The following is a 144,179-nucleotide window of genomic DNA, read 5'->3' as shown; positions in this document are numbered from 1 at the left end:
GAAGCAAGCAGAGTAAGACTGTTTCTAAAGCATAAGCTCATTTCTCAATTTGCGATGCATTCATTTATTTCCCAGTCCCTTTTATTAGTTAATTTCAATGCTTATTAATTGTGCTAAAAAATGTGTTGATATTTAATTGACTATAAGTTTCATTAATTTGAGTTTCTCAAATCTCAAACAAACTGTACAAACACAATGTACAACATGCTGGCTACACAATATCTACAATCGCATGCTCCTTCACAACTAATTGTTGGGTGGTAACTGGGGCATTCTACATTGAACCTGCATGTGTCTGAAGACGAGGCAATTTTTCTTTTTTTCTCAGGTATTTTTTTTTTTTTTTTCATTTGGAGCTCACCGTATTGATAATGCCAAACCTATTATGCAAATTGGCAAAGTTGGTCTTTTGAAGAATAGAGCATTTTTCAACATTCATTTGGCTTGCCTGATTAAGGAATTAGAGCTGTGGTTTTGGATGGAGGGGGTTTCGCCCCAGTGAGTGTCACAGTCTGTTAACTGTGAACAATGTAGCATTTTTAAGAGTAATTTCACAGATTTGCTCTCTGAAGCATTAAGAGCGGTAACTAGGTCTGAACCTCTTACACTGTCTGGACTGAAATGACAGGAATTTGCAAAGTGAAAAAATAAACTTGATACGATTAGTCAGGTAATCGTTACCTTGATAACCTTTCTTTGATGTTTCAGCCAGTCTCAGTGTCTATGCATGCATAACTTCAATATTTGGATATTTAACGTTGCCAAATAACACTCTTTTTCAAACTTGATAAGATTTTCTGAAGGTAATACCAGTGCAGAAAAGAATAGTGTTGAGGTTTTCTGTAAGTTTTAGAGATTTTTCCTTTGTTTATGTTGTTTATTTATTTATTGTCATTGCTTGTTTATTTTTATTTTATTTATTTGCAAAATTAATCTTTCTGACAATCAAAAGGATAATTAAAAAAAAAAATCAGTCAATTACCTTTTAAAGTACGAAGTTCATTGATCTCAAAAGATCTTGCAATGTCAGCTTATGTTCATAACTCTTGAGCAAAATGTCATTTTCATGATCTTGCATGTTTTTGGAACATCGTAATATAAATTTTAGTGTTAATTATTAACTTGTTATTAATTATTGTTGTTTTTTAATATTATACAATTGTCTTTATGTAAATTCTGGATCTAGAAGCAGAACTGGTAAGAACCACTGTCCTGTGCTGGCAAGCAGTAAAATGTTTAAATATTGAAAAATTCTAATTGGAACATTGATTTTTATAAGTGAAAAGCAAGGTATAATCTTAGAAACATTCAGCATCTTGTCAGTGTTTGATGTACTGTGAAAAAATAACCAAAAAATAGGACATGACATGAGTGCGTCTACAAGCATGTGAATCAGGATAAATGATCTTCCACTTGGGACTTTATAACAAATATTCTGGTTTATGTAGAGATGTCCATTATTCCCTTGAGAGTTTGATATGTATTTTATGTAGTGCTTGATCAAACGGATTTCATGTCTTTGACTTTCATCTCTGCTGGAGGCCTTGATCATCAGAAATTCACACTGTGATACTCTCTCGTTCTTTGGTATCATGCCATCTTGTTTGTTTCTGTATGTATAAAGTTTTGCATTGGCCCTCGGTCTTGTAGTAATTGAATCTTTGTGTAGAGACAGAAAGAAATGGAGAGATGAAGTTTGAGACTGGTGGCTTATTCCCAGAAGGCAGTTGTGCCCTGTGTCGCAGCCACAGTGTCGCCAAACCTTTCTCTGACATTTGAGACCTCAGTGCACTCGCTTACAGGTCTACATCTACGCATACATGCCTACAGTAAATCAAGTAGAACAGTTATTAGATACTAGATTTTTGAAGGAAACTTGATGTGCTTGCCTTTGCAAAACTCAGTTCACGGGTGTTGTGGGTCTACGCTTAATGGCCCATTCAACAGAGCCCACCTCCAATCTTGATGACATTCTGCTCTCTGGATATGCAAATGTATGTATGCATGTAGCAGTCGCTTTTATCCAAAGCGACTTACAGTGCATACAGGCTAACATTATTTTCCTAACATGTGTTCCCTGGGAATCGAACCCACAACCTTGCGCTGGTAATGCAATGCTCTACCACTTGAGCCACAGGAACACGATATGGCTCTGGTCCCTCTTTCAATAACAAAAAGACTGTTGTATTTTTCAACATGTTTCATCTTCTGATTGCTTATAAAAGTAGACATTAGTCTAGTGGCGAAATTGTAAAATAAGGGTCCTAGGATTTCCACGATGTACTTGACGTAGTCAAAATTTTAACTTGTTTTAACTTAAAGTGTCTTAAGACACAGAATATCTTTCTTTTTTTTTTTTGGGGGGGGGGGGAGGTACATACAGATATCAGGAAATACATAAATTCCTCAGCAAGAAAGAATAAACAAATGAAACAAATGAAAACACATACATACACCTTAATGTTACTATGGAGAGTATGCATATACATGCATATACATTTCTAAAATGTTACATACGCATTGTATTTTCTACCTTTTAACGGTTACAATTCAAGAAAAATCTGGGCGTACCGGTTTAATATCTATCTAGTTATTCCAAATTGGAAAAAAAATCTTTATGAAATCTTTTTCTTAATGAAAAAGATAGTTTTTTTTTTCCATCACATATATAATATGTTTTGTATCAATCCACTCTTCAACTGTAGGTGACTGGACATTTTTTAGTGATTACTTTTTTTACTAGAATTAACAACAATTTCTTATCCTTATTGTTCCACTCATCTAAATGTATATTAGCCAGATATAGAGATTCCCAATTAAAAAATCTCTACTTTAAAAACGTCTTCCAGCTTCCTTTTAATCTCTTGCCAATCTGTGGCAGAGCCAGGATGTCTTCATAGGGGTGGCCAGGAAGGGGCCAGAAACCATTCTGGGGTGGCACAGAAATCTTCATTATTTCAATATAAAAATGTGTTTGATCTAAAACACAACTGAGTACGGTATTCCTCACCTCCCGATAATTTAATAAAGGGTCTCACTATACTGTAGCTCTATTGCTCAGTCAGCTTCTCAAAACTCCCAAATGGCATTGCATACTCACGGATGAGACATGCAGGTAAGTGATAAAAATGAGAAAATTAGTTATTTTATGCATTTAAATTGTATCATTTTTGCATATTCTCTAGTATAAGTGCACTGTGCTCACATTTATCTGTGCAGGAAATTACAAATAAAACAATACATATCAGCTTGTGTGCCTTATATTGTTATCTCGAATTGCAGAATATATTTTAGTACATGCAGTTGAGAGACGTTCTTATGTGCTGCATATACATGCACAGTTTGCAGCTTTAATCGCCATTTTGGTAATTTCAGATGACAGAACTAGGTATGTATGCTCATGGTTTTTTGTGCGGGTTATTTATGATGAAGTGATACTGAGCATGCACCACATATTTGCATACTGACGAAGAGTGTGAACCGTGAGCACAGTAAAACTGCTGGTTAGACAGGAAAGTGGAGATAGGAAGCTAATTTGCCTGCTGTAGCTTTTCTGCACTCATATCCTGAGTGGGGTGGCCACGGCACCCACTGGTTCTGCCCCTTTTGCCAATATGGGGTCAGTTTCTGACACCCCCCAAAAATATGGAAGTGATTAGCTAGTACCCTTCCCTTGGTGTTTTTTCTGTGATGGTGTAATAAAGAACGTAATAATATTATTCCAACAAAATTCTCTCCACATGGCTGAGCTTACAAATTTCAATTGTGTTTTACAAATTTTCTCCCAACTGTCATCTAAAGACACAGAATATATATATATATATATATATATATATATATATATATATATATATATATATATATATATATATATATATATATATATATATATATGTATAAAATAATAATAATAATTATTATTATTATTATTATTTTCCAATGGCACGTTGTCATTTATTCCTTCCTTGTATTATTATTATTATTATTATTATTATTATTATTATTATTATTATTATTATTATTATTATTATTAAAGCTATTATAGTAAAAAAAAAAACTAAGGTACAGTCACAAAGTTGTTGTTAAATTTAAATAAGTTAAGTTTAGAACAAATTCAATAAAACATTCTACGGGCAGAGGAGATTAGCCAAACCAAAAAGAAACAAAGAAAACACAATGTAACATTGATAAAACTCTACACAATGGAATGTGCACATGTGACTGGGGCTTGTGCCAGCTAGTGGTCGCTTATTTTCTTAGGATTAGCTGCTATTTTCACTAGGATCGCAAGCTATTTTTGTGTGTGGATTGTGCAAGGCTAAAAGGGCGTAACGAAAATCTCAATTTAAATGAATCAAATAGAATCGACTCAGAAGATATGTGCATGAATGCACCCATGTCGAATGATTAACAAATGCACATCTTAATCGCTACATGCACAAATTATGATACTTTAATACAAGCTATAACATTTGTAACAAAATGCTGCACATTTATGTAATTCTTAATTCAGCAGACACTGGTTAAAAAGCATTTGTTTCAGTGTAGTAATGCAAATTTTTCAAACCATTTACACGTTAATGAATTGCAATGGGCCTTGCTCGTTGGTAGTTGTGTGTGCGAGGGTCGTGAAATTATCTAATCTGTGAAAATGAATCCTCAAAATCCAAATGAACTGAACAAGATCGACTCGAACAAGATCTGATCCAAATCTGATCCACAAATGCTTGCATTTCTTTTTGCATTATCAATTTATGATGTATTAATGCAGAACAGAATATTTTTGTTTGCAAACATGTCTGTATTTGTACAAATTGCTGCACAAACGTTTAATCCCGAATTCCACGCACTCAAAATGAAAGGCATTTGTTTGTGGTTAGTAAGATACATGCAAAAAATGTGTGTAGATAATTGTGCGTGCATCTAGTAATCATTTTGAGTCTAAAATCATCCCATAGAGATCAACCGATGGAGAAAAGCCATCTGTCAGTCAGAAGTGTTTCGTAGTATCGACACGAGATTGAGCCGACAGTGTCGCATTTCAGCCAGAATCGGCCCGAATGTGCTTGCTATCTGGGATGTTCATGCTCATTTCTGCATGAATTTCAGCCTTATGAGCTGTTGATTTATGCTATTTGATGGACTGTTATGTTAATAAGTGCCATAATTTGGTTGTATTTTATTGTTTTAGCATGTTACAATTATATAGCTTGAGTTTGTTAACACACAGATATAAAGCATGAATGGTCTCTCTCCCTCTCTCTGTTTATGGGTGTGTAGTGTACTGTAGCCTATGTGTGTATGCATGCAGGGGAGGGGTGCGATTTTCGAAAATAATAATCGTATAATTCCAGGCGGATTTCAAATACTGTTTTCGCCTGAAACTGCCCATCCCTAGTCAAGAGTCAAGCTTCGAGGTCAAGTGAACGCAGTATCTTCTGGGCATTTCTTTCCATTTATAGAGAGAAAAGAATCAAGATTGAGGGCTAAACTAAAGTTTTGTTAGAATCCATAAGCCTCAAGCTACAAGACCAAGAGGTAGCTAGAGAGGAGCACACTTTCAAAACACCTGTTTGTCTAACCCACTTTGTTTGTTCTAGTATCAATCTGTTTTTTTTTTCTCACATTCCCATGTATTTCATCATTTAGAGATAATAGCCCAACACTCCTACAGCTTGGATGAGTTAGTCTATTGAAAAAGTAAAACAAAAATCTAATTGCCAGGGGAATAAATGCTGAGCCAAGAAACTGCCATTGTGATGAATGGAATTTCTAACAGATAACTTCAGGTATTATAGACCTCCTTGGTCTTAAATTCACCCCGTCACACTATATTCCCCAATCAGAACTTACACAACGCCTTCCAAACCTCTAGGGAATCATTCCATCTTTGGTCCTTTCATATGGGAACTGGGGAAATAAATTTCAGATCAATAACTGGAATGGGAACGGACGTAAACTAGTGGTGGGATGGGTTTAGGTCTTTATTAAAGAGTCATTTACCAATATTGTGTCACCGGGCAAGCGTATGGAGGGCGTAGGGACCCAGAGGGGTGACACTGAGCCGACAGACTGAATTTGTTGAGTCAGTGGAGCAGAGAAATGATGTCTGATAAATGGAATTGAAACAGCCTCCCTGCTCAGTGTTCCTTATTCTCTCCATCTCTCCAATGAGCTCAGGTTTTCTTTTGGCTTTTCACTCCAAATACTGTGTTGCTAGTTGGATGCTGCAGAAATATGAAGGGAATTGTACAGAGGCCTGTAGTTGCAGTGAAAAACTGACAAGTGTGGAAGCCATGGTAAAAAGTAAGATGTCGCAATGTCATTACGCCTGCAACTGGACTCTCAGCAGTATTGCTACTCAGAGGATTTGGGCATGTTGCACAGTTTACTGATTTGCATCTTTTAGATCAGTGAATTCCTATTTCAAAGCCATACACCATCAATTTATTACTTATTAAATTTGAGTTAATTGAGACTTTTAAATTCCTCATTTGATATTGAAAGTATTAGCTCTGTCCAGGTGCATTTAGACTTTTTGGGCACGTTGCACCAATAGCTAACTCATTTGTGTCTTTTGCATTAGACTTTTGCACTGCTACTTTCTTGACAATTTTACTGATTTATTTTATTGGTTCCTTGCCACTGTCGCCTTCGGCTTGCTTAGTTGGGGACATTTAATTTCTGACAATATTGTCGACTTAATTGCACAGATACTATTTGAACGGACCTGAGCTGGACAATGACCACACAATCAATGATGAACTGACTTTAACTGGAAAATTGAGTTTACTATCATCCTCTTGCACTATCAACACACTATTTTTCTGTTTAATACTGTAAAGTTGTTTTGACACAAGCTGTATTGTATAAAGCACTATATATATATAAAGGTGACTTTACTTATTTTGGTGTCAACTGGGCTCTTATTTCTACCAGTTTATAACAAAGTTTCTAGCTCTGCCCCAACTGCATTCATAATTTTGGTCGCATTTCTCAGTTACCTGATTTGCTTCTGCATTGATGAATTCCTGCTTCAAAACCATACACTACTGCTCTCTTCATTTTCTTATTAAAGTATGTGTTAAAGGATTAGTTCACTTCAGAATTAAGATTTCCTGATCATTTACTCACCCTCATGTCATCCAAGATATTAATGTCTTTCTTTCTTCAGTCAAAAAGAAATTAAGGTTTTTAAAGAAAACAAATTCCAGGATATTTCTCCACATAGTGGACTTAAATGGGAGCCAAAAGTTTGAAGGTCCAAATTGCAGCGTCCCCAGGTGAGAAATAAGGGTCTTATATTTAGTGAAACAATCGGTTATTTTTATTTAACCAAAAATGTTCATCTTGTTGGCCTACTAGCTATGCAGTGTGCATCCACTACCACACACATTAAGTGTTTACACTGGAAATTTTTGGAAAGGTTTTTTCTTAGCGGAAGAAATAGTTTAAGGTTCAAAAGATTTAAACATTCAGGATACGCAGATGAACAGACCATTTTAAACTATAAACTGACACAATGACAGATTTATGTGTCATTCTACATACAACAAACTTTGAATGGTCCTCCTTCTCCACACTTGTAAACACTGGGTCGGTTCTCCCACCAGTGTCATGTGTGACCTTTGAACGTGACCATGTAATCGGTGAAGTCGTGGATGTGCATCGAAGAGCTAGTGCAAGGACAATTGTGGGTTAAAAAGTATACATTTTTTGTTATCATTTTTCGTTATAGCTTTGATAAGATTCTTATTCCTTGGCTGGGATCATGTAGAGCTCTTTGAAGCTCCACTGAAAGCAGTTTGGACTTTCAAGCCATTGTTCCCAGGTGAAATACACTATATGGAAAAAATCTTGAATGAAACTTTCCCTTAAAAACATTAATTTATTTTTGACTGAAGAAAGAAAGAGATGAACATCTTGGAAAGCATTGGGGGGTGAGTAAATTATCAGGAAATTTTAATTTGGGAGTGAACTAATCCTTTAGATAACAGATGTATTATATAGTACAGTATTTTCACTTTCAGAGATTTTGGGCACATTTTGATGGTTAGCTGATTTCAATCTTATGCATTATTGCATAAGATTCAAAACCATTTGTGTTTATTGAGTTTCATAATTTGACAGCAAAGTACTAGCAAAGTATAATTTGACAGAAAAGTACTAGCTCTGAACTAGCTCTGTCCCAAAGATTTACTTGATGAGTACTTGATGTGGACTCATGGCCCTGTGTCTTTTGTCATTTAATGATTCAGTAGGATGACCAGTCCATATGGCATTAGAGTGTGTACCTACGTCCGAATGTGAACTCCAAGGATGACCAAAGAGCTGAGGGTGCCATTTAGGCCAGGACAATGGTTTTATAATGTGGATTTATCTCCACGTTATTTTCTAAATGTACTCTAAATAGGCTGTACTTGTTTGAAAAAAAGACCCTAATATAACCAGGACTTCAGCGTTGCTACTGCAACATTTACAAAATCTGTTAGTAAGTCTCATTATTTACATTTGAAAACAAGTCTTGGCCTCATTGCACCCCAGTATCTGATGTTTTGCATTGCTACATTGTTTTCATTATATATATTTTTTTTAATTTTATTTTTTTTTTATGTAGTTTTGCTATTACTAAAGTGTATTTAATACAGTTTTTTTTCCTTGTGGGGTGCTTTCAAGTGATGAGAATGTCACAATGCATAACTTCTCAATAGTCCTAAAAATAGGCTGTTTTTTTCTTGTTTAATTTCAAATTGTGAAATAGCCTACGGCCAAAACATGTTCTTGACAGGTTTTGTGAAATTTTTTTTATAGTCTTCATCTGGTTGTTCCTACCGAATTTGTCAATCACTAGTGTAACTATAAATTATGTGAGAGGAGCTGATCAAATGTTTTGATACAAATTTCAGTGGAGCTGCTCTGTGATTTCAGAACATTTAAAAAAATTAAAAGCTACAAAACATCATTCGGTACAGTTACTAACCAGTCCACGATTACATAACCTTTCACTCTGATCGGCTGTCAGATTTTGCACATTATGTTTTTCCAAGCTTCACATGCATTTTGACAACTTCTCGACATACTTTTTGCCTCCTGCATGCAAATAAACATGACCTAATTCACCATGACAGCAGCCATATCACCCTGAAGCCCAAGACTGGTTGCCCACTGAAGCTTAGCAGGGTTGAGCCTGGTCAGTACCTGGATGGGAGACCTCCTAGGAAAACTAGGTTGCTGCTAGAGGAGGTGTTAGCAAGGCCAGCAGGGAGTGCTCACCCTGTGGTCTGTGTGGGTCCTAAATGGTAAATGGACTGCATTTATATAGCGCTTTCAACAGACCCCATGGCCATCCAAAGCACTTTACAAGTTGCCTCACATTTACCCATTCACTCACTCATACACCGACTGCGTTGTCAGCCATTCAAAGTGCCATCCAGCTCATCGGGGTTAGGTGTCTTGCTCAAGGACACCTTGAGGCTTGGTCAGGTGGAGCCGGGGATTGAACCACCAAACTTCCGGTTTGTAGACAACCTACATGAACCACTGAGCCTCTGCCACGGTCCTAATGCCCCAGTGTAGTGATGGGGACACTATACTGAGAAAAAAAAGCACAATCTTTCGGATGAGATGTTAAACCAAGGTCCTGACTATCTGTGGTCATTAAAAATCCCAGGATGTCTTTTGAAAAAGAGTGGGGATGTAACCCCGGCATTCTGGCCAAATTGGCCCATTGGCCTCTGACCATCATGGCCTCCTAACCATCATATCTGCTGATTGGCTTCATCACTCTGTCTCCTCTCCACCAATAAGCTGGTGTGTGGTGGGCGTTCTGGCACAATATGGCTGCCGTCACATCATCCAGGTGGATGCTGCACACTGGTGGTGGTTGAGGAGATTCCCCCCTTCTATGTAAAGCTCTTTGAGTGCCCAGAAAAGTGCTATATAAATGTAAGGAATTCTTATAGTCTTTACAAGCTAGCAGCGTTTTGTTCCACCGCTTTGAGGCTGAGAGTTGTGTGAGCTGATGGGGCCAACACCAGCGCTGTCAAAGCCTCCGTACCTACTTAAAAGTAAATGTGTCTTTCATTAAACATAATTTCTCTGCCACTCTCCCTCCATTAATTCTGTCAGGAACGGTGAATTGCTGTACAGCCTCAACCAATCAGACGTCACAGCAAACGTGTGTAGATCTCTCATGAGCTTGACACACTTCTAAAGAAAGAATAGAAGATCTGTTTGCTACATATTTAGAATGATGCATGTCTAAAAACCACTTTCTTCTGACATGTACTTTTGGCGACAATAAAAGCTTGTTTTTCATGGCAGATGAAGGTAGAGAACAAAAAAATGAGGAACCATGTCAAGAAATCCTGCTGTACCAATGGTCCTTCAACATGAAGAATAACCTGAAGAAAAAAAATCTAGTATTTATATATGTATTTTTTGGAGTCTGGACATTCTTTACAATTCTCATTACAGACACTTAAAACACAGAAACTCTTTAAAAAATAAGTTCTTCATTGTGATTGATAGTCCATGAATAACCTTTCAAATTCATAGAACCTTTCCAGGCCTCAAAAGATTCTTCAGATTATTAAAATATTCTCACTGAGAGAAAAAATAAAGGTTCTTTTTAGAACTGTTCACTAAAATGGTTCTTTGGGGAGCCAAAAACAGTTTATTGCATAGCTTCAAAACCCCCTCCTCCCCCTCCCTTTTAAAACATTCATTTTTAAGCCTGTATTGAAAATGTCACAGTGCAAATATATCTAAATGGTACAAAAATAGGTCTAATTTCGTCTATTCTTCTGATATCTTTACCAAATTAACAACACATGAGTTACACATCCATGAAGTTCATGTGTTGTTAATTTGGTAAATTAATTGACTACAGAAATTGGATAATTCACTAAATTAGCTCCTCGTTGATTTTGACAGTTGGATTAATGTTGAAAGTACAAGAACTGCAGGTTTCTGTTGAAGGAAAACCACTCAAACATAGCACACTACATCTGATTGGAGGGTGAGAAAATAGCTGCCAAGTTGTGCTGGTTTATTGCGCAACTGGAATTGATGTTGGGCGTCTCGGTATGTAAAACTTTAATCGAATTGTGGGTGCAGCGCTGGTCCTCGACATTACATGACATAAATTCAGCTCTATAAAACTATCAGGTGAGAGTGGTGAAGGTTTACAGTATATGTAGAAGCTTCCAAAAAACTTGGAGGAGTTTTTGTCATCATCCTACATAGATAACACAGCCAAAGTAATTGCAAGTGTAAGGTATGAAGGAGGTTGATTTAGGTGTCTCCACCTTAACTTGGACATTTGTGGTCTTTTGGGGCTAGTTCTCCAAACGATTAAGTTAAGCAGCTGAAATGAAGGTTGCAGTAAAGATTACTGCCCTAGAAGACTCTACAAATAAAGTTTTGTTGATTGATTCTAATTAACGTTTAACTGGTCACCTTCAATTTTCAGAAGAGTAAAACAATTTTATTGTTAATGTTTTAGACATGTTTTAGCCACAGTTATGCTGGTTTTAGCTTGGCTACATTAATCAGTTACAGCAATAATAACAGGCTTAACAACTTTTGTAATAGTAAAATACCTGTATTATCCAACAAAAATTGTTTTTGAAAGACCATTTTAAATTTAAGCTTTTCTAAACAGTACTGAGCTGGTTATCAATAATTCAGGTACAGGTATCAGGTTATAACTGTATTTAAATTCTTGCAACTGCATACCAAATGTTGTTTTAAAATGATTTTATATGGAGTCCAATTCAAGTCCGCTATCTATAAGCCATTCACATACCACTTAACCAAACAAGTGCCATGGTATTACCATGTTTTGAAACATGGACTACCTTAAATTATCATGCAGATGCAATGGTACAGTATATATTATAGGAACAGAACCATGCTATTACCCTAACTGTATTTTGCTGCGACCACTTTTTTTCCTTGAGAATGAAATGCACGAAACAGAAAGTCGATATAGAAATGGACAGACACACTTCCTCTTCTACCACCCACAGTGCAGGGTTGGCGTCAAATGCTGGAAGACTATCTGCCACAGACCCGCACCCCTGGCGTCTCAAATACAGCTCACCACTCAACATATCGAGCGTCTGACTGCCGTGAGAGTAGCTAACATATCACGAACACACACACACAAACACACACACACACACACACACACACACACACACACACACACACACACACACACACACACACACACACACATACCAACATTTCGGTCTCTCATTGCTTCAAGCCATTACTGTGCTGCATAGCCCCTCTACCCTTCATTACACAAGAGATCTCTACAGAGCGCCGTGTGATATATTGGGTGTTTGTTCACACATTTTCTACCTTAACGCGCCCTGATTCAGACGTATTTATCGGGCGTGGGCTACAATTACTGGTAGGACCAACAAGCAAAACCACCTGCTCAAAAGAACCAATCAGTCCCATACCAAGATGGATTCATCAAAAGTATTTAGAGTGTCAGTGAAAGTACAGTAGAGAGGATGTAGAGGCTAGACAGAGAACGATAAAGACGAGAATGAATCTGAACTCACATTTCACAAGGCCATTACTGGGCAATCTGCCCCTGCAATTTCTTCAATCTCGCCCAATCAGACCCTGGCGTGGTAAGAGAGAGCTTGATGATGACTCACATTGCTAATGTGAAGATGAGTTTCTGCCTGTGTGTGTGTCGGCGGGCGGGAAGATGTTCCAGACATCTAAACATCTCTGATCTGGAGTATTGTTTTGGCTGGGATTCAAGAGAAGCTCATTTATTTTAAATTTACTTCAAGCGGCTCTTGATTGCCAGCCAAAACAACAATTGTTGATGTTAAATAAGTTTTGGCAAAACAAAGACTCAGCAGTACGCATATAATAAATATTTTTCTATAGCGTGGAATTATTTGGTGTCAGTAGACCTTATTGTTGTTGTTTTTTTGTTTTTTTTTGAATTTGCGAAAGTTCATTCAAAGTGATTTTAAAGCCCTAAGTCATGTCCTATTCATAATCAAAGTTTTTTAAAGTTGCTTGTCCAACCTGTATATTTTTGGATACTATTTTGTATGTCTATCATCTTGTATAAATGCACATATGTTCACATTTAAATATCCATGCACATTCAATTAAAGCAATAACTATCACAGTGGGGGAAGTCGTGGCCTAATGGTTAGAGAGTCGGACTCGCAATAGAAAGGTTGTGAGTTCGAGTCTCGGGTGTAGGTGGGGGGGGGGTGCATGTACAGTGCTCTCTCCACCTTCAATACCACGACTGAGGTGCCCTTGAGCAAGGCACTGAACCCCCAACTGCTCCCCGGGAGCCGCAGCATAAAAGACTGCCCACTGCTCCGAGTGTGTGTTCACAGTGTGTGTGTGTGTGTGTGTGTGTGTGTGTTCACTGCTGTGTATGTGCACTTTGGATGGGTTAAAAGCAGAGCACGAATTCTGAATATGGGTCACCATACTTGGCCGTATGTCACTTCACTTTTTTTTTTAGTCTCTTTGTTAAACTAGTACATCTTACGTGCTATTGCTTGCTAGTTGTTGCTATTTAGTACTTTAAATTGTTGGGTCTGTTCATTTTTATTATCTTTTTTTTGTCATGGTACCAAATGTAGTCACTCAGATCTGCTTTATTTTATTAATTTATTTATTTTACTTGCAGTTACCCAATACATAAATTGTATAGTTTCTCATTTCTCAGCTTTAAATTCACTACTTTTTGTTTGTTTCTAACTCCCTATAAGGCTAGAAACCTACTTATATATTCTACTTTAAGCAAACAGAATTATTTTCCAAACACATTCTAAGTGTTTTTCTGGTGGTATCAAACCTCAAAGGGGGCGACAGAGTTTCTTTCTAATCTCTGCACTGTAAAACCAAATGTGTTTTTGATAAGCCTGCTTGGCCATATTATTCCAGCTTTTTTTTTTTTTTTTTTTTTTAAGCAGAATTTCTGGAATGAAAATCAATTGAAACAAACTAATTGTGCAAACTTTGTTCAATTTAGCAGATTTTACAGTGAATGGGTGCCGTCAGAGTCCAAACATCTGATAAAAACCACAATAATCCACAAGTAATCCACACGACTCCATCAGTTCACATTTTGTGAAGTGAAAAGCTGCATGTTTTTAAGAAATAAATCCATAGGAGTTCAAAATAAGAGTCCATAATCCATAATAACTCTTCCTGAAAGTCCATTCCCTGTTGTCTTCTCACATCAAAATTGATTTAGCATGTAAACAGTGCTTGATCTGTGCATATTTCTCTCCTTAATCAGATGAGACAACATTTTTACTGGAGAGAACAATATTAAGGGTGGATGACAAGCTGTGTGGACTCGTTATAACGGCACCCATTCATTGCAGTGGATCCACTGTTGAAGTGATGTAATGCAAAATTTCTCCATATTAGTTCTGATGAAGGAAAACTTGTGTGCATCTTGAATGGCCTGATGGAGAGTACATCTTAAAGACATTATCAGTTTTAGGTGAACTCATTATTTAAACAACCTTATGATTGGCCTAAGTCCACTCACTGTAATCGTTTTTGTTTGTTTGTTTGTTTTTCTGTTTATGTTGAAAAATAAAAACATTTTAATCACTCTTCCCCTTTAATTAGCACTGCAAACCTACATATTATTCAAAAACATAAATGGGAAAAATGTTGCTTTCTGAAACAGCATCACATATGTTATGCTAAATATTGTTGTGCACAAGTTCACGAAAGCAATTTATTTTCTGGAAGTGTTTTTTCACATCCCAGATGGACGGATAAAAGTTGTGTGTATGTCTTGGCTCGACTCACAGTGTCACAAGTAACCAGCCGGGTTGTGTTTGTGAAGGTGTCAGACAGAAGATCTCAGTCTCTATCACTCAGCACCGTCCTCTGGGACATTTCTCAGCCTGTCGCACACACACACACAAACATGGCACGCACGCTCACACACCTACCTCACACTTCAGCATGACACCTATCACACCAATCTCTGCCCTTCATCTTCATTCTGGTCTCTTTGACCCTTGTCTCATCCCATATTGTCCTTCAGCGACTGTGAGATAGTGTGTGCACAGAGCTGTAATCTCTGAGTGATACTGCAGGAGAAAAAAATAAATAAATAAAATAAAACCATTGTTTTGAAATCTCTCCGGCCTGGAGGGGTTTACCGATCTCGTGCGCCTCGCAGAACTGTCCTGTCAGATCGCTGCCATTCCTGTGACCTTAAAGTGGCCTTTGGGTGCTGAAGCATGTAGCTGTGAAATAGTCCTTGACAATTAGAAGCACACACACATACACACTTATATGTGTGGGAGCTTTCTTTCATATGCAGGTTTAATTGCATGCGGCCAGTCATTACGAGACGTCTTAAAGGGCACGGCTGCACGTCTTCAATAATAAATGTGACACTCTGTCAGGTACGCCATGGTTTTATAAGACTAAAACACTGATGGCTGGTTGTTTTCAAGTGTGAGGTATTCAAGATGTCAATTTGCTTTGTCAAACTATTACTATAAAGCAAAATTACTTTGCTTGAAATAATTGATCAAGTTCAGAACTATTCTATTGCATTGTCACATTATTTTAAATGATTATTTATATAATATTGCTATTATTTGAACTAAATTTATTATGAAATAAATGATATTTGATTATATAGTATATTATAATTTCTATAATATAGTGGTATATTTAAATTGCAGTACAGGCAAGATAAAAGGTTATGGTATCTCCTATCTTTGCTCTGTTTATTTATGACTGACATTTATTTATGACTGACTTTATTACTTTGACAGTTTATGACTTCACTTAATTATTACTCTTATGAATTAATTATTCTTTTGACTTATTTAAGACTATAATGATAACTTTTTTTATTTATTTAACTATAATGCCTTATTTGACTTATTATATGATTTATTGTAACTCATTTATTTGACCTCAATTTCTATTTTTTATAGATTTATGACTGTCAGATTTTTTTTATTTTTTTACTTTATATCTTATGACTAATAGCTTATTTAATCCTTATAATGGTTGAGTATTTTTTATTTAGTTTATTATTTATGACTTTTTAATGACTTTTTATGACTTTGGCATTTGAATGACTTCAGACTTTATGACATTAAATACTTTGATTTATTAACTCCTACCTTTGTGAATTTTATATTGTGGCAATTTTTTATGTGGTTGCTTGATTTGTTTATGACTTACTTAATATTTTAATATGATTGATTGGAACTTACTACTTTGACATTTGATTTATAACTGACTTCAATTTATTACTTATGCAATACTTTAACTCATTAATTTCACTATTTTTGAAAGACTTTATATATTTGCCATTTATGATTTATTACTTTGACTGACTATACCTTGCTTGACTTATATAATACTTTATGATTTATATGATTGTTATAGCTTAGTTTGATTATTTGTATTTTAATTTGTTGTTTATTTGTTTGTTTATTGTTTACAGCATATATCGGTGTATATGCATTTTATTTAAAGGCAGCGGCTACTTGCACTCTGTAAATAGCGATATCTATTTACATTAAGCTCAAATAGTAATGTTTTCTATTTACACTGTTAAAATAGCTGAATTTTCTGCCTTTTGTACTACTTACTGCAAATAATGGCAATTATCTGCACTTCAATATTGTAGCACATTATTAAACACTATGCAATAATAACATATTAAGTGTGAATTATAATGTTAATTCAAATTATTAAATGGATGCCACCTTACCTCTCCCCCAATCACACGTTGGTGGGCGGAGTTAGTGTAAATAGCCTCTGCCAACAAAGGCAGGATATTTCCACTTAGTGTAAAGTCTTTAAGTAATCTCCAATATTTGCCTTGTTTTCAGCACATGCGCATTTGCACAAACGACAGAGCGGACAAATTAGTGCTAGTTAAGGATCTTGGCTGCTGATGTGAAGGTTGTAGGTTCAGTTCCACATAGCAGGGGACCCTGAAACCCAAGAGTCATTGAGATCATTGCTGCAGTCCGTCACCATTGGGCTCTTGAGTGAGGCACTTAACCCAAGGTTGCTCCTGTGGGACTGATTCTCCCAGCAATTAGTGTACCGCAAGTCGCTTCAGATGAAAAGCATCTGCTAAATGGTGAGTGAATGAACATTGGCACTCCATTATCCAAGACCCTTGTTGAGATCTTAATAATGTTTCATTAGATTGTGAAATGTCTTTGAATTCCTCACTAAAAAGTGTTTTTGAAGCTTGAAAGCTCCGTACATGGCAAATGCTCGAGAAAAAAAAAAAAAAAAAAACAAAACCTACCAGCACATTCCTCAGAGTGTAACTTTTGTATCCCACAGAAGAAAGTCATAGAGGCTTGGATCGACCTAAGGGTGAATAAATGATTCCAGTGTTTTCCTTTTTGTGTGAACTATCTCTTTAAGAGCCCTTGGGTTCAGTGAGCACAGAGTGGTTCTAATACAAAGCCGAACACTGAAAGGTCAAATGAGATAGAAGTAAATCAATTTAATGTTGGCTTCTTATAGTAAGTCAGATTTATTCACATCTCTCAGATGATGCCCTTGACTTTGAGAAGAGGGGTGTGTTTTGTGTAAGAGTCTGAGAGTGAGCGAGAAGGGAAAAAAAAACACTTGTCCCACAACAGTTTTAATTTGTACAGTTTTTGTCTTGGTCATAGATTTTGTCATTTTATATCTCATTAAGTGTGTGGGTTATACTTTTTTCTAGCCTATTAATCCTTTAGAGGTCTCACATATTTCCATTTCTGTCCCCCTCCTCAGTCTCACCTTAGGTTATTCCTTCCATTTGCGTCATACTTGACTTAGCCTATATAATCTAGACACAACATAAAAAGCATGTTTTCAGTATAAAATACTGAAATAAATAAAATGCATATGTAAATTAATTATGATTAAATTAATTATATGAACTTAAAAGTATTTATTTAACAGAATATTTTATATTTAAACATTATAAATTTTTTTTATTCCCTTTTTTCTTTTCTTTTTCAAAACTGAAAGCATGAAATGTTATCTTATCTTATTATATTATTATTAGTAGTAGTAGTATTCTTTTATTATATTAACACACTTTACTGAAATACAATAAAACCTTATTTTATATATATATATATATATATATATATATATATATATATATATATATATATATATATAAATTCAGCTATTTAATTTATTTAAACTTAAAAACTTGAAATGAAATACAAAGCAATAAACTATAAAAAAAAAGCAAAAACTAATCAAACTGACAATAAAACTGAATAACACTGTGTATATGCATTTATACTTTATGATAGTACAGTAAGTACTAGCTATATACTAGTTATATATTAATGTTAAAATTAATTATAAAATTAATGTTTTTAGTTTATAAGATTATATATTATATGAAGACAACTATATCTAAAATGCATTTTAACCTGCAAGCAAAGAATTTCAGTTAATCAATTTAGTCATCAGTATCAAAAAGCCACATGCCTCTTTGTCCAACTGACTTTTTTATTCGTAATTTTAATTATAAAGTTAACACACACCACAAGAGGATATCAAGACTGCGACAGATTTCAAAAGGAGAAAAAAAGGCCTCTGAACACTGTCTCGTTTTCCGTTATAACGATATGGATAATGCTATTTTATCATCTCTTTGACTTCCTGGCCTTTCTTTCTCAGATGAGTGGGTGATTAAAACACTGTCAGCAGAGGCCAAACAGGGATCCATAGACAAGACAAATGTATTAACAGCTAATCCCTCAACGCTGGCGAAAAACGCAGAACCTCCGCATTGTGGTAAATAATTGAGTGCTGCATGATTAATTATGCATTATGAAATACTCTGTCAAAGCAGAAAGTTTTATTTTGTACCCAAATTCACAGAGCCATGCTCCTTTTTTTTCTTTTTTTTTTTTGGATCTGGGTCAAAATGTTTAACAAACGCAGCGTGTGCCACGTCGCCGTGGGTCTTACTGGTGGTCGGCATGTCAATCGGTGACTAATTGTTGCGAACGAATCCGATTTCCCAGGAGCTCTAAATGCTTTGAGCTCAATTTCTCTGGATTTCTTTATGCCAGGTGCCTCAAGTTCGTTAATTTATTGAAAAGATTCTAATTAACTGGTTCTAGAGGGGGAAGAAACGTTGCAGGAAGATTTATAGGTTGTGCAATACAGCTGGAAGGTGGCCCGTCAGAGTCACTCCACATAAAACTGCTTTCGCTCTTTGTTCGTTGCATATTCACGTCTGCTAAATACGTGGGCAATTACATTATTCTGTGGTAATTACCGTAAATTCAACTGCCTGAGGAAACGGCAGTTCTTTCTACATAATGGCACGTTTTTAGCACAGCACAGGCCTGTAGGAGTATATGAGCTGCTGGTTTTCAACTGAGGAAAATAGGTTGCAGATCAGTTACTAATTAAATACCAGTTGAGACTAATTGCTTTCAAAGTACAGAGGCTCGAATTGGTGATTCAAAGAGCTGAGGATCACAAAAACTGTCAACACGTGTGACTTAAAACCAGCTTTAGTGTGTTTTGGGAGCTTCTTTCCCCGCCGTCTCCATTTTAAGCTTGGTTTTAGATCAATACTCAGACTCCCCCAAAGTGTCCTCTTTGGGGTAAACATCATTCACGGCGGACCCCGTAGACTGCTCCAGTTGTACACCCTGCTCGGGGCTACCAGCTTGAAGGATGATGTCATTACAAAAAACTGTGCCATCTCCCTTGCATTTTGTAAACAAGCGGCACTATGAACTGGCCGCGCAAATGTTGCAATCGTCTGACATTATGTGGTTCTCATTTCTCATGTGCGCCACATCAAACATCATGGATGGATCTATAATGTAATGGCATCAACCAGTGCGTTTCCATAACAGATTTGGAGATTTTGCAATATTTTATAAATGTTGATAAAAAGCTATTGCGAAAAGTTGGCGTTTCCATTAATAGGCACATGTTATGTGACTAAAAAATTTATTTTTTTTCCTCTCACGATAAGTCATTGCGACAGATGTTGGCATTAATGGCAACAAAAGCCCTTTATATTTGAGAGCAGCCATGTATGAGGTGTTTGGAGGTTATCGTACATTAAAGAATGATCATGTAACTTACATTATGTATCCCAGGTGATCTGTGAATGCGAAGAAATATTCCTTTTTCGAATTGCCTGAAAAAACACCTCATGCAAGCATTCAACTTTTTTTGTGATATATGGGATTATTCGCAAAAGTGATGGGTTTCCATTGGCATATTTTTAAATTGATTCTCGGAAATCCTACATGCTACTAAGAAGATTTATACACAAATACACACCTGCATGTCTCAAGGTGGTGCTTATGCTTATAAGCACCACCACGCTTATATGCTTATTTTCTCCTGAAATATTATATATTTAAAAATATTTGGCTAAAATCAGTATAGCTATCTTTGCCCCATTTATTTAGTTTTTCATCTATAAGAATAAGAAGATGAAGATGAGCGTGTTTCAATACATTTTAGCAAAAAGTTTGTATTGTGGCAACAACATGACTAACTGACCTGTATATTTTGGTAACTTTATTAACGATGCTTCAAAGAGTTGTAAAAAAAAAATATTTTATACATTTTATAGATATGTAGCCTGAAACACAAATGTACCACGTACCAAAAAAATAAAATACACATACAAATAAATGATGTAAGAACAAAATGTTAAAGTTCTTGTGATTGGTATAACTGAGGATGTCTTGGTGGAAAATGGAGACAAAAAGTGACCATCTATTTCTTTTCTTTTCTTTTTTTTTTGTCAACCACTGTTTTAAACTTTTTTTTTTTTTTTTTTGCTTGTTTCATTTAGTATTTATTTTCTCTAGTGAACAAAAATTATTTTCTTGTCGGTCTAGTATACAATAGTAATTCCAATTGAAGCATGTAAAAATCCTTCTTTTTTTTCGACTCGTTTTACTTGCCAGAAAGGCCCACACTGAGATGATCAGGATGGCTTTTGTGGTGCTAAATCGAGAGGAAAAGTGGATCGGCTGGCAACCGAGAAAAGACCTGGTCTGGTTTTGTTTGATAGTTTGGACTGATATGTATTTTCTCAGCATGAGTATACTCAGGCTCTCATTGTCAGAGGCAGAGCAATCAGAAAAAGACGACCGACCCACTGAGAACCACAGGTAAGTGGGACGCAATAACCCTCAAAATAAAGTTTGATGCCCGCACGTCTCCTTTGAATATAGAACAGCAACTGGACTCTAGTTCAAATCTGTGGAAATGAAAATGAAACCACAGGGATAAAGACCTGCTCCCTTAGCATGGCCAACAAATTGCGGTACGTCACATGTCCACCAATCGCCATTCGCTCAGGTAAGGTATGGAAAACCGAGATGTCTTTTTCCTTCAAAGAACTCACTGCTGCAATTACCACTGCAGTTTAGAGAATTAATGGTGACTTCATAAGGAGAAAATTGTATACTCAGAGCTCATAAGCTATAAATGCATTAAAATTACTTTCCCATAAATTACGTGTCATCATTACAAATGGTTTCATTCCTAGGCGTAACAATGGAGGCAGTTTAATGTGGAATGCTTTAGCTCCAGTAGAGTTTCTTCAGAATCTGCTGCGTGGAGTGAAGATTAAAAAGAGATTTATTATAGGAAAAGACAAATCATTGTCTAATTGTTTAAAAGAAAATGCCACATCTTCCTGAATGCGGAGACTGGTGATTGATGATTTTGATCTGATGATTGATGAAAAAATAATACCAAAGTGCTCTTCCATTTCAGAAAGCTCGACAGAGTGCAATGGTATTGAATAGAATGTAAAATGTAGGTTTTGTAAAACCGTAAAAACTTTTTAAAAACATCACTTTCAAATTAAGAGACACTGAAAGACCAGCAAGATGCTTCATAATAGTCAAAGGCATCTGTCTCTAGAACACACACACACACACACACACACAAAGTACAATTTTAGACATTGGCCCGATATCTTGTGTGAATGATTTCTAAAAACAAGATTGTGAGTAAATGTTCAGGATTGAAGAGGACCAAATAGAAGTAATATAAAAATCGGCCATTAAAAATACTTTTTTATACAATTGTGAAATGTTAATATACATAACAGTATGTACAATGATCCAACGTTTATCTAATGTTGCAAAATGTTTTAAAATAATGTAATTAACAATTTTGTCTCAATGAGTTTATTGTAGCTGCCTATAAATACACTAAAAGTATTGAATATGAGTGTTATGAAGTTGTATAATAACTTTTTTCAAACAAATAAAATTGAAGTTGTTATTAACATAAAAGCACTTTTGCGTTTGCTTACTGATTTTAGACAGTGTTGTTTTGAAATCAGTTGTGCAAATTGAAATTGAACTACAGATAACATAGATTTTCATTGAATAAAAACTTAAACTGAACTTTAATTTCAGTATTTTTATCACAATATGTCTTGTTTAGAAGATTCACAAGTTATTTGAATTACTCCGAAGACATTCCAATGATTATAACAATAAAAATTCACTTTTAATTTAGTTGAATTCACCGTAAAGTCACTTTGGATAAAAGCGTCCGCTAAATGCATACATGTAAATGTAAAATGTAATATAATGGCAAGCCTTTAACAATAATGAAATGGAGGAGTGATATTGTTGGAATCAGGTGACAAATTATAAAAAACAGTGACAGCCAATCATAATCCTTAAATGTGTTTTAAGGACAATGAGCATTTAAAAGGACAGATGACAATACTACAGTGTACAGAACATTATCATGCATTTGGGTGGGTGGGACATATTTATCGTTCTTATTTTTGTCTCATTTAAAACTTTACAGAAACAAAAGTGCAGGATGTGCACTTGTGTTCCACAGACTAAAGAAACTCATACAACACCAAACAAAAGTGGCTTAATGAATGGGTTTACATTTTTTCATTACAAATGTCTTTAAAACCACATCTGTATCTACAATCATACAAAGCATCATGCTTAAATCAACCTGTTCAGCAAATCTGTTCTGCATCTCAGCCCAAAGACGACTAGACATCTAATCGAAGAATCTCAATTAATCAATTAACAAGACAGTTCTGTCAATTTGAGGTAGACTGACGAGACCCCATGGGTGTTGGGAGTTCGAGGTGCATCGATCAGACGGTGTAAATAAAACTAATTATGCACTTTTTTTTCATCCATTGTTTGTTTTTAGCATCACAGTGGTGCAAAACACAAAATAAGCTACATTATGCTCCTAGCAGGAGGTATAGCGGAGGCCATCTGCACCCGTAGGCAAAACGAATAACGTGGGGAAAAGTGACTTAAATTCAAATGAATCCTTTAAACATGCAGAACGTAGCCAGGAGGCTGTCGCAGTGCAGTTTATGTAGTGTAAATGAATAACATGGGGATAATTGGAGAGGTTATTCCACGCTTACATGGCAATAGATGATAAACTCTCGTGTGCTCAGCATTTTGAAACCCCTGTTATACTTGTCAGACCACAGATCTGTATTCAATAAAGATAAACTGCCAAATATGATCATAAATACTAACAATTTTTATTTTCTTTTTTTAAGATTTGATTGAGAACAGCAGTCCAAGAGCTGCATGTTTTTGCAGAAGGTGTCTGAACACCCGGTATGGTGCAGACCTCCTACCGACTGACAGCTGGCAGTAGAGCAGTTCTGAAGTAATCTGAGTCTCAAGATTCTTGTAATAAAACAAAATCTAACTCTCAACACGGGCACAGAAATCCAATGGATTTACATTGACGGAGAAACATGATCCGTATCTAGAGACCTGAATATCAGAGAATTTTATTACAACCGCCCAGAACACCCTAGCAACCGCATGACAACCAGTGCAGAGTTGGAATTTTAATTTAATTAGGAGTTTCAAAAAGTTGAATCAGAATTTCAAGACTTTGTGAAACCAATTTAAAAAATTTGTCTCAACAACTTTGCTTTTTAGTTGCATCTTACAGTCAAATTAAATTTGTTTGAATTTTACTTAAATTCTAATTCTACATTCTTTTTTTCTGCCTCAATTTAAATTCAATAATAGAATGCTGCAGGGATGACTTGGTTTGGATGGTTGGTTTGATTGTCCTGAAATAAATTTGTTTTTTGAAAGGGTTTTTATGGTGGCCCTGTAGCGCACAACACAACAAAATCAACACAATACAACGCATAGGACTAATTTTGTTGTTTTGTGCACCTTTTACTGTGTTGCAGCTTGTTTCTATTGCGCTGCGCTAATTTTGTTGTGTTGTGGCTTGATTCCATTAGCCGCTTTTCCACTGTCAGGCCAGTGCAAACCAGGTCTTAAAATGGGCCAGTAGCACCGAGGCCAAAATAGTGCTGCGCTTCACTAAAACCCACCCTTTACATGCCTAGTTATCAGAAAACTAATAAGAAATAAGTCACTGCAACTAGCGCGATCACAAAACGAACACGATAACAGCGGCTTTTTGTTTGCAAGCTTGAAAATTTGTCACAGAAATAAATGTATTTCTATTTTATTTATTTATTTTTAACACTGAAGCATTATGAAAATAGCCTGCTTATTCATTATTGTTATCATAGTAAACCTGATAAATGCAACCACTTGGAGAAATCAGACGTCAGCTTCTTATTCTCTATCACAATCGTGTATTTATTTAGTAACTTATATTACCTCTCATAAGTCTTATCTAGAGAGTTTAGCTCCATGTAGCCTATGTCATAAAAATATAAAAATACGTTAATGCCTAGCTTGCAGTCTTTTGCATCGCTTATAAATATTTTTAAGCCTTTTATGGTGATTATAATCCACATCAGATCGCGTTATTTCAAACACTCGATGCTGAGTGAAAGTGAGTTTTGAGCTCAACTTATTTAAAAAACGTATTTAATGCTGGTGTTATAGCTGTTAGCTTTCTAAAATGATCCACGACGCTGACACTCTCCAGACGCAAATAAACTCCGCCTTTTTTCATAACCACTCCTTTAGCCCCAGCTGACCTGCTTTGGCCCAAGGTTTTCGTCAGGCCAAAAAACCCTGGTCTTTGGCCTCGAGGAAGCACTGATGAGGCACAATCAAGCCCCGGAAGTGACAGTGGAAACGCGACTGGCCCTGGCACGCACTAGCACGCCCGCTTTTATCCCGACAGTGGAAACGCGGCTATTGTGTTGTGCTAATTTTGTTGCATTGTGGCTTGTTTGCCTTGGTGCAGCTGTTTCTGTTGTGTTATGTTAATTTTGTACTGCGGCTTGTTTCCATTGTGTTGTGTTAATTTTATATTTCGGCTTGTTTCTGTTGTGTTGTGTAAATTTTGTATTGTGGCTTATTTCTGTTGTGTTAATTTTTTACTGCGGCTTGTTTCCATTGTGTTGTGTTAATTTTGTAGAGAGGATTTCATTTTTGCATTTTTATTCTATACCAATACCCCCCTTTACTTGTCTTAAAAAGACTTACAAAGGCTGTCGGGAACATTTAATGTCATGACGCCAAACAGGAAAACTCATCTTATAGTCCACTTTCACAGCTTTGTAGTGTTTATGATCACACTCTTTCAAACTATTCTGACTCAAATTTTCAGAGAAAATGTAAGGCTGAAAGAGCTGTTGATAAGCTTAATGGTGATGATGTCATATGACTGGATTAGTTCCTTTATAGTCTGTTTAGTTTCTACTGATTGTATTTCTCTTTCAAAATTCAGTTCAAGTTCAATTCTCTAAAATATCAAGATGAAGAAAACATGTAAGTATCAAACATTTGTTGGTCACACAGCTTGTTGTCTGCATTTAAAAGCTAATGGAAAAAATCTTAATGGGGTTTTCTTAAAGGAACCATTTGTGAATTAACTTCCGGTTTGGCCAGCAAAAGCATGTCATTTCTGCAGCACTCCATTAAACTGAATTTTACAAGCCATTTTCAATTCAGTTCTAAACAGCAGCACCATAAAATAAAGCACCAGATCACCACAACAACTGCATAGCCTCGCCCTGGCAGTCAGCTATTCATGGTTTTGCATTTTGAACAGCCTAATACCAGGAAGGAATTGAATTATCAGGACAAGTGATTGCCATGCAATATTATGAGTGCGTATATTAAGTGAATAATTCTTCTGATTAAGTGTGCTGCCTTCATTAAATTCCCTCACAAATTTTAGTATTTCTAGAGCTTGGAAACTTGAAACAATGTAAAAGTATGAGAAGCATGTCTCTGTGTGTGTGCGAGATAGAGAAAGTGTGGAGGTATTGCATTATAGCATTTTCTACTTGGGGGAAAAAGAAAAACCTCTGAAAGAGATTTATGCCCTCCTCAGAAAGCGCCGGGCCCAAACAAACTGTACAGTTTGTTCTTCTGTTGGAATATGTGGCTAGTTCTGCTCTAATGTAAAATAAAATCAGTTTCTGTCTTCTCACACACACACACACACATTTTTATTCTTTATAGAGGTCTATAAGACTTAAAACTACTGCAAGCAAAATTCAGATTTTCTCAGAGTGCTAACTACTACACCATGGCCCAACTTAAGTTTTAAATGCATTTCAAATCTGTTTAAATGTGAAACACATTTATGGGCTGCTTACACAACAGTGTTTTCAATTAAAAAGTCATAAAACTGTGTCTTGTGGGCCTGAAAACATGATCAAAGTTTTCAAATTCAAATTTCAAAGTTTTCATGATCATAGACATGTTTCAAAGTTGAAAACAATACTATTATCATAAACTACAATCTACAAAAACACACATTTTTGAAAACAGTATAAAGTTATCGTTTTGTGTGCAGGTGCGTAGTGTTTCTTTAAAAAGTAACATCGCCAATATTGGCCTGGGATGCAAAATGCAGCGTTTTTAGTCATTTTCACATATCCATGTGAATGGGGATCAGATTGGGGATTGATTTGACAATATGGTCATCTGTACACAACACTTTACAGAAAATTTTTTAAAGACAAACTTTGTTGCAGGTGTAGTACATTGTTGTTGTGTAAATGTGCTGTCAAAATCAAATGTAAAATGTATTTAGTAGGAGCGGTGGCATAGTGGTTAATGCATATGCCCATTAGTGCAATGAGAACATTAAATTTCCGCTTGTAACATTTCTCAGTGGTTTTCTTGGAAAAATTTATTTGATTATGTACTATAAAAAGAAGAAGAATTTAAACAACTCAACACATTCAAAGCCAGATTTGAATTAAAATTTCCCAACTGTGCCAACTATTTTAACACCATTTCCAAATAATTTTTGGTCTTAAGAGTCAGTTTAGTTAATCACGTCATGATCAATTAATTTATTTAATTAATTGCCGCCCTACTGGATATTCATCATCAGGTTCTGCACAGCAGGGTTTTGTAATAGAATTCGGGTAAGTAGTGAGAATGGGAAACGTTCCTTGGCCATTATTCCTGGATATGATCATGCACAGCCCAGAGACATGCACAAATGTCTCAGAACAAATATTGGCTCTATTGCAGAGGAGGATGCTGCCGAGGTTTCGTTTATGAAGCACAAACTCTGTGAACTGCACTGAGATTTCGAGTGAGATGTTGCAGGATAATGTAGACAAACAACAGATATATAGAGGAAAAACAAATATTTCAGAAGTGCTCCTGACACTACATTCGCTTCTGTGATAAGGGGACTCTCTTTCTTCGTTTCGTTCTGCGTTTCTTTCGAATGACTCTAAGGAACCTGCATTAGTCAGAAAACAGCCATATACTGTAACTACATTACTCTGTTCTCTCATATAGAAAACAAATCATGTGGAGTTCAGAAATAGATTGAGGTGATGCTGTCCATCTTTCTTTTTCCTTAAATTTCATAAACATCATGACAGAGGAAACTATTACTTATTTCTTACTTCCTACATTGGTAAAAAAAGAAAATTGTTTACATATAATGGAAAATAGCTTCTTTTTTGAGTGCTGTTCATTCACCCCCCCACCACCACCAAATCCTGCCAGCATGGAGACTCGAACCAGCGACCTACGGGTCCAAATCTCTAACCGTTAGGCCACAGCTGCCAAAGTTGGTTTCTGGCTTAAAATTAAAGCAAGCTGTGTTTGCTTTTTTATTTTCTTGTTAAACTGTAGTACTTTTATTTGTAACAAGACAAAAAAAAGGAAAAAAATCTAAGTCCCCCTGTAGTAAATTTATTTGTCATTGTAGTGTTTTTAATTTGCTTTGAGACAAACCATGTGCCAATCCATTAATCAATACCATATTTTCTCCTTAAAACTGTAGTTTCCCAGTGGCAATCCCAGAAATGCCGTTTGAAACAGCCCTCGGTTTGCTACGTCACAAAATTCAATAACAAATCACATCAAAGGAAAGATTCCTAACATATCTCTCTATCCATTTATACAGTTGGGAGATCATAGCATAGAGATCGCATGCAAGATATACCAAAAGGATTACCAGCACAAAAGCAAAAATAGAGCAAAAAAAAAAAAACCTTGAAGCCGTGATTTAACGTGAATCTAGAACCGCTAACTTAGAAAATAACCCGTGGCAACAGTGTAAAAGTAGCCTGAAGTCAGACCCACCTCCCCCACACCTTGGCTGAGGTAACTGAGTGTACTGTAGGTTGGGCTAATTTGTGTATTCATAGATCTGCATATATTAAATGAGGCAAGGGTTTTAAGGCATGATAAAAAATATTTTCACATGTAAAAACTGTAATTTTGATTAACAAAGATAACTTTTAAGGTATTACATTTCTGATTACACAGGGACTGTTTTTGAAACCCGCCCACTGCCGGTTAACCAAATAGTATTTCAGCATCCTGGGTTGCCAGTTGGTGGAAAACACAACGTATTTAATTTCATTCATTGTCAAGTGCGCTCATTTCTGTTTGTGTCGTCAGCGAAGCGCCATTTTAGATTATGAGCTGAACACAGGCAGTTTACGCTCTCAACCCACAAGGTTGCGCTGTTTTCTTTCAAATCAAAGTGTAAATATACGTAAAAAACTTATTAAAAACATTATTTTTGTTTTCTTCGTGTACAAAAAATATTCTCGTCACTTCATAATGTTATGGTTGAATCACTGACGGCAGATGGACTATTCGGATGACATCTTTCATACTTTTCTGGACTTTGACAGTGTAACTTACTTGGCAGTCTATGGGACAGTAAAAAGCCTCCCGGTTTTCATCCAAAATATCTTAAATTGTGATCCGAAAATGAACAAAGCTTTTACGGGTTAGGAACGATATGGGGGTCAGTGATTAATGACAAACATTTTTTTTTTTTGGGTGAAGTATCCCTCTAAGCATGTACTGTATAATTAAATACTTTTAATGCATCAGCCAAGAATATGTATTTTTGCAAGTGTATTTGGGTAATTACAGCTCAATATGAATTGTAGCTTGTCTTCCTTCTTGAACTCATATTGTCCACAACCATGTGCTTCTGTGCTCCACTGTTGTCTTGCAGTTTCTCAATTTCAGGGGGCAGCACTATTGTGGGTTGATTATCAACCACCTTCGCTGGCCCAGTATGTGTGGATCTTTCTGTGCCTGTTTCAGATCAATACACTTGCAACCTAAGCATTATGGGAAGGTTTCATCCATGCACATCATCCGTAGCTCAGGCCTGACCGGGTCCTTCCATAATGAATCAGTCCTGGTGAAATTTAATCCAAGCAAAGATTAATGTAAGTGGCCAATGCCGGAATGCTTCATTCAAAGTGATGCAAGTACGATTGTACGTCAGGAAACTGAATTCAAAAAGAGAGCGTGTCTCATTCTCTGTACCATTTTCTTTCTTTCTTTCTTTCTTTCTCAAAATAATAGATCAGAGCTTTGCACCTGCAGAGTCCTCTGCGGGGTACTGAGGGTCTTCATTTTCATTAAACACAATAGCCCCGGGACAGTATATCCAGCCGGCCTTATCTATAAAGAGAATAATTTTGGCTGGCAAGGTCAGCTCCATTTCTTCTCATTTCCTTTAACAGACAAACAAATAAATAATCGAATGAATCTTCCTTCACAGGTGGGGTGTTTATGGATGGTATGCTTTGAGTCGAAAATAAAAATGGAGCAGGGTGGGAAGGTGCCTTTTCCTTCAGCCTGAATGGTAAATCACATTTTAAATTAATAAATAATATTTTGTGACACTGGTTCTAATTAAATTATAACTTTTTAATCCTGTAGACTCACTAAAGGAAATCTGTTCAAAAATGTTTGAAAGGATTTTGCAACATAATATCGCAGATGTCAAAAGTTCTGTAAACATGAAAAGAATTCATAAAAAATATTATATCAAATAATATATCAAATATATCAAATAAATATTCACAACCAGTCCAATAATTGAAATAATTTTTAATGTAACATAACTTTTTTTATTATTATTATTTTTTAACCTCATTATAATCAAGATTGTACACAACCTATTAAGATGAGTAATTTAAACTTTTGTGCAGTCTCTTTCAGTTGTGCTTATTTATTCAAAGCCACTACATGGCTGCAGCAACAGGAATGGCAGCGCTGAGAAGAATTTAAAATATCACATTTGTCATGTGCAACAGTTCCCACCTGTGGATTCAGTGAAAATACATCAAAAATACCAGTGTGAAAGTAGAACAGTTATTTTTGTTTCGTTCCAGGTGTCTTTTCAACTCCTTTAATACTTTCAGGTGTTCGCATCTCTCTCACGTTGGCCAGATTGGCCCAGCTGGAAGACTCAAGTACAGCTGAATGGGAGGTTTTAAAATCTCTCATATCCATGCTTTATTTGCTCAGTATTGTCTGGAGAGCTGGTCTAATGCAACTCTAACCCTCTGTGTTTTGGCATATGGCATCCAAGAGATGAAGAATTCGCTTGGATGGAGGTCATCAGATGAGATGAAGCACTCCAAAAACCCCAGAAGAGGAGAAAAACAAAAGCTCAAGGGTTTGTGTGTTGATGAAGGTAACATTTGGAAGATTTCTGAATAAAGTTTCAAAGCATGAAACAAGTGGATTCAAGTAGGATGGTTTTGAATCTGCAATTCCCTTTAAATATGTAACCCATAATGCATTGAAGGATGCACTATTCTAACTACAGTAAAAACTGTTTATGTTCAAGCCGATTTTTTAACTGATTGGGTTTAAATAAACCCAATATGTGATCTGAAATGCCATACATGATGCGATAAAAGCTTTCTTTGACATTCAAATCTGTATTTTGTCCCATTTTAAATAAGAAAATCATTTAATTTGATGTTCTTTCCCTCAAATTGTGAATTACTCCTCAACAGTGGTTTGAAACCATTGACTTGGACTGCATATACACCCACTAGCGCTGTTTTTCTGTTTAAAATGTATGCGTAGTAGCAAAGTGTTTATCCTAAAATTATAGTCATGCCTGGGAAGGAACCGCCACCATCAGCACAAACAATCTAAAGCGTCAAATACAGCAATTACCCATAAACACCTGCTGTGTGGGCCGCTGCGAGGGGGAACCGGCAGTATAGCTGATTTGGTGGATTTTGCATGTGGGAGGGATAGACACAATGTTGACCCTGTTTAGCTAATGAACGACACCATCCTCCCCACACAATTGTCCTTACTCTGTACAGCCCGGGAGGCTGAAGAAAAGAAAGATTTGTCTTTGATACTGGACTGTGAAAGTGGAACTGTTTGTAAGGTCATGGTATATCATAAAATATTATGTTTTGCTGTGTAACTGATTATTTTAAAGCTGTTGGAAGTGATTCCTGTGGTGATAAACTAAAATGGTCGTCCATTGTTTGAATGTAGTCACGCTAATATGCATAATGTAACATTAGCAGTAAGCAAGCTAATATGTACAATACAGTGTGCTGAAAGGCATTAGAATAATTGCTAACAAGGTGATAAATTGGCAATTACATTAAAAGCCAATTTGAAGTTCATATGAAGTATTTTTTTTACAACACAATACACATTTGTTTATTTGATTGCTGTTTTTTTTTCTCCCAAATGTAGGCTAACCTGTTAACATTCAAAAGACACTCGCTGTAATCGAGCTAACATCATAAATGTGAACAGAGTTGTAAAATGCTATAGTAGTCGAAGACATCCAATAAAACCAAAGCTTTTAGAAATTACCCGAAACAAGCTTAAAAAAATGCCATATTTTTAGAGTTGTTATAGCAGTACACAGAAAAACCTTGTTAGCACTTGCAAGTCGCCGTACCTCCAGTAAGGCTTTTCTGGAGTGATATCTCTCTCTTTGCTATCATAAGAAAAATATCACACCGCTACAAGGTTTAATTCTTGTAGGGATGTGTGGCATTTTCTTGTGAGCTTCTTTATACACAGACAGTAACTGAGAGAGCCATGGGCCTTTGTCATATTCCTTGACAGGTCGCATAATGGGCCTATTGACAAACTGCCTGAGCTTCCCCTGGGTGAACGACACATGAGTGGTGGTGAGTCTGAAACTCTTTTAGGAAAAGAAGTGTCTGATAAACAGTGCTTCGACCTATTGAAGTCCAACATAGACATAAATGCCATGATGACAGCTTCAGAGACGGGGGGAAAAAACCTCTTTCAATCTAACAAGAGGGGAAATTAAAAAGAAGTAGAGTGTGAACGTATTAGAGGAAGCTGGTATAAACAACCGTACCTTCCCCGCCCCATCATGACAGACTGCTACATCCCCAGAGGAAAGTAACTCTGACACCTGTAGTCTTGTGTGGAATGGTAATATGGACCAGTGGGCATGGCAAAGAATAGCATGACATGAATAGAATGCTGAAAAATATGACATTCATATTGAAATTTTGGCTCAAAACTGGCACAGTTTGAGACACGGGGCATATTGAGATCTCTTTTAAAATTAGATTAGATTTTTGGGGTTTTGTTATTTGGAGAAAAGAACGTATTATGCAAATGTCATAGTTGTACAATTAAGATTTTTAAGAGACTTGTTTTTGTTTTTAGTGTTGACAACTGACGCCAAATTGGAAAAATTACTGAAAAAGTTATTTAATTTGCACACAGTGAATAATATTCTCAGTTATGCTTCATTTGTTTCTGTCTAGGAGATCTAAATTTCGATGTTGAGATTTCTTCAAAAACGATGTCAAATTCCTGGGGCTTTTTGTTCTTTGGAGAATAGGATCAATTATGCAAATGTTTCAATTGTTCTCACCGCTGTGAAGGAGAAACAATTGAAACTTTAAGAGAGATCTGTTTTGGTGTGGACAATTGACTCTTCATCCCATTGGGAAAATTATATATATAGTGACGGGAGGAGCACAAGACAGACACAGTGGGCGTGGCGTCAGGCCTCGGAGAGGCTTTTATTAACAGAAAAAAATCAAATAAAACAGGGGATAAAGGTGGCCAAAGGGGAAGAGTGTCCAAAAGAAACAGGGAATCTGGTGTCCTCGTCGTGCCGCGGGGTTCGTGTGGGTCGGGCCGTGTTCATGGAGGAAGGGTCCAGGTAAGGGGCGGAGTCCGGCGGCCGCACGCGCTCCCCTCTTCGGTCCGGGGCGTGAGGGGCGGCGGCTTCCTCTAGCGGCCGCATCACTTTCGTTGGCCGCGGCGCTGGCAGGGGATGGACGGCCCGGCATCCTGGCCCGACGGCCGTGTAAACGGGTGCGGTTCCCATCCGGATCGCGGGTCCGGCAGCTCACGTCTCTGGTGGCGCGGGAGTCCCTCAACGCACCCTTCCTGGACCCACGAGGGCACCAGTGTGCATGCACGGGGAAGAGACCGGTCTCCCGAGGAGAGGCGCGTTGGGCTTTTAAACAGCGGCGGTGATGAGGCTCCATTTCCTTCAGGTGTGCCCCATCACACGCCACCAGCCCTGTCTCGTCCAGCGCCCCTCCTCTCACACACTCACTCCAGTCGGGAGCCTGGTGAAGGGCGGCGATTTAGGACGGGGTGCCAGTGACAATCAGGGAGGAGGCAGCTCACTCGTCACAATATATATATATATATATATATATATATATATATATATATATATATATATAGTTCACAAGTCCTAAATGTCAACTGTCTCTCCTAAAACTTCCTAGGAGAAACAACAAACAAACAATTGTTGTGGATAGCATAGCACTGATCATTTGGTCATGAAAAAAAATTGATGAGAAATATTTGAGTTCATATTGAGACCTGACTTTTTTAATTTGAAAACTTGATATTTTGGCAAATCTGGCACAGTTATTGAGATCATCTCTGAAAGTCTAGAGAAATCGTGTGGGAATCTCAAAAGCATAATGCTGTCTCTTTTTAATCCCATTGATTTCAAGGAGAAACATCTGAGATGGTAATCCTCTTATGTTTTGCTCTCCTGAGCACAGTTTGAGACATTATTGAGATCTCTACTGAAAATCCTGAGAATGTACATTTGAGAATCTGTTCAGGAGAGTAATCTAAGTAGCAGTAGATTTAACCAGAAAGTTTCCATTTGCTGGTCTAGGAGAATCAAACGAGAAATTAAAGAGACATTATGTAGTTATTTTCTTTTTCAGGGGAACACGCTATGATTAAACAGAGAAATGGAACATTCGGTTTCATCGAATGCAAAGAATTTATATACAATGAAGAGGCTCATTTCTGGCCTGCTCACCTTCTGCTGAATGAAGCTGACCATGCAAAGGCCCACAGCTACTCAATATGAATGAACTGTTGGGTAATTCCTCCATTATGTCACAAATCTCAGGCATTTACTGAAGCGCTTCATAATGGCTTTATAATGGAAATTATCGTCATAATCGTTGGTCGTAAAAGTTAATAAATTTTAGCATATGCTCAGGGTTAGCTAATGTGTGAGGTTAATGGCGTTTCTTCGGGAACAGGCGGAGCATTCCGTAAATTTACCCCACAAAGCCGCGATACAGGAACGTCAGGCTGTCGCACTATAACCAGAACCAGATAATGAGTGCTGATTTCTTGGAAACACAAGCCAGAGGTCTTCAAGCTGAGGTGAATCTCCATTAAGGCTGAAATGCTTCGTCAGCCGAACTGTATTGCATCTTGCTTAACGAGATTAAGTGAATTTAGATCTATGGGAAGCACGTCCAGCTCTTCTTTCTGGGGAAATAAAATCTGTGAAATATTTGTAATACCTTGAGCAATCAAAGGAGCCAAACCCAGGTTCTCTAGAGTCACAGCCTGTTAAATGTGTAATTCACTTTCACAGTCTGAATTCAGACATCAGAAGCGTAAGTAGTCACCCCTCTGAATGCTTTTTCACTCTGTAGACAGCATTTTCGGCACATCCTCTCCTTCCCTTTTTATCTCCCTTTCTTTCCATCTGGCTTCCCAGCGAGGTGGGACAGAATCCATTGAAAACAGATGTTCCCTCACCTAGCCAGCTATTTTCCAGCATGTGGACACAGGAGCGATTCTTCCACACGACCTGAAGTGCCCTTTCAAAACACTCGCAAACGGAGGCAAGCGACAGCAATGAATCTGAACATCTGCATGTTTTCGTACATGCCTTATAAGAGTCAATGTGATGGGCTGCCATAAGGCCCATTGGGTAGGTTCACTCTATTAGTGTAGCGATGATTTCAAGCCCCCACATGGAGCTCTCTGTGGAAGCCAATGATCCATGACGGATAGGACGGTTCCTCCGCCTTGGCTCCTTGCCATTTTCAGCACAGCCCTGATTTCCCTACAGTAAACTCGGGACTTTGGGTCTCGTCTGATTAGAACTGTACGGGTTGAAATATCAAAAGACTGTATTTTGCTTTAGGTGTAAATTTAACGCAAGTATAGTACAGTAAAATATACATTTATTATGCTATAATATAAAAATATACTCAGAATATGCTCGAATATACTTTTGAACTGGGAAATGCCACTCACGGTTTCTTCACAACATGTAAATCTCTAGTTTGAAGAGTTCGAGCTGTTGTTTTTGTTGTCGCACAGTAGCCCTCTCAACTGAGATTGTACTGCTAATCCAAAACAAACAGAAGCCGTAATTAAAGTCCAATACTCTTCCTCACGGATGTAAAGAACCCACACAGCCAGAGCCTAGACAGACAGAAATCTCCAGGTGAGTGAACACACACTGCTCTGCTTTCTGACTGGATGTCAGCCAGCTGTCAATACCCATCTGCTGCTGGACTAAACCGATGAATGAGGAGAGTCTATCAAGTTTCAGAGTTGAAGAACAGTTCTAGCACTTACTTAAAAGTGAGGTGAATTTGGTTGACGGGTTATAATGTGTCCCTGATTATGTCAATTAGAGAAATGCATAAACTAACATTTAAAGTAATGCCTATGCTAAATTTAGCAGATGTTCTTAGCTGAAGCAACTTACAAATGAAGAAAAACTCAAACAATTTATCACAGGAGTCAACAATGTCCCAAGCATCAGGTGTTAGCTAGAGTAGCACTCAATCTTAAGTAGTGAAATACAGAAAAGTAGAGAAAAATAATGTTGCTGATGTAAAGAAGGAAGCACCTTCATGGTTGTGGTTCAGTTGTTCTTGAAGGTTGTTCCACCACAGAGGAACCGAGAAGGTTCTGGAAAGTGATTTTGTACCTTGTTGTAACGAAAACACTAGATTTTAATGTAAAGAACATGCATAGTGTATTTACAATGTGCTAAAACATATTTTGAAAACCATCTAAACTCTTAAAAATATAGGTTATGGGGGTTACAGTGCAGAACATTTTTGTATGTAAAACTCCCATCTGCGGTTACAGTAGTGCCACAAAAAATCAGTTTTGGTTCCCCAAAGAACATTTCATTGAAGAGTTCCTAAAATATTGTTGATTTATAGTTGATCTATAATTTTTTTAGATAATATTATTAATCCTACATTGTAAAATCTAAAGAACCTTTTTCCAACCTTCAGTGGAATGGAAAAGTTCCTTGGATGTTAAAGGTTCTCCATGGAACCACAGATGCCTATAAAGAACGTTACATTTTTAAGAGTTTACTGTATGTTCTGCTTTCAAAAAAAAGTCAAAAACCAAAATGGTGATCTGAAGAACATTTAACTTGAAGGACTTTTTGATCGAAGGCTACGTTCACACTGCAAGGCTTAATGCTCAATTCTGATTTTTTTGAAAAAATTCGATTTTTTTGCAAGGTCGTTCACATTTCCAATTAAATGCGACCTTTTGTGATCTCCTGTGTGAACGTGAAATGACCCAGAAGTGACCCGCATGCGCAGAAGAGTACTCAACGCTCAACGACGTCACTCGTTGTTTGCGGAAGTAGCTAACGTTAAACATGGATGTCAACATCAGTGTAGTCAACAGCGGAGCTCTTTTTGCAATATTAAAGTTATTTTCCCAACGGAGCCAGCACAATTACAATCTTCTCATTTTAAGAAGAAAATTAAAAAGAAGGAGGAGAGCAAGGTTTTTGGTCATGGTGTTTTGTGGAGCAGTGTTAGCAACGTCGGTACAGAGAAACGTGTGGGTGCGGAGTCGCAGCCAGGAGTGGTGGGATACTGATGTGAGTGGTTTCACTAATACAGAATTCATCAGTTTATCTTCTCGTTCCCGCCTACTTCAACGCAGAATTATGACGTTTGTAGCGTATCAATGACGTACGGGTCGGATAAATGTGACCTGGCCGTTCAGACGGAGGTCGCATTTCAAAAGATCGGATACATATCGGATTCAGGACCACATATCCAAGTGGCCTGGGTCGCATTTGAAAAGATCGGATCTGTGTCGTTCAGACTGTCATGAAAAGATCAGATACAGGTCGCATAGGGGCAAAAAAATCGGAATTGGGTCGTTTCAGCCTGCAGTGTGAACGTAGCCTAACGGATGAGCGCTATACAGCTTCGATGATAAAGATTCTCAACCCTCAAAGACCATTTAAAGCACCTTTATGTTCAAAATGAACATGCAACTGTTTTCAGAACCATGTTTAGTTCATTAATGTGCCTAACTTCTGAGTAAAACCGAATATCCAACAAGAGAAAATGTAGAACCAGATTTTTCTCCTCAAGACTTAAAAAAGCGGAAGTTTCAAACCAGGATAGGAATAGACCTGAATGTGGAAGCTTTTCAACCAGGATCATAAGCCTGAAGATCAAGTTCACCCTTGAGAGCATCATGACATATTCCAAAATGAATGCTTCTTTTTTCAAATCTATTATCCTGATTTAGATGAGATGACTCAAAAAACAAAGATTTTTACACTAAATTGATAGACTGGAGGCATTCAGACTACGGTTCTTTCAACTATAACCAGAAAAAAAACACAACAATGACAAAAAGTCCATCTTCCTCTGATCCAGGTTACAAGTTCAATTCTCATTTGTTTTTCACGTATGAATAACAATTACTTTTATAACTAATCCTATTTTCCATGAAACTTTTGACATTATAACAAGCCATGGTTCATTTTGGTCATGTCAGAGATAAGAGTCAGGAAGACAAGACGTTTATTAGTTATAAAATAAGTGTTTCTGAGTCTCTGATGACTATTTGTTTTCATTGTTGTAAGTAGTCACTTTTAGATACAGTTAAGATACTGTATACAGGAGCCAAACAGGCCAGTGTATTAAAATCAATGCGCAAACCTTCATCAAGTTCAATGATAATGAAAACCTGGACATGTGTATTGAACCTCTTAATTTTTAATGACAAAGGAAAACCAAGAACACAGAGTTCAAAACCACACACAAAAAAAAGGAAGAAAGACTGAGAGAGAGGTACAAAATTAAGAACATAAAAGAGGAAACATCATCCATAATATGTAGTTAATAAATAATGTCATTATTAATGGTTGTTCTTCATCTACTCTTTTTTTTCTGTGTGTGGCTTCACCTCATTTCTTTTTCTGCCTGTCTTTTTTTTTCCCCACGCTAAACCTTTCTTCCCAAAGCTTTGCTCCTGGAGATGAACATGGTGTCCTTTTTGCAGAAAGACTCAAATGTTCAAAAGTGTTGATTAGTTAGTGAGTTGGTTCACTCCTTTCTTTCACATCATTAGAAATTCCGGGATATTCTAGTGAATTTGTTGTTCTCGATTCTCACTTGTATTTATAGCTTTGAAATGTCTGATTCGTTGGCTGATCCTTTCATTTGTATCATTTAAACATTTGATTCGTTTTGTTGAATCACTGCATCCTAAACACTTCATTCCCTGCTTCGCTTGCATTATTCTAATGAAATAGTTAATTTAAAACAACGCTATTGTTCATGTGTCTGTTAAAATGTCTCAAGCTATCCTAAACACTTCATTCTCTGCTTTATTCTTCATTTTGTCCTAGTTAACCCTAAATTTTAAATTGTAATGAATTCAGTAATATTTCAAGAGCAATTAATACCAACCAATTTACATGAATAAACCAAATGAAACAGAGAATGAAGCATTTAGGATGAAGTGATTCAATTAAAAGTATCCAACATTTGATTAGACATACTTTATGAACAAGAGGATTAAAATGATGACCAGATTTTCTTTACTTTTTTTTATTCAAGATTCTTCCTCTTCTTCTTTTTTTTTTAAATTCGGGTTTCTTTTTGTGCATTTTGACAGTAGATTAACTACTTGAAATCCTGAGTACAGTAGCTCATATCATAGCAAGCTACATCTTCGAAATGGCTTTCCCAAAACCATTCTCATCTCACCTTCTTGCAACTGGATGACACCCATCCAGTCTATCATTACCCAGTTTATTAAAGTGAGGTTAACCAAATGAAATCCAAATGCTTTCAACCGCAGGTGGAAGGCGAGAACCTTGACCGTGGACAGAAGACGTGAGACGTGAGGAGCCTGCAGGAAGAGAGAGGAGGGAGAGTAAATTAAAAGCCGTTAATCTGTAAAACTAACAGCATGATCAGAGCACAGCATGCTGGGACTTTAAAAAACGATGAGGCAGGAAATGGATCTCCGGCAAGAGAAGTCCAGGATGAATTCCCAATGAGGAGAAGGAGAAGGAGAATTCCAGAAGGTTGGTTGTAATATTTTAGATGCACTTTGGAATACGTGACATAGAAAACTGTCTTAAATCAATATCACTGTAAGATGTTATTACTTGATGCATTATATTAATTGATCAAATGTTGTTTTTTATTTTACAAAATAGCTGTTAGAATTTTTTTTTTCATAGTTTTGTTTTGTTTTTGTTTTAATACTTTTTTTTTTTTTTTTGAGAAAAAAATGGGAATGTATCACAATGACAAATGCTGAACGTTTAAATAATTTGTAAAATGCTATTAATTATTTTCATGTTTCTTATCTGGATTTACATAATTACACATTTAAAGTTCAATTGGGGATTTATGAAAACTTAAATGGGGAAGAAACAACAATAACAACAATAATTGTTTTCCTTGTAATTAAATAATCGTTTATTATGTGAATTTATATATTAATAGATTTAAAAGTTAATCAGTTAATCATTCACTTTTTTTTTTGGCCTTCAAATATTGTTCATAAAGCATATGATGATTTGTACTGTTCTTGGTGTTAATGTTTCTGAACTCATGAAACATGAATTATCATTTGCATTATTTTGCATAGTTTTTTAAAAATATATATCTAAAATATATCAGTGTTGTATTTTTAACATTTTACATATTTTAGAACTTTCAAAATGTGAACATGAAGTAAGTGTGTGTGTGTGTGTGTGTGTGTGTGTGTGTGTGTGTGTGTGTGTGTGTGTGTGTGTGTGTGTGTGTGTGTGTGTGTGTGTGTGTTTGGATAGACAGACAAACAGACAGACAGACAGACAGACAGACAGATAGATAGATAGATAGATAGATAGATAGATAGATAGATAGATAGATAGATAGATAGATAGATAGATAGACAGATAGACAGATGAAACATTAATTAATCATCAGTAGCATTACATATAAATGAATATAATTATTTTTCTTCATAAAAATTCCTAATGACAAAATTACTGCAATTCCATTGTAGAGACATACACATTTTCTGTAAAACGATGTTTGAAGTTGAACAAAAAAACATATATTTATCTTCTCAAAGATGCAGCAGAAAGATGCAGATAAACACTGCGTCCATGGCTGACCTCTATATCAGTGAACAGACTGTTATCAAAGTAGGTCTTTGCTCTTTGAACAGAGGACGGTGTCATTCTCCGTCCAAATGCCCTCTGGGATTAATGCTCTAATCCCTGTACTCTGGATTCCTATAATCCAGTCTCAAACACATGCCATTGTGCCCTATGACCTGCTGACAGATTACTAATGCATCTGTAAAATGCATTAACACTGTGTGTGTATATATTTAGTGTATGTATCTTGTTTTCTCAGTTAGTGAGGTTCATAAAACAGTTCCAAAATTTCTGCATAGTGCATCATGATGGATCACCGAGCACTCGTCTTTGTGTTTTAGAAGATACAGAGAATAATTACCTCACTTCTACAACTTTAATTCTTCGATCTCAAAGGAAATGCATCGCATTAGCATTCTGGAGGAAACGGGTGGGTATTACATTTTTCAGGTAGAAAGTTGGGTTTGTTAATACTTTTAAATTAGTATATAAACTATTTTTTAGAGTTTTGAATGGTCTTCAGTCAGCAGTCTATTTAGTTACTGGAAACATGCCCTTGAAAGGACAAGGAGTGAAAGGAGAGCAAATGGAGGCCTTTACTGAAGTCTCAGATTGGAAACAACCACTAAACTCACAGAAAACATTTTCACAATGCTAAAAGAGTGTTCGGAATAGATGAACGTACATTATGGTACGTTTTATGTGAAGTTGGTTTTGTACATCACCGCAGGTCTGATTGAAATGTCCGTTGAGTGGCACTATGACTCTTAATGCTTCATGTTGGTTTATAATAACTTACCATCAGAACTAGGCCTAAACCATAGTATGAACGGAAGCAAATGTGACATAAAAACACAATCACAACCATGCCATTTTAGCTTTGTTCTTTGATCTCTCATCTTTCATTTCTTTCATCGTGAGTCATGTTTTTCATGGGTTTCATAACCAAGGATCCCGCATCTTAAGTCCAATTCCATGCCGTCTGAGCTACCGAGCAACCTTGTTATGTCCAGAAAGCGAAACATATAGAGTTGTAATCATAACTGTGTAAGAAATCGATTACAAGTGCTCACTGTGTTACTGCCTCTAGTGATCATTTCATTTGGAGAATGCAGCGATCATACTTATTGGTACATCTTTACGTGTTTCGCGAACAAGTTCCCACATTTTCATCATGAGATCAGACTGGTCAAAATACTTTCTAAAACCAATATTTCGTGAGCAATATATGAACAAATATAAACTCAAGTCTTTTGAAATTGAAGTTATTCTCATTAAACATCAAAATATATGCACTGTTCTATCCGAAATTCTCATATGAACACAGAAAGCTTTTTGTGGCCAAAAACGCGAGATTCCTGAAGTGGAATGGAAAAACCAAAGGTCTGATGTAAGAGTCCTTTTTACATAGAAAACTATAGGAATATTTCACAGTGAAAAAAATAAAATAAAAATAACATAAAAACCCATTTTATGTGAACAACTATTGGCGTATCTGTGCGTCTTTTTATGTCTCCTAAAGATTTTTAGGAGAAACACCAGTGCAGCAGGTTATACAGCATATCTGTACTTGATATCTACACAGTTTAAGGATATGATGTAGATTTTTAAACTAATATGTAGCAGACAGATACAAGAATATGCAGATTTGAGACTCATATTGCTAGGGGGAAAAAAAACAGACCTTAAAACTTGAAATGTAAAGTGTTTTAAGTCTCCAAAAATGCCACTTTTCATTTAAGGCCATGTTTTGTGCTTTTCTTTCCGCACTGTTTAATATTTTTAATGTACAGCCTATATCACCTTATTTTTAACGAACTGTAAGAGCGGGCGTGGCCAATGTTCAAGGCTTCCGGTGTCATTTGTTTTCCAGTTATTTTACTTGTAAACAGCAGCCCATTTTGTGATTGCTAGGCCTACTGCAAACTGGTATTTGCATATCATATTATTTGAACGTGTAAACACTGGTTTGCATAGCAAATAGTTTTAGTTGGACTTTGTTATTCTTTCCTGTATTGGCTAATGAACCGGAAGTCGCGCACATTCAAGTAAAATTTTAGGTGAAACATCAAAGTCACCATGTACTCGATGTTAATTTACACAGTATTAGATGTATATTTTCAAACTACTGTGGAGCAGACAAATATTAGAGTAATTGTATTAAGATTTGCGAAACATACCGCGAAAAAAAACGACGTCACAGACGTTTACACCTGATGTGCTTCAAGCTTCGTGTGTAAAACTGGAACGTGTCAGAGAGCGCTGTCCAAAAAAATCTGGTGCTGAAATCGTCTCTCTCTCTCTCTCTCTCTCTCTCTCTCTCTCTCTCTCTCTCTCTCTCTCTCTCTCTCTCTCTCTCTCTCTCTCCTCTCAAAACTCAACTGCTTTCCAGAGATCGTATCATTCGGCTCACAGCGCACAACCTCTCCACGCAGCGTCTGCTGGCTCGCGCGCATCAAGTCTCATTCTGACCTCAGAATCTTCTCGAGTTCAGCTGGACCTGTACCGATCGGAATATGAAGCAGATCTGAAGACATCCAGGCAAACCCCGCCAAAAACTCAGTGTGCGTAGAGTCTTGTGGGAAGAGCCTAAGTTAAGGTACGTCTTGATAGAGGAACTATGGGGGGAGTGTCTCGAGCGCTTCACCACTGGACAGACTAAGTTAACCGAAGAGCCGCAGGAGCCGATCCCGAACCGGACCCGAACCGGACCCGAACCGGCATTTTGGAGCTATTTCACGCTGGCTGGGAATATAGTGCAACTTGGATAAGCGTTGTTGTGCGTTTGGAGAGGTAACGAAGGTGGTGCTGATGGACGCGCCGAGTTTCCACGCGTTCGCGCTCCTGTGCGCGCTCCGCACCACACTGGCAGCAAACAACTGTGAGTAGCCTATTTGCATACAGTGTCTTAGTAAATAATAATAATAATAATAATAATATTACACTTCAAAATTTAAAATTAAATAAATTATTATTATTATTATTATTATTATTATATATTTAAAATTATAAAGGAATTTGTGTTTATTAAGTATATATATATATATATATATATATATATAATCACATTTTAAGTAGGCTATTATAAAATGTCAACTTTATATGTTTTTAAAATATATAAATAAATATGAATAGTTTTAAATGCTAAATATTTTGTGTTTAATTAAATAAATTATATTATTATTATTAATAATAATAATTATAATGATCTATTTATAGTTTTAAATTTTATTAAAAATCCCAATTTTAAGTATTATAAAATGTCAACTATGTATGTTTTAATAATATATCAATATATAAGAATAGTTTTACCTGTTAAATATTGTGTTTAGATATATCTGTTATTTTCAGGATCTGATGTGTGAAGTTGCAATATTAGCCCTACTATAAGTAGCATTTACAATTATAACGTAGTAGTAGAAATACTCATTGTAATACTGAGTTTTTGTCAGCAGACTTTCCTTCTCTTTTTTTTTCAGTATTATACTTAAGTTTAGTTGCTGGCACATAACTCCGTCAGTTGTGATTTGGAAGCTTTGTACAGCTGTCAGAAAGATTATAGTATACATGCATTATTTTTTTTAATGCTTTTGTACACTATATATTTGTTATCCATGCATCTCTGCATATTAAATTAAATGCATGTTTAAGATGCTTCCACTGAATTAATGAGGGCTAACCAGGCTAAAGTCCAGGAAGCAAATGCATGACACATGATTCTGATGATTAAAGACTTAGGAGCTATAGTTATTTAATAGATCAATGTCTATATTGATCTGTAAAATCTAAAGAGAGACTTCTGGAGTCCACTTCGGAGAGATTTCTGAACGCTAGGCGGCGCTGTTTCCTCGTATCGATCAAATTGTGATGCCATTGACATCTAAATGAGTCAGCGCCGTATTCAAGGGCCTTACACATAACATCAGTGGCATTTATAAAGATTTATGTAATTCGTAGAAGGACATAACTTGAAGGCTTGAAAGAAATGTTTAGCTGTAGAACTGAATGGCTTGGGAATAATCATAATCACTATTTAAAATGTGCACATTTGTTGTACATCACCACAGGTTGTTTAAGATCCACGTTTACTTTTTGGTTGATTCATACTCAGTGGATTGATTTTAAATGGTTTGATTTAAGAAGATCTGGCAACCTACCATCCAAAGAAATAAAAATAGAGCAGGCAGGCAACACTTGGCAAAACTTATTTCCTCACTTGTGAATATGAGTCATATATCTGTTGAATTGAGGGTTACCATTAATCTCTGAGGAAGACTTGTTCCCTCAAACTCTGGTTAGGCACTCGGGTTGTCCAACATGAATATGCAAATCCCTCATTGTTCATTTGCATATGAGTCTAAACATAACATTCACAAAAAAAAAAAAAGAAAGAAAAAAAAAAAACCCGTGGCAGGTTGGAATCCAGGCCATGCATGTGGGTAGCAACTGCCTTGACAGTTAATTAAATGTAAGAAATTCACCATTATCCATTACAATATAACTTGATAAAAAAAACTATTTTTTTTTTATCTCATAATATGTTTTATGTCTAGATATACAAATACATAGATGGACTTTTTTTGTTTCATATTTATATAGATGTTGTTTAATAAAAATGTGTGTATATATATATATATATATATATATATATATATATATATATATATATATATATATATATATATAATGATTTAACATTTATTTTATTTAATTGTAAAATGACAGATCATTTTTGATTATATGATTTGCTGAAAAATAGATATATATAATGTGAGAGAGATTGTATTTTAATTTCACTTGAGATAATTTCATTCATACATATAATTTGTTTGGGGTTATATGCATAATGTATTTAATGTATTTCAACTCTACAAGCTTGTGCAAAATCATTGAATCTGAGATGTCCAGTATGAACTGAAAATTGCATTTCAAAATACCAAGCTTGAATTGGGAAATCAAATGGCCATTTATTTTTTAATATCAGCTTAGATTGGCTCGTCATGTTCTGTCTGATCTGTAGCAACTATAACCTCAAAAGCACCTCATCCTTGACTGGAAATGGCTTTATGTTTGCAGCATAATTAGTAGTGCCAAGTAAATATTAGTGTTAGATAATAATGATAGATTAGAGATATAACAGAAGGCTGCAGTGACGTTGCAGGCACGAAACCATCTGTGGTTAAGCACGAGCCGTTTGCTGTTATTAATAACCGCACTAACCGCGCCGTTCTCATAACCCATTAGGTTGCACAAATTATAATTAACAAACTCTTCATACAACAGATTGCAAATAGATAGAAGTGAGTCTCGTAATGAAATGCGTAACTGGAGCGAGGCCTAGAAACCAGTAATGAAAATAACAACGCCTCCATATACTTTATTTAGTGTTGTTTGTGAATGATTTGGAGATATGTATTCTCGTGAGGTGAAAACATTGCAGTCTATTAAATATAATGAGGGGAAAGTGTCTTTGACAGAGTCTGTAGTTGGTGGCCTAGATTTCCCCTCCGCTTTGATCGAACTTGTCTGATAGCGCTCACCTGAAAAAGTCAATTACTGCTTTTAATTACCTGATCTGGAAGGTCCAGACTTTCGAAAATCAGTGGGGACCTTATTCTGCTCTTAAATCGTGAAAATAAAGAGTTTGTAGAGCCATGGTTGGTGCTTCTAATCCCAAATGATATATTAATAATAATAATTATATATTATATATTATATAACGTATAAATAAAATTTAAAAAAAAACCTGCCGGAACCCCTTATTTTGTTCTTAAAGTGTTAAAACATTTAAGAATAAAGATTGTAAAATACAGGTCGTAGAGCTGTGGTTTGTGCTATGTTTGTCAAGAATTGGTGACTAAAATCAAATATTGATGTTTTGGATTAAAAAAAACATATAAACAAACATATAAACATATAAACATTTTTACTTTTGTTTAACCCTTCGCACCAAATCAGTCCAAATCAGTCCAAAAAAAATCATATTGGGATTTTGATTCGCAATATTTGACAGCGCTAAGCCAAATGTTACATTCATCAAGAAATGGTGACTGAAATGAAACATTAACATTTTGAACGAAAAACCATTGTACATACACTATTTTACTCCTCTTTAACCCTTCGACCCCAGTCAGTCCTTGATGAATTCGCACAAAAATCATAATGAGGTTTTGACTCACAATATTTGACATCAATAACAATACATGGTCTTTTAGCTTGTGTACATTATGCATGATTGTTGCCATTAATTCTTTACAATGCATCATATTTTTTGGTTAGCGACCCATCAGTTAAATTATGTTTTGATGGAAAAATTAAGTTATGCTGTTAATTCTGTTTACATGGTTCAAAGTATGAGAGAGAACAAAAACTAACTGGATCATGGACAGTTAAGGCATCTCGTCTGGCCTTGTAGCTCTCAAACGTCTCTCTCTCCTTGTCTAGGAAAAGAAGAGTGCTGAGCTTGCACTATACAGTAGATCATTGTCTAACACAATAATTGCCTCTATCTTGTCAGCACATGTGTCAGCTGTAATTTTGGCCCCAAACAAGAGACAGATCCATACTCACTGTAAAAGCCTGACCTTAGAAGTTAAAGACAAACACCGCCCCCACCCCCCGACTACACCCACCTACAAACTCCCGTCCTGCTCGTAAATGGCCTTCAGTTTGCGTACCTCCATCTAATTTTCACTGCCGATGAGTGTTTATCACGACAGCGCCATTGGGTATTTTAAGACATTTTATAAATGCCAGAAAATCTATTCTGAAAGATGCGTGGGTTGAAAAAAAGAAAGAAAAGAAAATGAGAGGAAGATGAAGAAAAAAGGCAAAGATTCTAAGTCATTCTTAGAGTTCCAAGGAACATCTTGGTTTTTAATAAGTGGCTAATTCCATAGGAAATTCTGAACCAGTAATCAAAAGATAAGTAATTAAGTTAATGTTAATTTAACTTAAAGTTAATCAATTAATTTAATGACGTAATTTCAAGTAACGCATTAAATTAAATGAGGAATTTTAAATTAGAAAGACATATTTGTTTGTGGAGAAACATCCTTCCCAGAAACCATTCAAGAACTGATGTGTTAGCATAGCATTACTTTCTGAAATGCACTAAATGTTGGTCACATTTAGCTTCGTTTGCTAATCATCCAATCGTGAATGTTGTTTTGCAGAAGTTGAGATTTATCACAGTTAGCACTTAAATTGACTTAAAATTTAGAGTACTTTTAAAGTAGCAAACAAATCCAATTGTGAATGTTGTTTTGCAGAGGTGCGATTTATCAAAGACTTTGTACTTTAATTGACTAAAAATTAAGTTATTTACAAAGTAGCAAACAAATAAAAAAAAAAATGAAGAAAAAATAAAACTGGTGGATTTTTTTTTTGTTTGTTTCGCATGATAACGTTTTCTGCGCAAATAAATATGTAGCTGTTAAAAGCTTATTAACACAATTATTAGTTAATAATTTTTGTTAATTAAGTTTTTTTGTTTCTACGTTTTTCTTTCTCTTTTTGATTGTTGTGTTTCTTGTAAAGAGTGTTGCGCAAAAATTTGAACACATTTCTTCTATTCTAATATATAAATTTGGTACAGTCTACATTTTTATATATAACTTCAAAGAATAGTATTTTCTTGTAAAACATAATCCATCAATCTTTGTTTTTATTTCTTCCTACTTAATTTTTAACGTGTTACTTTGCCATTTCTTTGTAATTAATTGTGAAAATTACTAGCAATTTCTGAGTAAAAATTTATAATTTAAATCCCTCACCCTTTTTTTTTCATTTTACTGTAGAAAATCTATTTCAAATCATCTTGAGGGTACTTAAAAACATCAGTCACTTTGCATGTCAAGTGGGCGGCTCTTAAACATAATAAGCTGCTCTCAGAACATACATGAACTCAAAAACCTTTTGAATGAGTAGACAGACATACAGTATACAAACTCTGAAAACTCACATGCAAAGAAATCTCCCAAGTTTATCAAAGATATTTAACATATTCTCAGGAAATGCACACCACATCCAGGACCCTCCAGCCGTCACCCCTCAGAGAACCGTGATTCGATGATTGACGGATCTAATCCATCAAAGTAAAAGCCGGTGATGATAAACATGAACCCAGCTGATGTTCACAATTGAAAAACAGACTCATTTAATGTATCTTCCGTTAATAAGATGCTGTTCAGTCTGTGTTAGTGGGCGTTTAGTCTGCCAAACATATGCTTCGCAACTTTGTAAATATCATCCAAGGCACAAGAAACTCTTAACAAGCCGCTAATAGCATTTCACAAATATCCCAGAAAGTTCTGCCGGCAGCCCACACTCACTGTGAAACAGTTCCGGAGATGTTCCCCACTCTGATCAGTGGAAAGATAAGTTGAGAGAACTCATCTCCATAGCTTTGATGGTGTCCCGGTTGTGTGGTGCTGTTTATTTAAGTCAATGACCATTCAGAGGCCTCGATAATTTTGTTTTTCCAAGACTGCTGTCTTAACCAAAGGGGATAAACAGCAACTGTGTAAAACACTGAGCTATATTTGGCTACATATGTACTAAGTAGCTTCAGCTATTACATTATTAATGCTTAAAACTTGTCATACTTCCAGATCCTTGTGTAAACTATAGTGCATGAAATTCCTCTAATGTCAAGGGCTTTGAAGTTGAGTTGCTTCAAAATATCCCTGTTAAAAATAAATAAATAAATAAATCAAAAATACAATTTAAAGTCAAGTATTGAATATAATACAAATACTATAAATATATATTGTAATTTTAATGTTTTATTTTATATTAAAATTAAATGTTATTATTTTTATGTTTAATATATATATATATATATATATATATATATATATATATATATATATATATATATATATATATATATATATATATATATATATATATATTAGTAGTAGTAGTAACAGTAACAAATTGGTATAAAATGTAACAGTGCTTTTTTAAATGTATATATACATATATATATTACAGTATTTTATTATTTTTAATAATAATAATAATAAATAGATAAATTATAAAATAATACAATTACTATAAATACACAATATATTTTTTTATTTTAAAATGACTATTGTATAACATTAATGGTGTGTACAGCTTAACATACATATACATATACATGTGTGTAAATGTGTGATTTTCTGTGATTTTATGTGTGTATGGATTAATTTATTTTTATTATATGTTTAATAGATTTGTATGTATATTGTTGTTAGTAGTAGTATGAAACAAATTGGTATAACATACTATATATATAAATAAGGCAATATAAATTGCTATATATTTTTTAAATATATAATTGTATATTGTTTATTTATTTATTTATTTTTGTTGTTGTTGCTGTGATTATTATTGTTATTATTATTAATTGTGTATGGTATTAATTATGCATATAGATATTTGTATATACAATTAGAATTTATTTTTATTTTCATTTATATTTAACTTATATTTAGTTTATATATAATCGTAATAATACTAATTATTATTATTATTATTATTTATCACTTGTATAACACAATTCCCTGATTAAACATATAATCAAATATGATCAAGACTTTTTTAAAACTATTTTAAACTCATGTGTCAAATATTCACATTCAGTGAGTCCATATTCCAAAACCTCTATGTCTTGTTATTGCTATTTTAAGAGTGGTGTTCTGCACCAACTTAAAATGAGTGTGGAAGCAATTTTGAACATTCCCACAGTGCAAATCATCTACCTATCCGACACACTGCAGGATGGGGAGGGAGGACAGAAAGAGTAGATCATATCTTCATATCTGTGTTTTACTAGTTACTATCATGGGACCGCTGCAGGGAACGTGGTGTTTTTGCAGTTGCGACTCCAAATCATTGTTATTGAGCTTTATGTAAAGAAGAATAGTTCAAAACACAAGTTTAAGGTTGTTTTCCAGTGAAAGACAAACGAACAGCTATTTAGCTGAATGTTAAGGCTGGTCTTTCACCATAAATGAGTGTAAAGCATAAAAGCGCTCTCATTCGCACATTTTCTGAGGCTGTAGAATAGGTTTGTTTGAAATAAACACTGAATGCTAATTGTTATTCAAAGAAACTATTTATTTTTCTTCACCGAAATGTCAATCGATACATGAACATGCTCTCAGCATGAACTGCATTCAGACATCTCTGAACTGACTCCAAATCAGTTTCTCAGCATAAACTCTTAGAAACAGTGTACTGTATGTGTGATGAATGAAATTCTTCATGCTTTAGGGTTGTTTTACGACAGGAAAATAGCTGTAGACTGTGCAATTCTGTCGTTACTTACTCGGAAACGGCATATAGATTCGCACACAAGTTTGGGACAACATATATATCTAAATAATGACAGAATTTGGTTTTGTTCCTTGAAACCAAACAAAAATGTGGATTGACCTTTATGCTTATATCTCCCAATATACCATTCATATTCCATAGTGTAACAGTCGCTCATCTTGCTGTTGAATCCTCAGTTAAATAGGTGAGCGTAAATTAGCCGGCTTTGTTAGGCTCTTCTCCCTGTGTTCTACCTGCTGAGGAGATCGTAGAGTGTCACAATGGAAGTGAAGAGTCTCTCTGTGTCGCTGTCAGCTTTAAATAATAGCCTCTCTTTCATTTTCCTCTATTACATCAGCCCTCGCTGCCATGGGCAACCGCTAGTAAAATCAGGTCAGTGCTAAATGCCAAGCTTGAAGATTTGGCAGAAACGTGGCCCGAGTTTTTTTAATTACCCAAAATGCTGTGAGATAGGGCGCAGGGGTCTGAGGTGCTACTGTAAATGGGACACATCTAAATGTGAAGTGCTGTTGAGGAAAAAAAGAGAGGATGTTACATGATTTTCTGAATTGTTTTTATCATTTTGTTTTATTTTATGTGTAGTTTTCACACAAAAAATTATAAAACAATAATAAATAGTAATGCTAAATGCTATATTGTTTAATTACAAACATAATGTGTAATTTTGCATTTTAATGTAAATATATAATAAAATTGAATACTATTATTATTATTATTATAGCATAATTAAATTATTATACATGTTTTAAAAATAATATTAATAATAATAATAATAATAATAAATAGTTGTTATTGTGATAATCAATCCACATTATACTTAAAATGGAACAAACATGGTAGAATCCTCTCGCTGTTTAATCTACACAGATGTTGGTCTTGGTTTTGTCTTCACATGCAAGATTTAGCCCCTCTCATGAGGCTCAGGAATGATCCACAATTCTTAAACAACTTAAACGTGTTGAGAACGATAATTCATTATCACATAGCAAGGAGAGGGGTATTAGAATGATCATTTAGAGCCTATTTTGAACTGGATAGATGTTTTAAATTGGCTGAATGGTGCTTTAGAGATTGAGATTGAAAAAAATCTGTTAGGTAGGTTCTTCAGATCAGTATCTTTGTTTTTTGTTTTCTTAAAGAGTTTAATTTCTGCACTACAGTCAATAAATGTGCCAGTTTTGAATTAACAGAAGTGATTTGATAACACCATAAAATTGTTTTACAGTTGATTTGTGTGTACACATGAACTTTTTTAATGCAAAAATATATATATATATTTATAAAATATGACTGTTTATTTAATAGAATCATATAGCCAATTGAAAAAAGTGCATATATATTGAGTTTTCTATTCACTGTATTGTTTAGTAATCTTTATTTGTTTAATTTGTATTTAATTTCTTTGAAAGTGTATAGCTAATTAACAATTATTCTACATGATTAAATGGATTCTTTCTTATTTTGGTTTGCATTTTGTTTGAAATAAATAGCTTTTGTTGCGCTCGGGCCATGACGAATTTGCTATTTACACGGCGGAATTTGGCAAGCAACGACAGAACGTGTCTCAGAGATGAAACGGAGCTGCTCATGTGCGAGCAAATAAATAGCCTAATTCTGATACATGCGATAACTATCTATATATATTTATTTATTTAGCCTACAAAAAAAATATTATGCATTGCAATCCTTAAATTTTTTATATTTGCCACGTTTGTGTGCTACTATGCTTCCCTGTGTTTAATAAGCAGTGTGTACGCTCTTTAAATAACAAAGAAAAAACATTGCACCAGACTTTAGAACAGGTTTGAGTTGGTCTATGGCAGTCTATTTTCAGCTCCTTAAAATAGCATTGCGCCAGCAATGTGCCTGAACACACCTCTTTTTCAGACCAGCACGCCCATGGGTGCAAAAATGAGCACAAATGCATTTGCTAATTAAACGAAGTGGCGCTAGACGGGAAAATGCGAATGGCGCTGGACTGAAACTAGCAAACACACTTCCGCTGCACCTTGCGTCGCATTGCGCCGGGTGTATTATAGGGCCCCTGGTGTTTTTTTTTTTGTGTGTAATTTGACTTACTTAATTTGCTGTCTAACATTTCTTCTTTTAACTAGTGCCTTCATAATTTTAAATAAAATTCTCATAATGTTACGTATTTCACTACTTTTAAATGTTGAAGACATTGGCTTACTAACTAGTGTCTGAATACAAGTTTTGGTATTCGAAAAAAAAGCTTTAATCCACAGAGGACAGATTGTGCTCTGTATACAAAGAGATCTGGGACACTTCGGGAGTGTGCAAACTCTCCAACAGGATTTAAATGAGTGTTTCACACTTTTTACAGGATGTAGGTGTCCATTCACAGATGTCTTGGCATTCTGCATTTTCTGCTTCCATCTAACCACCCCATCCCCCTTTCCCTCTTTATGACTCCACTGGAAAAGTTTATTGGAGGCACCGGACTCAATTCAATGTGGAAAAAGCTTCTTTAAAAGTGCATTAGAAATCACATGTTCTGTCATAACACAGATGCACTGGGACATCCAGGGATTCCATTAAAGGTGTGGACTCTTAAAAGCGCAGCTGGGGTCAGGAAAAATTGACTGTCGTGCTGGGTTTGCACTGGACTGCTTTTACGTCCAATAAAGTGCAAGAATACCACATGAGAAAAGAAAAAAAAACTTGGTTTATTTCTTGGATTCTTGCATCCGCTAATAGCCTCATACGTGTTCTTCCAAACTGCATTTGCTTAAAAGGTTTGAGTCTTAAACTCTCCAAGGAGTAGAGACAAGTAGAGAATTGAGTTAGTAATGTCAAATGGATGTTTCATGTGATTCTGAGAGATTGCTTTTGTACACGTTTCTAAATAACAACCAACTCTTTGTTACAATGCAAACATTTTACGCCATCTGACTGTCTAGCAAGCAAAACAGCGAATTAGGCGACCTATCCTCAAGCTAATACTAGTGCTGCTGAGTTGTTTTCCTCCCATAAACATTAATTTCGCAGCATGCATATGTCAGTAGATCTGGCAGTGCTGACTGGGAGAATTTCCAAGGTAAACATAAAAATTTCATCTCCCCCACCCTTCCAACCCTTCTTCGTATTCATGCCGAGCATCCGTCTGATCCCGGTAGAAACAATTACGCATAGTGTGTTTGTCAAATGGAGGAAAAACAATGTTATTATTTTACAGTTCAACACGCAACCATGTGTGTGTGCTAATATCCTTTGGCTTTCGCTGTTGTCATGAAAAGTGAGCACTGTTCTTAATTCGTTAAACAGTTTTATTAATTACATGCATACATGAGTACACTTCATTTCTACTAATAATAAGCTAAGCTGAGATTAATATTAGCATGATTAACTAATTATGTTTGCAGCAATCAGGTCATTGTATTTGATTAGAATAAATTTATATTCTAATGATTGGCAGAAGTTCAAACATTAGAGTTGAAATAGTCAGTCTATATATATATATATATATATATATATATATATATATATATATATATATATATATATATATATATATACAGTACAGACCAAAAGTTTGGAAACATTACTATTTTTAATGTTTTTGAAAGAAGTTTCTTCTGCTCATCAAGCCTGCATTTATTTGATCAAAAATACAGAAAAAAACAGTAATATTGTGAAATATTATTACAACTTAAAATAATAGTTTTCTATTTGAATTTACTTTAAAAAAAAATAATTTATTCCTGTGATGCAAAGCTGAATTTTCATCATCATTACTCCAGCCTTCAGTGTCACATGTAACATCCGGTCTATCACATGATCATTTAGAAATCATTCTAATATTCTGATTTATTTTGAGTGTTGGAAACAGTTCTGCTGTCTAATATATTTGATGAATAAAAGGTTAAAAAGAACTGCATTTATTTAAAACAAAAAATAAAATCTAATAATATATATTCTAATAATATATTTTCTTTACTATCACTTTTTATCAATTTAACACATCCTTGCTGAATAAAAGTATTGATTTTATTTAAAAAAAAGAATGTATAAAAAGAAATATTCAAAATAGTAATGTTTCCAAACTTTTGGTCTGTACTGTACATAATCATATAGATTTTGTTTCCTTGATTAACTGTTTGAAGACCATTAGAAAAGTTAAAATAACTCTTTGTTAACTTTTCAGTTGTTTCTCCTAAACAGAAGCTAGATTAAATGGAGATCAAAAGTGTTTTATGTCTCTTGTCTCCCAGATTGTTTTCCCAAGAAAAAGATCTGAACAATGCCCAGATTTGTCAAACCCAAGAATGGTTTAAACAACCAAAATTCAGAGATCTCAATATGAACTCAAGCATTTCTCATCTTGAAAGGTTCCTGTGATCACTTTTTGTCTTCTAGGAGAAATGACTGACATGACTGATGCATGTCTGAAAACTAATTTCTTTATGTCTAATGAGCTAAGAAAGCAAAATCCTGGGGAACTTTATTTCTGAAGACTAAAAAACGTATGCAATACAAAACTCTTTATTTGGACTTTGAACTTTGAGTACAACTTTTTTGGTGTTGAGACCATGGCCTTGGATGTTGATTCCAGTATTTGCTATGTACCGTATTTTCCGGACTATACGTCGCACTTTTTCATAGTTTGGCTGGTCCTGCGACTTATAGTCAGGTGCATCTTATTTATCAAAATTAATTTGACATGAACCGAGAGAAATGAACCGAGAGAAAACATTACCGTCTACAGCCGCCAGAGGGCGCTCTATGTTGCTCAGTGCTCCTGTAGTCTACCACTGAAAACATAGAGCGCCCTCTCGCGGCTGTAGACGGTAATGTTTTCTCTTGGTTCTTGGTTCTAAATAAATGCGACTTATAGTCAGATGCGACTTATATATGTTTTTTTCCTCATCATGACGTATTTTTGGACTGATGCGACTTATACTCAGGTGCGACTTATAGTCCGAAAAATACGGCAGTCATGGATGTTTTGTAAAAAAAAAAAAAAAGTATGTATCCAACTTAGGATAGATAAAGGACCCTCAATGCTAAGTATGTTGCGGCAACTTTTGTTGCCCGATGGAGCATCACTTTCATAGTACCTTCCTCCTCCTACGTCCTTGCAGTGCATAATGCCCTTTGGACTGATGGATCCACGTTGTTCTCTGAAAACCTCTCTGGGTATCCATACATTTCATTTATCAACTGCAGTGGTTTTTAACATCAACCTCTTCAGCCAAAATAATAAAAAAAGACCTAAAGGTCAAAACATTCCAGTCGCCAAATAACATTTGTGGATACCCAAAGAGTTAGGGCACTTCTGAGTTTGCATAAGCGAGTGCTGTGGATCGATTGGCTTCATATGGCACTGTGCATTGGAAAGATGTAGGAGAAGACAGGGGCCAGCATAAGTAGCACACCATTAACAAATAGATTTGTAGTTTTGTAAGAGTGGCGAATCAGCTCTTTCAAAGGGAATAGCATATCGCAAGGTTGTAGAAGGAAAAACCTTTGGAAAATGACAATCTGCCATCCAACCGAAAGTTAAGACCATTTCAAACTTTGCTGCATCATTGACCAGAATAGAATCCATTAGTGTTTTCAGAAATCTTGCCTGATTTCAAATGGACATGGCTCTTTCCTCCCCCTCAAAAGAGTTGTAAACATTCCTGTCCATCTAATGCTCCATCAGAGCTTTGCCCCATGTGCAAGCACCCACAAACATCTGAAGAAATGAAGCTGCTGGTTTATGGTCATGCTGTATCGATTCCCATTTCTTGTACCATCAGAGCACCAGGTGCTTGGCAGCCACTAGGTCATTTTCAATTCCCTCCCACACTAGGAAAAATCTAATCTGGTCTCTTTCCACTGGTGGATGCAATGCTACCGATCTCCTCCACACGACGTAAGTAGAAGCGGAAGCCCCTGTCAGTCATTCTCATCATTCATATTTATGAGTTTTAGAAACATCACTTGCTCAATTTGCCCACTTTACACGCTGGCAGAGGAAAAGATAGAGAGATAGTCAGTGAGGGAGACTCCCTGTTGAAAAATGCATCATGGGGTAGGTTTTTAAATGGCTTCGTCTGGAGGAAACCTGCTTCGGAGGGTGCCTGTTTATTATGGATTTTTCCTGAACTAAAATACCATTGAGCCAGCAGATTATGTTTAATTTTGGCTCAGGTATCTCTGTCTCTCAGAGTCGTTGTTAGAGAGGAGATGGGGCTAGCTACCAGTTTCTATCCTTCCTATGACCTTACCTAGATACTTGCTATTTCCTGTTTTTCCATCTCTTTATCACTTCCTTTCTCCCTCTCATCTCCCAGTCTCACCTTTTGCCTGGTCTGGAATACATTTGCAATTCCGTGAGTGAAGCTATTTGATGTCAGACTCATTCAGAAAGCATTTGAAAGGTTAATTAGCTGAGAAATCGGTGTGGCTTTCTCAAACATTGAAATGAGAGCTGTTGTCAGATTTCTCACTCCCTTTCCTTTCTCCTCGTTCTTTCTCATCATTATATTGCTCCACACGTTAACCTGAGGAGTGGATGCTGAAAGTCCCCTTTTTTTGCTAGATGAATGAAGTTTACCCTGTGTGTACCACATACTGCTTTCTTCTGGTCCATAAAATCCTCAGCCAAGGTTGAAGGTGTTAACAATTACAATTACTAGATTTGAAACATTCACAAGCCACCTTATGCCTGTATGGGTGAAGGGGAAAATGGGTAAAATGAAAAGGAGATGACTTGATCTGTTATCCATTGGGAGCTGATTGGTTTATGAAAAGTGGGCATTCTAAACCAGAATAAACCAGTCATTCAAAAAACTTGAATGTAAACTCTGATTGGTTAATCTATTTCCTGTTGTTCTAGATCACTGCAATGGGCCACTGGTTTCTGCTCTTCCTCCTACATCATTCCAGAGCTCCTCATCTTCCTCTGACAGTATGTTGCCCTATTTTGCCAAGCTCAATAGAAGAGATGGTGAGTAATCCCAGCATAAAATGTGAAAATGTTGAAAAGTACCCAAGTAATTCTATTAGATTTCTATAAAATTACTTTCATTGGCAGAATTGTACAGTGATGCTAATACCATAGTAAGTTTGATATAAATGATGGCACAGAATAATTATTTTGTTTATGTACCATGGTATTTACTTTTTTTTAGGTATTTCTATTTGAATGTCCAAAAAGATGGTAAGACCATAAAAATACATTTTACCGCATCGGTCTAGTTCATGCTGGAGTCCATTCCAGTGCATTCAAAAAATGAATTTCTTTCATTTTGATATGGCACAGCAGGGATAAATACCTAGTACAACTTTGCTCAGCAATCATTACTCAGGCTTTTAGAATGGATTTGATTGAAATTTAGTTGACCTACAGGTCAAAAGTAGACCAAATAGTCAATTACTGCCTGACAGCGACAGGAACACCCTTGTGAAAACTGTTTGGCTCAGTATGGCTGTGTTAGTGGAGCAGCGCCTTGTGCTCTGACTAGTGCTGGGTTTGCTGTCTATCTGCTCAGCCTTTTAAGAGATACAGTGCCAATGTACATTAGATTTACTGAGCTAATTAGTGTGAACAGACAGGCTTAAAAGAAGCTCTTTTGGCAGGCTTATCTGAAGTTGAGGCTTGGCTGGCTGCTGAATGCTTCGAATACCTTTTCTGCCTGTAATTAAAAGTTTAGCTTTTGTTAATGAAGGAACGTTCCTTAATCAACTACAGTATTGAGCAGAAGCTAGCCAAAAGTATCAATGGAATTGCACTATCGTGGCAGTATCCATTTTCAAACAAGTTGTTTTATCATTAGCTTGCTAGCTTTTCTTATAAATAGCATTCTAGCTTGTTTTGTTGATTTTTAACATTGTGCTGTGCACAAGTGAGCTGGCATTAAGTTTGAAACATCCAAGGTTTCTTTCTGTCAAGAAGTTTTGGGAATTCAGACTAATTTTATTGAATCATTTATTTAGAATATTGGGAATCATGATGCCATTTCCTCATGTCCATATACTGTACATTGTGTGGTCAGAAACAATTGTGAATGCATGAAGTCTACTGTAAACACAGCTCTGTCAGTTGATAAGTGTCATAAATATGTTTTAAACAGTTTGTTTTAGTGAAATACTTCTTTTAGAATTCACTTCAAATGAACCAATTTCAATATATTCACAATTCATCACTCTGTTGTGTTCATAAAAGTAATTGTGCGTGATTATACTTTTTTTGTCTAAATATTTAGTTAAAAGTGCGGTTTTAAATCAGAATCTACACAATCAGAAGTTTCACACAATGGCAGAAGATTTCCCTTGCAAATTTTACAACACATTCAGGTTGGTCATGGGGATTTGGCGCATTAAGCAACACAAAGTTACTTGGTTTGAAAGTGACTTCTGTGTGAGGAGTGCTTCATCGTTACTTTTTTCCTTGCAAAACATTTACAATTTTGCTAATGTGACCACAGTTTAAAATTAAAATGAGCCTACAGCCTGACAACCTCGCACAGGTTAAGTTGCTGAATTTTCTGAATTTTTGTTGCTTGTACCTTACATTGCACCCCTTCTGTTTTTGTGCTAGGAGGTGGTGGCTGGGCTCCAGAACGAACAGACAGGCTACGATGGCTACAGGTGGATCTGCGAGAGCGGGTTGAGGTCACAGCTGTGGCGACCCAGGGTCGTTTTGGGAGCCCTGATTGGGTTACGAGTTACATGTTGCTGTACAGTGACACAGGAAGAGCTTGGAAGCAGTTCAGACAAGAGGACAACATAGGGGTGAGTTATCCAAGTTCTCTTATAAAAATAATCCACCCTTTTATTATATTTATAACGCATTAGTACTTTAGCCGGTGCAATAAGTACTGTAAAAGCTTTCTGGATAATGTGGATCAAGGGGGCTTTTATGACTGGAATAAAATGCATACACACCCATAATCATTAAGCGTCTGTGTCTTAAATGAAATCATAATCATTTACTAGAATAAATTAATGCATCTTCCCATACACTGTTAGACACTGTTGGCACACATCGAAAACCAGCCACCCACGAAATGTTCAAATTTTAATTACCGACTTGAATTTCACTTAATCGCCTAAAATAAGATTAAATACATGCTCTATTTTGAGTGGCGTGGCTTTAATATCCCCTCCAAAACTTATTTCATGGTCTCCTGACCTTACCGGTCACTGGCAGTGCAGCTGAAATTCTTGTCTACCCAACTTGAATTACCTTTTCTTTTTTGGGGGGTAGTTTTATTTTGACAACTTTGGTATCGATCGGCACGGCCCTTGCGCCACAAGAGACAGCGGGTGCATTGCCTCCACACTTACAGGCAAACAAATGGGCTTCACCCTCCTTTTCTGAATTAATACTAGTAATTTCAAAGCTCCATCATTCCCCGGCGTTCTTATTTAGCCCGGCTCGAAGAGATCTGGGGCGAAACATTACTGAGATCTAACCTGTCATCTCCGTCGTCTCTCATTACGAAAGCTTGGATTCCTGCTAATGTAATCATCGAAGCTAAACAAACACAGAGAGCTGTGGGAGGAGGAGGAGGTGGTGTATACATTTTCTGCGGCTAATTCATCTCATTACAACTTTATTTATTTTTTATTTTTTGTTCATTGATGGTTTAATGTTTGGTTCTTTTATCTCTCACCCAGCGGGAGGAAAAAAAGGTGCTGATTAGTTTGAGAATGGAGTTTAATGGAAGACTTTGAAGGTTTGAAGTATTTTAATGAGTAGAAGATTAAAAGAAGTGGAACATTTTTAAAGAGCGGTAGGTGCCTCCTGGTCATGCCATTTTTCTGGTAGGCTCTACAGCTGGAGGTAGGACCCCCAGCTATTCTAAACCTGGAGGTTTAGATTAGCAGCGACACTTTGAGTGCAGCTTAAAGAAACTAACGCTGCCAGCGGCACCCCGCTAACTTTTTGTGTTAGTATTTTAAATCTTAGGTAAATGCACCTTGGCAAGAGTTCAGCTCTATGTATAGATAATCAACTCTCTGACTTTGGAAGAGTTTCTTTGAGGTAAACCTATATGCTAATTGAGACTAAATTGGCTAAAGTACCTGCAGAAAGCTAACCGTACTTTCCCAGTAACTTCTATATCATTTGAAATAGAATGAGGAAGCACATGCTAACTAGCCAAACATTAACACAGGAGTGCCAACAACGCACAAAGCTAACAAGTGCACTTTAGACACTGAATACATTTAAAAATGTCTCAAAGTTTACAAAATCTTAACTCACAAGATGTTAATACAGTTAATGTTGGAGAGCAGTAACACATTAGCATTAAGGAGTGGTCACATTAGCAAAAAATTTGACTCATGTAAAATTCCTCATCACATAAATTCCCTGTTGAAATTAATGTTTTATGCCGATTTTGAATGTTATATTGATTTATTAACACGTGAAGTGTATAAACTAAGGCCAGATCTTGGACAAGTTACTGTTGGGCAAACTAACAATTTTTATTTATTTCTGTAGACTTTCCCTGGAAATACAAATTCAGATGGGACTGTTCACCACAAGCTCTCACACTCCATAAGAACACGATTTCTGCGGTTCTTGCCGGTGGACTGGAGTCCCGGGGGATGGATGGGGCTCAGAGTGGAGCTCTATGGCTGTGCATACAGTAAGTACTGAATGTACATTTTGTATGTAATTTGTGCTTTATGTATTCAGAATTAAAGCTGGGATAAAGTGGAAATTCATTCTGTCAATTTTCTGAAAGCGTCTTACTGATTTTATTGTGAATGATTAATCTGTGCTCATGTTAATTTTTTTTTATTTTTTGTTTGTTTATTTATTTATTTAAAATCACCTAAAAAGCTTGCATTTTACTCGGATGTATTCCACAATATGGAATGCATTGCAATTCTAACGTTCTGTTGACAACAAGACAAATGCTCAGTGCTCAAATTTAGTAAAATAAGCATTTTAATTTGAATTCAAGGCTGTTAATGCATTGGTCTTTGTAATCTTGTATTTAGTGTTGTTTGATAGACACAGCAAACTTAAAAATATGAACTGCTGTTTGAAAACATGTAAATTGCACATACAATCGTACTGATATAGCTTGAGGGAAGAAAGCTTTGGTTTCAAAAGTTCAGCTAGTCTGGTTCACTGTAATGTTTTTTTCCTGCAGTCGGGTTGAGTTGGTTTAGACCTGCCTTCCCTGGGTATCAAAGTGCAGAGTAACAATCAATCGGTTACCTCAAGGGTAGCCAGGGCCACACGCCTTGCGCTTGAAATATTTATAATGCAGTCTTGCTAGTGCTTGTTTACTTTCTTTTCCTTCCCCTACTCCCACCTTGTTCCTTTCTCTCAGCCTCTCCTCAGGTGCTTTGTATTTGCAGTCTGTGCACTAGCAAGACCAATTGTCAATTCAAAGCTCAACTCGCCGACCTATCACCGCCATGTTTATTCTCTAAACGTTAATTTTGTGAGATAGGGCGGAATGTGACACCGATGGGGGCGATTCGGTTTACTGTGTTGATCAAACATGATAATTGGGTGCTGACCACACAGTATTTCAGTAATAGGGTTTGATAACAGAGACGCTAGTGCTTTCTCAAAGTCAGACCGCTGGCAGGTTAGCATCAGCGTTAGCACGCTTGCATTCCAAAAGAGCCGCAAATGAATCAAGGAGTGAATTAGTGCTTGGTAATTACGTTTATAATTAGCCCTGCACTAGTATGCGCCAAACATACAATGGCTTCACACAGCAGCGCTCAATGTTAGCACAAAGGACATATGAACATGTCTGCTAACCGAACTCCAGGGAAGAAATACAGAGGACAAACATGGCGTCTAACAGAGGGTAAAGTGAATTCAAACAGGTCTGAGTCTTAAAAAAGAGAGAAACAGAAAGTGAATGCACATGTTCAGTATAGCACATGGTCTCCCTCTACGTATTTCATATTTGTCTTCTGTGGGATAAACTGGACGTCCTCTGTGGTGCGTTGGCCTTATTCATGCACTGCTGATATGCTCCTGAAGTCAATTAGTTTTAAATCTGTCAAGCGCCTCTGCTGCTAACTGCAATTTAAGGCCGTGGCTTCGTGGTATAAACTGTTTGTGTGTGTATGTCTGAAATAGGGAGTGTGTAGCAAGAGCATAAGTCTGTATGTTTGTCCCTGTACAGTCATTAATTCACACTGGAGCACCGCTGTGTTGATGCCACCAAGAGACCCACAGATAAAGTGAGGTCTAATTCTGAGTTTGTGGACAACTTTGTGTGTCTCTTAAGCAATAAGCTGGCCCACACAGAATACACACATTTTTCACCCACATTTTCTGTACTGAATGATTGCATTGAATTTTAAGATTGTAAGATATGTGGCTACAGTATATGTGGCCTTTTGTGTATGTACACTGTGAATGGGTGTGTAAATGTCTCATATAGCACTATGTTAAACTGACCTTAGGTTATGGAAAGGCATTTTATAAATAAAACTTCTTCTTCTTATATGCAGAGTATATAAATTATGTTTATTTTGCCATCTACAATCCAAAATAATAAATTATTCAATCATGATGTGAATCCACCGTGTGTTATGTTTAGCTAACCTTCTGGGAGAGCTCAGATGCAGTCGCGAGTTTGAACTTCCCTCAGGAAGGATTATACAATATGCATTAACCCCATAAAAAAAAAAAACCTGCAGTAATTTCAACTTCTTCTCTTTCTATCCTCTCAGTTCTCAAGATCATCATTTATATAACTTCTATGGTTATTTGGTGATTATTGTTGTGCCTCTCTGATTGAAAGACGTTGAGATAAAGCTATATTTCCTTATCATTTCATCTTGACACACATTGCTCCTCCATCAAGACGTCAACTCGTGCAAAAAACGAAAACCAAACACATTCTCGTCTGATCTACCCCCTTTATCTAACTCAGCCTCATTGCACTTGCTGATGTTCTTGGACCCTCTGTGTTAGTTCTATATTCAGCAGACGGCTCCAAGCTCTTTGCGAGGCTTTGCTTGTCACGGCTAGTTAGCTTCAGTCTCTCGCACTCCAGCATCCGGTGAGGAGAGAGATGGAGAAAGAGAGCAAAAATGTAATGTCTGAACTCTGAGCCCGGGTCAAAATCCACATTTCTGCCTTTTACAGCCCAGGGTAGAATTTGTTCTGAAGGGTTGCTTTAAGACAGGCTTCATATTTCTTTAAATTCTGGCCAACGTTTTTAAGAAGGTAATAAGATCAAATAAACTGACCCTATCTCTCAAGACAGGTCTTATTGTTTATCATTCTGGTTATTCTTATCTTCTTTTGTATTTTGATAGTGTTTTACTAGAGCTCAAGGGCTATTTTATTTAAACTTCACTTTGTTGTTGTTGTTATAGTTGTGTTGTCATTGTGCTGTTTTGTTTTATTTGTGTGTGTGTTTGCTTTTGTTTGATTATTATTATTATTATTAATTTGCTATTGTTTTATTTTCCTTTTCTTTTAATTGCTTTGTTTTAGTTATGGTGTTATTTTTTGTTTTGCTGTGCTTTGTTTTATTTTATTTTTATTCTTTTTCACTTTGTACTTTGTTTTACTTTGATTTTTTTAGTTTTTATTTGTTTTGTGTTTCTAAAGAATGTAAAAGCAAACACTGATTAGAAATATATATATATATTGTACAATTTATCAATAAATGTTTATGTATATATTTTAATAATATCTTGCTTAGTATTTATGACCATGATGAATTCTCTTTTCCCTACCATTTCTCAGAGTCGGATGTTGCAGACTTCAACGGCAGGAGCTCTTTGTTGTACCGGTTTAATCAGAAGTCCACCAGCACTGTGAAAGACGTCATCTCTCTACGGTTTAAGAGCCAGCTTGCGGATGGGGTCCTTGTGCATGGAGAGGGACAAAGAGGCGATTACATCACCCTAGAACTGCAAAAGGGCCGACTGGCCCTGCATATCAATCTGGGTGAGTGAGAGCACTCTATAGCCTCTTAATTTCATGCATTTTCATATTCAGAATTGTGGCATATATTTGTAATGCATTCTCAGCATTGCCACAGGGCGGGCTAATTCAGAAAAGTGTTGTTGTTTTTTTTCCTTTGCAACTATTGTGCAAATTATTTATTTTTTTTAACTTGGAAATATTTTATTTTCATTATTTTATAGCTTTTTATGATGATATGATCTTTAGGAGCACATCTCAAGTTTGCGAATAATTTTGCTTTTGTGTGTCCAGGGACTATATCTGTGTTTTCACTCATAAGAGATAGTATGCAAATTGCACAAAGTAACATTTCAGTACACTAGCATGCAAATTATCCTCAGATTTAACATATGTGAATTAAAAGCCACAAAACACCCATTTTGGAGAAATTCAAAGCAATGTGTTTAGGTTATTCCGCATCTTTGGGTTTTGTAGAGCTCTTTCACTGTAGCAAGAGGAAATGTTCACAGGCACAATCGTAGCATCTTACCGTAATCATATGAGAGGCAGTTGTGAAACAAAGATTTGATTAAGACCGCCAAATCTGCAGGGTAATCACATAAAAGTGTATCGAGCTGTCACAAAGAGCGATCTAATGTAGAGTCTAAGCGCTTTCCAAGCCTCGTGTTCAATTAGCACCAGCACTCGGATGGAATAAGTTGCATGTTACGCTAAGAGCGGCGGCGAGCTCTGATTGCTAAGTATACCGAACTGAGATGATGTTGATGCTGTTTATCAGGACGATGTTTTCTTTTACATTTGCATTCATCCTGTATCGGAGTGCCACAAAAAACTCTCAAAGCTAATTTCAGATGATGTATATTGTATCCTTCATGGGTAAATCTCACTATAATGTGTCTGTTTTATAATTTGCTCCAAAATCAGAAAAGGATTTAATTACTTAAAGAGATGAGACATATAATTCATATTTTTTTTTCTTACCAATAATTTGGTGTTTCTCCTTTATGAAAAAATGTGCTTAATTGATATGCAATTAATGTGACCGTCACATGTGTGTTCTAGTTTTAGTTCCTGTCTGTCCTTATTTGCTCCTTCCAGTTATTTTTCCCATTATTAGTAATCACCTGTTCCTTTGCTGTGTTTACACTTGGCATTAACATGCGATCACCGTGTTCCGATCAAGCAGATCAGATCACCAGTCAATCAGAACATGATGCGTTTACACTTCCACGTCTGCAGACAATGGCCCAGTGCTAAGTCAACCTGAAGTGGTGGGTTTTCTTTTGAAAAGCATTTTCAGTCGCAGGACATTTTACAAATCAAAGATAAGTGTAGGAGTTTAACTAGCGCTCAACACAGGTGTTCTCCGTCTCTCTTTGGACAGTTTGCGAGAGAGGGGGTCGGGGAAGGGGTTTTGTTTGATGTCCACTTGCGAATGCAGACTTGATTGTGTTTACACTGAGATCTGATCAAAATGCTCTCTCAACTTCCTCTGGACCAGGTCACACTGATCGGATAACATTCCAATCAGAAGTGCCTTTTCATTTGTCTTTTCAATGTGTATGTGGACAACATCCAGATAAAGGTCGCATGTTAATGCCAAGTGTAAACGCAGCCTTTGTTATTAGTTGTCCTCATCACCTGTCTTCCCATCGTTATCTGCCCTATTTGAGTTCGAGCCCGTTCTGTTCTCCCTGCTCTGGAATTGTTTATGTCATCCTTTGCTACGTGTGTTTTCCTGTTTCCTTTGAATGTTATTAAAAGTTTATGTTTGAAATTTCCTACATCTCTTTCACTTCTGTCACTTGTGTGACAGAATTCCAGACCCACAAAAAGTAAACGGCGTCCCTTCTCACCATTTTATTTCCATATTGAGATGTTTTTTTGTTGTTTTCCCTTGTGTTAGTCCCGTGGAAATGGGAGTTTGCAGCTCGGTTCGCCACCCTAGATTGCTTGGATCTCCCGTTCAGGAAGTATGTGTGGGAGTTCTTCGGGATCGGCGCAAGTACGGCATTAGATGACACCACGCTCAACTCGCTGTACTGGATCGGGGCTAATTACCATCGCCCCGTGGACGGGTTCCTCCAGTGTCTGGAGAGGATCCGGCCCCGATCCAGAGCCAGCTCACTGGAACTCAGGCCCACTGGCCGCCACTGACTCTGCAATTCTGGACATAATGGTGCCTCCGGAGTTCTCTGTTCCTGTCCTCTCCCCGGAATCATCTCCTGAATGTTATCCTTCATTTCCGCTGGTCCCGTCTAGCCCTACTCCGTCTCCTGATTCTCCCGGGGTAGTCAGCCCTGTACTGTACCTCCAGATCGCCCTCAAGTGCCCCCTCCTCCAGAGCATTCCCCAGGATGCTTAATTTTCCCCAATATTTTTTTGGGGGGAAGGGCAAATACCTGTGGTCGAACTGGCTAATGCCACGAATGATCCGCAATGGTGTCCTCAGTCCCCCGAACTGCCTGCTCCGTCATGGCCCCTGAACTTCCTGATCCAGGGCGCCCACCTCTCTTCCCTGATTGTGTAGTTATGGTGCGGGACGCGCCTTCCGGGAGGGGGGCAATATCTGTTACATGTGTGTTGCTGTGTAGTTCCTGTTTGTTCTTATTTGCTCCTTCCAGTTTCTTTTCCCATTATTAGTAATCACCTGTTTCTTGTTATTAGTTGTCCTCATCACCTGTCTGCCCATCGTTATCTTCCCTATTTGAGTTCTAGCCCGTTCTGTTCTCCCTGGTCTGGAACTTTTCATGTCATCCTTTGCTACGTGTGCTTACTTGTTTCCTTTGGATGTTATTAAAATATTATATGTTTGAAATCTCCTACGTCTCCTCGCACCAGCGCAGTGGCAGTTGCGTGACAGTGACAATTCAACGAGTATTAATGGTGCTAAAAATAAGCTTATTTTTCTTTATGCAAAATATAATTTAATACTTCTTTCTTTTGATTGTATGGTGAAATATGAGCTGAACATGTTCCTTACAGGCTTCTCCCACTTTGTCAAGATAGACTGTTCTTTCTGTTCTTTTATCATCAATACAGCAGGTTCCTTTCCAGGAAGTTCAGAAGGATCAAACAGAGGAGACAGCACAAGGCACACCTTTCCTAAGCTATTTATGGCTCGTTTTGAGAATGTGCTGAAAAAGAGACCGTTTGATAATTTTCTTTCTAAGGCTGCCCTTTATAAAGATGCTGTAAAATTAGCAACTGATAAAATCTTTGCTTCTGACAACATTTTAATTTGGCTTCATTTAGTAGCATGATATAAATGGTATTCATGTGCACCTTGGTAAAAATAGATATACCAAGGTAAAACATAAACAATGACACTAAAATATTATTTATTTAATACTTCATTTCTCGTTTTCTCTCAAGATGATGCTAAGACGCACCCTAGCAGTGTCCATGTCTCTGTGTTTCTGGGAAGTCTTCTGGACGACCAGCACTGGCACTCCGTCCTGATTGAGCGGTTTAACAAACAGATCAACTTCACTGTGGACAGACTAACCAAACACGTGAGGACTGGTGGGCTGGATGATTCGCTAGAGGTTGATTATGAGGTGAGAAGGATTTTGTTTACTTTACATTGTTTTATTTCTTAATTGTTTTGCGCAGTATTTTAGCAGCGCGATATAGAGATCCTTAACAGTAGTTTTTATTAGACCACAAGTTTTGCAGCTTCTAGTTCACTGCTGTTAGGTTTGTGGACACGAAACTTCAAGCAGATATGAAAATATCAGAAATTATTATAAAATTACAGTCTTTTCTAGGAAAACAGATTTGATGTGTCATCCTGGACAATGTTTTTTTCTTTCTTTTTTTTAAGTCAATTTATAATAAATATAATATATTTAATGTATTACTTTATATTTAATTAATGTTTATTACACGTAAGTATTTATTATTAATTAAAATTAAATAATTTTAGACAGTTAACAATTAAGTGAGTTCTGTTCTTTTTGATCTCCTTTTAACTTAATTGTACTGTAAATGCGGTGTCTATTTGTGTTGTTTATATTGTTTATATGTTGCATTTTTAAGAGCATTAATGAAATATGGTAGTAAAATGTATGTAAAATATATTAATTATTATTAAGAAATGTATTAAGTACATTATGCAAGTATATGTAATAATAATAAGAACAAGAAGAATACAGTTTGTTTATATTTGTTGCATTTCAAAGAGAATTTTATGAAATACGCTTTGCTGGTTGTAGTAATAATGTTTTATTTTATTTTATTTCAACCCAAAAAGAGTGCAAAAAAGGCTACAAATTGGACCAAGTCTACCTGTAACAAGTTGGCCTATAAGAGTGGAAACATGGTGATATTTGATATTGATATTTGTAAAGAGCATAATACCTAAAGCGACGAATCACTTGACTAATGATTGGACACATTTCCCACCATGTTGTAAAACCTCTCCATCGCTGCTGTTTTCCCATTCATTTCACAAAGCTCAGCTTTGGAGGAATCCCACTTCCTGGAAAACCAGGCACGTTCCTGCGGAAAAACTTCCATGGATGTATGGAGAACCTCTACTACAACGGAGTCAACATCATAGACTTAGCCAAACGACGCAAACCTCAAATCTACAGTGTGGTGAGAACGTTTATCTTGTCCATTTATTGACGATCATCTCATACATTTGTTATTGTTGTTGTCAAGGCCATGAAAAAGCCATAAAAAATAACAATTTCCACAGGTCTTGATGAATTAGCAGTCCCATCCTATCCATAATGGATGGTTCTTGACCAGAGTATTTAGTGATTTTTCCCCTAATAGCACCAGCATGGAAAGGTGCCAGAACTTTCTAAAGCCAAGTCTGTGGATTGTGATGACTATTGGTAGTTTGTGCACAAACAGTGTTTGTAAAGATATTGATTTATATTTTCATTCTCATTAGTCTTCACCTGCATTTACCCAGAGATGCATTTTAGCGGCTAGTTTAGTTCTCTGTGGGATGGGTCAGCAGGGAGAGAAATGGAGCCATTTGGAATTTTTGGAGCCGTTGCCAGTATACTATGGCACCACAAGGGAGCTTTTTAAGAGAATGAATTGTGGTTTTGTCCGCATTATTCCCACAGCGCTGAGAGCCTTGTCATTAAAATATATTTTAAAAGGAAGGCAATCAGTCTCCAAGAGCTGCTCTGGCCTTAGATTACACCTCATAAATGATCCGCTCATGAATATCTCATAAAATCGTACCTCACTGAAGGTCTGGGGACTAAATTACAGTCATTTTGAAATGAAGGAGCGGTTTTAATGAGAGGGATGGCTTTGACTAATGACATGTTTCTGCTCATCTGACTACACCACTAGTGTGATGTTCATATGTCCATATTATTTCCTATTGTTTTGGTTGTATTGAGATATTAACCATAAATATACCATTTTAATTGTAGATTAAAGTAATAAGTCACCAGCGGTTTGTTTTTATGGTTGATTTATTTGCAATTTGAAGGTTTATGGCCTTGTAGACTAAGAGACGATGGATGGAGTCCTTGATGCATATTGATTAAGAAGTGGATGGATGGATGGATGAGTGGGTAGGTGGATGAAATGGATGCCTAGATGAATATAGATGGATGGATGGATGTATAAACGATGAATATAGAAGTATGTATATATATATATATATATATAAAGATATGGAACTAGATTGATAAAGATGGTTAGAGAACTAGAAGGATATAGATGGACATTGAAAAAAGAACTAAATAGATAGAGATGGATATAGAACATTGATAGATAGATGCACTCTTTTTTTAAGCAGCTGTTTTATTAGGAATATTTGGACATAATGACAGAATTGTATATGATACCGTACCCAAATATAAATCCACCGTCCTGCTTTACTGTTCCCAATTTTCCAGTTCTGAGGCTTGAGGAATCACACTCCTCTAAATCAAGCAACTTTTGCGAGTTGCCATTCTTATGGTCTCGTATTGTTAGCGGCCATTTCCCCACTGTGATTACGTGTAATGGCTTGTCGTCGGCTGTCATATCATGTCACATCAGTGCAGTGGACTACACCAGAGCACAGCTAATCACTGCAGCCATTAATCTGGCCCACATGCTGGATATTGCATCCTTTAATGGACCGGGAGGGAGTTCAGCGGGACTCTGGTACTAATGACGGAGAGGACCGAGTCCCACTTAGTCTGTGCCACCCTCTGAGATTTTCACAGCGGACACCTTCGCTCTCGCTCTCTCAATTATGCAGTAAGTTTTCAGCTAGGCAAATATACAGACTCCTAAGGGGCCTTTGGAGCCCAATTAGAGCCAGGCAATGAGGCATGGTGTCTCTTGAGTGACTAGAGTGATCATAGTGGGGCTTCAGAGCATATGTGGGATACACTGTGTCTGGGATTACTAGGGTCAAAAAGTCTAAGACAATTTTTTAATCTCTGATATATTGCATTTGAATTAGTGCTGTCAAAATCATGCTGTTAACTCCTGTGATTTCTTTCAGTTTGACGCATTAAAAAATATTTCATGTAATTCATGCAGGGGCGGAGCTAGGGTCAGCCAACCCACTCACAACTCCTGCTTCTATCTTTTTTTGTCTTGACAAGAACTGCTTATATTTATCTAGTCAAACAAGTGCAGAAAAGATACAGGTGACGAGGAGCTTCAGGTTCAGCAGTGGTAGCTCTTAAAGTAATAGCAGCCTAATAACCGAATAACCCAGCTGCTGTGATTAATTAATTATACATTTGTTTTTTTTGTTTTTTTACAGAAGTAAACAAGTAATGCAAATGTTGTTTCCTGTTGGCTTTAATCAGTTGTATTTCCTTCTAGACTAAGTAAAGTGTGTCATCGCAGGCTGTATTGTTTCTGTGGTGTTTGGGGTTTTATTGGATTGTGTTTAGCTAGCTCGCCATTACCTCCTTACTTAAAGAATCCAAACACATTATTTTTCCTCTAGCGGTTCACCATGCGATAGGCTGACAGTCTGGAGCAGTCCTGTTGTGGCTTGCTGTCTGAGACCACACAGAAAGACGGATCAATGGATTGTCCACTATGTAGTCCAGTAACATTAAACTGTTGGTTTAAAAACAGACCTCTATTCTGTTTCCATTGAGACCTGCAGTCTTCGAAGTCCTGACACATGACTTACTGTTTATTCCCATGTCGCTCAGTCTGCCTGCCTGCGGGCAAAAACTGCCAAAGAAGGAAAAGAACATGTTTTTGCATGCATTTGTGTTTAGATTGAGGGAAAATTGTTTGTTATTGAGCAAACACTGAAATATTTACTACACCAAAAATACTTCTACATACCCATCTCCTGAGATATATATATATATATATATATATATATATATATACATATACATATATATATATATATACATATACATATACATATACATATACATATATATATACATATACATATATATATATATATATATACATATACATATATATACATGTATATATATATATATACATATATATATACATACATATATATACATGTATATATATATATACACATGTATATATATACATGTATATATATATATATATATATATATATATATATATATATATATACATGTATATATATATATATATATATATATACGTACATATATATATACATACATATATATATATACATACATATATATATACATATACATATATACATATATAAATATATATATATATATATATATATATATATATACATATACATATATATATACATATACATATACATATACATATATATATATATATATATATACATATACATATATATATATATATATAAACACATTTTATTTATTTTTTACTCTAGTACTCTATTTTAACCCTCCCACAACCTGTTGTTTCAGGGGAACGTGACTTTTACCTGCTCAGAGCCTCAACTGGTATCCGCCACCTTCTTGAGCTCCAGCAGCAGTTTCCTGTCACTTCCGTTGGATGCTGCCACTGAAACGCTGTCAGTGACGTTCCAGTTCCGAACGTGGAACCGGGAAGGGATGCTACTGTCGGCCTGGCTGAGGCGGGAGTCGGAGAGACTGCTTTTGCTTCTCGTTCATGGCCAGCTTAGACTCACACACCACAGATCAGCATTGCAAAGCTCTGATATAGTCATCGGTGAGATGTACTAGTGTACATGTGTGTCTTTCTGAAGTTTTAATATTGTGGGGTTTGAACCTACAACCTTCTGCTTGTCAGCCCAAATCTTTATCTCCTCGACCAGAAAACACTAAATAGTGTTGTAATTCAAATAATAATAATAATAATAAATGTTATTAGATTATTATTAAAATTATTTTTATAATAATAAGCATTATTTTTATTATTATTATAAAAGAAATAAACAAAAGATTAGTCTCCAACACACTTAGTAATCATCATCATCAGAAACATTCTTTTAAAAAGATAAAACAAATTATATTTATAATTATATTTTTACTAATATATTTATTTATCCATTCCCTATTAATATACATAATCAAAATATTCGAAAAGGTGTATTTTAGGCATACTACTTTCCTGATCATGTCACACAGTATTATTATTTTTTTCTATAAGTAAAAAGAAAATGCTGCATAACTCGATACAGTTGCAGCAAATCAGAGCATGTCTCTTGTTTATTATACAGTTTTGTGATGTTGGATTTTGGACCAATGAGATTTCATTGTAGGCGGAGCTAACCACCACAACACAATATAAAGTTATCAACGGCTCAAACTATTTGGCAAGAGACACCTGTATGAGAAAAAAAACATGTTATCATTATTATTATCATCATCATTATTATAATACATAAACTAACTATTATTAGAATTATTTTAAATAATATTAATAATAAAATTTACAATCTTTTTAAAAGAGTTGCTTATAACAATAGCTATAACATTAATAATTATACTTGTGTTAATAACAATAAAATAGTTATTGTTATAATTATTATAAGAACAATTGTAGTAGCTATTACTAGTAGTATTTTGTCTCAAATATGCCAACTCAGTGAAAATATAGGCTACTGGTTGTTTTGTCGCTGTAAACTGCTGTTGATATAAACACCCCTTCAGTCTAATTATAATTAGCTTAAATTAAGAACAACAGATGTGAAAGGGAAGACCCTCCAAGGGTCAATATACAAGGTTATGCGCTTGTCTTCATATTTGCGTCTCCGCCATACACAACGTGAACAAAATCCCATCCCACATGCGTACGTTCACCCTAAAAGCGTTTACCGAGAATTCAAACAGGATTTTTAGTTGTAAAACACTCTTTGGCAGACACACCTGTATGTCGACTGAATTTTGGATGCGGCTGCCTGGCAGGCTGCCATCGCAGACGGCAAACTGAAATCTCTGCACGTCCCTCTCAAGGGAAATAGTGGATTCTCTGCCGGGCTGACATATGCAGATTAACTCGTTGAGCTCCAGCGCACAAACCCCAGATCTGTCAATCATTCGCCCTGATTAATGCGCAGCATTTGAGGCGTAACATCGCTCCGTGTCTGCCTCTGCCAGGTCAGGCTCTGAGTGACGGCCAATGGCACACGGTGACCATTAGCGCGGGAGGTTTCCAGGTTTCCCTCTCGGTGGACGACAAGCCACCGTCCACCATGCAGCTGAAGGACATCGCACAGCCTGGGAGGAGCGTGCTAATTGGAGGTAGGGTGCTAGTGCATAAACAAACTATGGCTTTAGTTTTACAGTTAAAAGCATTGATACATACAACCAAATTGTGTGGGTTGTAATTAGAAAATCCACTTCTTGAGGTTCTTTATCATGCGAACTTTATCATGGATTACTGGACGCTTAATTATGAAGAATACACACACATTTCAGCCGAAAGTGAAAAGAAATGAAAATGAAATGATATTATGCAAAACTGAAGACTACAGTATTTTAGGACCAATAAAATATTTGACATTGAGAGATAATATTCATTAAAAAAAATAAAGCTTTATTTTTAACTTCATTGTTTTTTTTTATTTATATGATTCTGTTTACAGACGTTTCTTTACACACAGTTACTTTAGGATCAGTTTCAGTATTTTAGTATCAGAGATAATTGTATAGTTTTTTATTAGTATTTTGAATTAGATTTTATTTGTATATTTTGTTATATTTTAGATTTCATTGTTTTGTTTTAAGTTTAGTTAAATAGCATTTATTATAACTTATGTAATTTAGATTTGTGTGTTTTATTATGTCTATGTAGTTTTTGATCATTTGTATTTCAGTTTTAGCTTCTTCTTTTAGTACATCAAGTTAAACTAAATTAACATGTAAAATGTTTCCTCGGCAAGGAGCTAAAATGAGTTTTTAGTTTTTCATAAGTTTTTATATTTTTTCTTTTACAGTTACTGCACTTGTTTTTGTGGTTTTAGTTTTAGGAAACTACAATGACCCTGGTTACACTGCCACAATTTATCATCTATTATTTTTGTTGTAAATATTTTTATACAGGTTGCCCATCAGTATTAACCAATCAGGGTTGCCGGAATCCGACACTGGCCTATCAAGGCTGCATGCGCTCTGTTATCATTAACAACCAGCCAATCAACTTCTACCTGGTGCAGCAAGGCCTGCTGGGAAACTACAGCAAGCTCCAGTTTGACATCTGTGGCATTCGTGACAGGTATGTCTATTAGTCATTCTGTTTGAAATGCTAATGACAAGTAGTTTTTTAAACAAATGATTGCAATTCACTCATTGCGAGATAATGAGCAACACTAACAAGCACAGTTTCAAAACAACGTAGTGGTGTAACCATGCCAGTGATTTGCAGGCTAATTAGGATTCACCTTTTTTGCCTGAAACTTCAAATGTGTGAAAATGTTTCACACCTCGCCCTAGAGGATTGATGGTTAATGTGATGTTTATGTGAGTAAAAATCTAACCTCATACAGTTTGTTTAACGATAGTATATTCTGCGTGAGTGCAAAAGCCATGGGCAAAGTTTAAAGCTGCAGCATCACACAAGGACAGAACCTTTGTAACACATTTTTTCGGTGTTTAACAAAGTGAAAAAAAAATTAATAATAATTGAAGTAATTAGCAAGCTGGGAAACCTGAGATCAGAGTTTAAAAGGGAAAACTGCTTTTAAAGTACTATTTGAAGGTGTTGTTGGGCAATGCCTTGCTGTTCTGCACACGTGTGTTCTCACTGTGCAGATGACACCAAAGTATTCTACACTGTTGCTTGCACTGTGAGCGAATAATGACAGATTTAAATGAATAGAGGGAATGAGCAGATGAGACAGTTCCTCCATTATCCTCTATCCCTTAGCATCCTGGCCTGTTTTCCATTGTCTACTTTATTGCGCACATACAAGCAGAGGATAAACAGGGAGGAATAAATATGAGGCAGAATGGCAGACAAAGAGAGAGAATGCTAGGCAGGTGAGGATAAGAGCGTTTGGATGGTGGGGGAGCCATTCAAGTTATGGTAAGAGCATTATACCAAGAGAAAGAAAGAAATAAAGAAAAGCTAAAGTACCAAAGGATGGAGGGATGGAAAAATAAAGGAAGAGTGAAATTAGGAAATATCAATGATAAATTGATGAAGGAAAGAATTATGAAATGGTGTTTAAAAGAAAAGTAATGGACTGATGAATTGTTAAAAAAATGACAGAAAAATAAAAGAGAAGGAAATAAAGACTAATTTACTGAATGATGGAAGGAGGAAAGAAAAGATGGGTGGAAGAAAAGAGGAAATAATGGATAAATTGGTAAAATAGGGAAGGATGGAAAGAAAGAAAGAAAGAAAGAAAGAAAGAAAGAAAGAAAGAAAGAAAGAAAAGACTAATAAACTAGAATATACTCAGAAAGTAAAATAATCTGTACTTTATATAGCATATTTAAACATAGTAAAGCTATCCAAAGTGATTAAAAATTTTAAATAAAATTAAATGAGAAAAATAAACACAGAAAAGAACCAAACAACTCAGACAATAAAACAACAATGAAGTGGAATCAAAATGCTAAGGTGAAAAAGATACGTTTTCAATCTCAATTTAAAAATGGTAATGGAAGGTGTAAGGCAGCAGTCTAGAGGCAATTGGTTCCACAGATGGGGGGCAGTGACTGAAAAGGCTTGGTCACCCTTAGTTTTCAAACGGGAACAAGGGACAGATAAAAGAGCCCTGTCAGTGGATCTTAAAAGTCTGGTAGATGACAAAGGGATAAAAGATTGTTAAGATAAGAAGGAGCTTGATTGTTAAGAGCTTTAAAAACAAACAACAGAATCTTAACTGAACTCTAAAATGGACCGGAAGCCAGTGAAGCAAAGCTAAAATTGGAGTGACATGGTCATATTTCTTTGCAACAGTCAGCAGCATTGCAACTGCATTTTGTACCAACTGGAGGAGGAAATGGAGGGGAAATAATTGACCAGTTCCTTAATGATATCAATTCAAATTCTTTGGGGACCAAAAACAATAATTTATGTTTTGTTTTCATTGAGTTGGAGAAAGTTATTTGATAACCATTATTTATATTATTTCAGTTTGCTGGAATGTATCTCAGATATATATATATATGAGATACATTCCAGCAATCGTTGAATGGAATCAAAAGCTTTCAGCGGGAGGTACTACTGTGTATCATCAGCATATAAATGAAAAGAAACATTTTGCTTTCCTGATAATATCCCCCAGAGGGCGCATATATAAGTAAAAAATAAGCGGTCCCAGAATAGAGCCCTGAGGTACTCCACTAATAATTGACAGAAAAAGCTCTACAGAAAAAGACCTTTCTTTGAGATATGAGTTGAACCATCGTAAAGCTATGTCCCTGATACCGATCAGATGCTCTAAACGGCAAATGAGAACATTAAGGTGGCTGTAAGATCAACTAGAATCAATTCCGCATTTTTACCAGCATCAACTGCAAATAAATATCATTGAACACTGCAGACTCCATACTGTGATAAACAGTGAAACTAGATTGAAAAGGTTCTAATAAAAAGAATGTGATCAACTGTAATTGCACAACTTTTTCTAAAATCTTTGACAAAAATTATAACTTTGAGACTGGCCAAAAATTGTTAAAGCAACTTTCATTCAAACCTTGCTTCTTAAGCAAAGGCTGAACAACCACATACTTAAATCAGTTCGGAACCACACCAGTGTCCAAAGATGAGTTAATTAACATTTGGACACTGGGGCAAATTACTAGAAAGGCTGCTTTTATGATCTCAGAGGGAACAACATCCAGTGAGGAGTTAGTAGGCTTCATTTTGTTAATGAGATCAGAGAGTTCAATAAAAGAGACATGTTGAAAATGACAAAATAAAAATGGACCAGCAGGCTAGTTCAAAGAGAGGTCTGAGAGATGTGAAGTAAAAGATAAACGAATGGCACTGACTTTATCAATAAAAAATGTCAAAAATCTCTCACAGAGCCCTGCTGACAGCTCCTTAGAAAACTGAATTTGGATTAATTACTGAATTTATCATGGAGAATAAAATCCTAGGTCTATGACAGTGTGCAGTAATCAGTTGTGAAAAATGTTTTGATCTAGATGACTTAGCAGCGCTCTGAAACTTAACCAGACACTTTTTAATAATCTCAAGAGACAGTCAGACGATCATGCTTCCATCTCCTCTCTGCTTTATGGCACGCCTGTGGAAGGATGGAAGAAAGGACAAACGGAAGTATGCAAGAAAGTCTGATAGGTGGATGCATGGAAGAAGGAAGGAAAGAGTAAAAAAAAAGCTAGTTAAATTAGGATAAGAGCATTAGACACAGTCAAAAATAGAAAGCCATCTAGCTAGTCAGGTTAAGTTAGAGCATTAGACAAAGAGAAAGATAGTTAGGGGACAAAAAAGGGATAGCCAGGTTTGGAAAAGAGCATTACTGACAGGGAATGCTAGCCAGGGAAAAGGAGAAAGGGGGTGAGATCATAAATTCTCTGCTTTCAATCTCGTCTGTGCAGGTCTTTCTGGCAATGTACGCCACATTCTTCATCCAAGAAAATGCTCAGACCTGCCACCTGGGCAAATGACTGTTGGCAGGGCCGGCGTGGAGATGAATTGTGATTTTAGCTCTGCCAACATGCTGTGAACATTCCAGGGGGAAAATGCAGTTCCAGGCATGCGTCCATGACCCACTCAGACTGATGTGCCCTTGTCAAACTAAATTTGAAATGCTCTTTTGACCAACCATCAACTCAGAAATAAAACAGGCCAAAATTGTGTTGTGACAAGTTTAATTGTTCACAAGAAACCAACTTGGCCTTCACGGTAGCAGCTGTTGAATTACAGCATATGTTGTGAAACATTTATATTTAAGGTTCAAATCAAGTTCTGACCTTTTAGATTGTAAGAGTACATATTCCCTTATACTGACTGACATAAAAGTTTGTTGAGTGCTCAGAATATGGTCAGAACCGTGCTCAGAAGTGACTAGCTAACTAAATCCTAGTTGTTACTGACAACTTTTTGACACCTAAGAGTGAAATACCCAAAATGATTGATGGCTTGTTGAGAAGTGACCAGAATATGGGCACACCAGGGTGATGGTTACATGGACCGGTATGAAATTCTGACGGTATGATAACCGGTTTCATAGTATCACGGTATTGCGATTACAGCTCTTAAATATGTTATTTTAAAATGTCTGTGTAAAGAACAACTTTTTTTCCCCACTGAAAACAACACATTTTATTTTTAAGAAACAGAAAATTTTGGAACAGTAAACATATCAGGCTAAATAATTAAAATAAATAACTGAATTCTTCTTAATTATATTAAGTGCAGTCACTTAAGTGAGCCTAAACCTGCTGCTCAATAATCAAAAACATAAATCAAAACATAATTTCTGTAATATATATTGTAATGATAAAAACCTTCCTAATCATCTGGAAGAAGGAAACGTGGAACCAGCGGACAATCAAATGAGATTTTAATAATCAAAATAAAGACAATGAAGTATATATGAGCCATATGAAGTAATACCAAACTCAATCTGTTTTTTTTTTACCTCCAACTTCAAAATCTACCAAAAATGACCAATAGTTTCACTTGATAAGACTAGGGATGCACTGATGGGATTTTTTTGGGGCCGATGCCAGTTTTAACAAACACTTATTGGCCGATTCCGATACTGATATTTGTCACTTCCTCTCTTATTTGAAATTTTGGCATGTTTAGTTCAAAGTTCAAAAACACCTGCATTAAATGATACTAGCAATTGTATTGCTGAATCATCAAATAATTTCTAATGAACATGAATTGGATCAATTTAACTTTCAGCAGGCCTTCATATATACAACAGAACAAAGATACATATTAAATAAACAGTGCTTTTTAGGTAAGTTTAACAGTTTCAAGGTACAGAAATAAAGTAAACAAATGTAAAATATCACTTCAATGTATAAATTAAATACATACTAATCCTTCTTTATTGTAACAGACTTTATTATGATTAATCTCCTAATTTGTTTTGTATATATTTTTTATATTTTTTGTAAATTTAAATATGTATGAAATCTCCTTCCCTAAGCCAGGACTCTTATTTTTACGTGTTTTCTAGTCTACAGAGCTATATGGGTAATGAAAGCATGCAGTTCTTTGGATTGAAAGTTTGTCAGTTTATGAAGCACCCCCTGAAAAGGCCTGAGATCTGTATATATTTGCTTAATGTTAGTTGTTATAAGTGTTTTGTGTAATTTGCTGTATGTTGATGATCATACAACTCCACACAGTTAATTAATAAACCACTGGTTTGTTATATCAGCCTTTTCCCTTATATAGCCAATATTCCGATGGTTGTAAATTGTGGAAAAATCATCTGATACATCAGTGTATACCTAGATAAGACTTTTATTTCTTAGCTGGGATCATGTAAAACCCTTTGAAGCTGCTTTGAAGTTGCAATTTGGACCTTCAACTCGTTGGTACCTGTTGAAGAAAAATCCTGGAATGTTTTTTTAATTTTGACTGAAGAAATACAGACATGAACATCTCGGATGACATGTGGGTGAGTAAATTGTCAGGACATTTTTATTCTGGAAGTGAACTAATCCTATAATTCTGATGTTTGTGTGAGCAGCATCCAGAGTAGGTGCATATTGTAGTGATGGTGATTCCCGATCAGTCAATCAACAGCATCCAGAGTAGGGGCACATCGTCTGAGCCTTTCCCGCAAGGGAAGCATTCAAGGTTAACTCAAAATGGTGTAACAGGAGTGTAATCTCGACAGGCAGACAGGGTAGTTGAGTTTGAATGAAAGTTATTGGAGAAGATACCTCAATACACTGAACTGCTCCAGTGTTGAAACAGCTCATCACTTTGTAAATTGACTGCCTTGACAGCGTCTTCTATGCATTTGCCCTGACATAGTCATTTTGATGAAAGTTATATTTAGAACTTGCTACAGAAAATGGGTTGTTCTGTAAGAGAAGCCATGGGAATGTTGCGAGAGGTAGGATACTTGCCACTTCCCACTGATTTCTACAAACACTGTGGTCACAATAACAAACTTTTCCAAATATTTGTTGGCAAGAAAGGTAATTTCTCTATTGTCTCACAGTACAGCTCACACAGAAGTCACTTTTAAAGCAGCTTGCCAACTTAAACTGGAATTTGCGTGGAACTTAAATATGAGGAAATGTTTTGCCCTCACAGAAAATTCCTGATTTCTATTGTAAAGACTTAATTTCTCCCTCGACAGTTTGCCAAACAACGTTAAATATGACCACTACGTAAAACTGATGTAATGTGTGCAAGTTATCCATATTGACTCTTATTGATTTTTATGCGTTTTCCAACAACGTTGCCATCTTCTCTTATGTCATAGTGATGGATGTTGCTAATTTTTAAAGGTTAGACTCAAAGTATTATTGTAATAGGTTGGTTAATTTTGATTGGTTGGTAAGCAGCACTGAGAGTAGGGGCACGTCATCTTGCAACGATCCTGAACGCTGTTGACTTATGACTGTCTAGCCAAGCCAAGGACAAAAACATAAAGAATCATTTGAGGGACAAATGAGCCTTCGAGATGCAACATCATTAAGAGCCACATGAAGCTTGTTGGGTACCAAGGCTGTAGAAGATGTGCCTGTTTTTCGCTTCAGTAAAGCCTATCAGCCGGAGTAAATGAAGATAAGCGAGGCCATTTTTTGGTTTTGGCTGTCCTCTAGAATAAGTTAGAAAGTCTCGAAAAGGTACATTCCTCTCTGATGGCCTTTGATCACCATCCTAAATCATTTGTGTTGACCTAGACTAACGTCACTTTCTCCCTATCTCTAGCTATAGCTAGCCATCTCCTGTTTTTTTTGTTTTCCACCACTTTTGTTGTCTCTTTACCACCCAGTCTAACCTATGGCTAGGCCCGAAGTCCCTGTCCTCGCCAGCTGACTACATTTTTTTGATACGTCAAGACAGATCAATAGAGATTTGGACAACGGCCACTGGACCAAGACACCACAGCTCCTGCCAACAACCCCCCTCCCATTGCCCTGAATAGTACCTGTGGGGAGGAACTGGTTTGTGGGTGAATATATGTAGCCATCCTTAGTGATCGAAAGGAGTGATGCTACCTACTATGCCTTGCTCTTCATGCGATGTATAGCAGAAGTAAGCAGAGAATGAAATGAGAATGATAGAGTGATGGTAATCTTTAATCACACTTGCTCTGGCTGAATGATGATTTGCACCACAGCACTTTAGATATCCTTTAAGTTACCATCCGTGGCCTCTTCGATTTTGCTCCTTTTAACCTTTCTGTACCAAGCACCAGAACCCACCCCCCAATCCCCAAAATATTGGCCTTTGTACTCTTGTGCTTAATCTTGCAGAAAAGACACAATTAAAATGTATTCAAACACATTTCAGGGTTTAACAGTCAGGTTTCATCCTGCATTGTTCATTGGTTAGCGCTTAGATCAGCCGGTACTGGTGTAGATCGACCTCTGCTGAGTTTCAGAGACGTTTGCAATCTTGGAGCCAGTGCAGCGAGGCGGTTGTTATTCCTGTCCTCCCTTCCCTCATGACACTTATTGTGCATGAATTATTGGTTCATTTAAAATTATATAATGTCATTGTAATGTTACGCGTCTAAAAGACGTCATTGTTTTGGACTACTGATGTAAGTAATACAGCGTTTCTAAAATCCTGCCAATAGTTAACGTAATAATATAATGGACTTTGATGTTAATAAGGTTACTTTAATTTTGAGTTGAAAATTAAGCGTTACCATTGGGATATACGTCAAGATGTTTTCAAGGGAGACTTGTAGCTTGCCACAACTCAAACTGCCAAAAGATACAATTTAATATAAAATATACTTACGTATTTTGGTGTTCAAATTCAGTCCAGTTTCATCCTCCACTGTTCATCCATTAGTGCTGAGATCAGCTCACGCTGGTTTAGAATCGACCTCTACTGAGTTTCAGACACGGCTGCAATCCTGCGGCCTATGAGGCGAGACGGTTGTCATTTCTCTCCTCCCTTCCCTCATCACACGCTACATGGATATGAGTTATTTCTGCCACAATGGAGTCTGACAGCTGTGTTTTCTTCTTTCTTCTCATTATCCCGGTCTTTTGTTCCCCCTCTCTACTCTAAATTGATCAAAGTTGCAATCAAGCATCGTAATATTCTTTATAGTTCTTTTTGCCGCACCTCTGCAGGTGACAAAAACTATTACAACATTAACTAGATATGGATGTTTTTGGGGAACTTGTTCCGAGTAATTTTAGTGTCCTAAATTCACCAAAAGAGACTGGAAAAGGAATGGGTTTGGCCTCTATCTGCAAGGACTCTTGTGTACCAATATGTGTACCAATCTTAGTACCCTGTAATATTTTCCAGCTTTGAACTTCAAGCTTTTGAAATACAGATGCTGAATCCTGTTTTCTGTGCTGTTCTTTATCAACCACCAAGACCAAATAAGGATTTTATTTCAGAGTTGTCTTTCTTTTTTAGGGAACGTGGTACTGAATTATGACAAAGTTTTAGTGTTGGGAGATTTTAATATTCATGTCTGTTGTCCATCAAGCTCTTTGTCGAAAGACTTTTTGATCCTTATAGACTCTTTAGGTTTCAACAAATTGTTAAAGGTTCTACTCACTCTCATGGTCACACACTGGATTTGATTATGTCCCTTGGACAACCAGTCAGGACATTATCATACTGTAGACGATTTTGTATTAGCTGATCATAATCCCATTCTTTTACTGTCTCTTTTCCTTCTCAGCAGAAGAGAGGCTGCTCTGTAAAACGTTGTGTGTCACCAATTAATTCAAATACTCAAGCTGATTTTAATATTACCTTTCTGGAAACAATGGAGGGTTTAGATGTAGATTTTTTCCACCTCATCTTGATGTGGAGGAATCAGTTCATGTTTTAAACACATTTTGTTCCAAAACAGTAGATTTCATCGCTCATTTGAAGCAGGGAAATACACAGCATAAATTAACTCCATGGATTAATGAGCATATCCATTCCTTAAGGCAGATTTGTAGAAGATGGGGACGAAAATTGAAAAAAGATAAATTACTAATTTCTTATGAAATGCTTAGAGATTCTCTGTCTAAATTTCAAATGGCTCTAAGAAATGCTAGATTGAGGTACTTTGCAGATCTTGAGAAAAATTGTCATAATCCTAGGGTTTTATGCAATTCCTTTTTAATTTGTTTTAAATCAAACATCAAATCTATGTAATACTATTAGTTATTGTTCTCATCTGGTGTTACTTTCTCCAATTTTGAAGCCAATTTCTCTTTCAATCCTTGAGGATATTATACTCAGACTAAAGTCTACAACTTCTCAAGATATTGTTCTGACCCATTTGTTAAAGCAAGCTTTAAATTCAGTTGGCCCCTTTTATAGTGTCTATAATTAATAAGAGTTTGTCTTCGGGGGTTGTGCTTGACTACTGTAAACATGCAGTGGTCCAACTGCTTTTGAAAAAATCTAATTTGGAAAAGAGTGTGTTACAGTAGCTAATTTTAGACCAATCTCAAACCTTTTTTATTCTTGGCGAAAAAAAATATGGAGAAGAGTGTTATCACGCAACTTCAGTCATTTGTTCATGCAAATAAGATCAGTGAAGTGTTTCAATCAGGTTTTAAAAAAACTTCACAGGACTGAATCAACTTTGCTGAGTGTTTTTAATTATATTTTTCTTGCAACTGATCTCGGAAATATTACTGTACTTTTACTTTTAGATCTGATGGAAGCATTTGATACAATTGACCATTAAATAATTATATCTTGTCTTGAAAAATCTGTGGGTATCTGTGTAAATGCCTTAAGATTGATAAAGTCATATTTTCAAAATATACGTTTTTTGGTCCACATGGGAGGGTTTGTATCGGCATTGGCTCCCATTACTTGTGGTGTCCTGCAAGGCTCTATTTTAGCACCTTTTTTCTTTTCTCTGTATTTGCTACCGTAAGGATTTAATTTGTATAAATATGGTGTGTCAATTCATTCTTATGATGATGACACTCAGTTGTATTTGTTAAAAAAAAAATGTCATTAGCCTTTGAGCAGGGATGACTGCTGAGGTGTTATAATTGTAGTTACCCTTTTGGGTCTTGTATGTTGTGTATTGATGATTTTTATGGTTATTTATTATTTGCTATTATATTATTTTAATTGAATGTACTGTGGTCAACTTAGTTGGTTTATTAGGTGCTTCATAAATAAAGTTGGTGTTGGAGTTGGAGATTAACGCCTTTCAGATTCAACAGTCTTTGTTTCACAGACAAAAAGGCACTTCAGAAGATATCGTCAGTTTAGAGCTAAATACATATCCAGATTAGGGGTGTAACGGTACGTGTATTCGTACTGGACCGTTTCGGTACAGGGGCTTTCGGTATGGTGCACGTGTGTACCGAATGACCGAATGCAATATTTTGTGTGCTGAACATATTCATTTTTGTGTTTCCAAACGGACATATTAAGTGGCGGAAGTCTCCGCGTTGAGCTCAAATCCCGCCCTGCAGCTGATTCTAAGGCCGGTGACACACTGGCTGCGTGGCGTTTCTGCTGCGTGTCAGTTTCATGACGGCTGCTTCGCGTTTTCTGTGTCTTTACACACCAGAATCATGCCTGACGCAGCGCTGGCACGCTGCTGCTACTGTAGGTGACATAGAGGGAGGCCACTGACAGACCAGGATCTTGTTTTCACGACAACAATATCTATACTTCATGTTGAGCATAAATATAAAGCCTACTGATAAAGGACACCTTCAACAGTATTGATGGCAAAATAGACTATGTTTGACAGGTGCAATATGCCAGTGTGTCACCAGCCTAAGGTTTTCAAAAGGCATCACACGAGTGTGAACATCACTACAACTAGGAAAAAAACGATTGTAATTCAAACGCAGCTCCCGTCAGCATTTAAACAGACCTTTGCTCTTAATCCCGATCAGTCCAACGCAATAACAAATTCTGAGCAGGTATAAAAACTGAAACTGTTGATGCTGCACTTTACACTTTCGAAAAGTTATATATCTTTTTAAGATATGAACAGGCCTACACGCTGGGATTGGTAATGCTGCACTGTAATCATAGTTATTTATTTTTATTTTTCATTATATTTTATTATATGTGTCAGACACAAGACGGGAACACAGAGGTAGGTGAGCGTGTAGCAGTATTTATTGTGACAGAGGTTTCAGACACAGGTGAAGTAACAGCAATAGTCTTGACACGAAGAAGGTTGGAACTTAACTCTGGTTATGATGGAAGTAGATGAGAGAATCGGAAGGCGGCACAGAGGAACTGACGATGAAGGAACAACGGGTATCCAGGGGAGCAACAATGATAGCAAGGGTTCAGGTAAGTACATGTGGGTCAATGCTAGATCAGACGAGGAGTGAGGGGAAGTGATGGTCCTTATATGAGAGCCTGGTGATGATGGACAGGTGTTCAGAATTCTGGTGATTGTAAACGAGTAGGCGTGGCATGTGGAGAGTGTGTAGGCTGTGACTCCATGACAATATGATATTGGTTTGAGACTGAGAGTAATTTATTTAGTGGAGAACTTTGCAGCAGTATTTTATTTCCTATTCTTTTTTTATTTTATATATATTTTATTAAAAAGTATTTAAAAAAAAAGTGTAAACAAATTGTAAAAAAAAAAAAAAGTTTATAGTAATTAACAACCTGCAGTTTAATGTTTGCATTTCTTTCCCTTACTGTACCGAAAATTAACCGAACCGTGACTTTAAAACCGAGGTACGTACCGAACCGTGACTTTTGCGTACCGTTACACCCCTAAACCCAGATGGTTTTTTTGAATTATATTTAAACAAGGGAGTTCAGTTGTGTTACAGTTTTAATTAGCGTTTTTACATGCAGGTATTTAGCATATGCTTTGCATTAAATCGCTTGTGTATTATTGTCTTTCGTAATTTAATTTCAGCAAAGTTTCCTTTATGAAATTATTCATTTGTCAATTAGGATCCAGTAAGTGTTTTTTATGAGTAATGCATTATATGGATAAAGATTTTTTTTAATCTGCTGATTAGAGAGAGATCAAACAGTAGATACACTTCATCTCATATGAAATTAAATCACAGAATGTCGCATTAAGAACTTGTTGATCAAGAGTCGCTAATAGTTGATATATTGCTTGTTCCCAGCAGAGACGGCAAGAGAATGTTTGGTTCTTGGCTTCAGATTTAACTTCTTCACATTCACAATCTTTCATCACTTGTCCTCCATCCTCATCCCTGAGTGCACGTTCAGTCTGTCGCAAAATTGATGCCTCCTTCATGAGCTTTCAGCCTCGCTCATCTATTTCCTAATTGTCACTTGTGGTTATTGATTGATGCCACTGTGTTAAATCCCTCATAGCACAAAATGCATTACCGTTTGGTATTGTAACGTATGTTGCAGTCTGTGGCTTGTGTGATTTGTGTAATTTGATCATGTATTTTCCACCCTGCTATAAGTACCATCAAATTTTGATCAGAAATCTTATTTTTCCTGCAGATGTCTTCCTAACTACTGCGAGCATGATGGAGAATGTTCTCAGTCCTGGAAGACGTTCTTCTGTGACTGTTCGGGAACAGGATACACGGGAGCCACCTGTCATAACTGTGAGTCGACAACCATTATTACAAAAACAATTATTTTTTTTATAAACTTTTTTAAACTTAATTTTTTAACTTTTAAACTTTTTTTTAACTCTTTTGAAGTTAATACTTGTTAAAAATGCAAAGCAACCAAATGCATTCTCAACAGTGCCAATAAACAGTTTTCCTTCTTTAATGACACTAAACATGAGCTGACTTGAGGATTTTGTTGCTGTTTTTCTGGTCAGCCATCTTTGAACCCTCCTGCGAGGCCCATCGGCTCACAGGAAGTGCCTCAGGCTTTTTCTCAATCGATCCTGATGGAAGCGGACCACTCAAATCCACCGTCGTCTACTGCAACATTACCGGTGAGACCTCTGTGGGATAAAATATAAATAAAAACAAAATACTGCAAGTGTAGGATTAAAATAGAGATACATACATACTGTATATGCAGTTTTTTCAAGTTGTATGTTTTAAGAAAACAGATTTCCTGGGGGGTATTCCAGAAAGCAGGTTATGTGACATACCTGGGTATGTTTAAGGGTAAGTTCGTGGATAACCTCAACGTTCGGTTCCAAAAACAGAGGTAATTTTCTGGGTATGTATGTAACCATAGCAACTGACTCTCTGAAGATAACCTGCTCGAGAGCATGTTATGTTTCACAGTGTAACTTCGTTTTTAGAAGGTTGGTGAGCATGGCGTGCCCTTTTGACGAGGATCCTGTGGACGTAGAAGCACAAATTATACTAGTTTTTTTTCGGCGGGAGAGGGTAATAAGACCGCGTATTGATGTGTTTGCATAGCCTAATGAATATTTAAACGAGCGTTATCGTTTTTCAAAAGATTCATTAGTTTATTTAACATGTCTTTTAAAACCGCATATCGCAAATGTGACAAACCGCGGCTCTGCGCTTAGCACAGAAAACATTCTGTGCATAGCACTTAGGTTTTTTGCGTCTGGCCATTTTTTGTACAGTGTGGGTGATTCAGAGCATGTGGGAAAGGCAACTGTGTGTAGAGCCGTTCGTACAGTGTGTCTGGCACTTAAACAGTTGTTACCCACGTTTGTACAGTTCCCTGGCCATAAACCTCTGCTTGTTATTAAAGACGAATTCCACAGAGTGGCAGGTTTGTCCTTTGTAGTAAAATATATGACGCATATTTAATATTTAGTCATATTATTAATATCTATACATGTATTCATTATGCACACACTTCATACTTCCATAACTTTCTGTTTCAGGGTTTCCAAATGTAATTGGGTGCATTGATGGCACTCACATTCCTTTTAAAGCTCCATCAATAAATGAGGGAGACTATGTTAATAGGAAATCTATTCATAGTATCAATGTGCAGGTAACAACTTAATTTTTTCCCCTTCTTAAAATCATCAAAGTCATTACTTTTTCCACTAACTATAGGTAATATGTGAGGCAACCCAAATCATCACCAATGTCGAGGCAAAATGGCCAGGATCTGTGCATGATGCCAGAATTTTCCGCGAGTCATCATTATGCCAGACATTTCAGCAGGGTATGATTTGCTTTATACAATTTTTGTTTTTTAGTTTTTTCTATATTTGTGTTGTACACTTCAATCATTACAGGACAGTACAATGGTTACTTGCTGGGGGACAGAGGATACCCTTGTCTGCCCTATTTAATGACACCCTACCCTGAACCTGGACCACAGACACGGTTTAACCTGGCTCACAGCCGAACACGGGCCAAGGTGGAGATGACTATAGGGATCCTAAAATCTCGGTTTCAGTGTCTGCGTGGGCTCCGGGTTAGTCCAGAGAGGGCATGCGACATTATTGTGGCTTGTGTTGTGCTTCACAATATTGCCACTATAAGAGGAGAGAGCCACCCTCCTTGTATTGAGGAAGATGGCCCAGAGGAACACCGACAGATTTTAGAGGCCAACAGAGACGGAAGACTTTTGAGAGACAGGATTTGTCAAAATTACTTTTATTATTTTTTTTTGCACTGGTCTGCCAGGCAGTTTATTTCTTCATTTCCTGAAAAACAATAAAAGTACAATTCATTAAAATGTTTTTTTTATATTGCTTTACACATACATACAGATAGATAGATAGATAGATAGATAGATAGATAGATAGATAGATAGATAGATAGATAGATAGATAGATAGATAGATAGATAGAGACAGACAGACAGACAGACAGACCACTTTTAACATGCAACAGATTAATATTCAGACAAGTTCTCACCTTAAGGCGATTCTCAAGTAATTCTATTTCAAGTGCTGCTTTTTTAATGAGGAGCCTTTTCTCTTCCATTTGAAGCTGTATAAGGTCCATCTCCATGTCACTTTTTCTTATTTGTTTTTGAAGATGGACCTTATACAGCTCCTTTGCTGGCAACTAAGGTGGAAAAATGTAATAAATGAGATTGTTTGGTCAGACAATAAAATTAAAATATGGACACATGGACACAAGTTCTTACCCTGCTTAGATTGTGTGCTGAGGCTGAAGGACCCTCATCAGTGGGCAAATCCCTAGGTATGTACTATGAAAGGACAATGACAGTTTGTTACTCTAATGCAAAAAGGGGCCATACATCATAATGGTATGCATCATACCTCAGTGGATCTACCAGCATTGTCCACTTCTGTCACAGCAGATGTGGTCTCTTCATCGTCATCATCATCTTCATCCTACAAGACAAACATTCAAGTATACATTATTTGGCAAAAAATTAAAATAAAAAACCTAAAAGTACCTGTTAAAAAATCACTTACAACTGTGACAGACTGTGTTCTTTCTGGAGTCCAATAGTACAATCCGTCCATCAGTATCTATAAGAACACACAACCCGTTAAATTCTCAATATTATCAAAGAACATAATACATCATATGCAGTTAAATAAAATAAGCCTATATAAATTAATCTTGTTCAAAAAGCCTTTAAGTGACAGAGATAGTAATTTATCAGGACAAAAAAATGAAAACAAATCATAGAGGTAAACTTACATGTCACCCTTTTTTCACCATCACTTGTGGTGCATAGTATGTGTGATGAACTGCCCCCTGGAATGCCAGCAACCACTGGTCGCCCTTTATTAAGCGACAGAGCCAGCTCCTCAGATGGGGTGAGGGGAGGTGGTGGTGGCCCCCCGCCAGTTAGACGGGCTTCAGTCTTCTTTCTGTTAGCTGCATGACAGAATGAATATACTAAATCCTGTTATAATAATAGTTCAGTAATTGTGTAATCAAATATTACCTTTTTGCAGAATGTTTTTGTGTTTCATTTTGACTTGGCTTAAAGTTATTGTGGCTCCAGAAGGATAACACCTTATTAAATAAGAAATATACATTATTATTTCAAGCTAAATTAATAAATGGCAGGAAAAGTAAATGCTTTCATAGTGATTTAACATATTCAAAAGGATGTATAAGTCATACTTCATTATTTTGCATTTCAATAAAACGGGAGCCAATGCCAAATTTGTAATTTAATACACTCACGCATTTACTCTGTCCGATATTTTTTGCCAAGACAGCTCTCTTGCTTTAGCCGATGCAGCTGTATTGCTTCTTTTTAATATTATTGGCTTAAACTCCTCATAAGCATGCATTAAAACTTTCTTTCTGGAATACCCCCCTGTTCACAGCTAAGTTCGAACTTGCCACTTTATTTTTAAGACAGTTTAAAGTATTTTCTAGTACTTTTGGTTTGTTTGAAACTCATTGAATATTACAATAAAGTCTAATTAAACGGATACTTCCCCCAAAAGTAAAAATTGTCATGTCGTTCCAAACCTTAATGAATTTCCATCTTCTGCTGAGCATAAAAGAAAATATAAAGGAGATATTTTTTAAAAAGTGAAAAACCAAACAGATTGATTGGTAGCCATTGACTTCCATAGTATTTTTTTCCTGGAGTGTCTATTTACACTAAATAAAAATAGCCCGCTTTGTTAGCAAAGGTTATTTACACTAACTCCGTCCACCAGCGTGTCGTTGGGCTTGACAATTTTATAAAAACCACTATCAAGCAACACCTTCAGTTGTGTGGATGGTAAAACGCATAGTGCAGTCTTTTTGACGCGATCGACTCAAGTTTGAATCCGCCTTTTGTAAAACTCGTTCTTCTCCCTTTTCATATCTCATATCACAATGGAAAGACCTTTATTTCCAATAAAAAGGAAGGAAATAATCGAAAAGTTGAAAATAAAGTATCGGGTAAAGTTAGAGGTAGATGTGCGGAGGTTTTTATTGTCCCAATAAAGCAGCATCCATTTATAATTTTTTTTTATAAAAATGATAATCTACACTCAATATGTTATTATTGCATACTGTTTTATAATATACTTCAAAACATGGGTGTAGATATATGCCACTATTGGCAATGAGAATTATAAATGGCAGAAAATATGGCTATTTTTGCAATATTGTAACTAATCTCTATTTGTACTTTTTAGTTTTTTCTATTCTGTTGTTTCTTCTATTGCTAAGAAAATATGCTATTTAAGGTCATTGCACACTAAGTCCGAAATTTTCGCATGTTGAAAAATAAATACAACCTCACGTTGTGTCAAGCACATTTATACACTGCCTAAAAACTTTCGACCATCATAAAAAAAACATTGGGATCAGGTTCAGTTTTCTGCTTTTTTGCATCCTTAGCAAGCATTTTGATAGGAAAGGGTGACGAATAAGAGAAAAAAAAAACTGAAAAACGCATACAAAAATTTCGGACTATGTGCAATGACCTTTACACTTAATGCAAATAGCCAGTGCCTCAAGGGTGATTTGACTTTCAGCCTCCACATCCTGGTCAAAAAGCTTCCTTAAAAGTTATTGTCGGAAGTATTTTGTCAGATTATTTCCTTTTTTAAATATACAGAGCTGTCGGGTTGTGAAGGCAGTTTTCTGCCAGGGGAAATCTGTTTGAATCAACACCGATGCAAAGTCATTAATCAGAGCTTGAACTTGTCCAATCGCTGATGAATGTTGCGCTGTCTGCCAGGGCTGTCTGGGTCCCAGGGTGCAGAACGACGGGTCTTTCCAGGGGAAACCGCGGTCGGGCCCGTTTTGCTGGACCTTTATACACGCTGCTGTATTCTGTGAATTACTCATCTCCTTCAGAATTGTGATAAAGCGTCGCTCTCTTACACACACATTCGCTGGTTCTACTAGAATAAAGTGCCATTGACTTCGGCCAACCTCAATTAGAAATGCCGCATGAAATGTAAATTACTGTTCGCTTGGCATACGCAGACTTAAGTGCCTGCTGGCTGAGTAAACATGACCCCCCGCTGAGGTGTTTGCTGGATAAATGAAAGCTGACATTAGAGGTGTAGCAAAGATTGGCCTTAAGTCTGGGTTGGAGGAGACTTGCTAATTGAAGTCGTGCTCTTTTCTCATTAAGGTTTGTGTACGTTATTATCTGGATTACAGCTTGCTTTTGTGATTGAATGAACCGAGGATGTATGAAGTACCATGAATTCAGTTTAGTGTGGGATAGACTTTGATAGTGCAGAAAATGGGCGATGTGCTTCATACTACATGCTACAGTACGCTGACTGCAAAAATAACATTTTCAGTAAGCGTTGAAATGCATATGGATTATTTCAGAATTCTAAACAGGTTTTTTCGTATTTTCCAGATGATAAGGTTTGGACCGTAGTGAATCACAACAGCACAGAGATGGTGAGGGTTCAAGGGTCGTCGCTTCAGAAGCCCCACGTGATGAAGTTCAACTACAGCGCGTCTCTGGAACACCTGCGGACGCTCGTGGGCAAGTCTGAACAGTGCCAGCAGGAAGTCGTTTATCTCTGCAGGAAGTCCCGCCTATTCAACACATGGGGTGGGTATTGAACAACTTCAGCACAGTTGGTTTTTGCTTTATATAATATTATACAGTATATTGATATATAAATAATATATTCATCTACATTTAGTAATTATGTAAATTTTGATTGAATTGTTTTAAAATTATGTATAATTTTAAATGTATCAGATGGTTTTATTCAAAGCACCTTTCATATTTACTATTTATTAATATTATTGTTATTATTTTGGTTTTGCTCTCTCCATTCAAGTCAGTATAAAAAGTTATGGTACAGTACTTTATTATTTGACAATATTAAGTAAAATACAGTAATATTTTGTTATTATTTATATTTATTATTACTTATATTTATTTTTTTCTAATATTTAGCTTATTTTAGTAATAAAATAATAAAGTTTTTAGTAATATTGTTATGTGTTTTTGTCTTTCTATTACTATTTAGATTAAATTAATCTTTAGTATTTTTTTCAGTTAATCATTTTAGTGACTCAGCTTACTACTTTTATTTTATTTTATTTTATTTAGGTTTCATTCATTTATATTTCAGTTTTAGTTTTAGTTTTTATTTCCAGTTAAATTTAGTTTTTCTATTCGGTTAATCATTTGTGTGCTTTAACTTAAACTTATGTTAGTTGCCAAAATAACACTTATAATTTCTATTTAATGTTTTTAATCCAATATTTATTTCAGCTTTATTCCAGTTAACAAATATTTTTAGTAGTTTTTAGTTAACAATGAAAACCCTGATAATGTATAACATCTCGGTTACGTATGGTAACCCTCGTTCCCTGAAGGAGGGAACGGAGACGCCACGTTGGTGACCGACGAATATGGGATGTCGCTTCGATAGACCAATCTACTTCGAGTGTAAACTAAACGAGCCAATGCACATTGGCATGCAATTATTGCATCCAGCTGCCGCTGATCACTGCGTGAGTATAAGAAGGCGGCAGGTGCAATGCATTCCAGTTTTTCGATGAGGAGCCGAGCCGGGGACCCTGCAGCTCAGCGGGTGGTACAGCAACCATGGCGACGGGACGTGGCGTCTCCGTTCCCTCCTTCAGGGAACGAGGGTTACCATACGTAACCGAGACGTTCCCTTTCAGTCGGTCACTCTCGACGCCACGTCGGTGACCGACGAATATGGGATATGGGATCCCTATCAAAGCGCCATGGGTGCTGCCCCTTCCAGTGCCCTGTGCGAGCCGCCTGCGCCCCTATTAGGTGTAGGCCGGGGCTCAGAACAAGTAGCTCCACTCACCGTTGTCAAAGCACTACCTCACTGGGTGAGATTGGATAACACTGGGAAAACGTACCCAGTCCGCTTGGAACCGGGACGCTGCGGAAGCCCCATCCTTCCCGGAAGGAGGTCTCGGAGGCAAATACACATATAGCATCCGTTTAGGGGTATGCGAAGAAATTTGAGGTGATTAAAAACCCTCTTGGGAAGGCAGAAGTCTGCCGGGGAAACACAGGCTCTAAGGCTATACTGTGGACTATACACATACGAGTACCACTTAGGTCTCAATATGGAACCCACCCTTCCATGGTTCTCATGGATACATCATGAAGGCCTGGCGCCGGACGTTCCGCCGCGTCCAGCTGCTTAGGGTGATGGAGGATCTCAACAGGGTCTACAGTACGGACACTCTGTAGCAGTTTAACCCTCTGGAGTCTAAGGGTATTTTTGGGGCCTGGAGAAGTTTTGTCATGCCCTGACATTTGTGCTTTTTTTAGTTTCTTATAAATATCTAAATGGGTAAAGTCTAATCTCACTGTAAACAGCACAAACTGGGCTATAATAATATGTAAAATGCATGTATGTACATGATTGTGTTTTTGAGAAAAAAAAATATTATGCGTGGTTAGTGAAAAACTAAAAATGTTAAAACACTTGAAAAAGGCAAAAAAAAAAACACATAGAGAACATTGGTTCCCGGGACTTTTGAGAACTGGAGCTTGTAGCCTAGAATTGTTCTTTCTAAATTATGTGAAAATCATCTTGTTTACTCACTTACAGAAAACAATATATTGATATCATGAATATCATTGTGATTTACACCTGAGAAGACAAAGGCCCGCATAATGAGCTGCATAATGAGCCATTCAGTCATCGGTGCCACTGAGAGGAAGGAGTTACAAGAAAGAATGTGAGAACAAAATAAATCTATATAATTTTATGTTTGTAGTTTATTTAGAATATATTTAATTATCCCACAACATACTTTAATATCCACTTTGGGGAGCAGTTAAACAGTTTATCAGAAACAATCAAAGCTGACTTTCAAACAAATTTTTTGCCATCAATACTCCAGTCACACAATCCTTCAGAAATCCTTTTAACAATCGTATTTTCTACAAAAAACATTTATTGTTGTTATTATTATCATTATTATTATTATTAATGTTGAAAAGAGCTGACAATATTTTTTAGGTTTTTTTAGGGGGAATAAATTGAAAGAACAGCGTTGTTTTTACATTTGTTAGCCTACAGTTATTTATTTGTTACATTTATATTATTTACATCAAGCTTTTGAATGGTATAGTATTGTATATTGTTATTGAAACTTCATAATGTTTCACTTGATTATTGTCACGTTCGCTGATACAAGAAACACAGGAGAGATCCAAATGCAGGTACGAGGTTTATTGAGGGGCAATCCAAAAGGGGTAAACAGTCCAGGCAGGGTCAAAACCAGGATATCCAATAAACAGAACAAGAACAAGAACATACAGAAAGCAGACTCAGGGAAGTATCACGCATACGACAAGGACTCCGTGACAAAGACTAAGACAGACCGGGTATAAATACACAGAAGGATAATGGGAAAACAGGAGACAGGTGGGGAACAATCAATTAGGGGGAGGGACGGAGGGCCAGACTAACAGAGGGGAACAGGGACAGGAGTGAAGACACAAAACAAAAAACAAACAGTAATATGAAGCCCCCCCAGGGTAGAACAGACGACCACCATGTCCGTGTGGTCAGAGCCAGAGTCCTCCAGGGCGGAGCGGAAGACCACCACAACCGTGTAGTCAGGGCAAGCACCCCCCAGGGCGGAGCAGAGGACCACCACGTCCTCGTGGTCGATGCCAGAGTCCCCCAGGGCGGAGCAGATGACCACCACGCCCCTGTGGTCAATGCCGGAGTCCAGCAGGGTGAAGCAGAAGGCCACCGAGTGACTTGACTTGACTCAGAAAGGTCCACGATGACTAGCCTTGTCTCTGGAAAGTCCATGGTATCTGGCCCTGACTCTGGAAGGTCAGCGGTGACTAGCCTTGTCTCTGGAAAGTCCATGGTATCTGGCCCTGACTCTGGAAGGTCAGCAGTGACTGGCCCTGACTCTGGAGGGTCATCGGCGACTGGCCCTGACTCTGGAGGGTCATCGGCGACTGGCCCTGACTCTGGAGGGTATTTTTCTCCGGAAAAGCATCGGTCACCGCCTCAGCATCGGGCACCGCCTCGGCCTCCGGAACAGCATCGGGCACCGCCTCGGCCTCCAGAGCATCGGTCACCGCCTCGGCATCGGGCACCGCCTCGGCCTCCGGAACAGCATCGGTCACCGCCTCGGCCTCCGGAACAGCCTCGGTCACCGCCTCGGTAACGGCGGCGGTCTGCTCGGGAACATCCTCCTGGACGGCAGCGGCCTGCTCAGGAACGTCCTCCTGGACGGTAGCGGCCCGCTCGGGAACGTCCTCCGGGCTTTGAGGAACTGTAGACGCCTGTCTCCTCCTCCTCCGCCCTCTATGATGGCGAGTCGGTGGCACCTTGATGGAAGACTCAGGCGTTGAGTCAGCCATCTTGTCTGGCAACACAAGTGCAGATTCGGCCATCCTGTGCTGTGGCGCTGGGCTGGCGGCCATCTTGTGCTGTGGCACTGGGCTGGCGGCCATCTTGTGCTGTGGCTCTGAGCTGGCGGCCATCTTGTGCTGTGGCGCTGGGCTGGTGGCCATTTTGTGCTGTGGCGCTGGGCTGGCAGCCATCTTGTGCTGTGGCACTGGCTCAGCAGCCATGATGTGAACCGTCTTGGGAACCTCTAGGATCCTTGATAGCATCTCAAAGTAATCAAGTCAGCGGCCATCCTGGGCGTTGGTGCTGAGCTGGCAGCCATCTTGCACTGTGGGGTGAGGCTGGCTTCCATCTTGCCTCGTGGTGCGAGGTTGGTGGTCATGCACCGCAGCGGCGCTGGGTTGGCGGCCATCTTGTGCTGTGGCGCTGGGCTGGCGGCCATCTTGGGCAGTGGCGCTGGCTTTCTTCTTCTGCCCTGGCGAGATGGCGGCTCTGGTCCCTCCCACGTGAGCCCCGAGTCGAAGGAGGGCCATGGTGGAGAGCGATGCTGAATTTCCTCCTCGGCGACCTCCCCTGGTCCCGCGAAACACGACCAGGCGGGTTCCCTCAAACCGACTATCTCTCTCCCGTTCGGTGGCTGGGGAAGAAGCGTTAGTCGTCATACCGCTGGATCTCTGCTTGACGGAGTCCTTCTGTCACGTTCTTCAACAATAACATACAGAAAGCAGACTCAGGGAAGTATCACGCATACGACAAGGACTCCGTAACAAAGACTAAGACAGACCGGTTATAAATACACAGAAGGATAATGGGGAAACAGGAGACAGGTGGGGAACAATCAATTAACTAGAACAAGGAGGAAGGTGACCAAATAAGGGAACAGGAAGTGATAATATGATAGACACCGTGGGAACTGAGGACACCTAGTGGATACCCAGGGAACACAACCCAGACACTGTGACAGAATATATATTTAGTCAGGAATTATAGTTTGGAATAAGTCTTTGGAAAAAGTCTAACTAGTAAAATGTTTACACGTTATGTGAAAACTAGTACAAGTATATAAATAAATAAAAAGAGACTTACTCATGTTTATGATCTCTGCTGAATAAAGTGCTTCATTCTTTTTTTTCTGAGGAAATCCATTTCTCAAATCCTCAACCACATGACATCTTTTTGGGGTGAATTATGTCTTATTCCTCTCATCGCGAAGCAAACAGTAAAATAAAAACTTGAAGAACAGTCTGGCTGCTTTTTCTTCTGTTATGGGCGTATTCAAGCCGCGCGCTTCAGTTTGAATCTGAATAGCGCGTTCAGCGCGGGGGCGTGGTCACATTAGATATAATGGAAGGGAGACATGAAAAACTGACATCGCGTTGTTTTCATATGGATTACATTATCACAGAATATCTGTTTTCGGCGGCACTTGTTTAGTTTAAAAGTAGACATGTCAAGCTTTCTATAGATATCTCTCTCATGTCTCTTCGTTGAGTATTCACGGAGTTACAGTTCATTTTAATGACGTGTTTGTAAATAAAGATCAGCGCGATTAAAACTGAAAGTGTAATTTAAGTTTTTTTCGGGGTTATCAGGAGAAAATGACTCAAAACGCGTATCCGCGTAAATCGACTTCAGAGGGTTAAGCAAGCCGACACTAACCGGGGCCTCTCAGTGCCAGTACCCATTTGAGGTGAGAACACAGGAGGATACCGGCTCTACACGAAGGCTATATAACCTAGCGAACGTGTTAAGGGTCGCCCAGCCCGCAGCTCTACAAATATCTGTCAGCGAGGCGCCACGAGCCAGCGCCAAGGAGGATGCAACACTTCTAGTTGAGTGAGCTCACAACCTGAACGGGCAGGGCACATCCTGAGCCTGATAAGCCAGGATTATGGCATCCACAATCCAGTGGGCCATCCTCTGCTTAGAGACGGCACTCCCCTTCTGCCGGCCTCCGTAACAGACAAAGAGCTGGTCTGAGGTACTGAAGCTTTGTGTCCGGTCTACGTAGCACCTTAATGATCGGACGGGACAAAGCAAAGCCAGGGCTGGGTCTGCCTCCTCCAGGGGCAGCGCTTGCAGGTTCACCACTTGGTCTTTGAAGGGTGTAGTGGGAACCTTGGGCACGTAGCCAGGCCGGGCCCTCAGGATTACCTGGGAGTCAGCCGACCCGAACTCTAGGCACGAATCTTCGACCAAAAATGCATGCAGGTCCCCTACCCTCTTGATGGAGGCCAGTGCAAGCAAGAGCAGAGTTTTCAATGAAAGAAACTTTAGCTCAACTGAATGCAAAGGCTCGACTGGGCCCTGCTGTAGTGATTTAAGCACTAAAGACAGGTCCCAAGAGGGTATACTGGGGGGCCGGGATGGATTTAACCTCCTGGCCCCACTAAGGAACCTGACGATGAGGTCATGCTTACCCAAAGACTTCCCATTCACGGGGTCATGGTACGCAGCAATAGCAGCAACCTGGACTTTGAGGGTGGAGGGAGACAGCCTTCGCTCCAGCCCTTGCTGCAGAAAGGACAGCACGACCGCAATCAGACATCTTCGGGGGTCTTCTCGGCGAGAAGAACACCACTCGATGAACAGGTTCCACTTCAAGGCGTAAGCGTGTCTCGTACGCTACTAGCAAGACTTGCTCCTCGTCCTCCCGGACTTTGCACAGTGTCTGTGCGAGAAGGCTCACTGGGGGAAACGCATACTTGCAGAGGTCCCGCGGCCAGCTGTGTGCCAGTACGTCCGTGCCCAGAGTTCCCTCGGTCAGGGAGTAGAACAACTGGCAGTGAGAGGTCTCAGGAGAAGCACACAGGTCTACCTGAGCGGGTCTGAACCGCCTCCAAATCAGCTGGACCGTCAGGGGATGGAGTCGCCATTCTCCCAGGAGTATTGCTCGAGACAGCTCGTCGGCTGTACGACTGAGCAGGCCTGGAATGTGAATGGCACGAAATGACCTCAGAACCTTCTGACTCCAAAGGAGGAGGTGGTGGGCGAGTTGCGACATGCGACGAGAGCGCAGACCACCTTGTCGGTTGATGTACGCAACAGTCACAGTGTTGTCCATTCGGACCAGGACATGCTTGCCTCGTAAGAGACCTTTGAGACTAGGGATGTCCAGATCCGATCACGTGATCGGAAATCGGGCCCGATCGCGTGGTTTCAGACTCGATCGGAATCGGACGTTACCTCCCGATCAGGACTCGGATATATATATATTCTCATTAATTTTTAACACATATTTTGTTATGCGGTGGCACAGAGTTAGACCCTTTTGACTCCACACAGAAACAGCAACGCGTGCGGCATGACATCACTTTGTTTTCAAGAGCTGGTGTGAATAAATATAGATTCAAACTCAAAGACACATGATAGTTTGCGCATGACCGCATTGCGCATGATTGGGGAAGGATACAGCGAGATGAACATCACAGAGCGCTAAACTCTCATGCAGTGTGTGTTTCATTCATACTCAAAGCCGGATACCCCATATTCGTCAGTCACCGACGTGGCGTCGAGAGTGACCGACTGAAAGGGAACTGATCATTACTTAATGTTATAATGTTTAATGACTTATTAATGCAATAATGAAAGTTATAGTGTTATTTGATAACTTTTAGTGTTATTTTGATACTTTGTTCCTATTAAACTCAGTCACTGATCACTGTTCACTGTCCGAACAGTTCCTCTGTGTATGTTCCAAGTCCTTTTTCTTGATTAAAACGTCTTGGCCCATTGGAAAATTTACCTAAAGAGGACTTTGTTCAGATCTATAATCTGACTTGACCCCAATCTAATTACAATATTAATTGATGGGAAATGGCGACATTTATTAACTAGCCAGTCCTTGAAATTGTTCATCAGTTTGTGCCGGGCAGAGAGATATTTGCATAATGAGATCTGAAGTTGGGTGCCGTTCTTGCGCTCTGGTGGCTGTAGAGCAAAGGAACAACGGTTGGCCTGATTTTTCCTGGGGGGATATTGAGTAGAAAGGCTAAACCTGTTATTAATCGTGGCTGGATCTTGTGGGAATATCTCCATTGACTGGACTCTTATCAGATCTGTTAACCTCAGAGGAACAGAGGAATCCAAAGACCTCCAGCTGTTACTTATTACATGTTGTTGTCAACTTTATTTTCAAGATGATCATTATTGGCATTGTTTTTTTTGTTTTTTATTAAAAAAGGTTATTATTATTATTATTATTATTATTGGCATTTGGCAAATTACTGTATAACCATTTTAATAATTTTTTTTATATACTTTTTTAAAATTGCTGAATGTTACGATCGGAGACCCAGGGAAACACAGGAGACGAGAGATCCAAGCGCAGTGTGGTTTAATGGGTAATCCAAATCAGAATCCAACAAGCAGGGGTCAAAACCAGAAATCAATCCAAAACAAACAAACACTAGGGATAGGAACAGGAACAGGAACGGAACTAGAAACAGGAACTCGGAAGACGAGGAAACTGGGTGACGGAAAGAAAGGACTCCATGAAAACAAACAGAAACAGACCGGTTAATATAGGCAGGGTAATGACTATGAAGTGAAGACACCTGAGTGCAATTAACAGGAGTGCAATTACTGTGATGAAGGGTCAAGGCCTTGTGGGAATTGTAGTGCCTGCGGTGAGGTGCCTATGGGGAAGTGAGACCACTAGTGGAGACCCAGGAAAACACAGAACAGACACCATGACATTACCCCCTCCTCTATGGAGAAGCTACCAGATGCTCCACCCAAACACAAGAACAGACCAAGGAACACCGAGACCAGGAGGGAGGTGGACTGGCGGAGGACCAAGGGGAGGGACGGAGGGCCAGGTAATAGAGGGTAACAGAGATACAGGAAGTGCAAAAAACAAAAACAAAACAACAACAAAACACAAGGCCAGGAGAGAAATGAAAGTCCAGGGGCCCAGGGCCGAGCCAAGGGGCAGGAATCCAGGGTGGAGCAAGGTGGAACTGGAGCCATGCAGTCGAGACAGAAACCCACCAGGGCAGCGCAGAAGACCACCACATGCGTGCGGTCGAGACCGAAGCCCACCAGAGCGGTGCAGAAGACCACCACATCCGTGCGGTCAAGACAGAAGCCCACCAGGGTGGCGCAGAAGACCACCACATCCGTGCGGTCGAGACAGAAGCCCACCAGGGTGGTGCAGAAGACCACCACAGCCGTGCAGTCGAGACAGAAGCCCACCAGGGCGGCGCAGAAGACCACCACATTCTTGCAATCGAGACCGAAGCCCACCAGAGAGGCGCAGAAGACCACCACAGCCGTGCGGTCGAGACAGAAGCCCACCAGGGCGGCGCAGAAGACCACCACAGCTGTGCGGTCGGGACAGGAGCCCATTAGGGCGGCGGCGAAGACCAACACAGTGGGATCGATGACACAGGAGAGCAAGTCTGGTTAGGCAAGTCTGAAACAGAGAACATGAACAGGTTAAGGGTGGCCTCCGTGGCCACGACAGGATAAGTCGAGAGCTCAGAGAGTTCGGCTGAGACGTGACGAGACTCTGGAAGTTCCGCAGAGATGAGGAGAGGCTCTGGTACTTCAGCAGAGACGTGGAGAGGCTCTGGTAGTTCAGCAGAGACGTGGAGAGGCTCTGGTAGTTCAGCAGAGACGTGGAGAGGCTCTGGTAGTTCAGCAGAGACGTGGAGAGACTCTGGTAGTTCAGCAGAGATGTGGAGAGATTCTGGTGGATCCGTGGTGTTTAGACTGGATTCAGGAAGATCAATGGTGACTTGACTCTGCTCATGAAGATCATTGGTGACCTGACTCTGCTCATGAAGATCATTGGTGACCTGACTCTGCTCATGAAGATCAATGGTGACTTGCATTTGCTCATGAAGATCAATGGTGACTTGCCTTTGCCCATGAAGATAGTCGGTGACTTGACTTTGCCCATGAAGAACACTGGTGACTTGACTTGACTCCTGAGGTCTAACTGTGGTAGTTCTTAACTCATGAGTGTCAACGGTGACCTGACCTGACTCTGGAGTGTCAACGGTGACTTGACCTGACTCTGGAGTGTCAACGGTGACCTGACCTGACTCTGGAGTGTCAACGGTGACCTGACCCGACTCTGTAGGGTCAACGGTGACCTGACCCGACTCTGGAGTGTCAACGGTGACCTGACCCGATTCTGGAGTGTCAACGGTGACCTGACCCGACTCCAGAGTGTCAACGGTGACCTGACCCGACCCTGGAGGGCCAAAGGGGACCTTACCCGACTCTGGAGGGCCAAAGGGGACCTGACCCGACTCTGGAGGGCCAACGGGGACCTGAACCCCACTCTGGAGGCCCAACGGGAACCTGACCCGACCCTGGAGGGCTAACAGGAACCTGAACCGACTCTGGAGGGTCAACGGGAACCTGACCCGACTCTGGAGGGTCAACGGGAACCTGACTCGACTCTGGAGGGTCCACGGGAACCTGACTCGACTCTGGAGGGTCAACGAGATTAATATTGGGCTGGCGGCCATCTTGCGCTGTGGTGCTGGGCTGGCGGCCATCTTGCGCCGTGGCAGTATGAAAACGGGTATGAAGTCCCACAACGCTGGATCTAGACATGATGGAGTCCTTCTGTAATGATCGGGAACACAGGGACACAGGAGACGAGAGATCCAAAAGTGAGTTTAATGGGTAATCCAATATCAGAATCCAACAAGCAGAGGGTCAAAACCAAAAATCAATCCATAACACAAACAAAACAAACAGGAACTGGAAACTAGGAACGCGAGGAAACTGGGTGACAGAAAGTAAGGACTCCATGAAAACAAACAGAAACAGACCGGTTAATATAGGCAGGGTAATGACTATGAAGTGAAGACACCTGAGTGCAATTAACAGGAGTGCAATTGCTGTGATGAAGGGACAAGGCCTTGTGGGAATTGTAGTGCCTTCGGTGAGGTGCCTATGGGGAAGTGAGACCACTAGTGGAGACCCAGGGAAACACAGAACAGACACTGTGACACTGAAATATAAGTATTATAATAGTTATTTAAAAATGAATTCATATGAATTTAAATTAGGATATAGTATAAATAAAATATATTATGTTATATGTAGGTTATTCTAATTAAGGTTATTTATTAAATTACAGAATATTTTATAGGATGCAATAGCATTAAAATATAAAAAAAATGTATGCCATATATTATTATTACTATTATTATACATTAAATTAAATAAAAATGTTTAATTAAATTAATTATACATTTTACAAATTTATAATAATAATAATTATTATTATTAGTAGTAGTAGTAGTAGTAGTTGTATTAATAATCATTACACTAGCTTATTAATGTAAAAATAAATAAATTTATACATACTTCTATATTCACATAATATTAAATTGATATAAAAATAAACATTTTAAAATTAAAGGTATTAAAGGTCAAATATTTTATAGGATATAATAGCATAAAATATAAACAGAGTGTGAGTAATTAATAAAATATCTTTTGGCAAACTATGTTTATCAGCCATCGCACAAAAATGGTCATTGACTGTCAGTATTAACCTTCTATATTGGCACATCCCTAAGGCGTTTTTTATCATCAAGCAGTGTTAGATGTCACTGGCGAAATAAAGAAATGTGTTGTCTGAAATGTGTTTGCTCCAGATGGAACGCCCTTGTCCTGGTGGCTGGACCGGGCAGGAGAGAGAAGGACGTACTGGGGTGGATTTCTCCCCGGGGTGCAGCAGTGTGCCTGCAGTCTGGATGAAAACTGCATCGATATGAACCACTTCTGCAACTGTGACGCTGACCGCAGCTCATGGTGCGAGCCTTCACTGTTTGCCCGTTTCTACACTGGTGCTCTTTCATATTAGATTTTGTGTTGTTTGTTTGTACTGTATCTGTTGAATTTCTTCTCAGCACATGTTGACGGTATCAAGAGCTGCAGATAGTGAGAGCAGCCATGTAAACACAGCTAATGTGTGCTTCTGAACAGGGAGAATGACACAGGAGTGCTGTCCTACAAAGACCACTTACCAGTAACCGAGATCTTGGTAGGAGACACAAACCGAAGCGGGTCAGAAGCCATTTACAGAGTGGGATCACTGCACTGCTACGGGGACAGTACGTAAGCATACATATCTCATCTGTTCACACTTTAGAAATGCACAGAAGTGCAGATGTGCGAGTGAACTGTAACACAATAGTTGGAAACATGTTTGTTTCTGTTGTGATGAAAGCACACTGAAAGTTTTACAGATTTGACTAAAAAAAGGATTAATCATTTTTTCTTTTTTCTTTGAACCAGATGTAAATAGCACATTTAGAAACGTATCTTTACTTTTTCTACTTGTGTAGTTACAGTGTTAATTCAGTTTGATTATTTCTGTCAGTGTATGAAAATAATCATGTTTATAATCATGTTTGACTTTTAGCATGCCACGCATTCAGTTCCTTTTTAAGTGAATTTGTTACTTTTACATTTATGAGTCTAACAGATGCTTTTATCTAAAATGACTTGCATTGCAAGCTATAATTTTATCCTTGCTTATCCTGGGAGTCAAATTCATGATCTTCTCATTGTTAGTGCTGCCTTCTATTGTTTGAGCAACAATTGTTGCTGTCAGTTTAATAAATGGATTAATCATGCTTAAACTTTTTTTGTGTGCATTTTTTAAGTTAAATTGTGCATTTTTAACACATTAGCACAGGTGTTAATGCATTCATTTTATCAGCTTTAAAACGGTGTAAAGTATATCTAGAACTTGCAGACAGACCTAGTCTTCACTTACACAGTCTATCACATCTTAGCTATAAAAGAGTGATATAATTTCTGACAAGACTCCTCAAATTCCAGGTCATAATTAAGTCTTATTATAAGAATATTTTAATAAGACCTCTTTCCTCAGGGTTTCTGTGGAACGCTGCTTCCTTCTACCAGGAGTCGTCTTACCTGCACTTCTCAACACTTCAGGCCGAGCTCAGTGTCGACATCTCGCTCTATTTCAAAACCACGGCTCCCTCCGGAGTCTTCCTGGAAAATTTGGGCACAAAAGACTTCATTAGAGTGGAGCTCAGTGGTGAGTCCCCTTATATTGAGAACTAGACTGTCAAAAAAGTCAAATAACTAACTTTTCAAATGAAGAAGAGTTAAGAATGTATTATTTTTAATATGACATATGACCATATTTATATTTTCCTATTTTATTTATTAACATACTTATTTATGTATTTTTTCTCCATGAAATATGATCTGGACATGTTCCCTCACAGGTTTTGTGAGCTTCAACCAATCTGTCTATAACACTTTATTAACACAAATGTGGAATTAAAATGGTAAAAGCCCCTCATATACATGCCGTGTCATTAGTATTTGCAGCAAAGAGGAGAGGACGTAGCCAGTTTGAGTGGAAAGAGCCGTTTTAGTGAAACCATCAGCTGTGTAATTACTGTACACAGCTCGCTGAGGCTGTTCATCTTCATCATACTGCCTGTCTTCATATTTTTTTTTATATATTTTCCCCCAAGATTAAGGATAATTTTTTTACCAAGACTTGCCAAAATACATTGGCTCCATGTAAACACGTTAGTTGCATTACAACGAGGCGTTGTTCCATATCAAAATGGACATTGACTTGATTCAAAGAACAACTTTGTTTTTGAATATTTAAAAAAAAAATTGAATTAGGGGTGCACGATAAATATCGGCCGATAATTAATGCGCATCTCGTCAGTAAAGCCGGTTCTCTAATAAGCGGATTTACTGACGAGATGCGCATTAATTATTGGCCGATATTTATCGTGCACCACTAATTAGTATCTAATAAATTATATACACAAATTCCTGTTGCGCATGTAGTGATTTGTGTGTTTTGTTCCGAATCCCGCAGCACCCTCTGTCGTGACGTTCACGTTTGATGTGGGTAATGGGCCGGTGGTTCTGACGGTAAAGTCTCACGTGCCGCTGAACGACAAACAGTGGCATTACGTCCGAGCCGAGAGGAATGTGAAGGAGGCGTCGCTGCAGGTGGACCAGCTGCCCTTGCGTTTCCTGGAGGCCCCGTCTGAAGGCCACACCCACCTTCAGCTCAACAGCCAGCTGTTCATTGGTAGGCACCGCCTTGAGTGACAGCTCTGTGCCAGCGGGGAGTAAGAAAATAATATCCCCGTACCTCCACACAGATGCTTCTTATAGTGTTTGCATGCTAATTACATCAATATTAAAATCAGTGCTTATAAAGATTTCCATCTATTTTGTGCTATATTTTGGTATACTAGCACTAACAAAGCTTCCTGATTTGTTAATGATTAAATTGTAGTACTAGTGCTAACAAAGCTTCCTGTGATTGTTGTGCTTAATTTTGTTGTACTAGTGCTAACAAAGCCTTTTGTCATTTTTGCATGTAATTTTGTTGTACTGTACCTTGCTTCTAACAGCCTTCTGTTATTTTGAGCTTAAATTGTTTGCGCTAGTACTAAATGTTAAGCACCCTTAGTTGTGTTATATTAGTGTTAAATAAGCTTCCTGTCTTGCTGCATAATTTTGTTGTACTAGCCGCTAACAAAACATTCTTATTTTTGCTCTTAATTTTGTTGTACTAGTCCTCGAAAAGCTTTGCTTTTTGCATTTGATTGTTTTGCAATAGTGCTAAGGACGTTTTCTTTCTTTCTGCGCTTTAATTTTGTCGTACTGGCACTGTGAATGTTTCTGTCTTTTTGCGCTTAATTTTGTTGTACTAACACTAACAAAGCTTTGTCTTTCTGCACTTCATTTCATTGCAATAATGCTAAGATCTTTCCATCTTTTTCATGCTTAATTTTGTTGTACCAGCATTAATGAGTATTCTGAAGGTTTTGCACTTAATATTGTTGCACTAGCCATCTTTTTATGCTTATATCGTTGCTCTAGTGCTAACAAAGCTTTGTTTTTGCTCAATTTTGTTGTACTAGCCACTAACAAAGCTTTTTTATTTTTTATTTTAATTTTTTTTTTATAGTAGTGCTAACAAAACTTTTAGTTTTGTTTTGTTTCTGCACTTAATTCTGTTGCACTAGTGCTAATGACATTTTCTGTCGTTTTGCGCTTAATTTTGTTGTACTGGTGCTAACAAAGATTTCTGTCTTTTTTGGTCCTAAATTTGTTGCACTAGCACTAATGAAGCTTTATGTCTTCATTTTTAATTTTGTTGTAGTAGCATTAATAAAGTATTCTGTTGGTTTTACATTTAATTTTGTTGTACTAGCCTCTATCAAAGTTTTCTGTCTTTTTGTGCTTAAATTTGTTGCACTAGTGCTAACAAAACTTTGTTTTTGTAATAGTGTTAAAGAAGCGTCCTGTCTTTTTGCGCTTTCTTTACTAGCCACTAACAAAGGTCTCATTTCAGCACTTAATTTTGTTGTATTTGCGCTAACAAAGCTTTCTGTCTTTTTTGCTCTTAAATTTGTTGCACCAGTGCTAACAACACTTCCTTTTTAAAATAACTGCACTTTTGTCTGTGCAGGAGGCACAGCATCGAGACAGAGAGGATTTCTAGGATGCATCAGGTCATTAAACATAAACGGGATGACACTTGACCTTGAGGAGCGGGCTAAAATGACTCCAGGAGTCAGTTCGGGGTGTCCGGGACACTGCAGCAGCCAAAACAGTTTGTGTCACAACAGGGGGAAATGTATCGAGAAGAGTAGTGGCTACGTTTGTGATTGCACACATTCGGCCTACGGAGGACCAAACTGCAAGAAAGGTATGTTAATATTGCCGATAATTCTTTTGCACTAATATTGAATTTGTTTATATTGACTCTGCACTTGGTTTCTAAAATATCGTTGGTCCACCACAACAATGTCGAAAAATATAGAACAATTTTTTTTCTCTTTCAAAGGATTTTCTTTAAGAGCTGACTTTTCAAGTTGAGGGTGTCAGTGAAAGATTCTTGTTCGAAATTAATTGCTAAAATTCATAAAATGTTTTCATTGCTGATCTGTAGATTTAAGATTTCAGTTTGCATATTCTGATGAAGAATAATGCTTTTTTTTAGCCAAACCCTGTTGAGAAAAAAAAAAGCATGTGCTGGTTAGGTATGTTTTGAAGCATGGCTGCTCGTTTGAGCTGGTGTAAGCTGGTCCTTAGCTGGTTATGTGCTGGTCCTAAGATGGACATACATTAAGCAAATAGATCCTGCTCATTACCAGCTTAGGACCAGCACGTTACCAGTTTAAACCAGCTCATGACCAGCTAAGGGCCAGCTTAAACCAGCTCAAACCAGCAGCCATGTTTCAAAACATACCAAACCACCATATACTGTTTTTTTTTTTTTTTTTCAACAGGACAAGTTTCGCAAAATTATTCTCTTAAAATTTCCCCCACAAAAAATTACAATTATTAAGTAAAGAAAAATAATTTGCCATAAAAAAATTATAATAATTAAACTGCCAGTTATAATATCTTAAAAGCAGGTTGCTCAGTATTTAACATCATACCAATACACAATGAAATGTCTTAAACAGGTGAGATATTCATAACTAAAATAAGATGCTAACTGGCCGATGATTGACCAACATATCTGTTTGTGACTGACATAGAAGTTTTTAGATTTTCTTGTTATTCAAGGCAAAAGTTCCTCATCAAAAACAGTTTGTTTCAACTTTGTTATCCTCCTAACTCCTCTACTACATATCAAAGAGCGTTCCAGAAGGAGGACATTTAAGAGCTAGGCAGCGTTAATTTCTGAAGACTGCGTTGCGCCGGCAGATTGTACCTGATCAAAGCTGAGCTGGATAAAACATGAGGTATTCAGTGCAGTTCTGCTATTCTCTGTCTGGCTTGCGTCCATGACCGTGAACCACAGTTGTTTGGATGAATTTCGCTCAAAGGGTTGCAACTTGACCAATCCCAGCGGACCCTCCCTGCCCATCACGCTCAATGCTAAACCTCTCTTCTGTCAATACGGCCTTTATCACATTTGATCCTCTGATATGCCAGACAGCTGAGCTATTCAACGCTCTGTGAATGAGACGGCATTCTTGGCTTTGCGTTTTCTTTATTGGACTCCAGAGGGATGGTGTTTCTATTCTGATAATATTATGAGTAAATGAACACTATGAGATGCCCAGGGGTCGGTTTCAGTCCAAGCATAATTGTGCATTAATTTAAACTTTAAATGATTCATTTCCTCAGCATTTTCACTGTCCATTCAGAGCTGTGTCCTTGGTGTTCGGCAGTGCATTGCTATGCTGATAGGGAAACAAAAACAAGGCCAATCGCTGTCAATGATCTGCCCACAAGCGTTTGCACCAACATTTTCACGCTTTTGTTTTTTCTTCCTTTCCAGAAGTTTCTGTGTCCTTTGAAAGCGGGTCCTCTGTGACCTACACCTTCCAGGAACCATTTTCCGTGATTCGCAACCACAGCCATCAGTCCTCAGCTATCTTCGCCCAAAGCAGCAATTCACGAGAGAGCATCACCTTCAGTTTCCTCACAACTCAAATGCCTGCCATGCTTGTGACAGTCAACACCTATCATCAACAGTACATGGCCATTATTTTGGCTCACAATGGTACTAAGATAATATTACTGTTTTTTTTTTTTTTTGGTTTCTTTTTTGTTTTTTTTAACTGCTATATGGGTGAATCTCTAAAAACATTTTTAGAATATTTTAGTCATACTGTATATAATCCCATATTTTTTTTATCATTACATTATTTATGCAATTTGATTACAATCAAACTGTCAGTAGATGATTGCAACAATGATGGTGATGATTGGAGAGGAGCATCCTTTTCTGTTTTCCTCATATTTCAAAACAGCGGTCAAGCTAGCAATTACCCTCATCAGTGGGGAAGGAAATTAGCCATCCAATGTGCTGTGCTGACTTGATTTTGTCTTACGTGTCTCAAATTGCCTGCGTTTCTTGTGTCTCATTGGTGTCCCGCAGGGAGTTTGCAGATTTGGTATCGGCTGAACAGAGATAAAGAGCCTGACGTCTTTACACCAACATCCCTTAATTTGGCCAACGGAGAGCTCCACAGAGTCCAGATCCATAGAGAAGGAAGGGACATGTATGTCCAGGTAAGTTTTGCATATATTTCTAAGCAAAACAAATTTAAGCCAGTTTTTTGGCAGTTACTAACCTTTTCAATTAATATTTGCACAGTTATGTGTCAACATTATAATAAATCATTGGTCTTTATTCATGAAACATGAGTAGAACAAATTTCTTAATCATTTGCCGAACCTAACCAAAGCAACGTACATAAAAATGGTTTTATCAAGAAATTTAAAGATGTATGTTGCAGGCATGCAACAATTTACAAAAGTATTGCCCAGAAATTAAATTAAAGATGTGTGTTGCTTTAATGCAACAATTTATGTAAAAATATTTTCATGAAAAAATTTACACTGAAATACGATTAAAGATATACGAATAGTATATATACTATTACGAACACATACGAATAGTTTTATGAACTAATTATACAGCTATTCAGTGTCATTCACATGCATGCAACAATTTACATACGAATAGTACAAGAACAAATTATACAGCTGTTCAGTGTCATTCACATTCATGCAACAATTTACACAAAAATAGTTTTCTGGATAATTTACATTGAAATGCAGTTAAAGATGTGGATCACAGTCGAGCAACAATTTATGTATGAATAGTTTTATGAACAAATTACACAGATATTCAATTAAAGATGTAAGACACATTCATGCAACAATTAACATACAAATAGTTTTACGAACAGATTACACAGAAGTTGTCAAAGTTGTGAATTGCATTTAAGAGCAGTTTTCTGAATATATTACACATAAATTAAATGAAAGTGAAATTAAATGAATTTTTTTTTTTACATTTTGCTCACATTTTAATGTATAGGCCATATTTTTGTGACAAATTAGGTAAAACTGGTTTTATGTATAATTTGCATAAATTTGAAATAAATGTGTTACACTTTACATAAGAATGGTCCCAAAACACATTATATTCTTGAGACAGTTTACATATGAATGGTTTTACTAAATAAATTAGATAGAAATTTAATGAATGCATCAGTTTTTAATAATAATGGTTTTACAAACAATTTACAAATAAATTTTGTGTTTCATAATTCACTTCCATTGTTGCAGATGGAAAGTTGAAGCATCATTAATCGAATTCCTCTCTATTGATCTAGATCAGATTTGTTTTCAGTCTGAGTTAAATAAAGTACCCTGATGTGCATGGCTGATGATACATTGAAGTTTTGTACCCTGGTAGCAGAGACTTCATGAGCAGTGCTTAAACTCAAGGATGTCATCAGTATTCTTCACGCAGTGTTGCAGATTAATACATGGCGGCTTTTGTCTCACACCAATAAAATATTTGTAGAATCTTGCGAATGTCACACCACATTTCTCTCTCTTTCTCTCTGTATCCTTCTCCTTCTTAGATTGATAAAGATACCAATCTGAAATACAGCCTGTCTACGGACAAAGAGTTGATCACGATAAGATCTTTGACATTGGGGAAAGTCACAGGTAGGAGGTTTAATTAAACTCCAAGATTAAAGCTGTGGGTGTGTGAGCTTGTGCTTAACTGACTAATTCACCACACCGAGCCACCTTGAGATAGTCTGATGGGCAAGAAGCCATCATTTAGCACTACATACACTAGTTTGCTTAAGTTTAGTACTATTTGTTCGTCAAAAAAGAACTTCCTGATGGTCTTCTTGCCTCTGTCAGGTCGAGCTGGTGTAGATGAGGAGGTTCTCCAGGCTGGATCGAAAGGTTTCATTGGCTGTCTGTCTTCAGTTCAGTTCAACCATTTGGCTCCTCTCAAGGCAGCCATATTGAATCGAGGCAGCTCGTTGGTCAATGTTCTTGGTAACCTGGTAGAGTCAAATTGCGGCGAGCTGGCTGATAAGTCTTCATCCAGATCTTTGTCAGGTTGGTAAAAGTACCATCTTCTGTTTTCAAGAAACGGCAAAATGAATGGAATCAGTGTACAAACAACAAACTTTATTCGCAGATCATGCAGACACAGGAAGTAGAGGGAAGAAACTTACGAATGCTACCCAAAGTGACTCTGCTGTAATTGGCGGTAGGTGCTGCTCCATTTTTTTTTAAGTAAATGTGCTGTAAAATCAAACCTTTTACAAATATTCTCACAAATATATCGTCAACTTTTGGTAAGGTATCTTAAAGGTGACACTAAAGGTGTGGTCAATTTAGCAAAATTTCAGGGGCAAAAAAGGTCCATTGTTAATAGTGTAGCTCAGTGGTTCCCAACCTTTTTCATCTCGCGGCCCACACAACCAAACACATATGTTTGCGCGGCCCACTGCAAAAAAATTAACTGACCCCGCTATTGTTAGGTTAATAACTTAGTACTCAGAAGCTAGATTGTTAACTTTCTTAATTGAATGAACTGGCAATGAACAGAAAATAACTCGGGCTGGCACCTGCTGTTGTTCTGTAGCATATGCAGCAAAAATATATAAGACAAATTGGCGGTTTATTCTTAAATCAATCAGCGAGCTCGAATAGTAGAAGCATAGTTACAGTTTAATATTTATTTTTTATTTAAATATATATATGAAATGATGTTATAATGTTATGACTTAGACATTTTTACATATATGAACAATATTTATTTTAATAGTAATTGGCGGCCCACCTACAATACCTTCACGACCCACTAGGGGGCCGCGGCCCACAAGTTGAAAACCACTGGTGTAGCTATTTATAAGCATAACAAATGAGAAATGGTGATCTTACCTGTTATGAGTCTAGAGTGTATGTGTGTAATTGGAGGTAGGTGCTGCATTCCTGCTTAATTTTTAAGGAAAACGTGCTGTAAAATCCAAATGTTGACACTAAAGGTGTTGTCACATTAGCAGATTTCAGAGGCAAAAATGGTCTAGCATCCATCATCAATAGTGTAGCTATTTATAAAGCATAACTCATGAGTTACTTTCAAACCAAGCAGCTTTTTGTTGTTCAAAGTGGCAAATCCTATTTCCAGTCTATGTGGGAAAATCTTTCACCTTCATTCGAAATTCCTAATTCCTACTGAAATTACTGCATTTTGCTTGTGAAAATTTGCCAAACAGTGTTAAATGTGGCTGGAAATCTATGTGACCAACTTGAACCAGTTTCGATATTTGAATGAGGAAATCTTTTGCCTTTTTGCATCAGCAGAAGTGCCAATTACTTTTTCTGTCTCTCGTAGGTTTGATAGCAGCAGTAGTTCTCATTACCCTCTGCGCCGTGGCCGTGATGACCCGCTTCCTGTACCGCCATCAACACGAGCGTACCCGGCAGATGGCCTCCGTCAAGGAGAAAGATCACCAGCCCAGGCCAGAACTCAGATACCGGGCCGAGTTGGACCTACACAGTGCCATGAGAGACAGCAGGAAAGAGTACTTCATCTGACCTGTGGCATACGAACCTCGTGACCCCCACTGAGTCGCTATGACCCTAACGTTTGGCGCCAACTCAGTGGACAGGGATTGGGGACAGGAAGTCAGCTGAGCCTTGTGAACACAGCCAGTGCCCTTCACCCTCCCAACCACTGTCCTTTAGCATCCAGGATTCAGGGAATGGAAAGCACACAACACAGATACGTTGAATTATAGTGGGACGCAGGCAGCGTGGCAGATTTTAACAGAACGGGTTTATATGGGTTGTTCTTTGCTCCGGATTTAGAAAAAACGTTACCAAGAGTTAGAAGATCAGGTGGCTTCAAAGCTCAGAAGCCGTACCTAAACATGGCCTTCAGCCCTTTGTAGAGGATGGAGAATCAAACGTTTGAAGCGACTCTTTTGCTTTCAGGGCTAATTATTTAACCAGACAACAAAGAGATTACAGAATCGTTGAGAATCACTCTGGCAGACAAACAAACACTCAACGGTCTCCGGTCTGTGGACCGTGACCAATCAAACGGCTCTGTTGTGGTACTAATCCAGCACGAATGGTCTTGTTCAGCCACAGGCGAGCATGATGTAGTGATGCAAATAAAGTGGGTGATGTTACCACTGGGGCTCTTTCACTTCCTCCTTCCTCTGCTCTGTTTCTCCTTCATTCACTTCTTATTTCCTTTCCTAAGGACTTCTTAAAAACGGCATTCATAATGCATTTAGCTTAACAGTCATGTGACAATTCGCAGAGAGAAAGAACAGGAAATATGACTTGATTACATTCATGATTGAGTTGTGTAAAGCAGGTGTTATGCTGAGGTGAGTGATTGGAGGGGAGGGATTGGTGGTAGCATTTGAAAAGGAGGCGGAGCAAGTTATTTCATTTAAAAAAAGTTCCCAAAGACTTATTGTATTATTATTTGGAGTAATTTGCACTGAAGAATCATTCAGAATATGGCCATTTAATCATGGTTATGTCATATATTTCAAAGTGAAATTGAAAGATTGTATTCAGCGGGATTTGATTGGACCATTAAAAGTAGGAGTGATATTGGTCAATATTATTTTTCCTGCCAATTTGGTTACATACGCTGAAAAGTTTATTAAAAACACTGATTCATGCACAGTAAACCTTGGATAATTTATTAAGAAATTTTCGATTTGTCTGTAAAGACCCCATAAAATGATTTGACGCTGCTTTGGAGTATTTCCTGTTGGTGCTTTATTTTAAGCAGCAGAATGCTTTACAGCATACTTTGCAGCTTAAATTATGTTGCTAATCAGTTGTAGTTGGTATCCGGGGAAGGAAAATTCTCAGTCTAGAGTATTTGGACACAAATCTGTGGAGTTCGCAAGACAAGTCCTCAGACTGCTTGGTCTGTTTTGCTAGAAGAGCATTGTAAATCTCAAATGTGTAGAGGTGCTTAACGTTTATTTAGTCAACTTTTAAAGACGTGCTACCATATAAATGGCCTCAAAGCTAATCGACATGATCTTACAAGCCACGGAACTCCAATTTTGATTTCACTGGGTCTTTAAGTAAAGTTATATGGTCAATTTTGATTTTATGTTTTCTTTAAAGTCTAAGACTCACTCGTTCAGTGCATCTGTTTCTGGTGCTATCACTCTATTACGTACTCTTACAGATTTCCTGTTGAAAGTGTACATCTGATGCACCTAATGCCGTGTTCCAGGCAACCCTTAACCCGTGTTTTTCCAACCTTCTACCCGTGAAAGTGCACTGGAACAGCAGTTAGACCCGTGACTTCGTACTGTGACCTGTGAACTCGTACTAGATCGATGTACTCCCAGTTCCGAGCTCTGACATCACATAGCCCGTGAAACAACAATGGCAGCACCTACGGAAAATATTGCCCACGGATGCAGTGTTTATTCAATTGGTACACATTGAAAAATAGATTTTAGGACAATATAATGTTGCAATAAAATTAATAATCTAGCTAAAAAAAAATTCGCTCAGGAAGTTTGGCGTGACTTGCCTTGTTGACTTGAGTCGTGGTTTGAAGTTGTGACTTAAGGGCTCAAAAACCTGCCTGGAACGCAGCATTAATGTATCAAGATTTTCCAGGTCCTAATGTGACTCCTAAAATCTGAAGTCAGTGATTGGTTCTAAGAAATGTTGTTCCAAAACCAAAAAAAATTATATATATATATAATATATCACTTTAAGAGGGTGTTAAAAACAAAAGCGCACTTGGTTCTATCTACTGACAAAAATAAGCTCTAAAAACTTTCTTTTTCTTTTTTTTCTTTAAAAAAAATCTAAACATTATTAAAACAACACAAACAGTATAGAGAATAGAGATTATATGAATTTAGTTTTATTACCCTATTCACAGTTCTGTTGCTGATGTTTCTTTAGTTTATGATGAATCTATTTTTTTTATGCAAAATAAATAAGCAAACAAACAAGGCCCCAATGTTCCCCAAACAAGTAAGAAGAGATATTTAATTTTATGTTTACCGGTGTAAAGTCTCATATGCTGATCAGAAATGGCCATGATGTGTTTTCTGGGAACACAAAGTTCCCTGTGAATCACAGTTGCAACGAAGGGAGGGTTTCGCATTGGAGTGCATCAAACCAGTCCACAATAAACTCTTAGACTGGGAATATGAGAATTCATTCTGTACTGGTGGGAACAGAATCTATTGCATTATATTCCAGACGAACCAAGTAATGGAGTCAAAATATCATTCACAGCCTTTTAAGGGTTGCCAGGTCTTTCCCGTATAAGCCTCAAATATGTCTTAGATCATATTATGATTGCTTCCTTACCGCTATGAGATATAATCTAAATATAATTGGTTCCCGGACTCAATATGATAAAAAAAAAAAAGTTCTGAACAGAATGGCATAGGAAAGGGTCAAGATGTGCAGATTCTTCCGATAATACCCACAATGCACCAGAGCGAAGCTTCGAGGCGGTATCTAATCATCGCCCCCCCAACCCCCTCATTTGTCATTTTCAGTGGCGTCAGGACAAAGAATCCGTAATGCTAGATATTTATCTAGCCGTGATCTATGTAAATGTCACTCCAGCGATGGAACAGAGATGATGGATCCTCTCTCAAACAGCCCTGGGCTCAGAACTGAGTCCGATTTAAAGCTAAATCCATCTCAGCATGGATAAACACCAGCCGGAATGTTGTACCACGATTGGCTCATTCCTCTCATTAGATTTCGGCGCGTCTCACCGAGGTAATGAATCCTCAATCTCAGACATTCATGCTAACGAAACTGAAATGAAGCGGGATGGCATACCGAGCAATTCTAGGAAGTTTAAGATGTGATGTGGTTTTTTTTAATTAAGCCACACATCACAAGAAAAACAAAAATGGGAGCTTTTTTAATGGTGGCAGTACTGTACATCCACACAGAGAGTGAAAAAAAAAAGTATTTTCACTCAGAAATTGATAGTAAGATTTAGATGTAATTACAAAGAAATGGCTAGTAACACATTGAATTAAACATTATATTTTATCCAATAAGTTTTGTTTAATGACTTTGGAAAAAAAATCATCTTTCACAGTGCAGGTGTGTAGCCACCATAATAAATTCAGGGGAAATAACTATATTAAGTATGAAATAATTAATAGGAAAAATTTTAATTATTACTATCCTATTCTACAGTATATATTGCATTTTCAGTTTTAATTTTAGTTAAACACTAGTAAATTTGGTAATTTGCTATTTTTTCTTTAAACAAAAAGTTAATAGTTTTCTTTTTATTTCAGTTTTAGATATAGTTTTGATTAAAAGGACACTTATGTATGAATCAATCAATCAGTTATTACACACAAGCACTAATACCAGTCTAGCTAGCCCATTTGCCTGCTTTTCAATAAAAATCATTTAGTATTGTTGGTTGTACATTAATATTAATGAGTCAGGTAAATAAGGCTTATCAATTCATTCCTACAGCCCCAGGTACATCAGCTGTGAGATGTTAGTATTGTGAATTTTCTCCGAAAGCTGGAATATGAAGTAATAGCTGCTGTATTTTAAAGACTGGAGTGTCGTGTTTGTAGCTGTGGCAGTTGTGTTATGCTGTTTCGTAGATGTTTGGTTTTAGCTGAAATTCGCAGAATTCGCCAAGCTGCTGTCACGTAAAACACACATCTCGCTTCCGCCATAACAAGCCAGAACATCCACCACCCCAGAAAGCACTAACAAATAAACCCACCTTTCACAGAGCTAAAATCTTGTTATCCGAACAGTCTTGGTTGCATTGCTTCGGCTGAATGCCAAAGGTCTGCTTGGATTCTTATGTTTGCGAAAAAATAAAAATACATGTTGTGTCCATTGCCTAAACACATTTTGAAGTGCATTTAAATCTTTAATTAACATGACAAATCACCGGCAATGTTATGGACTATAATACACTAATGACTGATTTATTTTGAGCTTGTTTTATATGGTTAGAATTATACAGGTGTATTGTAAATGTATATTTAATAATAAAAAATAAAAAACAGAGACATTTTTGGTAGCTTTATGTGCTACATTTCGGTGTCGTCTTTTCTTCTAACCACTTATTAGCAAAATAGTTATGTTAGAAAAGATTTTGACAAGCATTGAGAATCTGTCTTGGTTTTGACAAGAACAAACAATGAGTTTTGTTCTCATGGGTTTGCGTTCATTAAGCAAGTGTCAAGTGTTAGAAATGTCTGCTTCGGAACTGTATAAAGACAAACATGGGAAAAACTGGGTTTATTTTTGTACAGAGTAATATTTTGTCCTAACTATTATCCCGATTTTTGTAGCTCAACAGCCGCTGGGCAGCTGTTTGCAGTGTGAATATTCTCGAAAATGTCTTCCTTTTTGTTCCATTGATGAAAGTAAGTCTTTGGAAGGTTTGGAATGGGTGAGTAAATGCAGTTGTCATTTTCAGGTGAACTTTTCCTAGTCATTTTTCTGTCCTAAAATAACAATGATAAAAATCTAAGCCAATTGGAACTTAACTGATTTGTAAAAACTTCTATATTGTGTAGGGTGTTTACATATATTATATTATACATATATTATATTATATTTCGTAAAACAATTAAGTTTCCAAGCTACAGAAAGAGAGATACTCATTGTCTAAATGAGACACAATGCAGCACATTTTGACTCTTTTTGTTGTAACTGAAAGCTAAATATTGTGATTGCAAAATTGATCAACCAGTCAGAACTAAAAAAAATGTAAATGTATGCAGCACGATTTTAGGCCAGTGAGATGTCATTGTCTGCAGTGCTACCTTGTACAACCAAAATGGAAACTGTCCAAATGTCTTAATGCATGACGCCAATGACTTACTCAACTAGCTCAAACAAAAATTTGGGGTAATGCTATTGTGTGGTTAAAGAGGTTTCACTTTCAACTTTCAAAGTCGATTCTCATTTAAGAAAAAGCTTCATGTATCAATTTTCTCAAAATGGAAGTGCTGATCTAGAATCTACTGCTAACCCATTGAAAACGATCTCTTGCAGCTAAACCTTGGACGACAGTCATATTCGAGTGTCTTTATACCGATGCAACAAAGCTTCAGACGCTGATGTTGAAAGAAAAAATAAATCGGTTAAAAGCTTTTGGAGGAGAATTCCGCATCTGATGCAGGTGGCACTTTAGGGACTGTATCAGGTATCCGAGTGTCGGGGAAAATAAAGTCCAGGTGAATGTAGCAAGGTAATTCTGAGTCCCTAATGCAGAAAGACAGACAGGAAGGGATACGGTGTCAACAGAAACCATCTAACAAGTTGTAGGACAAAAGGTTGAGTGTATCAACTAACGGGGAGAAAAATTAAGGCCTCTTTTTATTTCCTTCGCCTTGTTGTGGAGGCAGATAAGGCAGAATTCATGTCACCATTTTTTATTGAGTCGTTTCAACTTCCCATCTCTTTCCAATAACCCAAATTAACATTTTCATACATTTTTTCATGCTCATGCCTTTCTCTCATTCATCCATCAGCATGGCTCTTTTAGTGGGCGTACGTCTGTTGAAGTGGGAACTGTACTTTGATAGTTCATGTCTGTAATGAGTAGATGGGAACATATAGACTCCCACAGTTTGCTGTTTGCAGGTGGTCTCCAGTAGTGATGGGAAGTTCGGATCATTTTACCGACTCAGACTTTTGAGTCTCATTCAGCAAAATGAACGAATCTTTTTTCGAGTCATTTCGTTCATTTTAGCAAAATGTAATGAAAATGTTATGTGTTACTTCCCCAACACATCTAGTAGCCTACTTACGCAAACGATGATCACACTAAAAACAATACAAAACTAAAATGCTATAGGATACAGAAAAAAAAAATCATTCTTTACCTGGGTCTTTAGTCTGTGATTAGCTCACCTCACCTCTCATCTGACAAGAAGTCCTCGGGTTTAAGTCATTCTTTAATCACTTGACAGCCCCATACGCAAAACTAACGCAGTCTTGAGCCGGAAAGAGAATTGATTAGTTCATCTCATGAGTCTTTCGGGTCTCGGGTCGAGTTTGACTCGTTCCTTAATCACGTGACAGACCCATACGCTATTTCTGACATTTTCTGTCACTGTGTTTTTGTTACTGTTTGTTGAGGATCTGTGGTTTGTTATTATTTTATAAATAAATAAAACCCTGTTATAAATAAAATATTGATTAATTTGTCTTTTTGACTGTCTATCAGTAAACAAACACTAGGCTATATAATAATATAATAATTCAAGCTTACAATAAAAAGTATTTATACTAGTTTGTTCATTTTTACTCCAATTTTGAGTTTCCTGGTATAATAATTGCTTTTCCTAGGCAGACTTGACATATTGGTGTAATATATGTATAAGAAGATTGCTCAAAAAAGGACATAATGACATATACATTAAAAGCAAATAAAATTTTGAATTTGAATTATTAATGTTAGTTTAAAAGGTTATGATAACTTCAGCTTTAACAGTTTTAACCCAGCTCAGAGTGAAGAGGATACTTCAGATCCTGGTGCGACTGCCAGTGCAGGGGCCATGTTTTGGGAAGACTTTGACGAGAGGGTAGCAAGCTTGAGGCCTTCTGCTACCTCTTCTAAGACCTCAGATGCTATAAAGGTGCAGGCCTACCTTGCAGAGCCACTCTTACCCCGCACATCAGACCCTCTGGCCTGGTGGAGGAGATGTTCACCAGGATACAAAAGCCTTTCTGAAGTCACAAAGACAAGACTTTGCATTGTGGCCACATCTGTGCCATCTGAAAGAATTTTTTCTAAAACTGGGCAGATTATCTCAGATAGAAGAAACAGACTCAGCCCATCCAAGGTCAGGGAGCTTGTTTTTTTTTAATGCAAACATGCCTTAAAGCAAGTCCTAAAAATATAGCCACAGTGTGTTATTTATTTTAAAGCTTATTTATTTTTATTTATTTAGAAAAAGCCTAGCTTGTTGTGCAATATTTTTGTTGTTGTTGTGATTTTAAAGGTAATTTGTTATTGTTATAAGGCTCCGTAGCTTTAGTATCTCTTAATATTCATTTATTTTTATTTAAATGGTTTAAAATTATTTGGGGAATAGTTATCCTCTTTGATATAAAGTTTTTATTTTGGCACAAAAGTGTTATTTATTTTAAAATGTATTCATTTTAAATTATTATATAAAAAAAGCAAAGCTTGTTGTGCAATATTTAGTTTTTCTTTTTTTTTTCTTTTTTTTATATTGTACTTTTAAAGTTCATTTGTTAAGGTTATTAGACCCTGTGGCTTTATTATCTTTTAATTTTAATTTTATTTTTAATTATTTACTTTTTTATTATTTTGATTTATTTTGGAATAGTTGTCCTCTTTGTTACAAAGCTTTTCTGGCACAAAAATAAACAATAAACAACAATTCAAAAGTATGTACACAGTGTTTTTTAATGTTTATAAAGTGTCATATGTTACAAAAGTATGGTTTATCTGATTTAATAATTACTCTAGCCAATGTTGTCACATCACGGGACAAAAGAACGAACAACCCGAAGAACCGAAAGATGAACTAATCAATTCTCTCTCCGGCTCAATACTGCATTCTTTTACTGTCTATGGTTTTAGGTTTTAGCGTATGGGGCTGTCACGTGATTAAGGAATGACTCGACCCGACCCGAAGACTCATGAGATGAACTAATCAATTCTCTTTCCGGCTCATATTGCATTGGTTTTAGCGTAAGGGGCTGTCACGTGATTAAGGAACGAGTCAAAAACCCGATAGACCCGAACTATGAACTAATCAATTCTCTTTCCGGCTCAAGACTGCATTGACTGACAGGTGAATCACTACTACTAGAACAGAACCTATAGAATAATGCGCATGCGCGACTGAACGAATCACTACCCGAGACGACTCGTTCTTCCCGAGTCACATTAAAGATTCGTTCAAAATGAACGAATCGTTCAAGAACGACACATCACTAGTCTCCAGTGCCAGGGTTTTACTGTTCAGTTAAAACCAGAACTCTAAAACACCCCCTCATCTTTAAGTCCTGCAGGTCATGTTTACATTTTAGTATTTTGCTATTAACTTTGTACATTTGCGTTATCAACGTCATTAGTGAAGTGATAGTTAAGTGTCTCTATATTAGAGTCAGATTGAGTGGAGGGGTCGAAAAATAAGAGGCCTTGATGATGTCATCAGAACTAAAAGTTATTTGGGGGCGGAGTAAGTCATTATGTTTTGTTGTTTTGAAATCTCGTATAGTGTATGACCAGAAATATTATTTAGGAATGTATATAATGTCGATATATAAATATTTATTTATTTATGTATTTATTTATTTTTGGGGGATTTAAAATACAGTCTTGCTGACGTCTGTCTTTAGAGTTCATTTGATGTTCTTGTTTTAGATTTTTATCCACGGGTTATTGATACAATCTCAGGGAAGCCCACAATTATCCACTGAAAGAGTTTCAGTATTCTGAATTCATACAGTTTTTTTCTGAATGCTATTGATTTTCATTAAATGCTGTTATATTACGGATTAAATAGGGCAAAATAATATTGATTTAACATTATGGTTTATTGATTTGTATAAGATAAAGTATTAATTTTAAGATCCAGTGTGGAAAAAAAATTGCACTAAGCTCCTTATGTAAAATGGATTCTTCTTCTGATCGAAACCTTAAACCTGAAAACATAAGCGGTTTATAATTTTCTCCACTCTTGAAACATGAAAATTATTCCCAATTATGTAGTTTATGCAGAACCACACGAGAGCTTGACACATTTGCTAGAAGGTATTTATTTGATCGCTAATACCGTGCCACTGCTAATAACAACTTCCTACTACAAGCTGGAGAACGGTTTTCTGTTTATATTAAAAAGGCTTTTTGGCATTTGGCTTATCTTGCTTATCATAATGTTACCAGTGTTGGGGAGTAACTAGTTACATGTAACGGCGTTACGTAATTTAATTACAAAATAAATGTAACAGTAATCAGTTACAGTTACTAAGAAAAAATGAGTAATTAAATTACAGTTACTTATGAAAATTGTAGCGATTACAAAGAGGATTACATTTGAATATTTACACACATCCACATACAGCTTATTTCTTTCCCAAATTGCACTAAGACATATGGCCCATAATCTCCGAGACGCGGAAAACACACATTCGTAGAATCCAGTCATAAAAATGGAATTCAGCCTATAACGCGGACGCAATATGACACATTTTGGACGAATAAATCCAAAGTAGGTCAGTACACTTGAATCAAAACCCGATATCTGTGATGTCTGTGAATATTAAGCCGCAAAAAGACTGAAAATGAATCCTGCACGTTCTGCGTGTCTGTGGAAATCAGGCGCTGACTGGACATCGGGAGAACCGGGACTATTCCCGGTGGCCTGGCAGACGATTTGGACTTCTACTTTAATATTGTTATTGTATAATTGCAGGCCGAATATACTAAAGCGATTATTTCCGAATCCGCCATTCGATAATTAAATCTCTAATAAATCATGAATCGGTTAGTCGTGACTGGCAATGGTTGGGCTCGCGCGCTCTCCGCGCCTCCGCCGAACGGTTTGGATCAGACTCCGAGTAATCAATGCGAGAGAGAGAGAGACCGGAGTGAACTGTGTAAGCGCACAGCTGGAGCAGAGAAGCGACACTTCTGTTCAGGGTTTCAGGTGCAGGTCAGTTTCATCTGTAAATATGCTAATGTAGTTTTGTCTATTGTAATGTTACAGTTGTAAGTTAGCAGACAAATCATCATATTTTATCATAGGTTTAGGGGGAGCTAGTGCATACAAAAACACAACCCTTAGGAAAATTAATGTAGCCTATGGTATGGCACTAACCGTGGTTTAACTATGGAATTTGTAGTAAAAATAAATTCAAGTGGTAATTCATTTGCCAAAAAACTAGATTGCACTTACAAAACATGGTAAAAGTCAAATAAAAATCTTCAGTATTAAAGTCATGAGAGAGATGGATGGATAATGGAAGTGAAGGTGCTGTTCAGGAGAGAACTCTTAATTACGTTGCAAGTCCCCCAACCTAAGGATTCACATTTTTTCATGTCAGGTCCAAAAAAAATAGGGTTGTCCATGTTTCAGAATGGGTTGTGGGTGTATGAGTGTGAGATTTCCCAGCCTATTTTTTTCCCAGTCCGCCCCTCATGGAAATCACTTCATGAGCAGGGCCGGCCCGCGGCATAGGCGGTATAGGCAAATGCTAAGGGCGCCACTCATCCATAGGGGCACCAGAATGAGTGAACGAGTGAATTTCTTTTTTTTTTTTTTTTACATATTTTTTTTTTTTATAATAGGCTACTATTTAAAAACCATTAATTCGAAATACTACCAAATAAAGCAAAAAAAAAAAAAAAAAAAATTGTCCGGCTCTTCAATCTTCCCCCGCCCATCGAGTACTTGAAGTGCGTCAGAAACAGAGCGCGCGCACGATCAGTTGTTGGTAATTTTTTGTGTAGCGTGCCCGACGCCGCTTCCAATGTAGACAGCACTGTATGGGGTTAGAATTGTTGCTTTATTCCAAATAAATAGATTATGATCCACAAATAAATGTAACAAGATTCACAAAAATATATCAAATTCACAAATAAATGTACAGAGTTAAAAAAATATATATAAAACTCACAAATAAATAAAATCAGATTTGCAAATAAAAATATATATATTTACAAATGTGTTTAATGTCACAAACACAACTCTACCTGGTATTTATTTGTGAACCGCTGTCTGTGCATTTGTAAATCACTGCACGCATTTGTGGATCGGTTCCTGTGCATTTGTGGATTTGAAACACTTCTAGCGTCGACATGCAGATAAATCCACAAATAAGTGGACTCCACCCACCGTTTACTCAAGCCAATCAAATAACGGCCACATTGAGCTGACCAATCGTAGCACGTTATCGCTTCAACCAATCACGTTTTGGCTTAAATCCAGGGGGGGGGGGGGCGTCTTGCCTGATCGGCCATGTTATGCGTACTTGTCTGTAACGTTACTTGTGGACTTGTGGAATGTCATCAGTCGCTGCCCAAGTACTGTTTCCCTTTTCAAAGTTCACATCTAGCCAAGTCCAGTTCAAATCCCCGGATGTGTTCTTGCTCCGCTCCTTTTACCGAGGATGCATGGAGAGGTGACTTGTGCGGACTTGATACGGGCCATAACCCAGAATTCAGCTCGAACCAGGTTAGCATCAATGGCGGAGGAGAAAACTCACAACTGTAAGTTATACATTTCGAAATACTATTGTTGTTTTATCACAAAATGTAACGTAGTTCTAAGAGTTTTGATGCCAGAATGTTGTTTAAACTTCAAAGCTACCGTCGAATTTTAAGGAACTATTTGAAAATTTGCTCAGACGATTTCGTTACGAGTTGAAAAGTAGCCTAACCCTCGGCAAGTCCTCCAAAAAAGTAGCTAGGCCCTGTAACATTTTGTAAAATATGGGGCTGCCTGTGTTGATTCTGTAGTGGATAAACATTTGATATATTTTGCTTTGGGTATATCTAATGGGCAATTGTTTTGCCTGAGGGAAAAGTTTCCTAACTAACGTTTGCCTAACGATACTTATATCAAATGCAAACCTTATTTTAGAGTGCTCTTGTCATTTTAACCAAATAGTTTGCTTGTCTTTATTTAAATTTTTTTTACAAATTCTTTTATAATTGTATTATTTTTCATCAACTTAAATTAAGCATTATTTTTTATCAAGGGACTGCTGAGGAAACTCGGGCCTTGATAGAGTGGCGGGCGGCCAACGAAAGGCTTTTCACCGGGAGGCGCAATTCCTCCAAAAGTGGATGGGAGTGAGTATTCATTTTGAATTCTTGTATAATTCCCTGTATGTCTGAAGGTTTGGAGCTAGATTTGGACAGTCTTCATCCATGAAAATGAATACGTTATTGAAGTGGAATCATGTAAATCTTTATGGTTTTGTTTTGCCTATAGGCATTTTGTTCCACTTCTGGTTTGGCCATAACTGCCAAACAGGCAAAGAAAAAATTGAATAACCTAAAAGATAAATACAAGGTAATCTGCCTGTTTCTCTACTTTCTGTTACTGAAAGAGGCTTACCTAGATGTGTGTAAAGACTTTCCGGTCATATTTGAAACCTAACATAGATGCATTGGCCCTTACATTTTATTTTGTAAAATGTAGTTTACTCCGTTTACATTGTTTACTCTGAGACTGTAAAAAGAATAGTTCACCCCAAAATGAACATTCTGCCATTCACCTACAATTTTAAGTTGTTTCACACCTGTATACACTATTTATTTATTCTTTTTTTTTTTTTTTTTTTGCTTTACACAAAGGAAGAATATTTGTAACCTAAGAGTTCTGGGGCACCACTGACATGTGTAATTTTTTGGTGCCTCAAACTGTTAGGTTACAAAAATTCTTAAGAATATCTTTCTCTGTGTAGAGCAAAAATAAAAAATGTCTAAAAGTGTGGAACAACGTGAGGTGAGAACATGACAGCATTTTGCTTTATTTCAGGAGCTTAGGGACCCACCCACAGGAAAAGGGGTAGAGGCCGGTAGTGTGACTGCTGCCACCTGGCAGTGGTACACTGCAATGGATGCTGCACTCCAGGGGCAGCACTCAGTTACTATGCCCGTAGTTGTTGCATCAAACCCACTGCCACTACAGGTGGCTCAGTCAGCACACCAGGTTCTACCCCTTCTGTGGAAGCCAGGAGTAGCCAGCAGTCAAGAAAGAGGCGACGGGACAGCCAGGCTCTTCTTGAGTTTCTAAAAGAACAGGCAGAGAGGGAAGAGGAGAAGGAGAGAGAAGCATTGGCGAGAGAAGAGGAGAGAGAGAGGGCAGCAACAGCCAGAGCAGAGACATATCTGTCTCTGTTTGAAAAACTTAATAAATTCTAAATTAATGTTGTATTTAATGATAAATGATTTTATATAGATTATTTGAATAAAAAAAAATGAATGTATCAATTTCAACCCTGGCAAATCATTGTTATAGCAACAGTGTATTCTTTATATTTACAACAAAAACACAAATAATATAAAATAATGTAATATCCAATGTCTATAGTGGTATACAATTATTTACAATCATGCAGTTGAATCTCAAGAAGAACATACCAAAATTAAGAAAACGTATAAATGTATCTATACCCATCTACTTGCACATTTATTCATACCTATCTTTCTAATTAATGTCATAGCTATTTCAACTGTTTATGTTGCTCTTTTAATGAACATGACAACATCTGGAAAGGTTTACTGTCTAGATGTAGTACTGTTCAGTTAGACACCCAGGCAGTTCCACGGGAGAAGAAAGCTGCGCAGCCAGACGTCCTCGGAGATGGTTCCCTGATAGGTCCCTCTCACCCACTGCTGCATTCTCACCATCCTCGCGGTCTTTTTGTCCTTGGCTTTCCTCCTCCTCCTCCAAGAGATCACCTCCCATCACACAGATGTTGTGGAGGATACAACAGGCACCAATCACCTTTGGGGCGAACAGTGGCCTGATCTCCAGGGCCCGCAAGAAAATTGCACGCCAGTGAGTTTTTAACATCCCAATCATCGAGTATATATATCCCATCATCGAGTGCGCTCGATGATGTTCCGTGCTTGTGCATAATGCCTGTTGTATCGGGCTTCAACTTAGCCTGTTAATCAAAAATCGTGTAGAAAATGTGTAGTGTATTGCAAATTCATAACAGTAAAAATTTGGTTTATCGTGTGTGTGTGTCTGTCTGTCTGACATAAAAAAAGTGTTCTTACTTGCGACAGGCTGGCGGTATGGGGTCATGATTGCAATAGGATGCTGCAAGCAAGGGTATCCCCCATCTCCCAAAAGATAGTATCCAGCTGGTGAATACAAAGCCTGCTGGTACATTGGTGATCTGCGCAGCACAAGGGCATCGTGTACAGAGCCTGGATTGCCAATATACACATCTATAAATATGCCTTTAGCATCACAGGTGCCCTGTAGAATGATGGAAGGGAAGATCTTTCTATTTATGTAGCATCTTTTTTGTGGCATTGCAGGAGGAACAATCCTGATGTGGCACCAGCAGCACAGCGGAATGCCTCATGGCCAGCAAGGTGAGCAAGCCACCCCCCACCTCATCCATTTCCTCTGCTTTTGGAAAATGAATAATTTTGTGGAGGATGGTCATCATCTCCTCCACAACATTGTGAACAGTCCTACAAACTGTTGAAAGTGGCATGCTGAAGTCATCTGATGTGACCCTGTAGGATGCTCCACAGGCAAGCCAATAAACCGTAACAAGTACTTCAATTTCACGGCTCCATCCATGGGCTTTTTGACGGGGCAGCATCTGTACCAGCATGTTGATGCTGTTCCTGGAGAGCCTGAAAGCTGGCTTTAAATCCTCTCCAGAAAAAAACTTGACCAGGATTGGTACCTGGTCATTGATCTGTGAATACCTGCGAGTGGGACTTTGTTCCTGTTAAAATATATAGATAATATATTAAGAATGTTTTTACTTTTGTTGTATTATGTATTTGTTATATGTATTGCTTTTAAAAAGTTGTTACTATATGTACTGTCGTTGCATTGTATTTATTATATTTTTGGATTTAATATAAGCTATATACTCAGTTGTTTTAAGGATTTTGTCTAAAATTTACTAAAATCTGCCATAATTAAATCTCCCTCTAACATTTGCTCTTTTCGTGAAGTATTTCTTTATACTCTATTTCGGTTTCATTCATTTATTGATAAGCTCTAGCACAACATTCATCCCAGAGTCTAAAAGTTGTAGCCTATATGATTATTATAGATATTAAATTGTCCTGTTTGTGTTAATGCAGTAATATGATGTGCACCTAGCTATATAAAGATGATAAACTATAAACTTATTTGAGCACCACAAAGACAAATAAAAGGTGTGTGAAGTGTAAGCTAGTTAATTTAAATGTTATCAACTGTCAAACCTATTGTACTTGTCAGTTTATTTGGTACACTGAAAAATCTAATGTAGTCTCATTACATCCCTGCAATAGTTTACATAACTTTTTGTGAGATAGTACTTTGTAGTCTGTAAATAGGGTGCCTATATGATACATTATAATACATTTTTATTATGACTTTTCATTTGGATATACCTAACTAAGTCCACATAAGTATATGGGCAGTTTATGAAGAAAGAATAATTAGAAAAACATACAATGCTAGAGAGACATGCTAATATGGCACGTCTCTTCGCCATCCTCCGCTGCATCCTGGCTTTTCTTTGAAGGATTCGTCTCCTCCGTTCGGCAGCCTCCTCTTCAGCATCTTGATAAATAGCAATTGCAATGGCAATCCTAAGCTGTTCCATTTTGATTTACACTTATTTACAATTGATTTACACCTTTCAACCGTTTTTCCCGCTTTTTTATTTAAATTGTAGCTGAGTGGGTTTATTGCTAGATTGTTCTTAATGAAAAGAGGCAGTTGTTTCCACATATTTTATTTATTTTGAACGACGTAAATATAATCACAGTATTGATGTTACCTGAACCACATATTAATGTTTAATAGTTTTTAAAATAAAAAAGAGACAGTCGTTTAATATTATATTCAATTTCATTATAAATATAAAGTGAAAATAATCAGAGTAGGTACATATTAGTTTTTTAATACTAATATATTTAATATATTGAAAATAAAAAAGAAGTTAATTCAAGTAAAACATGCATGCTGAGTGATGCTATCAAGTACGCTGCCGTTCCATTTGTAGAATGACTGGACTCGCGTCCTCCCGTCCTCGAGAGTTCGTTCTTCTGAGTCCAACTTGGCATGTCCAAACTCGGAAGGACGGAAGTCCAGACTCTGCGAACTTGGTATTGAGAAATGCCCTGACTGTCTGTTGTTGGTCTCAAGTTCGGTGTCTATTCCCGCAGTTCCCCTGGCTGTAAGCCAAAACGTGATTGGTTGAAGCGATAACGTGCTACGATTGGTCAGCTCAATGTGGCCGTTATTTGATTGGCTTGAGTAAACGGTGGGTGGAGTCCACTTATTTGTGGATTTATCTGGATGTCGACGCTAGAAGTGTTTCAAATCCACAAATGCACAGGAACCGATCCACAAATGCGTGCAGTGATTTACAAATGCACAGACAGCGGTTCACAAATAAATACCAGGTAGAGTTGTGTTTGTGACATTAAACACATTTGTAAATATATATATTTTTATTTGCAAATCTGATTTTATTTATTTGTGAGTTTTAAATTTTTTTGTGAAACTCTTTATATTAATTTGTGAATTTGATATATTTTTGTGAATCTCGTTACATTTATTTGTGGATCATAATCTATTTATTTGGAATAATGCAACAATTCTAACCCCATAGCACTGCTTTTGTTAACACACAGCTCGTAGAAACGGGCCTGGCAGCTCGCGCCAGTTCTAGACACGGTGAAAGTTTCCTGATTGTGACGGAAGGCCGAATTTACATGACACATTATAAATGAGCATAGATACAGTGCCAAAGAGAAGAGGATAAAGACTGAGGTAAATGTAGTGAATGAACAATTTATTGCATAGGAGTAAGATACTATAATTTTATGGCAGTTGTTTTTACCTTAAACTTAATGTTAGCAGTTGTTCTGAGTCCTGAGTCCCTAGACTGTGATTTTGTACAATCATGTCAGTTTTAAGACGCATTTTTTATTATCACTTTTTTTATTAATGTTTTACTCTACAGTTGTGCAGTTTTGGGGGGATACAGTACAGGCCAAAAGTTTGGAAACATTACTATTTTTAATGTTTTTGAAAGAAGTTTCTTCTGTTCATCAAGCCTGCATTTATTTGATCAAAAATACAGAAAAAAATGTAATATTGTGATATATTATTACAATTTAAAATAATTTGTTTTCAATTTATTATACTTTAAATTATCATTTATCTCTGTGATGCAAAGCTGAATTTTCAGCATCATTACTCCATTCTTCAGTGTCACATGTGACATCCGGTCTATCACATGATCCTTTAGAAATCATTCTAATATGATGATTTATTATGAGTGTTGGAAACAGTTCTGCTGTAATGTGTGTGTGTGTGTGTGTGTGTGTGTGTGTGTGTATATATATATATATCTATATACAGTGTTGGGAAGGTTACTTTGGAAATGTAATAGGTTACAGATTACAAGTTACCCTATTTAAAATGTAATAGTAGTGTAACTTTTTTAATTACTTTAATAAAGTAATGTAACTAATTACTTTTGAGTACATTTTGATTACTTTTATAAACTTCTAATGAATGTTAATTTGCAACTGTTAATCATCTTCAACCATTTTACACCATGCAGGTTTAGAGCTCAATACTGTCAGACTTTCACCATCCTTCATTACCTGAATTAAGATGATCACATTTGAACACATCCACCACACAATCAGACTTTAGTACTGCCTTTTACTTAGAGATTGATCTGAAGTTCAAAGCAGATTTAAAATCAAAAGAAATAGTTTATATATACTGTTTTTGAAACCAAATCTTTGCATAACTACAGGCATCTAACTGCATCTAACAATGGTTTGGGGAAAAAGTTAATAAAAAAATAAAAGCATATACATCAACTCAAATAAGGTTATCTAATAAGCATGTGTCCTATTTTGTGTACTAAACTCCTGAAACATTGGTGTCTTTTTGAAACACTGCTGTCTCTTTGTATATGATATGATGATAGTTTCTCAAAATAAGTAAAAAATGCTCATGAGCAGGGCCGGCCCTGACCAATTTGCTGCCCTAGGCAAGATTTTACCAGGCGCCCCATGCATCACAGCCCATTTCACCCTGTCATTGTGTTCATGATTTAGCATATATATATATATAGATATATATATATATACACACACACACACACACACACACACACATTACAGCAGAACTGTTTCCAACACTCATAATAAATCATCATATTAGAATGATTTCTAAAGGATCATGTGATAGACCGGATGTCACATGTGACACTGAAGAATGGAGTAATGATGCTGAAAATTCAGCTTTGCATCACAGAGATAAATGATAATTTAAAGTATAATAAATTGAAAACAAATTATTTTAAATTGTAATAATATATCACAATATTACATTTTTTTCTGTATTTTTGATCAAATAAATGCAGGCTTGATGAACAGAAGAAACTTCTTTCAAAAACATTAAAAATAGTAATGTTTCCAAACTTTTGGCCTGTACTGTATCCCCCCAAAACTGCACAACTGTAGAGTAAAACATTAATAAAAAAAGTGATAATAAAAAATGCGTCTTAAAACTGACATGATTGTACAAAATCACAGTCTAGGGACTCAGGACTCAGAACAACTGCTAACATTAAGTTTAAGGTAAAAATAACTGCCATAAAATTATAGTATCTTACTCCTATGCAATAAATTGTTCATTCACTACATTTACCTCAGTCTTTATCCTCTTCTCTTTGGCACTGTATCTATGCTCATTTATAATGTGTCATGTAAATTCGGCCTTCCGTCACAATCAGGAAACTTTCACCGTGTCTAGAACTGGCGCGAGCTGCCAGGCCCGTTTCTACGAGCTGTGTGTTAACAAAAGCAGTGCTGTCTACATTGGAAGCGGCGTCGGGCACGCTACACAAAAAATTACCAACAACTGATCGTGCGCGCGCTCTGTTTCTGACGCACTTCAAGTACTCGATGGGCGGGGGAAGATTGAAGAGCCGGACAATTTTTTTTTTTTTTTTTTTTGCTTTATTTGGTAGTATTTCGAATTAATGGTTTTTAAATAGTAGCCTATTATAAAAAAAAAAAATATGTAAAAAAAAAAAAAAAAAAGAAATTCACTCGTTCACTCATTCTGGTGCCCCTATGGATGAGTGGCGCCCTTAGCATTTGCCTATACCGCCTATGCCGCGGGCCGGCCCTGCTCATGAAGTGATTTCCATGAGGGGCGGACTGGGAAAAAAATAGGCTGGGAAATCTCACACTCATACACCCACAACCCATTCTGAAACATGGACAACCCTATTTTTTTTTGGACCTGACATGAAAAAATGTGAATCCTTAGGTTGGGGGACTTGCAACGTAATTAAGAGTTCTCTCCTGAACAGCACCTTCACTTCCATTATCCATCCATCTCTCTCATGACTTTAATACTGAAGATTTTTATTTGACTTTTACCATGTTTTGTAAGTGCAATCTAGTTTTTTGGCAAATGAATTACCACTTGAATTTATTTTTACTACAAATTCCATAGTTAAACCACGGTTAGTGCCATACCATAGGCTACATTAATTTTCCTAAGGGTTGTGTTTTTGTATGCACTAGCTCCCCCTAAACCTATGATAAAATATGATGATTTGTCTGCTAACTTACAACTGTAACATTACAATAGACAAAACTACATTAGCATATTTACAGATGAAACTGACCTGCACCTGAAACCCTGAACAGAAGTGTCGCTTCTCTGCTCCAGCTGTGCGCTTACACAGTTCACTCCGGTCTCTCTCTCTCGCATTGATTACTCGGAGTCTGATCCAAACCGTTCGGCGGAGGCGCGGAGAGCGCGCGAGCCCAACCATTGCCAGTCACGACTAACCGATTCATGATTTATTAGAGATTTAATTATCGAATGGCGGATTCGGAAATAATCGCTTTAGTATATTCGGCCTGCAATTATACAATAACAATATTAAAGTAGAAGTCCAAATCGTCTGCCAGGCCACCGGGAATAGTCCCGGTTCTCCCGATGTCCAGTCAGCGCCTGATTTCCACAGACACGCAGAACGTGCAGGATTCATTTTCAGTCTTTTTGCGGCTTAATATTCACAGACATCACAGATATCGGGTTTTGATTCAAGTGTACTGACCTACTTTGGATTTATTCGTCCAAAATGTGTCATATTGCGTCCGCGTTATAGGCTGAATTCCATTTTTATGACTGGATTCTACGAATGTGTGTTTTCCGCGTCTCGGAGATTATGGGCCATATGTCTTAGTGCAATTTGGGAAAGAAATAAGCTGTATGTGGATGTGTGTAAATATTCAAATGTAATCCTCTTTGTAATCGCTACAATTTTCATAAGTAACTGTAATTTAATTACTCATTTTTTCTTAGTAACTGTAACTGATTACTGTTACATTTATTTTGTAATTAAATTACGTAACGCCGTTACATGTAACTAGTTACTCCCCAACACTGTCTATATATATATATATATGCTAAATCATGAACACAATGACAGGGTGAAATGGGCTGTGATGCATGGGGCGCCTGGTAAAATCTTGCCTAGGGCAGCAAATTGGTCAGGGCCGGCCCTGCTCATGAGCATTTTTTACTTATTTTGAGAAACTATCATCATATCATATACAAAGAGACAGCAGTGTTTCAAAAAGACACCAATGTTTCAGGAGTTTAGTACACAAAATAGGACACATGCTTATTAGATAACCTTATTTGAGTTGATGTATATGCTTTTATTTTTTTATTAACTTTTTCCCCAAACCATTGTTAGATGCAGTTAGATGCCTGTAGTTATGCAAAGATTTGGTTTCAAAAACAGTATATATAAACTATTTCTTTTGATTTTAAATCTGCTTTGAACTTCAGATCAATCTCTAAGTAAAAGGCAGTACTAAAGTCTGATTGTGTGGTGGATGTGTTCAAATGTGATCATCTTAATTCAGGTGATGAAGGATGGTGAAAGTCTGACAGTATTGAGCTCTAAACCTGCATGGTGTAAAATGGTTGAAGATGATTAACAGTTGCAAATTAACATTCATTAGAAGTTTATAAAAGTAATCAAAATGTACTCAAAAGTAATTAGTTACATTACTTTATTAAAGTAATTAAAAAAGTTACACTACTATTACATTTTAAATAGGGTAACTTGTAATCTGTAACCTATTACATTTCCAAAGTAACCTTCCCAACACTGAATGTTACTGAAATAGGTGAAAAATAGTGCTGTTTGCAGTAATAGAGTGCTGGGTTATATGACAGTTTAGCACTGCATGTATACTAATGTGTTAGCTTGGAATGTGTTCATATGCTAAACTAGCAGTAATTTCAGCTAGCTTCCAAAGCATGATTTTTATTTGGTGTTGTCAAGCTTCATTACATAAAACACCATGTTCTAGCCTAGTGCATTAAACCAACAAGACAGGGACCCCTGCTGAAAAAAAAAAACAGCATATGCAAAGGACCAGCATAAACCATCAATGGACCAGCTCAAACCAGCAAAGGACCAGCATCCCAAAACATACCTAACCTTCATATGCTTTTTAACAAGGCTGCTAGTTTGTATTTGTTACATTGTGCTGGCCACAGTGAAATCTCATTCGTCTAAAAATTCATTTCAAACAGTTGTATTTTAATATAACATGCGAAATGTAGCACTTGTAATGTAACATTTCGCATGTTGTACCCATTTTCTACTTTGTACACGGTCAGTGTCATGCCATGCTATTAGCATGATGCTAGCAATGAAAAATTTATGTAACCTACTTTGTTTATTAAAGCAAATCCTGTGTGAAAACAAGTCAGTCATCTTAAGAAACAGTGTAAACCTTTAGTACATGCTAGAATAGCTAGAGTCAGTGTTAGCAGGATCACTTAGCAATAAACTATGTGCTACTAGCCGCAGTTCCAATCACAAAAACCCATGATAATCTATTTATTTGTCAGATGAAGAATTGAATTCGCCTTACGAATTGCATCGAACGCTTGCTAAAATCAAAAAGTAGTGACTCCTGCTGTGTAATAGAGTTTGAAAAATGGATGGGGATTAAAAAATAGCCATCTGAGAGGGCGGAGGTGAAGTGTTACGAAGCATCAAACTCCCACTCGCTGCATATAGATGGGATTTAACCGGAGCAGAAGGAGGCCACATATCAGCTTTTAATTTAAAGCTGGGCCTTCAACCAGTAATTTCATTAAAATGATTCCAAGAGTGAAGCTGAACTCAGCTGTAACTATCTCACGTCATCACTCAAACCTACGGAAACACTCTCTCCTTCATGATGTATGACCCCTCTCGACAGATCGATCATCTCTCTGGTTTTCTGTCTCCTGCCTAAAACCTCTGCCTCTCAGCTCAGATCAAATCCAACTAATGGCTTCACACTCCCATCATTTATAAATGCACACCTCTGGCATTCTTTCCCACCATTTTTTCCTTCTGTGCTACTACCTTCCTCCTTTTAAGTTGAAGGGCATATCAAGCATGAATCACAGTGTCACCTGTCGGTGACAGACGTGGATCAGGCAGGCTTGATTTAGTACTAAATTGCACAAGTGTTTAGGATTAGCTGAGTAAATTTTGACAAGACTGAATCATACCATAAAAAGATGTGATGGATGCAGAGGATTATGGTTAAATGTATGATGTCCGTGTCTAAATGCACTTTTTAAAGGAATAGTTCAACCAAAATGAAAATGCTCCAGAGGAAGTCATGGTTCGGTTAGTAAGCATAATCCAGTTAGGTGTTGGTATTACATTAAAAGAAAAGTAGTAGTATATTCCCCTTATTTTTTTATTTGTAATATGATTCAGTCTTGCCAACATAGAGGTTGAGCTAATTGAGTTGTTGTTGTTGTTGTTGTTTTTCATCTTCTCAGGATTTTGCCTACAGAAGAAATCTCAAAATGCCCTCAATTTGTCCAGAGACCAAAGAGAGAAAGGCCCCAATAATCTCACTTTTATCTTCTCTACAGTTCCAGAAGAATATATCAATTATGTCTCAAAATGCACTTTATTTGCATAGGGGTAAAGGTCCTAATAGGTCCTCTAGAGCTACAATAGAAATTTCAACATTGTCTCAAAATTTGATCAGATTTGCCAAAAGACCAAAGAAAAAGTCCCCAACAGTCTCAAAACTGTCTCCTCTAGAGCTTCAGAAGAAATCTCAAGAGTGTCTCAAAATGTGCTCAGATTTGCAAAGAAACAAAAGATGTCCCAATATTCTCAACTGTCTATATATCTTTGGAAGAAATCTCAACAACAGTATCTCAAAATGAAATCAAATTTGTCAAGAGACAAATAACAAGAATGTCCTAATAATCTCAAATGAGTCTCCTCTAGAGCTTTGGAAGAAATCTCAATAGTGTTAACAAGATATCACAATATGGCTTCTTCTAAAGCTTCGAGAAAAATCTCAACATTGGTCTCTTGACAAATCTGAGCTCATTTTGAGACCATGTAGAGATTTCTTCTGAAATTTGAGATTATTATGGCAGTTTTTTCTTTTGTATCTTGACAAATCTGAGCACTTTTTGAGACGAAAATAACCGTAATCTCAAATTTGTCTTCTACAGCTTTAGAAGAAATCTCAAATGCGCTCAGATTTGTCAAAAGACCAAAGACAAAAAGGCTCCAATAATCTCAAATCTGTTGAGATTTCCAGTGAAGCTCCAGAAGAGACAGTGTCTCAAAATCCTCTCAGATTTGACACAAGACCAAAGAAAAAAAATGACCTGTTAATCTCATAAATCGTTTCCAGAGCTTTAGAAGACATCTCAACATCGTCTCAAAATGTGCTCAGATTTGCCAAGTCTGCAATTAAATGTCAAATCTCAATATGAACTCAGACATTTCTCATCAAAGAGCTGCTATCTATATTTATTTTATATTTATATGTTCTTATTATGTCTAAAGTCATTTCTTTCTAATAAGGCATTTAAGGTGCAATATCTGAGGCAAAGTTGAGATGGTAATAATCATAATGCTCTTTTACAAGATTTCTGGGCATAGAAGTTTTTCCATAGTTAACTTTTGTTTGGAAAAAAACAACAAGACTTTTAAATAAATACGAAAATGCAGTTTATCAGGGAGTAAATCAACAAGGGTGTTTTGATGGTATTTTACCCTTTAAAACACATTCTGTAGGTTCTGTCCCCCGACATATGCTGACTCGTTCAAACCGAGAGACGTTTCAGCAGAGCAGGTGGAAGAGAAGTAGAACATAACCCAACGTGTCATTGAAAAAAGAGTCAAACATCTGTCACAGTGCTATCTCAGCTCTAAAACGCCTTGCTGTCTCTGCCTCACACACACACATAATACAGAGCAGCGATAGGGTGCGCTAAACTACTTTATAAACACACCCGAAAACAAACCTGTCAAGTTCCTCTAGGAACGATATACATTGAAAAGGAGACAAGTACGAAAGAGGAGAGGGAGAAAAGGGAAAATCTTTGAAAACAAAACAATGTAGGAGGTGATGCAGTGTGTCACTAAACATCTGAAACCAATTAATTCTGTTGTTTATGAGAAAGGTAAAAATGCACTTTATTATAAACTAGGTTTTACATTTTCTGAAGACAATAACTTGGTTAAAACTCATTTCCACAATGTTGTAGATGGTTGTAAGGGTGTTGCTAAATGGTTGCTAATGGGTTTTAGGTGGTTGCTAGGTGCCTGCTAGTATATTCTGAGTAGCCACTTAATGGTCCAAGTCTAAATTTCTCACCACCAACAATCTATGATGTTCTAGTCTCATAGATATGTCTCAAATCCATGTGGAAATCATTTCTAACTCAGAGTAAAATAATAATAATAATAATAATAATAGGCAACTGTGACTTTATATCTCACAATTATGTCTTCATATGACTCTCATAACTGGGCTTTATAGATCACATTATGAATTTATGTCTCACAAATGGAGCTTTATATCTCATAATAATGCTTTATTTCTCCTATTATGACTTTATATTACAATATTGACTTTATATCTCACAATTTATATTAGATTTCATATCTCAGTTTGGACTCATATATAACAGTATTGGCCATCACAATATGACTTTGCCTCACAAATATGTCTTTATATCTCTACAAATGTGACTTTATATTTCATAATATGACATTATGTATCTCAGTAGTTATTTACTATATATCTTACAATACGACGTTTTATCTCATACTTTGTATCTCACAATATGTCTTTGTCATAACATGACTTTATCTCACAATCATGATTTTTATAATATGAGATTACATATCTCTATATTGTATCTCAAAATCTGATTTTATATTTTATACAGTATATATATTTTATACAGTATATATAGTTTATCTCTCAATTATGGTTGTATCTAATGTCAATACATATTGTCGAAGATTTTAATATCTCATTAAAATACATATTGTCAATACATATTGTCGAAGATTTTAATATCTCATAATTTGAGTGAACAAAGTTTATCTCTCTATTATTACTCTATATCTCATATTTTTTACTTTATCTCACAGTTTTACTTTAAATCTTATATGACTTCATCTCCTTTTTTTATTTTATTTTTTACTTCAAATCTTCTTGTTTAGTGTTTACCCAAAGGCAGAAGGTGGCTTTCATAAGTCTCTCTTTCAGTGCAGGTCAGAAGTATTTTTTACATATTTTATCATATACCAGGCAAAAATCTAAAGTTTGATCACTTAGAAAAGTAATAGCACACTTTTCCTCAACAGACTGCACAATTTGAGGTCTTTGAGCACAAACAATGTGGGATGAATTACTCATTAAACTTTGAAACCTAAGGATGCATAATTGCAATTAGAACCACTAATGAATCACTCTGTACATTTGGATGTTTCTCAGTAACTTGCCCTTGGTCAACTTTCTAAAACAGCACTACGTGTGAATATAGTGCATGGGAGTAGGTAATAACCTTACTGTGAATTGAAATTATCTAATTATCTTTATTTGATATGTCTGAATGCAAAGATAACATGAAATTGAAATATTAGGTTGAAATTAAATGCAATGTAGTATTAATTCACACAAAAATGAAAATTATTTATAACATTTACTCACACCTGTGCCATTCCATATCTGTATGAGTATATTTATGTTGTGTAGAAAAGAGCAGAGATTACTAAACCGTTGACGTTTGCTATTACAGTACTTCCATAGTAAAGGGGAAAAATACTATGGAAGTCAATGGCTACCGTTAACTGGTTACACACATTGTTCAAAATTATCTTCAATTAGAAGCAGAAGAAAGAAACATAATACAGGTTTGGAACAGAATGTTTATTATTATTCTTTTTTTTATTATAATTTTATTATATTTAACATACAGCTATTTGGGAATCAATTTCCATTTATGCGTTTTTCATTTAAAAGCTAAGGGAAATAGAGATATACTGTAAATGATGTCATTTCACACAGGGAAAACTTTAGTAAATCACGGTAGACTGAAAACACTACAAGTACGGGCTTGTTATCAAATCACAAAGGTGTCAACGAGTGACAAAATAAAGACATTAAAATAGCTCGTTCACGACGCTCACCCTCTGTGTAGGAATTGTTGTTGTATTCCCTGAGCTCAACACGAATAAATTAACACGTTTAAACAGATGTGTGGGAAAGACCAGCTACTCATTCCTCTGATCTCTTTCGTGCCATTTCTCTCATCACTTCAGGAAACCCAAATAACTGCAGTCCAAATCATGCAAGTTTGTTTGCTAAAAGAGGGCTTTCTCACTTTATTTGGGTCAATACTTTTAACAGGAACACTTTATAACCTGAAGACAATGTGACATTTAAGACAAAACACACTGCACGATTTTAGCAATCCTCTATAAGATAACTGCATGTCACATTGTGCGACATGGAACTAATAAATGGCTACGACGTGTGTAGACTGTATGATGATAACACCTGTTGACTCGTATGCTACGACGCACATTCCTATGGAAGAATAGACCTTCATCAGCATGCGCTAGTGGTAAACAAAAAGAGCATGATAAATCACACTTTAGCAGTTGTAACCCCCTACCTACTGAAACATGGACCATCTCACCTCCTCCACCCCCCAAACCACAGTCAACATTAACACATTACAGAATAAACTGAATTTGTATTTTTTATTTTTTTTGTTTTGTTTATGTATAGGCAAACATTTATATATATATATATAGTATATTTATAGTCAAAATCTGTCAGTATGTTATTTGTGTATAGGTACAGTATTTATGTGAAGCATTCTTTAACAGTAGCTTGTATTTTTTTAGTTTAGGTAAACATTTATATATATATATAGTATATTTATAGTCAAAATCTGTCAGTAGGTTATTTGTGTATAGGAACAGTTGTGGCAGGTGGCGTGGTTTAGCGAAGTCTGCAGCGGGAAAGAGAATCAGGAGACGAGCGGTAAGTGAGTGGTTTGGGCAAAAACTATCAACACCTGTCTCTTGTTTCAGTAATTGGCGCGGAAAGAGTATAAAACGCCAGGAGAGACAGAAGCAGTCGAGAGAGAGAGAGACGGACTGCTGACGCGAACCGGAAACGGAACCGGAACGAGTAACCCGGAAGTGTTGTGCGATCGTGTCTGTGTTGATTGTCAGAGTAAAATTTACCATTGGTGTTTATAAAGTTTGAATTTGAGTTAATAAATTTGTCAGCAGTCCAGCCGACCCCTTTGTCCTCTTCCTTTACTCTCACGAACTTACTACACTGGTGCCGAAACCCGGGAAAGGAAGAAGGAGTGCCACCGCTATGCAGAGTCCCTCCTCTACGCCATTTGCGGATGTTATGTCTTCCCTCGCGGCCCTACATCAGGAGCAACACCAGGCCCTGCTGGACTTGAGAACGGATCAGGAGCGGCGATTCCACGCCATCCTTCAAGCCCAGCAGGAGGACCGCGAGAGGTTCCGGAGCCGGATCGACCGGAAGGTTCGCGCCAAGGCCACGGGACCGACTGTGGTTCCCGCTCACTTACCCCTCCACAAGATGGGACCACAAAATGACCCAGAAGTATTCCTTGAACTGTTTGAAAAATCAGCGGAAGCGTGCGGCTGGCCCCACGACCAATGGCCAGTCCGTCTGATCCCCCTGCTCTCGGGCGAGTCCCAGGTGGCCGCACAACAGCTACCAGTGGCGAACCTCCTAGTCTTCGACGACCTAAAGAGGGCCATCATTCAGCGGGTCGGCCAGATCGCAGAGCAGCATCACCAGCGCTTCCGTTCCCTGGACCTGGGGGAATCCGGTCGGCCCTTCGCGATGGCCCAGCAGCTCCGGGACTCCTGCCGCAAGTGGCTACTGGCCGAGGGGAGTGGCGTGGAACACATCATCGACCTCGTGGTGCTGGAGCCCCGCCCCGTGGGGGGATTGACCATGGGCATTACGCAAATCTAAGGGCCCCGCCCAGGGGACAGCGCTTCTGTTTCTCCGCTCTCTCCGCGACAATTCTCCAATCCACTCCCTGCCACTGGGGCGGCAGGGAGGTCTGGGCTGGCCTGTTGGCGTTGCGGGGACCCGGAGCATTTCGTGGACAGGTGTCCAGTGATGGAGGTGGGGATGATGATCCGGGTCCCGGATGTCCCACAGGCCACCCCCGGTCAGGCTGGTGAGTACCAAATACCTGTGAGTATCAAGGGGGGTACATATCCGGCCTTGGTGGATTCAGGATTTAACCAAACCTCAATCCATCAAAGCCTGATTCAACTGGGGGCATTGGATACAAGCCGCGTGGTTAAGGTGCGGTGCGTATCCGGTGGTCCCAATTGTTATTCAATTCCGGGGACAAAAGCATAGTGTGGAGGTGGCGGTTAGTCCCCACCTCCGGCATTCGATAATTTTGGGAACGAATTGGCCCGCGTTTAC

General features: G+C 37.4%; 1 protein-coding gene across 1 annotated transcript; it reads left to right on the top strand.

Moving 5' to 3' along the window:
- The first annotated feature begins 43,435 nt into the window (after nucleotides 1-43,435).
- LOC132159718 (contactin-associated protein-like 5) lies at nucleotides 43,436-115,764 on the top strand. The gene is made up of 24 exons (XM_059569304.1): nucleotides 43,436-43,822; nucleotides 58,115-58,225; nucleotides 59,819-60,012; nucleotides 61,730-61,877; nucleotides 64,970-65,173; nucleotides 68,528-68,712; nucleotides 69,611-69,754; nucleotides 73,003-73,267; nucleotides 74,659-74,802; nucleotides 75,604-75,775; nucleotides 88,094-88,200; nucleotides 88,425-88,544; nucleotides 93,814-94,014; nucleotides 105,415-105,571; nucleotides 105,746-105,873; nucleotides 106,659-106,829; nucleotides 107,640-107,858; nucleotides 109,251-109,490; nucleotides 111,078-111,302; nucleotides 111,681-111,814; nucleotides 113,182-113,269; nucleotides 113,474-113,677; nucleotides 113,760-113,831; nucleotides 114,963-115,764. The coding sequence occupies exons 1-24, from the start codon at nucleotides 43,753-43,755 to the stop codon at nucleotides 115,163-115,165; spliced, it is 3,906 nt and encodes a 1,301-aa protein (XP_059425287.1). The 5' UTR covers nucleotides 43,436-43,752; the 3' UTR covers nucleotides 115,166-115,764.
- The last annotated feature ends 28,415 nt before the right edge of the window (nucleotides 115,765-144,179 follow it).

This window comes from Carassius carassius, chromosome 16, assembly GCF_963082965.1.
Source record: "Carassius carassius chromosome 16, fCarCar2.1, whole genome shotgun sequence".
NCBI lineage: Eukaryota > Metazoa > Chordata > Actinopteri > Cypriniformes > Cyprinidae > Carassius > Carassius carassius.
Note: the sequence above shows the minus strand (reverse complement) of the source record. Positions and strands in the feature narration are given on the sequence as shown.

Coding starts and splice junctions, on each gene's coding strand:
- LOC132159718 (XM_059569304.1), top strand. CDS start 43,753: ATGGACGCGCCGAGTTTCCACGCGTTCGCGCTCCTGTGCGCGCTCCGC. Junction 58,226..59,818: donor CAAGCTCAATAGAAGAGATG/GTGAGTAATCCC, acceptor TTTTTGTGCTAG/GAGGTGGTGGCTGGGCTCCA. Junction 107,859..109,250: donor CAACAGCCAGCTGTTCATTG/GTAGGCACCGCC, acceptor TTGTCTGTGCAG/GAGGCACAGCATCGAGACAG.